General features: G+C 43.1%; 2 protein-coding genes across 2 annotated transcripts; both read left to right on the forward strand.

The window, feature by feature from the left end:
- The first annotated feature begins 1,140 nt into the window (after positions 1–1,140).
- Positions 1,141–47,103, forward strand: ATP6V0A4 (ATPase H+ transporting V0 subunit a4). Its single transcript, XM_033432376.2, has 18 exons — positions 1,141–1,229; positions 7,972–8,097; positions 8,616–8,710; positions 9,914–10,040; positions 12,231–12,313; positions 12,738–12,831; positions 15,059–15,271; positions 18,475–18,625; positions 19,270–19,409; positions 20,856–21,013; positions 24,530–24,623; positions 27,968–28,086; positions 30,104–30,320; positions 33,431–33,532; positions 38,679–38,807; positions 42,659–42,776; positions 44,350–44,521; positions 46,362–47,103. Exons 1-18 carry the CDS (start codon positions 1,152–1,154, stop codon positions 46,453–46,455), a joined length of 2,310 nt encoding a protein of 769 aa, XP_033288267.2. The 5' UTR covers positions 1,141–1,151; the 3' UTR covers positions 46,456–47,103.
- An 8,714-nt stretch (positions 47,104–55,817) lies between these two features.
- Positions 55,818–116,945, forward strand: SVOPL (SVOP like). The gene is given in 17 exon segments (XM_033432263.2): positions 55,818–55,899; positions 56,073–56,167; positions 57,680–57,778; positions 62,784–62,855; positions 64,448–64,572; positions 66,820–66,883; positions 71,081–71,111; positions 71,114–71,205; positions 72,265–72,393; positions 78,951–79,024; positions 83,195–83,400; positions 84,072–84,183; positions 84,873–84,954; positions 86,870–86,900; positions 86,903–86,943; positions 116,805–116,833; positions 116,835–116,945. Coding segments are annotated over 17 exon segments (1,470 nt in total). The 3' UTR covers positions 116,941–116,945.
- The last annotated feature ends 6,992 nt before the right edge of the window (positions 116,946–123,937 follow it).

A 123,937-nucleotide genomic window follows, 5' to 3' on the forward strand; every position in this document is an offset into this window, starting at 1 on the left:
TTTTCTATGAGTTGGTTTGTTTCTGAAGTATAATTGACCTACACCTATGACTATGTTAGTTCCCGGTATACAATGATACCAGGATATCGGTATTTCTTTTCATTTCAAAATGATCACCATGAGAAGTCTGTTCACCATCTGTCACTATTGGACTGTCTTGAGTATGATGTTGGGTTATCATTTCCCAGAGGCAGTTTAGATCCTCACCAAAATCTTTTGAATCCAATTTAGAAAATTGAACTCTTTATTTTCTCACTAAGGTCAGGGTCAAAAGTAAGCCCTGCAGAGAAGGGTCATGTCTTGTTCTTTGTGGCCCTAGTTCCTAGCTCAGGACCTGACATGGGGCAGTTCCTCAATAACATTTATTGGGCTGAGCTGTGAAGTCACCACCACAAGGACGCTGACTTTTTCTTGAAGACAGGGATACATTGCAGGGAGCTGTGCAGTTTTCAAGGTCCTGCCATATGCATGACTCCATTGAGGAATTCAAGGCAATTTGGATAGTCAGTGCAGCTAAAAATAAGGAAACCTTAGCTACAGGAGGACTCTTAGAAGTCTAAGGAGGCCAGAGCTTAAGGCATTTGGGGGGTTGAGTGTAAGAACATCAAGGTGTGTTTTGCCTGGAACTCTCCTGTCTTGTGCACAGAAGTATCTAGTCCTAAGACGATTCCAGCAACATTCTCCAGCATTAAAAAAATATAATAAAATAACCAAAGAGAATATGTTGGCAGCAGCTGCTACTAATGTGTGCCTTGTGGTTTCTTCCCCCCCTTCTAGTTAAATGTGAATGAGAGCCGCTTCCAAAGGAAATTTGTGAATGAAGTCAGAAGGTGTGAATCGCTGGAGAGAATCCTCCGTGAGCCAATTTTCTGCTTGCTGTCTAAAAGTGAACTGGCAGGGAGGGAAACGGTTTGCAGGGCTGATGTCCTGTAATATGCCCCTATGTGTAATGCTACTCTAGGTGATCCTGGAGATGGGTCGGAGAGGTTAGAGATGGGATCCAGGTGGTGTGGCAGGTCCCCAGGGCAATTCAGGCAGCTGAGCTGGGAAAGGCACCTGTCCTGCTTGACCCCATTTCGTAGGTATGAGAAAATACAATCACCTCGGGCTCTCTGGTGGGGTTTTGTCCCTCAGGTTTTCTGGAAGATCAGATGCAAAATGAGATTGAGATTCAGGTGCCTGAGAAGTCCCCGTCGACCCCTCTCCCACGGGAAATGATTACCCTGGAGGTAGGTTCTTTGCGACTTTACTGAGGACAGTCACGACGTCTGTCTCCTGGGGCCTCTGCAAGCCTCTCATGGGTCCTTTACCCCGTTGCTGAAGGCGGGGAGGCGGATTTATGTGTTGTTCCACTTTTCAGTGTTACTCCCCCAGGAAAATCCCATGGTGCAATTTTTAGAGTCACTCTCCCTGATCCAGGAGAGAGCTCTCTTTCTCAACGTAGCCCTAGGGAGGCTCACTCCACTTTGAGGAGTGGTTTCCTTTGGGACATAAGATTCTGACAGGTAGCAAAGTTTTGTCTATATGATGCCACTGAACAGACCTTACACTGGCACAGTGGGAGGTTTTCTTTTTTTCTTTCTTCTTTTTTAAAACGACAGTCATCATGCTGTACATTACATTCCCAGGACTTATTTTATAACTGGAAATTTGCACCTTTTGATCCCCTTCACCCATTTCACCCACCCCCCCTCACCCCGCCTCTGGCAACCACCAATCTATTCTCTGTATCTCTGAGTTTAGTTTCTTTTTAGGCTCCACATTCCACATGTAAGTGAGATCATACAGTATTTGTCTTTCTCAACCTGACTCACCTCACTTAGCAGAATGCCCTCGAGGTACATCCATGTCGCAATGGCAGGATTTCCTTCCCTTTTTATGGCTGAATAATATTCCTTTGTGTATATATACCACATATTCTTTATCCACGCATCTGTTGGTGGACACTTGTGTTTTTCCATGTCTTGGCTATTGTTAATTCTGCAGTGAACATGGGGATGTCGATATCTTTTTAAGATAGTGATTTCATTTCCTTTGGATAAAATACCCAGAAGTGGAATTGCTGGATCCAATGGGTTGTTTTCTAATTATCTGTGTGGTGGGAAATAGCTGATGCATTTGTTCCAGTCTGGATTGAGGCCTCTCCTCAGACTGGCTCCTGAGGTCAAGTGTGAGAAGACAGCAGTTTTCTTTAGCCAAGGTCACTGTGGCCGGTGAGGCCCTTCCTCTTTCTTTCCCCTTTCTGTCTAGTTGCTTTTATAAAACACTGAGTACCTGCCACGCACAGGGCACCTTAGAGAGAAGTGAAACGTGGCCTTGCCCTCTAGGAGCCCTCTAGAGCAGGTGGTGGAGAAGGCAGGGTGAGGCAGAGGGAGAGGATGCCGAAAGGTAGGCAGAGCCAGATCCCAGAAGGCCCTGTAGATCTTTTTTCAAAAATAAATTTATTTATTTATTTTTGGCTGCGTTGGGTCTTCGTTGCTGTGCGCGGGCTTTCTCTAGTTTTGGTGAGCGGGGGCTACTCTTCGTCGAGGTGCACGGGCTTCTCATTGCGGTGGCTTCTCTTGTTGCGGAGCACGGGCTCTGGGCGCAAGAGCTTCAGTAGTTGTGGCACACGGGTTCAGTAGTTGTGGCTCACGGGCTCTAGAGCACAGGCTCAGTCGTTGTGGCGCACGGGCTTAGTTGCTCCGTGGCATGTGGGATCTTCCCGGACCAGGGCTCGAACCCATGTACCGTGCATTGGCAGGCGGATTCTTAACCACTGCACCACCAGGGAAGTCCCAGCCCTGTAGATCTTGATAAAAAAAAATTGGACTTTTTATTGTCAGAGGAGGAAGGGCTCCCTAAGGGAGGCGGGCAGGTAAGGAGCTTCATCGAGTTGAACCTTATCTCTGGCTGGGTTTTCTCGTTTGTTTTTTGTTTTCTTTTAAGATAACTTAAAATTCTTGACATTGTTGGAGCCATCAGTAGTATAAATCTAAATCCTCTAACAGAAATATGAGGCTGGCAACTCCCCTAGGAAATATTTTGGATCTTGTCTTATTAAAATCTGGATGTTTGGGGAGAACGTTTTTAATCCATATGAATCGGATTTCCATAAAGTCATCTCCAGTTTCAGTCTTATCACTAGTCTTCTAATACCAGCCCTGTTAATCAACAGCTCCCCACCCCGGCTGTTATCCCCCTTACCTTCCCAAACACCTAGAGCTGATCTTGTGGACTGTGAGATATCTTAATGGCTCATGTTTTTACCATAATCTTTTTTTTTTAATTGACTGTATGGTTGATTTACAATGTTGTGTTAGTTTCTGGTGTACAGCAAAGTGAGTCAGTTATACATATACACATATATGTTCTTTTTCAGGTTCTTTTCCATAATAGGTTATTAGAAGACATTGTTCCCTGTGCTATGTAATACGACTTTGTTGTTTATCTATTTCATATATGGTAGTGTGTATCTGTTAATCTCAAATTCCTAATTTATCCCTCCTCCCCTTCCCCTTTGGTAACCTTAAATTTGTTTTCTATGCCTGTGTGCATAAATAAGTTCATTTGTAACTTTTTTTAGATTCTGCATATAAGTGATATCATATTTGTCTTTCTCTGCCTGACTCACTTCACTTAGTATGATAATCTCTAGGTCCATCCATGTTGCTGCAAAGTCACTCTAATCTTATTTCTGAGTTTTGGCAGAAGTTTTCCTAGTTTTCCAACTTTCTTCTTAACTATTTCATTCTTTTTTTTTTTTTACAGTGTTGTGTTAGTTTCTGGCGTTCAGCAAAGTGGCTCAGTTATCCATATGTATAATCTTTTTCATCCTCTTTTCATTCCAGTCCATTCTGCCTCCCTACCGCCAGCCTAATTTTTGTCATGGTGTCGCTCTATCTTGTCACTTCCCTGCTTGAGAATGTATGATGGTTCCCTTCTTGCCTATGTCAGGCCCATTCTGGCAGCAAAGCCCGCTCTCCTGTCCTACCTCTCAAGTTCTCCACTGTTCTCGGGCAGGTCCCTTGATTGTATACTCTTATACGATATTGAGGATCCCAAAGAGCTTTATTTATGAGGGTTATATTTACTGATATTACTGCATTAGGAACTAAAACTGGAAAAAAGCAAAATAGTTATTACAGTGGGTCCCCTACATACGAACCTTCAAGTTGCAAACTTTCAAAGATGTGAACGTGCATCTGGTTCCAGCAAAGAACCAGAACCTGTTCCATCAGTGTCAGGCATGAGTGAAATGGCAGCTTGCCCTCCGTCTCCTGTTGCTGACAGTCCTTCAGCTCTACCATCTCCCACCTCCTCTCCCTCCTCCAGTCAGTAACTCTTCTTGCCTGTTCACTCGATGCCAGCCTCCGTATGCCAGCTGTTGTACTGTACAGTTGTACCTTTCAAAGTACTGTACTGTAAGATTAAGAATGTATTTTTTATTTTTTGTGTTTGTTTTTCATGTATTATTTGTGTGAAAACTATTATAAACCTATTACAATACAGTACTACATAGCCGATTGTGTTGTTAGTTGAGTACCTAGGTTAATTTTGTTGGACTTACAAACAAATTGGACTTACAAACGCGCTCTTGGAACAGAACTCATTGGTAAGTAGGTGACTTACTGTAACTCATTTAAAAATAACAATATCTCATTACATGTTAACATTTTTTTAACGAAAAATAATAGTATTTTCCAAAACGAAAACTTTAGTGAAAAGAGTGAGGTTGTTTGCAAATTTCTTAAATGCATGGCTTAACAGAAGACTGACTTCTCACGTCTGTTCTACTTTAAATCTGTTGGGATATGTTATTCTCATTGAAGTATGTAAAGAGAGTTCAGCCTTGCACAATAGGTAGTTGGAAAAGGGAGGAGAATTTTAATAGCCTTTTCAAATAATTGCAGACATTCTTTGATATTACATTGAAACTTGACACGCATGGAGTCTCTTGCTTTTATTAAACAGGTAAAAAGTATTTTTATTTCCAAATTGACATTGGTTATATGTTTTAGACAGGAGCTTAAAAAATCACTTCATCCCAGTGAGTTTGTTATGGACTGACTGGTTGGTTTGAAACTGTACACATTTGTAATAATAACCAGTTAGATAAGGGGCAGTCAGATGCGTGCCAACAGTCTTTGCTCAGTATTTTCCTTCTAGATACTATTTATTGTAAAGATGAAATTAAAACAACATGTGCTTATGAGAGTAATATCTGTCTTACCATTGATCACGGGGATTGGTTAGTTGATTCAGCTGATCTGGCAGTGACTTGAGTGTTCCTCCCACATTCCTAGAAAGGAGAATCCTGGCAGTAGTACACAGTGGCTTGGGCCCTTGCCTTGCAGAATTTCTAAAGAGGCTTTCGTAGCAATCCTAGAGGGAATAATAATTCAGGAAATAAAATCTACCCACAAATCTACCATCTCAGCATAAACTGACTTAATTTTTCTGTTTTTATTCTTGCCAGCTGTATTTTTTATAACTACGTATCCATAATATACATTATAGTTTTCTACTTTTCCATTTACCATCATGTTGTAAACCACTTCTTAGATACTGCATAGTCCTCCAAAATATTTTTAATGGCAGCATTACTTTTAATGGAATCATTAAATGGATAGAGCAGATGGTTAAGAAATGAGGATTTTGGGGCTTCCCTGGTGGCACAGTGGTTGAGAAGTCCGCCAGCCAATGCGGGGGACATGGGTTCAAACCCTGGTCCGGGAGGATCCCACATGCCATGGAGCAACTGGGCCCATGAGCCACAACTACTGAGCCTGCGCTCTGGAGCCCGTGAGCCACAACTGCTGAGCCCGCGTGCCACAACTACTGAAGCCTGCGTGCAGTAACGAAGACGCAATGCAGCCAAAAATAAATAAATAAATAAATTTATAAAAAAAAAAAAGAAAAGAAATGAGGATTTCATTTTTTTCCCCAACTTGTGCCACCTATAGTCAGTGTTCAAAATTCAGGGTAGTGATTGTTTTTGAGAGGGGAAGGAATGGGATGCAATTGAAGCTGGGTGACCAGTGTGTGGGTTCATTATGTAGTCTCCCTACTAAAGTATGTTTGAAAAATGTTAAATATTCAATTTTGTCTGATATTAAGGTGCTTTTTTTAGAAGATAGGAACTAACATTTGCATGGATATCTTTTTATTTTTTGTTTGTTTAATTTCTTTGGTAAGGGTGTCTCTTAGATGGATTTTTAAAACATCAGCAATGATACTGTCAGTCTTTTAATAGGTGACCTTAATCCATTTTCATTTATTGTGATTACTGAGTTACTGACTCTTTGTTATACCATGCCTTTGTTGTTTTCCTCCCCTTTCCTGCCTTTCTGTAATACCCTTCAACCCTTTTCACCCTTCTCTTGGGTTGAAAGCTGTAGATTATAGTTAAGCTTAACATCTGGAGATACACGCTTAGTAAATTTTTCCCATAAAATCTGCTGCTGGTTCAATGCTCCTTCCTTTGTGGATTATATGTCTTTTTTCCCTCAATGGCCTTTAAGGTTTTGTCTTTGTTCTACAGTTTCACTACTATGTGTTTAAGTACGGATTTATTTGTAATTGTTTTTATTAAATAATTGGTGTATTAGGATTTTTAGAAAATACATGTATGGTACAAAGAATAATGATATAGCAAATATCAAGTGTCACCACCCTGTATAAGATGAAAGGTGACTGCAGTGATGCTCTTAAAGCCCTCTGTGTGCCCCTCATCTCACCCCTCCCCTCCTCCCTTGGAGATAATCACTACCTGAATTTTGTATTTTTCATGTTTCTGAAATTAATTCATTTTCACTGCTGGGTAGTGTTTCTTTTATTTAATGTACCACACTTTATCCATTCTATTGTTGATGGATATTGGATGAATGAGAAATGAGCTTTCATATTTTAACATTATTTGCTAAATCTCAAATTGTGTCCCGTAGAGAGTTGATCCTCACCTGTTGGATTTTTTTTCTTAATATTTATTTATTTGGTTGCACTGGGTCTTGGTTGCGGCTCAAGGGCTCCTTAGTTGTGGCATGCGAACTCTTAGTTGTGGCATGCATGTGGGATCTAGTTCCCTGACCAGGGATCGAACCCAGGCCCCCTGCATTGGGAGTGCGGAGTCTTAACCACTACACCACCAGGGAAGTCCCTACTCACCTATTGGATTTTGAATTTCAGTAGCTGTATGTTACATTTTTAAGATTTCTAAGTAGTTCTTTTTTAATACTTCCTGTTCTTTCATTTTATGACATGTTTGTTTAGTAATTTCTTGTTTTACTTTTTAGTGGAAGTAATACTTTTGTTTATCTCTTCGAACATTCAAAACTCTTTCAGACTATTCTGTAAAAATAATTCCACCCACTGCGATTTTGTGTTCTGATTGTTGATTTTGTTGGTGGCTTTTCCTATCATTAGATTTCTTCATGAGCCATATTCTTTTTGTAGCCTCACTTGAAAGGGAGATTGGTTTCTTCTTCGTTTTTGTCATCTTGCCTTCTGTGCTCACCCTTCTCTGTGTTGCCTTTTTCACTTGCTTGTACCTGGTTCTCCAGGCCCCCCCAACTCAGAACTGGTGGTTTCTCTTTTTATATCTTATGAGAAAATATATTTTGTATTTTATCACTACAACGTGTTTGGGGCAGAAGGAATTCTCAACATGTAAATTTACTCCAGCTTCCCCATTCAGTGTTTAAAATGGGGGAAGAGACGTGACTTGCTGAAATGCCTTCACTTCCTCATGCAGCTAACGTCCCTTCCCCCAGATTGTTTTCTGATCCTCCCCATTTGATGAGAGAACTCCTGTGAGTGGCTTTACTTACAGCTCTACAATCTTGCTGAGTTTGACTGAACAGGCCTCTCAACTTCAAGCTACCTTGTGATGCACTGAATACCGCTTTGATATTTAGTTATCCGTTACGGTTAATGTACAGGAAATGTCATAGTGCTTTCTGCCCGGCTTACTTTCTTTTCCCTCCTGCATAGACTGCTCTAGAAAAACTGGAAGGAGAGTTACAGGAAGCCAATGAGAACTATCAGGCTTTGAAGAAAAGCTTTCTAGAACTGACTGAATTCAAACATCTCCTGAAGAAAACCCAGGACTTCTTTGAGGTTGTAATTTGGGGACTATTTATTCAAGGGCCTTTTCCTCCAGAACCTCAAATTTCCATATCGACAACTGGCTGGTTTGGAATATGAATAAATTGCGCTGTTTCTGTCACATGGCTGGGCCGAGGGGGAGGGGGAGGGTTAGGGTGGCATGTGGTACTGGTTGAAATGAATGCAAAAATATTAAGGTGCTCACTAAAAAGTATGTGCCCCAAATGGCCCAGACGGAAGTGGAAGTCAGAAAAAAGCACCAGTTAGTTTGAGCAGGTTTGGGATTTTGGTAGGAAGAGACTGCGGAAGCTTTTTGATCTGTCAAGGGGCACTCTACCTTTTTTTTTTTTGACACACACATAAATCTTTATTTAAAACAGAAAAATAGATCAGGTCTAAGCAGTCTACCTTTTGAATTCTAACTATTTGTGGAAAATTGAAATATCATTAAAAGCAGACAAAACTATGAGGTGTGGTTTTAAGGTAGTCTAAATACATTTAAATGAAAATAGTGATTCTTTGACTTTCAGACGGAAACCAATTTAGCTGATGATTTCTTTATGGAAGACACTTCTGGTCTCCTGGAGTTAAGACCTACACCTGCATACATGAGTGGAAAGCTGGGGTTAGTGAAACTCTCTGCTCTGAAGGTTATGTGTAGATCGCTCCCTGGTCCGTGGCTCAGTGCCCGGCGCAACATTTCCCTGAGTGTTTGAGTGAATGAATGAATGAATGGACAAATAGCGACCGGCATGAGGACTCTTTCACACGACTGTAAGGCCTCCACCAGTAATAAACCCAAGTCTAACCTGACCAGGTTAGTGGAGTTGCAGGTAGTGTTACCTTGTTTATGGTGATACTGACCTTCTTGAGTCTGAAGAGTGCGATGTGTGTATTGTCTCCACGTGGGAAGGATGTAGTGATAATTGTTTAGATGGGGTTTCACAACTGTTCCCTGGCTTTGGAACAATTATGGGATACATGTTTTTTTTTTCCTTGTCTCTGAAATACTGTTTTGGTAATAAAATAGATTTGGAGTGTGAAGTTTGAGTGTAATTAGCGATGAGGTAGTTATGCAATCGTGTCTTCCACAAGTAGAGGTAATAGGATGTGATAATACCCACCAAAATGTGTGGTGATTCAAAATGGTGGGATTTCATTCAGTGTCCAAGTAAAACTGATGAAAGTGAGTTTTAGAATTCTAGTTTTTTATTCAATAGGTACTTGGGGGCATGCTATTTGAGGCACTAGACATTGAATTTGAAATGGCAAGGAAAATATGTATTGAAAATATTTGATCAGAAGGTAATACAGAATCAATGTACATTTAAAGTAATAGGCCAGTGAAAGTAACCATTCTAAAGTTCATTTGAAAAGTTCGGATCAGAAATTATCTAGATACCTAGATGGCTGTAAAAGCAGAGATGTGTAGAAATCAATATATATGTTTCAGTTTTAGTACCTTATTTGTATAAACTCATAGAGACCATCGTTGAGCAGATTGAACACTTGTTCCCTTTAGCTACAATGCTATAATGAATGGTCTATCGTATTTTTAATTGCAAATAAGTGAATGTATAGTATTGGGATGATTAAGGAAACCCGGACATGTCAAAGGAAACAGGAGGTCAAAAGGGACTTGGGGAAAGTTGGGGCTGGGATCCAGAGTGGTCTTGTGGCCCCTGCCCATCAGGGCTATGTCCTTACCTCCCGCTCAGAGGGAAGGTGGTCCTCCACCTTGTGATAGCACATCTTCCTATCCTACAGGGCCTTTTCTCTGCACCCCGCACCCTGTGCCTCAGTAATATGTCCTCTTCTGACTGCCCAGGTTCACGGCTGGTGTGGTCAACCGGGAGAGGATGGCTTCCTTTGAGAGGCTGCTGTGGCGAATTTGCCGAGGAAACATCTACTTAAAGTTCAGTGAGATGGACACAGTTCTGGAAGATCCCGTTACAGTGGGTATCTCAGGCTGCAGGAAATGTTTTCTGAAATTTTCTGTAGCCCCACCAGAAGGGTTTCATTCTCTCAAACACTGAGTCTTTAGCTCTATGAAGCTAACATCTATTTCCTTTTTTTCTCCTTTCTTTTCTTTTTTCCTCCCCAGCCCCTCCTTTTAAAAAATACCCATGAAAGGACTGAGTCTTGTTAACACCTCGTAAGTGTTCATTCCTCCAAATACCGTAGCTGTACCAGTTCCTGGAAACTTAGCTGTAGTAGTGCCACGTGGAGTGGCAGCTGTGTCTTCATCACATAGCACTGAGAACTGATTGAGGTCAGTGCGTCCCAAGCTCCAGTGTTCATGGGAGCATGAGATCTTGTTCAGTGTATCGACAGATTCTGATTCAGTGGGTGGTGGTGCCCGGGAGCCCGAATTTCTAATCAGCTTGCTGTTAGTTGCTGGTAGTCAGTGGGCCACACACTTCGAACGAAGATTTTGAGGGTCCCCTTCACTGAGTGCCACACGGTCATCGCTACTAAATCTGTAGGGTATGCTTCCTCCACCCTTCCGGCTAGTATTTAAATCCACTTACTTTTTAATTCCAAGAAGTTGGGCTTATTTCTAAAAGAGTCATAATCTTGTCTATAGTAGAGGCTAAAAAAATGTAATTTTAAGTTTTATTTCATGGAAAACAACTTCACTGTTAAAACAAATACAATTTAAAATAAGAAAAAAGCACTTGTTTAAAAAAAAAAAAACGTATTACCATTCTAACGTCTTTATTTTTTTCTTGTCCTCTTTCTCTCTAGTCCATAGCCGTAAGCAGGTGTAATTTAATATGGTTGTAGTAATAGCATGGAAATCATTTTTTTTTGGCCTTCTCTTGATTTAAATAACATAAATTCCCTCCCGTATTATTATGTGCCATTTATAAATATTATTTTAAAATTCGACATTGAATCATTCCTTTTCACTATCATGTTTTGACATGGAATAGTCATGGTGGCAGAGAGAGTATTTACAAAGTAAGATAACTTTAGCCTCATGACATTGAAGATCACTGAACAGATAGCATGAGATCAGAATGGATTCCTGGTTCTGGTGGATCCAGAGACAAAGAAGGATCTGAGAGATTCAGCAAAGGACTAGGGGTGAACTCCACGGTTGAAGGAACCTTTGTTCCTTCACATAATGTAAAGCAGTCAGTTCCCCAAATCCTGAAATACTTCCCTGCTCCCATGAGCAACTAGCAAAGAGAGTTCGTTCTGATATTTTCAGTTGGTGCCTCATATTTCCATTGAGTTGATGGGACGTTAACCGTCTATTATTAGACACTTTATTTCCAATTTTTCTCCAGAATATAGACACTATGATAAGCATCTTCATGCGTGTGGATTTTTATTTTGAAGTATTTCCATGGTATGAATTCAGGAAATAGGATTGCTGGCTTAAAGGGTGTGAGCATTTTCATGACCCCTGATAGGTCCTGACAAATGGCTTTTCAGTGGGGTCGTACCTGATTCCAAAGATACATGACACCCGAGTGGTGTGTGATGAGTGCGTTGGATTTGTTACCGCTTTTCCAACAATGGGTTTCATTTTGCCTTTACCCCCCCATCCCAAACTAAATAGAGTAAAACAGCACATTTCTTTGCTTACAGTAAAAGTTGAACTTTTCCAGGTATTCTTGTGAAATGCATATTTTTTCCTTTCTTGTGAAATGTCAAACTTGGAGTTTTAAATTGCATTTAATCAGGGTTCGTACGGGCATACAGTGAGTGTGTGAGTGCAGCATTAGACCTGGCTCTACCTTTGTTAAATATCAAACACCCAGTCCCCGCTGAAATGTCAATGTTGTGTATGAGTTTACTCTGGTGAGCTAGGTCAGCTCTCTTTATTTTAAGACTTGCAACACCCTGGTCCCTCTCTTCTGGGTGTTTTCTTAACACACCTCTTAAGCACAGGGCTTAGAGCTGAACACAAGGCTCAGCTGTGATCCAAATAGTGTAGCAAACAGCAAGGTGGTCCCTTTAAGGCTGTATCGGCCTTCCTGGGGGCCCCGCCCAGCCTGCCTCAGTGGCCTTGCCCTCAACCGTCATGAGTTACAAACTTCAATCAACTGGTAGAAGTTTAAGTTTTCCAATTTTAAATTTAGAAAATTTTAAAATTTTCTAAAAATATATTTTTTACTGTTTTGATTTTCCAGAGAGAAGAAATTAAAAAGAATATATTCATCATATTTTATCAAGGAGAGCAGCTCAGGCAGAAAATCAAGAAGATTTGTGATGGGTAAGTGGCTATTAAGGGCTTTTTTTTTTTTTTTTTGCTGCGGTACGCAGGCCTCTCAGTGTTGTGGCTTCTCCTGTTGCGGAGCACAGGCTCCGGACGCGCAGGCTCAGCGGCCATGGCTCACGGGCCCAGCCGCTCTGCGGCATGTGGGATCTTCCTGGACCGGGGCACGAACCCGTGTCCCCTGCATCGGCAGGCGGACTCCCAACCACTGCGCCACCAGGGAAGCCCAAGGGCTCTTTTCATCAGCAATTTGGGTCAGGATTAGGTCAGGGTGTGTGCAATACATTGAGTACAATACGTAGAACCTAGGGGAAGGCGGTCATCTAACCAAAGTGGGCAAATGATGGGTTAGCGTAAAAGGATGTGCAGAAGGCTTCTTGGCAATAACCCATGTGTGTCCTTTGAAATGTATGAAACACAGGTTTCGAGCCACCATATACCCCTGCCCAGAGCCGGCGTCGGAGCGCAGAGAGATGCTGGATGGTGTCAACATGAGGCTGGAAGATTTAATCACTGTGAGTGAGGCGTTCGGGCTGGTGACCCGAGCGGGGGCTGCCGATGGGCTACGTCTGCCACTTCCTTATAAGCCCTGTCTCCCAGGGACCTTGCTCCAAGGCCGGCTGGAACGTCTGCTATGCTCTTCTGGCTGTTGCGGCAGGAGGCTTCGTAATTAGGAAACAGTGTTCACTAAGCTCACGGTGATGATTCTGCATGTCAGTGATGCTTTGCCTGGGCTTAGAATTAACCACAGCCCTGGTCAACCTGCAGGTGCCCACCCCAGTCTGATAAAAGGAGCCTTTTATTGCCAGACTGGCCTAGGCCGCATCTGTGATACAACTCACTAGCCAATTAAGTCGACCAGCCAGTCTTGCTGATTCTTTTTCCACGGAATTGCCCAGTTGTGTGAGCCAAGCAATTAATTCTGACAAGACAGTGAGTCTAGTTTCACATATGAACACGCCCCCAATTCATATCCTCTTCTCGAATCTGTCATCAGCTAGGATGGCTCTCAACACATATGATTTTCTTCAATAAGCTTTGCAAGTAGTCACTGAAAGGAGCTGGGCCTACAGCAAATCGCCTATTCCAGACCAGCCCTGTCCAATAGAACTCTCTGTGGTGGTGAAAATGTTATATAACCTGCAAGTCCAGTGCGACAGCCATGGGCCACATGTGACCACGAAGCACTTGAATCGTGGCTAGTGCAACTGGGGGACGGGATTTTTATTTGTATAAAATGCGGCTGCTATATTGGTCAGCACAGTTCTAGGTCCTCGATGAGTATCTTTAGAAATTAGGTGTGTGTGTTTTTCGAAACTCCTAGGCTAACAAACATCTTTATCTTCCCAGAAGAAGCTGTGTTTAATTGTTCTAATCCTCTCTGTTCCCTCTTTGTCACTTGTCAGGGAGACCGTGGTTCCCTGAAGCAATTACCCTTGAAGTCCTTTCCCCCCAAATACTCTGCTGGATTTTATGAAAACTGCATGAGGAGAATGGAAGTTATGCTAAACTTACATTTCGGACGACTTGAGTAGCCCCGTGTAGAGGTTGCTGAAGAGGGTTTCTGTGTTGTGTCACCAGAACAAAAACTAATTCCACTAAATAAATTCTGTGGGGGCCAAATTGCCTATTCATTCCTTCATTCATTCATTTATTTGTCATTTATTGGAGAGGTTATGTATGTAAGGCATTTTGATGGGTGTATTTGTTTCCTATTGCTGCTATAACAAGTTACCACAAACTGCGGGGCTTAAAACAACAGAAATTTATTCTCTCACAGTTCTGAGGTGAAAAGTCTGAAATCAAGGGGCCAGCAGAGCCAGGCTTCCTCTGAACGCACTAGGAAATGATCCTTCCTTACCTGTTCTCCTATGGTTTGAGTGTTTGTATTGCCCCCAAATTTGAATGTCAAAAACCTAATGCCCAAGGTGATGGTGTCGGGAGGTGGGACCTTCCAGGAGGTGATTAGGTCGTGAGGGTGGAGTCCTCGTGGATGGGATTAGCGTCCTTCTAAAAAAGACCCCAGAGAGCTTGCTTGCGCTTTCTGCCATGTGAGGTTAGAATTTGAGGTCTGCAACCCAGAAGAGGCCTTCACCCAACCGTGCTGGCATTCTGATCTCAGACTTCCAGCTTCCAGAACTGTGAAAACTTTCTGTTGTTTATAAGGCACCCAGTCTACGGTACTTCATTATAGCTGCCCGAGTTGACTAAGGATCTTCCTAGCCTCTGGCGTTGTCAGCAGTCCTTGATGGTCCTTCCTTTGTAGCTGCATCACTCTGGCCTCTGCCTGCATCACACATATCTTCCCTGTGTGCCTCCATGTCCAAATTTCTTATAAAAACACCAGTCACACTGGAACAGTGCCCACCCTACGCCTCATTTTATGACCTCATTTTAACTCGATTATATCTGCAAAGACCCTATTTCCAAATAAGATCCCATTCACAGTTACCAGGGGTTAGGACTTCAGCATGTCTTCTGGGGAGGACACAATTCAATACATCGCAATAGTACTGTAAGGAATTTAGAAGAAAAGGAAGATATAGTCCTTGCCTGAGGGTTTTAACCTCTAGTGGGGGAGATAAACTGCTCCTGAGAGTGAAAGGCCGGGTGAGAGCTGCAGGCCGGAAGAGGGGGCCAGGAGCAGAGGACGCCTCCATGGCCCATGAGCCTCCATTGTTGGCACGTTGTCCGGCATCTCCATGAGTGCCCCTTGTTTTGCTGTTGGTATTTTTTGCCCAGGTCATAACACAGACAGAGTCTCACCGTCAGCACCTCCTGCAAGAAGCAGCTGCCAGCTGGCACTCCTGGGTCATCAAAGTGCACAAGATGAAGGCCATTTACCACATCCTGAACATGTGCAACATCGACGTCACCCAGCAGTGCGTCATCGCTGAGATCTGGTTCCCGGTGGCAGACGCCGTGCGCATCAGGAGGGCACTGGAGCAAGGCATGGTGCGTGGCGCGTGGAGCGGGAGGCGGGGAGTCACATCCAGCCTGAGCAGCCTCTCTGCCAGGCCCTCAGCTGGTCAGCCTCCTAAGTCAAGCGAACCTCACCTGGTAGTATTGTCTCCTTTATCTTTGCGCCTTCGGTCCTTACCCAGGGCGTGGGCGCGTGTCAGAAACTCCCGCTCTTCTCAGCGTTTGATAAACATGCACCATTTCTTTGATCTTAGCAAGTGTGTACTGGGCACTGATGTGCCGTCACTCTGCTAGTTATGCCTGTAGATACCACCTTTGTCTGGCTGGAAAGACAGATTACCAGGCACCTGCAATAACAGCCGGAACGCAGGGAGTGGATTGCTCCCTTGTGCCAGCCGCTGTGCTGAGCACTCAGCGCACCTTATGTAACTCTCACCGCGCTCTTGAGTCATCCCTCTAGGTGTTCACTGTGCCTCAGGAACTGATCTAGGGCTGTGCTGGCAGAACAAAGCCCTGCTCTGATAGACTTTCTCGAAAGGGAGATAGACAGCAGGCTTGTCCCTAACTAATGTGATTTCAGGCAGTGAAATCATGGTGAACGGGAAGTAAAGCAGGGGGAAAGTGAAGGGTGTGGGGAGTGAGGGGCCTGTCTGATCACCTATTCACCCCATTGGTGAAGAAGGGACCCTCTGCCCTAACTATTGCAAGGTGGCCAAACAGACAACACCTGATACTGGACAGATGAGGTTGGCCACAGTTTGTCACATATACTCACAGCCCAGGGGAGGACACTGCACGTCGCACAGGACCACATGGAGGTTGCACTTGGGACCTGCACTTGGGAGCAGAATGAATCAGCAGGAGCTATAGGGGAGGCAGGCTTTATAGTGACAGGAGGATAGGGGGACCCCTGTTTCCATGGGAGAATGTGATTATTAGCTTGTTTGAATGATTTTCTGGGGTGGCAGGGAGGTGAAACTCATCAGGTTGAAGCCTGGGCAGTGTGCCGTTGGTCTGTCTGCTGGGAGAACTGGCTAGGTGGGGAGCCTTTCCTGTTAAGTGGGTGGCATACCTGGTGGGAGCAGAGGAACGCATGGCTTGGCCTTTGGGGCCCTGAAGCTTTAGGTCTTTCTAATACCGTTCTAGGGCTGTTGGGGAGAAGGCCCCCTGAGCAGCTGGCACTGGAGCAGACTTTCCTGCACGTCATGGGAAGATGAGGCAGGGTGGGAGGAAGAGCTTTCGGGCTGAAGGGTCTGAAGGGACCCAACCTGGAGGTCGGGTTGGATGAGGAGATAGGAGCTATCTTTATCCCCTCTGTACAGATGAGGAAACCGAGGCACAGAGAGTGGAAGTAACTTGACCCCGGTTAGTTAGCCTGGAGGTAGGATTTGAATGTCCCCACATCGTGGTCCAGTAACTACGCAAATGGGGCACTTACACAGAGCGTTTCACCCAGACTGGGAGGGGCAGCTGCTTCCCAGAGGAGTGCACAGGCTGAGCTGTGGAAGGGCGGTCAGTGGGCAGGTGGAGAGAGGTGGGGTGGCCAGTGGTTGGAGCTGGGGTGCGGCAAGTTGAAAGGCTTCGAGTAAGGTCGGGGAGAGGCTGCAGGGCAGGTGCTGATGGACGGACTCTAGTGGTGTACCTTCCTGTGCCGGAGCGACATGGTCCAGTTTGTGTTTTAGAAACATTTCACTGCCGTGTGGGGCAGACAGCGGGCTGTGGGAGAGGGCTGCCCTAACGCAGGGGTCTGAACCCAACAGTGACATCCTGTAATCGTGAAGGGGCCAGACTCCTACAGGGCTACTTGGGACCATTTCTACAGCATCTCCAGTCCTCTGAGATAATTACTTCCCGAGATCGGAGTAGAGGACCTGTGTGGGTAGGAGGTGAGGAGAGAAGTAGAAGGGAGTGGCTATCGTTATCATCATCACATAAGCAAAAGATACTTAACTCCATGCCAGGCATTGTGTCAGCTCCTGGAGGGCATGTTTAGAAAAAAGGAGGAAGCCACAGTCCTTGCCCTCAAGGAGATCATAATCACACATATGAAAAGGCATATAAAAATGGAGTGAGGATCTCCTCGACTTGCTGGGTGACCTTGGGAAGTTACTTAATCTCTCGGCCCCTTAGTTTCCTCATCTGTAAAGTGAGGCTTGTGGTGATACCTACGTCATCCAGTTGCTAGGAGGATGGCTGAGCACTCGTTTAGTTGGTGCTAAGTTGTACTGAGTGTACAGGTGGTAAGCGCTGCTGGAGTTTGGAGTGACCAGAAGGTTCCTGGGGGGTGAGCTGGAGAATTGTTAATACTTGGAGAAGGGAAGAAGAGAGAAGCCTAGTGTGGAGTTGGCTGATTTCCATGGAGAAGTAGTGCGGGTGAAGGTGTGAATACACGATTAAATCAATGTTGTAAAGAAGTCTGGGTTATAAGACCAAAGAGATTTGATTTCATTCTTTAGGTAATAGGAAGCCTTTGAAGATTTTTGAGTAGGAGGGTAACATGACTAAAGTAGTGCTTTTTGTTTGTTTTATTAAAAGAAGGATTACTTCGTCTGGAGTAGGCACTAAATGGAAGGGAAGGAGACTGGAGTCCGTTGGTGAGGCTCGGGGCCAGGCTGGTGGCTGTGGGAATGGGAAGAGGAGGGACTTAAAGGGGACGATTAGCAAGATTTGGTGATTAACTGAATCGAGAGAAGAGACAAGTCTTGTGATTCCAAAGTGTCTGGAATCTGGAGATTACTGAGAGGTCAGGGGAGGACCTGGCTTTGGGGCAAGTTGGTGAGTTCAGTTTTAGGCTCCTGGATTTTTGTGGAGTTGTTGAGACATGCGTGTTTGAAAGCCTAGGCAGGCAATGAAAAGAGAATTGAAATTTCAGGGAGGGTCAGGGCCATTGGGAATCTAGGAACAGAATTAGGAAAGTGAATGAACTCTTGAGAGAGTAAGTAGGAAGGAAGGAAGGAAGAGTAGAGGGCTCAGAAGTGTGCATAACATTTGCAGGAGCCGGAGAACGGAAATTACCAGAGAATCAGGAGGAACTCTACTCTCTTGACACCTCTCCTGTAAGAGGAATGAGATAAGTACTAACTTTACAGATGAGATCATGAGTCTCAGAGAGGTCAGAAAATTGTCCCAAGTTCACCCAGTAAGTGACGGCGGCAGGAGTTGGACTGTGAGATGTACCTGCTGACACCTAGCCTATAGCTCTCTTCCTTACATCCTCTTATATGTTCTTTTTGCAGGAACTGAGCGGCTCCTCCATGGTCCCCATCATGACAGCAGTGCAATCTAAAACAGCTCCTCCCACATTTAACAGGACCAATAAATTCACAGCTGGCTTCCAGAATATTGTCGATGCATATGGTGTAGGCAGTTACCGGGAGATGAACCCAGGTAAAGGGACCGATGTATTGCACAACCAGGCAGCTTGAAAATGAAAACTGGATAAGATTTACCCCTACGGTGGCCTTGGCAGTTAATCACTTTGAACTGTGACATTCCTAAAATCTTATTTGGTTTCCTAATGCCCTGCATTGTCTTTTGCAAATGGTGATTAGTGAAAGATTTGCTCTTTGTCAAGATTTCACCTGTTCTCCCTTAAACTGTAGATGTATCAGGCAGCCAACTTCAGTTCTTGTTTCCTTAATGATTCAATGAGGGTCATCTGCAGGCGTCTGCACAGTCTCATAGCTGTTGTGTGGGAGAGATGGAGATGGACATAGACAGGACTTGTAGTCAGAAGACCGGAGTCACAAGCTGTGTCACTAAGTTGACTTGTAAATGGTCATGGGGAGAGTCACTTAGCTGCTCCAAAACTCAGCTCATCTGTAAAGTGGGGAATAATAATACTTACTCATTGATGAGCTAGTGTATGGGGGAGCTGAGTGAGTGTCAGGGGTGGGGATGGTGAGGGAAGACAGAATCAGAAAGACACAAGGAACCAGCTTGTAGATCGTGGAGCGTGGTAGAGAAATCTTTGACGTGGGGCCCAAAGAATGTTGGGAGGACTCAGGCTGTTGTGGGTCTCACCTCTACAGCTCCCTACACCATCATCACTTTCCCCTTCCTGTTCGCTGTGATGTTTGGAGACTGTGGTCACGGAATTGTGATGCTACTGGCAGCCCTTTGGATGGTCCTTAATGAGAGACGCTTGCTGTCCCAGAAGACGACCAATGAGGTGAGTGTTCATCAAATGTCTCGCCTCGTTTCTTGGAGGTTATAAGTAGAATATTAAAAATGTGTATATTGTTTTCACAATGGAAATAACATGTTGTTATAAAAAGTAAGAGAAAGATGGAAAGTAACAAAGGACCAGAGTTCAACATAAAAACTCCTGGCCAAAGGTAAATCCTCTGGATGGTTTGGTGAAGTAGCATCTTTGTTTTTTGTACATTACTTGACAAGGCATTGATCTTTTCCTTTACTTTTTTTTCTTAACATTGATTTTTTTCCTTTGATTATAAAAGCAATATATGTTCACTGCAAAAACTGGGAAAATACAATAATCTAACTACCTAGAGAAAATCACAATTAATGTTTTTTTTCCTGTGCTTATACACAGGTATATAATTTTCTAAAATTGGGATGAAATAGTGCATATTAATTTGTAGCTTCCTTTTTTTTCACTCAAAATATCACAAATATTTTTTTACGGCAGAGCCCTTCTCCTACGATCAGCCCATGGTCAGCATTCTTATGAAATGCTGAGAAATCCTGAATATCGGGTCTTCACTTGCACACTTGAAGTTTCCACATTTTCTGTGAAGTCCCTGCACAGCGTTGTGAAGGTTGAGACAACTCAAGTCCGCATTGTTTCAGAGTTAATCAGCTAACGTCACTTTATGTCCACTGTAATACATTTTATAAACTGGAAACACGCTTTTCACTCTGTTCGGAATTTTAAGAATATCTGCGATCTTTAATACAAGTTGACTTAAGCTGACCTCGTTCAATGATGTCATAGCAAGTCAGTCATAAGCAGGGTTAGTGGGAGAATCAACCTGTGACCAATAGAGTTTTCCATGACAAGCATCTTAACAGCTGTGCTTTCCTATAATAAATATTTAAAGTCTCAGACGGACACTTCAGCTGTTCTGAGAACGGCTGATACACATCATCTAGTCCTACGGAAAACGCTTTACTCTTCTTGGTGGATGTGCTGAGACAGGGACTCGCTGTTATAACAAGACCCCAGATGAGTGTAGACTTCACTTGTTGTAAAACTTAGCAGCATAGGAGGCAGGTCCCAGAAGCACTTGAGGCAGCTGCCACCCACTTTCAAGTCCCTTCCTTTATAAGGGAGGCCACAGCTGCTTCTTCAGTTACGTTTTCTAACCAAGGCTGAATTAAAGAATATGAAGCTTATAGTGTTTTGTTTCCACAGTAACAGCTACCATTCTAGGACTTTTCTGAATCACCCGTAGAAGCTCAGGAAAATCAGGATGTGTGTGCCCTGTCTGTTTGGATCACTTTGATGCCTGCCTGGTCACGTGGCCCCTCTGTGTGGGATGCCCGTGTGCCTTGCAGTGGCTGTCCCAGTGGTGCTGGAGGCATCCTGTAACGCACGTCCCCGGGGTCGGGTTCAGAGCCCACTGACAATCGTCTTCTGTCTCCCTGGGGCCAGATCTGGGACACCTTCTTCCACGGACGCTACCTCATCCTCCTCCTGGGCATCTTCTCCATCTACACGGGCTTGATCTACAACGACTGCTTCTCCAAGTCTTTCAACATCTTCGGCTCTTCTTGGAGCGTCCAACCCATGTTCAGAAATGGCACATGGAAGTAAGTTGGGACAGAGCTGGGTCACTCAGTGGCCATCCAGGTGGCCTCAGTGACAGTTCTCGTGGCAGGGGGATCTTACGCCTGGCTCTGCTCAGAGGTGCGCCCACCACTTCACCAGATAATTTGGTTTTATCTATTGAGTGTGAGACCTTGTACCACTTCCTCAGTAACTGCGCTGGTAACTGTAATGCGTGGAAAGAGTTTTTAAAACTTCAGCTGAATTAAGTAGGTATCCTGGAGTGCACCCCGTGTGCCAGGCACTGTTGCGAAAACAACGGTGGGGCAGGTATAAACTGGGCATCCGAGTAGCGGTCGTGGAAGTGAGGCTTCCGGGAGGAGGAGGTGGCGTTTGAAACATACCTTGCTTGGCAGGGAGTCGGGGATAGAGTGAAATTATGCAGCCACATACTTAGGGCAGAAGGCTTCGCTTTAAGAAAGGCTGATGCAGGTCTGAACTATATGTAAGTGATTGGTTTCCCACGTTCAAAGCCCCGGACTCACCAGAAGGGCATTTTTGTTTTGACGGCTCAGAGCAGCTTGACTGAACGTTGAAAGCAAAGGAGGAGACGGTTAGTTTTGCGCTGCTGTACTTGTGGGGGACGGGGTGAGGAACGCAGAGGGTAGGATGTGCAGGCTGGTGAGAAGTTTGGGCTGCAGGAAAGAGACCTGGAAGCTCTCTGCGTCCCCACCCACCACACCTTCCGCAGGCATCCCCAGTTATTATGCAGTGTGTCAGACACACAGTCATCAGGATGGAGAGAGCGCTTTGGAATGGAGACTTTTATGGAGAGGGAGAAAGATTTTTGAGTTTGAGGGGTGGGTCAGTGTGATGAATTGGGGGAGAAGAGGAGGGCAGTGAGGGGCAGGGGCTTCGAGGGAGAGTGCTGACTCCCTTGGGATCTTTGGGGCACCTTCGGCTGCCTGCGTCACACACTCGAGACAACCACAGTGGGTTCCGGGTTGCTTTGCGAGGCCTAAAAGTCCCAGGTGATGTTCCCTCACGTCTGCCCACTCACCTGCTTCAGGGCAGCTTCAGGTTTCTCTGTCTCTTTCTGGAACGTCCAGTGGGAAGTGTGACAGGAGAGCACCGCGAGAAAGGGGAGGCGGAGATGTGTAACCGTATCTGCAACCTTGCTTCCATCTTTTCTCTCTCAAGCGTGGTAGGACTTTCTATTTAAGGCACGTCAGGGGTCTTATCTGCTCACCAAAATCTGCACCACACATCGTAAGTGGCGGGAGAGAATACACCATCCGTCTCCTCTGAGGATTTCTCAGGAAAGATTCAACGCAGGGTTCCTCTCGACGTGAATGTTCCTAAGTGCCTTTGGGGGCTTGGTGCTGACTGAAGGCCCAGGGGGGCTCAGGGGCTATCGTAGTACAGGTGGGTGTGTCACAGAGGCTCCGTGCCTCTCCTTTTAGTCCCTTTGCTGGGTCCAAGTGCCCTGTAGTAGAGGACAGGAATGTTGAACAATAAATAAGTAAATAAAAATGAAGAAGAAAACATTTTGCAGGGCTACAGTTACAGATGGCTATGGGTATGGGATTTTGTTTGTTTTTTCTTTGCAATTAGTACCCTGAAGAGATGCCTCGAAGAACAAAACTTTTCATAACATTTGGAGAGAAATTGCTGAGTTTTGCTCTTCAGCCTTAAACTCATAAGCACAGTGATGGATCCCGAAACATGTGTTAAATCAGCATAGCTTCAGCAAACTATTTACACAAAATTTCGTTTGCCCTGGAGTGTGACTGCGAAAAGTCCGAGTCAACTGGCTTGCTGTCACTCTGCAAACGTGGGTTGGAATATTGTTCTTTCGTGTGCATGTAAGTTACCCTGGCCCCAGTTCCAGGCTGTGGAGGCCAAGCCTAGTCGGAGAGACCCCAAGCTCAGCCCCACGCCCAAGCATGGATGGTATGAAGCAGACCCTCTTCAGCAGGGAGGCGAAAGGAAACCGTAGGCACGCATCAGAGCGGCAAAGGGCGCAGCGGGCTGATTGTGTCACTGGCCACAAGCTAGGTCTTGGGCCTGCCTTCCCTGACAGTGGGCTAGAGACACTGTCACACCATCCTTCAGCCACAGACCACAAGAATTGTGTGTGTTGTCACCAGAATTGGGTTGATTGACTCGGTGAGGGAGATGGTGCCCTCTGGGGATGGGGGGCATCTCAGTAAGAGGGTGTTAGAAGGGCTTAGAGGATCTGGCCGCTGGGAGGATAAGGGGAGTGGTGGTCATTTTTGTGGTTTGGACAACGTCCTTATTTTGAACTGTCCATATTTTGATATCAGATATGATCGTGGAATGGTCTTGTTTTTGTCTTGGTCCATGATGGTCACAGGGTGGCCTTGTCTGATGTTGTTGGCTTAGCTGTGGGCGCCAGGCCAGTTCCCTCTTTTATCTTTGTTGACACACGAACACGTCTCTGATCATTAGATCCCACCATTTGCACTGAGGCGTGCTGTTAGGACCGGGCTCTAGGTCTGAGATGGCCGGTCAGGGCCAGCTGTTTACACTGTCACTGAGGGCCTGGTCAGCATAATCAGGCTTCCTAATTTCCCCTGTGCTACCGAATACCCATCACACCCCAGCTGCAGGAGGGAGGGAGTGTATTTCTAGGCAGCCTGTCCACGTTGCCAACATTCTGTTCTTCATCCTTTCAAATACTCATCCTTGGGCCCCTCCATACATGTGTGCTCTTAAAAAAAGAAAAATTAAGGGCTTCCCTGGTGGCGCAGTGGTTGGGAGTCCGCCTGCCGATGCAGGGGACAGGGGTTCGTGCCCCGGTCCGGGAAGATCCCACATGCTGCGGAGCGGCTGGGCCTGTGAGCCATGGCCGCTGAGCCTGCGCGTCTGGAGCCTGTGCTCTGCAACGGGTGAAGCCACAACGGTGAGAGGCCCGCATACCGCAAAAAAAAAAAAAAAAAAAGAAAGAAAAATTAAGCCCTAATGTTCTTAACCCCTTCAGGTTTGCACAGATGGTAAGAAATTCCTGCCCATTGACATTTGTGCTTCTGAGTGAGAATGGGACACAGATTTAAAGGCAGTTAATGGACCACAGCTTTCAGGGGCTGAGTTTCCCAGAGGTCAGGGGCCATGTGTGAAAGCCAGTTCACTTCTCCAGGATCAGTTCTCGTGCTCCCAGGGGAGATTTCCCAGCCTGGTCCCAGGGCTGGGTTTCATTTCCTCTATACTCCTGTCACCCTTGCCCCCTGCCTCTTTTCTGATGTAGTATAACTATTTCTTTACTATACCCAGTCAGGCTGGGAGCCCTTTGTAAACTCAGACTGTGACCTCCTTGGGGGCCAGATGGTAATTTCTGTAGCTCAGCACCTAGGGTGAGAATCAGCACATAGTAGGTATTCAATACCCATTTGTGGAATAATTGAATGAACCAATTGGTGAGTCGCACCAACAGTTAGGCTTTGATTGGCTTGCAAGTGGATGACTGATGGTACTATAGTGTTTTTCCTACCTCTAGTTGATCATTGGTTTTGTTTTGTTTTTCCTTTCTCCCTCTGTAGTACACAAGTAATGGAAACAAATCCATATTTACAGCTGGACCCAGCCGTTCCGGGAGTGTACTCCGGAAATCCATACCCTTTTGGGATTGATCCGGTAATAATGTCTTCTGAGATTAAATATTCATTATGTAAAATGTCTTGCTGAGGAGATCTGTGTGGAGGGGACGAAAGTGCCAGAACTTGTCAAATCCACCAACTTGTACTGAGATAGAATAGCGTGTCCTGGAGGTTTTTGTGACGCACTGCAGTGGATTCAAGTAAATGTCCTACCTGCATTTACCCAGCCCCTGGGTCATTTTCCATGCAATTTCCCAAACATCTGCCTCTTTCTTCTCAGTTATACCCCTGGTGGTTTACCGTTGCTTCTTTAAAAGGCCCGTGGTTGCTTGGAAAGTATGCGTATTAGATAAGCAATTTAGCAACCTAACCAAGTTCCCAACTTTGGCGTTTTCTTGCAGTGATTAACATCTCTCTTTTTCCTAGAAAAGTGTGGATTTGCTTTTATATTTGCTTTATTTTATTGCATAGAATTATACAAGTTTTAAAAAACGTGTTAACTTTAATGGTTTGCTATATCTACCTCAATTGGATTTGAGCCAAACAAACAAAGGTGCTTCCTCGCCCAGCCTGCAGGTACAAAGAGATGTCAAGAAGACACATCCCTATTTGGGTAAAACCCCTCACACGATGGCTTAGCACCATTTTGCCACCAGGTGGCGGCCTTGTGCCCCAAATGAGCACAAGTGTCTGGAGCTGAACTTGGCAGATGGGGTTCATAAAAGTTTCCTCTACTCTCACTTTGTTGGAAGAGAACCTGAGACCACAGTTTTACTTGCTGACAGTTGAGAGTAATAGCACTGGCCCTAAAATTGGTTCTCTGGTCTCTCCTATCTTGTGGGTCATCTCCTCTTCAGTTTTCCTGTTCCTCCCACTTGCTGCCCACCTCCTGTCCCTTATAAAAGCAGCGCGCATCACCCAGGATTGGTTTATACTTGCCACCCAGGGGCACTTGCATTCAAAGTTTTATCAAAAGAGGCGAAGTCCTTGAAGTCCTGTTTGTAAGCTGCAAAGTGCTAAAAATAAATGCAAGTTGTTATTTTTGTAGACTGGAAGGCTTTATCTTCAGTCCAAGGAATTTCATGATTAGTGAACAGGCAGTGGAGGAGTATTAGAGGGGAGTGATTTTTAGAGTCTGGTTGACCTTCCTGTCCTTTGAATCTCATTGCTCCCACTGTCCTGTCTCTTCTCTTCACAGCCCCCATCTAATGCATCAGCAAATCCTGTCTACCCAGTTTTGCTCCTCATGGACAAAGGGAGGGTAGCAAATTTCACGATTCAGAATTGAGTGGTCCAGTCTTTACTCTGTGTGCAATCTTGTCATCTGCCCACTAGTTAGAAAAATGTGAGGGTGAAAGGGAAGGTGATGTGTTGAAAATAATTAATTTTTTCCTAGTAACATTTAGATTTTTAAAGATTTTTGGTCTTTTTAAACATTATAAAATAATAATATATATGATTAAAAACCCATATAATACAAAAATTATTAAAAAATAAAGCAGAAACTAACACACCATTGTAAAGCAATTATACTCCAATAAAGATGTTAAAAAAAATTTAAAAAATAAAAAGAAAGAGTTGCCTTTCTTACCTTTCCTCTTCCTGCAATCTGATTGCTCAGAGATAATCTCTTTAATAGAACATTTCTGTCTTTATATTAGCACTTATATATATTAATGAAGGGTTTGATTTTTACATAATGTAAATTTCTACAGCTGCATTTATTAACTCTGTTGAGCATCTATTTGTGAATCAGGTCACAAAATATTTGGGCATCAGAGCTGAGGGGGCTTTCTAAAGGCATCTGTAAATATTTTATAATAAATGAACATTACACAATGGTTACAAGCCCATGATTTAGAATCAGATAGGCTGTGTTTAAATCTTGGATTTTCTATTTACTTGCTACGTGATTTTGAGCAAATTATCATCTCTGGGTCTGTGTTTCCTCATCTGTAAAATGGGTATAATAATAGCCCTCATAGAATTGCTCAGAAGAGTGAACGAATTTTATAGGTAAAACACCCAGAAGAGTCTGGTGCATAAACAGAGTAAACGCTCCGTTTGCTGTTGTATTATTTCTCCCTGGGCGTGTAAGTAACTTAGTCTCTCTGAGATTTTGATAAATGCCCTTATCTGTAAAATGGGAATACTTATAACTATCTCATAGAGTTGTCAGAATTAAATGAGATAAATACCCTTAAAGAGCTAGTATGTACCTGGTACTTAACAGTGAACGTTTTTTAGTTTTTCCAAGCTGGGTCTAAGGTGTACTGGTAACCCTGCCCTTACTGTGTTGAGTGATTCTGGAGACTGGCCAACCAGGAGGGCAAAGGGAAAAAGCAGAGGGTGGAGGGCAAGCCTGGTGCAGCTTCAGTGCCAGGGCAGATGGGGAGGGTCGTGGAGGTGCCTCTGGGGTCTGAGCACCTGTGACAGGATTCCCTTTCCCCATCTTCCCAGCAGCCCCCTTAGTGATTGTTCAGCTGGCGGCCGCTCAGGACATTGTCGAGACAGAATCAGTGAGAGGTGGTTCCTGCATGGGGGAGGGGAAGGGAACTGTGCACTGAGGCTGCACTAGGTGGACGTCGACCCCTTAGCAGAACAGAGGAGTTTGGAGGAGGAAGTAGTTTAGGAGGAAAGAAAAGAAGACCCTGTGGCTTTGTTAGTTCTGAGGAGCAAACCCTCCAGATGCCTAAAGTTCCAGAGGGGTCAGAGGTAGAGGCAAGGACTTGAATCATTCTCATGGGGGTGGGTGTTGGAGATTTCTGCGGGGAAGAAGAGCGTTAGTGACTGGGACCATTAACCAGGGTGAGGCCACGACAGCCCCCAGCCGCTGAGTTCTTGTCCTGTGTGCCTGTCTGGTGTGGGCAGGACAGGTACACGCGTCCCTCTCTGTGCCAATAAATGTTGGCTACGGGAGTGGCTTCTTGAGAAGGGCCTGGGAAAATGCTTTGTAATGTAAAGTGCTATAGAAATTCAGCGTAAAAGGTGGTATTATTAAGAGGGGATTGGCTAAGTTCATGGGCCAGAGATCTACACCATTAATGTGGGAACCAGGCAAGTTTGAGATCTCTCCATAATGTTTCAGAATGTCTTTTCATTTAGAACAGGGGAAAAATCATGTCGGTTTTTTCTTTTTTCTTCCAGTTACTTGATGTTTTACTAATGGTGCTATTGGTTCCAACACAGTTGTCATGAGAGTTGCATTTATAAGGGGTTTGGTCCTTTGCTGAGCCTAAAATGCATGTGCTGAACTGGACAGAAATTTGAAAATGTGGTTCCCAGAGCGACTTTTTCAGGGGAAATCGAGCTTTAGCCCCTGACTCTGGGAGAACTTCTAGACTCTGGTCTCATGTCTTTCTTGTCACGTTTCCCTTCCAGGTTTGGAACTTGGCTTCAAACAAGCTAACATTCTTGAACTCCTATAAGATGAAGATGTCAGTTATCCTGGGAATTGTCCAGATGGTTTTTGGTGTCATTCTCAGCCTTTTCAATCACATGTAAGTTTCACAATGAACTTTCTGCCTGTTGGTCTGACCGTGTCGGGGATGAGCAGTGGCAGAGCCCCCACTTTGCTCCTGTGTCCCTCCGTGCAAGTTTCCCTCCTATGGGGACTGCTTTCCCCGGTCTCTTGACTTGAGTTCAGACAAGCTGGTTTGCCAGAAATGACACCTCTGTTTCTCCTGAGCCGAGTGCACCTTTCCCCTCAGAAGTATTTGAGGGTTCAGAAAGAGACTGCAAGGCCACAGTGCTGTGTGTCCTCCCAGCCTGCAGGGCCTCCGCTGATGCTAGATCCAGGCTTAACTCCCACCAGTGGGCAAATGGAGACATGGGCGCCCTCAAATTCTGAATTCCATTCGGTATAATTTCTTCCTGCTGGCGGCAGCCTCTCTCTCATTTCTTTGACTGTTAACGTTCTCCCGTCTCTTCTTTCTGTTAAGATTGATCTATAGAAAGCTTCTCAAACTTGCATATTTGTGCTGAGTTGTAAATGTTTGAAAACGGCCTCCGATATGCCTATTTAAAGATGCTTTTGTGGACATGGCAGCTTGTAGGTATCGCTGAAACCCACCTGCCAGGAGGTCAGCACAGTGCCAAAGAAATGGTACAGAGTTTAGAGTCAGAGAGTTGACTGATGGTTCTAACTCTTTATAGCTGTGTGATCATAGGTGTGTAGCGTAACGTCTCCGAGATCGTTTTCTGCTGTAGAATGGGAATAGAGGAGTCAGAATGGGTCGGTTATTGTGCAGTAACAAACAGCTCCCAAATCACAGTGGTTTATGACCGTGATGCATGTCATCGTGGGCCACCGGGGGCACTGCTCATCTCATCCTCACACTGGGACCAGAGCTGATGGGCTGCCACCACCTGGAAGCTGCCAGTTGCTGTGACAGGAGAGTGTGGTCAGTTACACACTGACTCTTAAGGTTCCATCTGGAGTGACACAGGCCACCTCCATTCCCATTTCATTGACCAGAGCCAGTCACATGGTGACCTCCAATCAGAAAACCAATAGATGTACGATTCTACTTAAAAAATAAGAACTATTTAGTGAGTAAACGAATGACAGCGCCTTGGTACTACTGCCTGCCTGAAAGTGCTGTGAGAGTTAAATGAGAGAGAAAACCAGGAAGTGATTTTTGGACTATCATTGACATCGTGTGTCAGGCTGGCCTCAACTATCTCTAGTAATCCTGCTTTATCATGGGATCTCCATTTTTCCCTCCAATAACTCTTAAAATTAACAAAGGGTCTGGGGCCCTTTTCTGACATTTTAACTGGGTGTCCCCCAACTTAGTCCTGTGGGACTCTCTCTATGTCTTAGAGCAGAAGTTGGCAAACTTTCTCCGTAAAGGGCCAGATAGTAAATGTTTTACGCTTTGCAGGCCAGATGGTCTGTGTCACAGCTACTCACTTCTGGTGTTGTAGTGTGGATGCTGCCACAGACTCTGTGTAAACAAACGAGTGTGAGTGTGTTCCAATAGAACTTTATTTATGAAAACTGAAATTTGAATTTCCTATCATTTTCACGTGTCATCAAATATTCTTTTGATTTTTTTCCCCCCGACCACTTAATGATGTAAAAACCATTTTTAACTTGTAAGCTGTACACAGCTAGGTGATGGGCTCAGTTTGGCCTGTGGGCCATTGTTGACTGACCCCTGTCCTAGGGCATCCTTAGGGGGAAAGCATCCAAGCCATGCTTCTATATCCTTGTACCATTAACTGTGTTGATATGAATTCGGTCTGCATGGGAAGCTGCGGTCAGATCATCAGTTGTCTCTGTGAGCCTGCCCTCTGCCTCAGACTTTATCTTCTAGACCCTGGTTCTCTCTGAACCTTTTGTGCAAAAGCACCTTTCTTTCTCCTCTTCTCCAGCCACGCATGATTGCCACGTGCCTGGGGAGTGGATGCAGGGTTCAAAGAAATGAACATGTGGTGATTTGGAGAGAATAGTGAGTTGTCGGTATTCCTTCAATGTTCTGTCTTGTACGTGTGTATGTTTCCCACCCTCAGATTCTTCAGGAACACTCTCAACATCCTTCTGCAGTTCATCCCCGAGATGATTTTTATCCTGTGTCTTTTCGGATACCTGGTCTTCATGATCATTTTCAAATGGTGCTCCTTCGACGTCTCTGTGTCCCGGCGAGCCCCGAGCATCCTCATTCACTTCATCAACATGTTCCTGTTTAACTATAATGACCCTTCGAACGCACCCCTGTACGAACATCAGGTACTGATGGGTCTTTTTTCTTCTTTTACGCACTTGATTATGTTAAATCTCTCTCCTACTCTTGGGTATCGCAGAGAGTAATTATTTGCAAGACTGAGCCATCTCAGCACCGATGTGTTAGGTTCTTCAGATTCAGAAGGTCTTATTGGATGAATGGCTGGGTGCTGAGGGCGGTGCTGTGGTGTGGCTCCAGCCGTTCCTATCTGGGTAATACGTGGGAGGGATTATTGCTGTGGGGTTGAAAATGAGCTTGTACGTTGTCTGCGAAGAAAGAAAAAAAATAATCCTTGGGATTGATTGGCTTGAAACGGTAAGTGCTCAAAATAGCACCTTAGAAATGAATAATCTTTTATTATAAAAGTAAACTCTAGTTAAGGTTCACGAGAAAGAAAATCGAAGTAGAGTCAAGAAGAGGAATCCCTCTGTTCACATGGGAGTGAGTTTCTGGAAAACTGACCCAAACTCACGCTGTCCTATGAGCTTCCGTGGCTCATTGGAGATGCTTTTTCTGTTTTTCTTTGGGCCCTTCTTCTATGGATGATACCTTCCAACAGTTGGACATTATTGCCATTCTGACTTCTGTTTCTTTCAGCCTCATTATCAACTTAATATTTTATTTTAAAAAGTATAAATGTCCCATGAGAGGTGGGTATAAAAATATCTCAGTGACTAATTTTTGGTAACACAAATAGTTCTTTTCCTCTGGCCTCTCCCAGTGATAACCTGATGATATTGTTTGCTGGTAGATTTTCACTAAGGAAGGACCCACTTATATAGGTTCTAATTCCTCTGGATCAAGCTCTAGGGCTAGATTTCCCAATACCAGCACATGGCACCTGCCAGTGACCGCTCACCCTGGGTCCCAGTTACAGCCATGCTCCTCCTACAGCTGCACACGTCCTCATGAGTTTGAATCCTAGCTGTGTTCTCCTCCCCTATAGAAGCAGCAAATAAGAAGAAGAAAAAGTAAGGAATGATTTTAGCAAATAATCAGAGACGACATATAGCTCTGAAAGCTCTCTTGTATCCCACCTTACTATTGTTGCACCTGTTTGTTATACATCGATGGTGTAGGAACCATCCCTAGACTATTGGCATTAAATGAATGTATCTGGAAGGTCCGTTTATGCAATGCTGGAGTCTAAACGAAAGTTCACTTGGATTTCCCAAACAAGTCTTCTCTTTGAGGCACGGTACTCAGATTCACCACATAGTTCATGTGCTAATTCTTTTCCTAAAGACTAAAGTCCTGTCTTAGTGCGCTGAACATTGAACAGTGAATGGCTTTTCCAGCTTTTTTCCATTCAAAAATGTTATTTGGAGTTGGCTGGTTTCCACACCCTGGAATGAAGATTCATTATCTAGGCACAGTTTGCAGTTTCCATAACCTCATCTTCCCGTCATGCAGCTGGAAGAGACAGTGTAAGTTGCTAATACAGCCTCCTCCAGACAGTGCTCTGGTTGCTTCGTGCCATGTTTCAATATCAAAGAAGAAGAGCAACAGATAAGTAGACATCTCTGGTTGCTTTGTACATTGTGAAGGGAAAAAGCATGATATCTAAATGGGCAAATGGCAACGAGGTAGCTTCGAGGACAGGGGCCTGGGACTGGCAAGTGCAGTGTGTGTTCCCGTGGTTCTCCCCCTTGTTCTCCCCCTTCTTGGGAGCAGTTAAGAGTGGAGGAGGGGGCTTCCCTGGTGGCGCAGTGGTTAAGAATCCACCTGCCAATGCAGGGGACATAGGTCTTCTCCCTGTTCTGGGAAGATCCCACATGCCGCGGAGCAACTAAGCCCGTGCGTCACAACTACTGAGCCTGCGCTCTAGAGCCCGCGAGCCACAACTACTGAGCCCGTGTGCCACAACTGCTGAAGCCTGTACGCCACAACTACTGAGCCTGTGCTCTAGAGCCCGTGTGCCACAACTACTGAAGCCCGCACGTGTAGGGCTCATGCTCTGCAACAAGAGAAGCCACCGCAATGAGAAGCCCGTGCACCGCAACGAAGAGTAGCCCCCGCTCACCACAACTAGAGAAAGCCCACGGCCAGTAACGAAGACCCAACGCAGCCAAGAATAAAATAAAAGAAAATAAGAGTGGAGGAGGGTAGGAGATGGAGAAGATAAAATGTTTCCACTGTTATCGGGGTAAATCTTGCTACAATTGGGATGATGATAAATTGTCTCACTGGGAGCTTGGCCAGAACAGTTAAAGAAATGTGAGGGCTCAAGAAGCGTTTTCCCTTTTACTCTGAGCACCCCATTTCTACACCTTTTCAATGGCTCTGATGAAGCCTTCCCAGGAGTCCTGGTTCTTCAGACCATAGCAGCTCTGGGTCAGTCCTCAAACCCAGTGACTCGGGAGGGTAGGAAAAAGAGTTGGGGGTGAGGATGTGAAAGGCAATATGTGACAGGATGATAAAATGGGATGTCGCCTGGGCTTCAGCGAGGCATGAAGACCATAGACGCCTCACTCCAAAGTGAATTGTGACAGCGAGAGAGACAGCAAAAGAGAGTTCAGCCCAGGCGTCCCAGGACCCGTTAGGTGACTCACCCACAATGAGTCTGTGCGAGTAGGCGGCGATTGTTTTGAAAAAGAGAGCACAAGGGCTTAGTAGTACTGGAAATACAAGGTTACTGATGGAGACAGTAAGTTTGTGACCTAAAGTGACCCAAGGACTTTTGGTCGCTCCAGAGTGGCCAGCGCAGTGCCAGGCCAGCGCTTTGTCCAGGGCCAGGGCTGACTGTCCCCACGGAACAGAGTCAAGGGGACCAGGGACAAATAAAGCTGCCCTTATGATGTGGCTCATGAGCTCTTCTGTCCAATGACAGGCTCCACATGGTGCGGGTGTATGATAAGGGACCACTTGGAGAGTAAGGAATAAAGACGGAGACTCCAGTGTCCGCCATGAGTGGACACCCCGTACCTCTGGACTGACAGCTGTCTCCCTGCACTGGGAATAGCCCGAGATGGGAGGGTGAATGGGTCCATTGAAACGCTGTAGATCACTCCAAATAAAGTCCAGCTGAAATGATACATGTTTACCATTTGTATCATGTGAAACGTGCTGTGCAGTCACCTTGCAATGATGGGATCTTACGGCTTTGGTCTTGCAGCAAGAAGTCCAGAGCTTCTGTGTTATCATGGCTTTGATTTCTGTGCCGTGGATGCTTCTGATTAAGCCGTTTATTCTCAGAGCCAGTCATCGGAGATCCCAGGTAAGCGGCATCCACTTCCATTCACTCACTGCGGGTGGGAATGTGGGCTCCTTGCAAGTGTAAGTTGGGCTTTAGAGAGAACACCGCATTGACCAGGGCCTGAAGGACCCGGTGAGGTGAGGAACTGGCCCACCCCAGGGATGCTTCCTACTGTAGAGCTCAGCCTTTCCTTGGGGCTTTCTTGATTCCAGCATAATGGTCGCATTTAAATCTTTCGTGCTGCAAACCGTGCTTGGGGTGTGTGTGCTGAGTCAAGTGGTAGGTAATGACTTTTAAGGCTCTGAATGTGGTGGTTTTATTAGTTGAAAATAAGAGTCTTTTACTGTAGTTTTAGTGTGTTAATGAGTATTGAAAGTTGTTTTCATCAGGATTCTGAAGTTGTGGGGAAAAAAATAAAGTTGTGGGCTTTTACTGTATTATGTTACAGATGGTGAGAGGGAACTAGAGGAGGAAACACGTTTAAATAAGTCTGTTCTTGTTTTTCTGATTTTCACCCTATTGTCAAACACCAGTTTCAGCCCACTTCCTCCTTTTGTCTCAACTTCTCCTGAGCCTCAGGTTTTCTCAGGGGGTGATGAAGTGTTTACTGTCAGCCTAAATCAAATAGGATTTGGGAAGATTAACCTTCCAGGGACCATTAGAGTCTAGAAATGACACACAGGCACTGTTTGAGATGATCGGTCTCTGCTTCCCTCTGTTAGTGCAAAAGATTAAGTGGGCTGTGCTGAGATCATGTATGTTTTAAGTGGTTGGAAATATTTTCAGGTAAACTTTTTTTTTTTTTAACATCTTTATTGGGGTATAATTGCTTTACAATGGTGTGTTAGTTTCTGCTTTATAACAAAGTGAATCAGTTATACATATACATATGTTCCCATATCTCTTCCCTCTTGCGTCTCCCTCCCTCCCACCCTCCCTATCCCACCCCTCCAGGTGGTCACAAAGCACCGAGCTGATCTCCCTGTGCTGTGTGGCTGCTTCCCACTAGCTATCTACCTTATGTTTGGTAGTGTATATATGTCCATGCCTCTCTCTCGCTTTGTCACAGATCACCCTTCCCCCTCCCCATATCCTCAAGTCCGTTCTCTAGTAGGTCTGTGTCTTTATTCCTATCTTACCCCTAGGTTCTTCATGACATTTTTTTTCTTAAATTCCATATATATGTGTTAGCATACGGTATTTGTCTTTCTCTTTCTGACTTACTTCACTCTGTATGACAGACTCTAGGTCTATCCACCTCATTACAAATAGCTCAATTTCATTTCTTTTTATAGCTGAGTAATATTCCATTGTATATATGTGCCACATCTTCTTTATCCATTCATCCAATGATGGGCACTTAGGTTGTCTCCATCTCCGGGCTATTGTAAATAGAGCTGCAATGAACATTTTGGTACATGACTCTTTTTGAATTATGGTTTTTCTCAGGGTATATGCCCGGTAGTGGGATTGCTGGGTCATATGGTAATTCTATTTGTAGTTTTTTAAGGAACCTCCATACTGTTCTCCATAGTGGCTGTACCAATTCACATTCCCACCAGCACTGCAAGAGTGTTCCCTTTTCTCCACACCCTGACATGGCTGATGGTAGAGTCGGGGACCTGGGTGGGTCCAGGCTGGAGTTCAGGAGGTTCGTCTCTAGGTGGCGCTCTCTTTCTAAATCACCTACCTCTCCCACTATTTCCTGCCAGCCTTGACCAGATCCAAAACCTGTCTGAAATATAATTTATGTGGGATATAAATACACAGGAAGGCAAACCAAAGACTGCTTGTTTGTTGTTTGGTTAATAGGTGAGAGACCAAGATGGTAAAGGAGAGTTGAGGTGGACCATTGTCCAAATAGGTGAACTGGTGTTTCAAAGGAAGGTGGCAAATACCTTTCTGCAGAAACAGATGCAACTGTCTTTCTTAGAAACTCAACCTGTCTGTGAGTCGAGGACTAGGTTACTGCTGGCTCACCTGAGTCCCAGGACTCTCAAACCATAGCTTGTTTTATTCTTTGCTCCACAAAAGCTGTTTAAATAGTGGCTGAGGCCAAAGTGACGGATTTCTCCCTTTTCCCCACGGATGACTTGTATGACAGGGAAGGAAGTAGAGGTGCTTTTGTAGTCTGCCATCTTGGGCGATACCTCCTAGGCTGACTCGGGAACAGGGGCTCCCAAAGGCTGCTTGGAGGCCTGCCTCCTTGGCCCCTGGGTTGTGTAGCTGTCGATTGACTCCTTAGGCTGCGGATTACATGGTCCTTTTTCATGTTAGAAACATTTCCTTCCACCTCCATCCAAGAGATGATTCCATAATGGAATTATCTGGCCTCCTCTCAAGTCCCCCTGTGAAGCCTTAAAGAGGCCCAGTACATAGAGATGATAAACAGACTTGTTCTGATGGGCCTTGGGGGAAATGAGCAGAGGTCCCGTCTCCTCAGGCTCCTCTGTAACCCTGTAGCCCTGGGTCCCTGCAGGACATGGTTTGGAAACCCCTTCACTGGAGGGCCACCTGTGATGTGGCCCTTTTGGCACGCACCCTGCAGGCAGCCAGTGAGCGCACACCTCCTCCCCAGAACTGCTCATGCCAGCCCCCTGGACCGCCTGGACCACCCACATTCCGCTTCCTCTTCTGACTTGCTGCCGTGGACCCAGGTCTCCTATCACTCCGTATCCCAGGTCACGGTGAAGTAACTTTGCATTTCTGTTTAAAATCGTTACATTTACATGCGTGTTTTCTATGCTAAAATTCATTGAAGTATAACCTACATACATCAAAGGGCACAAATGATAAGGGCACAGATCAGTGAAGTATCATCACACGAACACATCCGTGTGACCAGCAGTCGGATAGAGACGCAGAACACCATAGACCCTGAAGTCCCCGTGTGCTTCCTTCCGGTCACTGTCACCCAAGGTCAACCACTATCCCGACGTCTAACACCATAGGTTAGTCTTCCCTGCTCTGGAACTTTATGTAAGTGGAACCATACAGCACGCCTTCGTCTGGGTCTGGCTTCCTTCATCCAGTGTTATGTTTGAGAGATTGTGTGTGTGTGTGTGTGTGTGTGTGTGTGTGTGTGTGTGTGTGTGTGTGCGCGCGTGTGAGATAGCTATGTATTATAGTATTCCCTTGCGTGAATATACCACAATTTGGTTATCCATTCGTATATTGATAGTTATTTGGCTTTTTTCCAGTGTTGTTAGTAATTACAAATAGTGCTGCTGTGAACATCCTTGTGTCTGTCTTTGTGCACATGTGTTTTACGTGTTTTTAGACAGTTGCAAGTAACTCATTTAAAATTGATTGCTATTTTATTTCAGACGGCATCCAGCTCAAACATTGTGAGATGTTTAGTTAGGGGGATTGCAAAGTATATTTTGAACGGGAAGAAGAGTCAGTAAGATCCACAAAGTCCCAGGGTCACGCTTCTACACAGTTGTTCATGCTCATTTGAACCAATTTCAGGATATGACCAGAAAAGGCTAGCATTTAAAGATGGAAATGGAAAAACTGTCTTCTGTTTCTTCTTTGGTATTTTCTTCCTTAAGTTGATGGGGAGAGAAAATAGGATTTCAAGAAGACAAAGTAATGTTAGCTTGAGCCCCATTTCCTCACCATGGGGCAAGGAACCATGGGCCAAGGCGAAAGGCTTACCCGGAGCCCCCTCTTGGTACCCAGCACCCTGGAATTCCTGTCCAGATGGACACAAGCCCACTTCCAGGGCATAAAAAGGGCCAACCACAGCACCGGCCTGGGTACCACTGACCCTGGTGTGGCCAAGGGGCAGCAGGACTCCCAAGGAGGGAGTGTGGGTGGAACATAGACATTTGGGTGGGAGTGTCCACGCATGTGCACACGAGGCCACGGCCCTTGTGCTGTGAGATGAAATCACAGGTGAGAAGGGAAGGGTCACACGCCGGGGTACAGGGCCAGCTCTCCCATGCTGCCATGTCCTGGTGTGGGATGCTGAATTTGAACCTGGCCTTCCAAGTTCTTGTGAGAATTTATTTATCAAGACAGATGCCAGAACATATTTTATTTAGGAGTTTGTTGGCTTGATTTATAACTTTTAAATATTTAAACATATGGCATGTGGGCTTTCATTTGTACCTTTGCCCAAAGATCTGCAAATATCAGGTTCAGACCTGCTGAAGAAAGAATGGTAAAGACACTTTAATGCCTAATTTGCAATATGCCACCCATGAAATTATTCTAGGAAAAACTTTGGATGTGGGACATTAAATTTCACAGTGACTTGAAAGAAATATTTTCTTCAGACTCAAGGAGAAAACCAGGCCAAATTGAATGGTGACTACACCTAGATTTTTTTTTCCTTGAATTTTTTTCTTAGCTATTTTCATAAAGTGATGTTTTTATTTTAAAAAGTATATTTGTGTTGGAAAAGTCATTGTCTAGTCCGTTTGGGCTGCTGTAACAAAATACCACACACTGGGTGGCTAAAACAACAGAAATTTATTGCTCACAGTTCTGAAGGCTGGAAGTCCAAGATAAGGTGTCAGCATCGTCACCTTCTGGTGAGGCCCCCTTCCTGGTTCACTGCTGACATCTCTCTGTGTCCTCACCTGATGGGAGGAGCTCGGGAGCTCTCTGAAGCCTCTTTTATAAGGCACTAATCCCATTCACGAGGGCTCCACCCTCATGACCTAAGGGCCTTCCAAAGGCTCCACTTTCTAATACTTTCATCTTTGGGGGTTAGGATTTTAACATGAATTTTGTGGGGGGACACAAACATTCAGACCATAGCAGTCATTAATCTCTCCTAATTTTGCTTGTAGAAATCTGGCTGTTTGGGTCACACGACGATTGGTTTACTGTAAAGAGTGATTAATTTGGCACATTCTGGAACACAGTGGAGAAAAGCACATGCCCTGGAATTAGACTGCCTGGATTTGAATCCTGGCTCTGCCACTAACTAGCCTTACCAGCTGTGCAGTCCTGGGCTCATTTCTTAACCTTTCTGTTACTTAAGTTTACTTCTCTGTAAAATGGGGTGATAATTGTGCTTACATAAAAAGATTGAATAGAAGGTTTAGAACAGTATCTGGGACATGGCTAATATTTAATGAGAGCCTTTATTTTATATAGAAGTTTTGTCATTCGAAGGGTGAATTTGACACTGCATTTTCTTATTTGCTGAAAGCTACAGGCCTCCAGGATCCAAGAAGATGCCACCGAGGACATTGAAGGTGACAACTCCAATCCTTCCGTGAGCCCTGGTCACAGGGCTTCTGCAGGTGCCCATGGGGCTCAGGATGACCACGATGAAGAGGTATCTGGGGGAGTTCCCTGGTGGCCTAGTGGTTAGGATTTGGTGCTGTCACTCCCGTGGCCCAGGTTTGATCCCTGGTTGCGGAACTGAGATCCCACGAGCTGCATGGCCAAAAAAAAAATTGCTTATCTAAAGTAGAGGGAAGAGGTATTTGGGACTTGACACCCTATGAAGACTTCCAGTTTGTACAGATTCTAGAAGCCAGATCTAGTCAGGGATGGTGCTCACGTATTTCACAGCCAGTAGCGTGTGGGCACCAGTCAATCAGAACGGACTTAGGCAGTAGAGCTGGGAGGGTTGGGAGGACCCTGCTGGTGGCAACCCTGTCATCACTGAGTCATGGGAAGTTGGGGAGGTCCCAGGAAAGGGGGTCACTTAAGCTTACAGCTACTTACCAACCAATCAGGGAGCATGTTAAATAATTTCGCCCAGGTGCCACTCTGTCTGTGAGTATGAGGTGAATATCAGCCTCACGTTTAGTGACATAGGAGGTCCTGAATGTTACTGAGGTCTCCTTGGTCAGAACTGTGCCCTTGGGAGTCTGTAAATTTATGATGATCTTTCCCATCAGTGACCCTCACTCATGAGAGCAGAGGCCAAGTCTGGTCCCTTATATTGAAGCAAGAAGTGGGTTATGGGGCTTCCCTGGTGGCACAGTGGTTGAGAGTCCGCCTGCCAATGCAGGGGACACGGGTTCGTGCCCTGGTCCGGGAAGATCCCACATGCCGCGGAGCGGCTGGGCCCGTGAGCCATGGCCACTGAGCCTGCGCGTCCGGAGCCTGTGCTCCGCAACGGGAGAGGCCACAACAGTGAGAGGCCCGTGTACCGCAAAAAAAAAAAAAAAATAATAATAATAAAAAAAAAAAAGTGGGTTATTTATTCTCAGTCCTCCTCCCCAGCGTAAGCACCCTCAGATGCCATCGCCACCTCTGGCCTCAAACCTGGCTCAATCTCTTCTTTGTTCACTTATCTTTGTAACATTGTCTGCCTCTCAAGGGAAGTCACAAATTCATGTGTTCTTCTCTCCTCCCTCCCTGTCCCTTTCCATCCAAGGGCAGCCACTCCCCGCTCAGGAATTTACCATGTTTTCCCAGACAAGACGGCTGGCTGTTTTTATACCATGACTGAAGTCACCCACGGTCCTGAACCCCGGGCGGGGGGTTTTAACCCGAGCTCTGTTCTAATTCTGGAGTGGGAACAGGGTTCCTGAGGCCTGAGAAATGCTATAAATAACTCCGTCTGTGGTGTTAATTACTTTAAAAAAAACCAACAAGTATTCATCTGCACCAATGAATAGTCAATTAGAATGAATGAAAAATCTGGATCATGGAAAGTTTTCCCAACAAGATTCCAGGTACAGAGAGTAACCCATATTCATGGCGATGGGTATTACTAGGTCTGTCAGACCTGCTGGAATGTTTTAGAATCCAACCCACACATCTTCTGACTCATCAAGTCCCAGCCTGTCCAGTACAACCTTCCTCATCCATCCTCCTCGTGGCCTCGGTATATATCCGGTCAGTGTTCACCTGCCACCTCCTTCGTGACCCAGCTGCCTTCACTGGGGGCAGCTTCAGGCCCCATTTGACGGCTCTTCTCCCCGTACAATAATGCCTGGGTCTCCCAGCACAAGGCACATATAGGCTCGACATACAGGCTCGACTCTGCTTCCCCCTCCAGGTCCTGTCCCACTTCTGTCTGCACCCGGAGTTAGCCAAACTCCAGGTTAAGGGCCCAGCTCCAGACTGCCAAGTCTACCCAACACTTCTGACACCACCCACAAGTCTGGAGGTCCCCTCAGACTCCCTCTTGTTCAGTCATTTGTAGACAGCTCACAGAACTCAGGAGAATGCTATACTTTCAATTACAGTTTTACTTACAACAAAAGTCTACAAAATCAGAACCAGCCAGAGGAAGACACAAGTAAGCAGAATCTGACACTGGGAAGGTTCCAGATGCAAAGCTTCTGTGTTCTTAGGGATGCATGGCTCTCCCGGCATTGACATGTGGCAGTATCATCGTATTGTTAAACTCAGGAAGCTCCCGTGACCTTCTGTGTTTGATGTTTTATTGGGGTGTCATTATGTAGGTGTGATTGACCCAAGTGCAATCCAGGTGGTTGCACTCAATCTCCGGCTCTGTCCCCTCCCTGGAGATGGGTTTGGGTTGATAACGTGTGGCTGAAAGTCTCAACTCTCTAACCACGTGAAGCCAGCTCCCACAACTACCAAGTGCCCACCATAGACACCTCATTAGCAAAAGTGGTGAGGTGTGGTCCCAGGGACGGACCATGAATATCAGACGTTTCTTTCACTTGGGAAATGCCAGGCGTTTAGAGGTTGCCTCCCAGGAGCCGGGGCAAAGCCAGACCTCTCTTTGGCTGAGGTTCATTCTTCACCAGACATTCCTCTGTTACTGTGACTCTCTCTACCCACTCTCTCCACCTCTGCCCATCCCCGCCCCTTCAGTTCCTCTCTGCTGTTTTCACTGATGAATGGGAGGGGAGGCACTGATTTTGGTCTTTTCCCCATAGCATCTGACTACAACCCCCAGTGACCACAACCCCCATTTCTTCCAGGATATCCCTCCATCCTTGACGTCCTGGACCGCAGCCCTGTGACTGCTCCCAGCTCTTTGACCTTTTCATTTTGTCATCAATTTCCTTCTTTCTTATCTCTGAGTTGAGATGTTTCCTAAGTGTGGCAGCTCTTCTTCTCATGATCTTCCCCTAGTTCATTTTCTCTTAGCTCCCACTCTCACTCCTCGCACAGGTGTGGTCCCAGGTGTCCCTTTCCAGCCCAGACTTTTCCTCTGGGCCTGTTCTGCCTCTGCTGGTCTGTGCTGAGAGATTCAGCCTGTATGGCCAGCTATCACCTGCAACGCAACACGTCTGGGAATCAGCTACTCCCCTTCTCCAATGTATTCATTTCTGCCAGTGCCATTCTTTCACCCATTCGGGCTCAGGGACCTCAGAGCCCTGTATGACCCTGGCCCTGCTGGGTGAGGGACCCTTCTCTGTGTTCCCACGATACCCCTGCATTCTTGGTTATTGCAGTTCCCATGCTGATGTGTGGTAACTGTCTGTTTGCATCTTCTCCCTGCTGGGCGGTGAGCTGCTTCAGGGCAGGGATGGTGCCAGTCAGATTGTTTCCCTCATAACATCAGAGTAATGAAAGAAAAGAATGATCTATTGCTGTCTTCGCACTGTTCCTTTTCCCCTCATACCTGGATTACTAACATAATCAACAAGTTGGCTTTTTTTGCTTATGGGCTGTCCTTTCCCTGATCCATTTTTCTACCAGATTAATCTTGCCTCCAATATTTTTTTATTTTATTGAGATACTTCTACTGGTTCCTCATGACTCCAGGTGGTTTTCTCGATTGTGTCCATCCTTGCCTTTCCCACGGCTTCCACAGCTGAGTCTTTCCTCACCTCAGCAAGCTCCCAGTCGAGCCAAATGGTTTCTCTCCCAAACTTACCTTCATGATGCTCCCAACCACCTGCCTTTTCCTTACCCGGAGTCATTTTCTTTACCAGGAATGAACTGGCTTCTCTTTTTCCCTCCCTGTTCTTCACAGCTCAGCGCAAATCTCAGCTCCCCTTACCAACCAACCACTCTGCTGCTTTGAGCTCTTTTCAGCCATTTCTGGGAAATGTTACTGCACACACACCATGTCCTACTGTGGGCTGCTCATTCTGTTTCTACAAATATATTAATACCTATTTCCCCCTCATTCAACTGGAAACGTCTTAACAGCAGAGTCCAGGCCTTATTCGTCCGTTGTATCATTTGTAATACATTTGAGTAGAAAGTACTTAATGAAATAGCATTACAAATTCTCTCTTTCAGTTCAGCTTTGGAGACGTCTTTGTGCATCAGGCCATCCACACTATTGAGTACTGCCTGGGCTGCATTTCCAACACAGCCTCCTACCTCCGGCTCTGGGCCCTCAGCCTGGCGCATGCACGTGAGTGAGCGGGCCGCATGGCAGGGTCACCATCGCCTGTCCCTTTGGAAACAGATGCAATGTACTTCTAGGTGAAAGTGGCTTCTGGGTCATCTCTGGTGCGCTGACCAGAAGAATGGCTCTTCTTTCATAGTAGAAGTGACCTTTTTCAGTAGGTCTGACTTTATCTTGCTGGAATGGTTACCCTCTGTATCAGCTTCCAGTTGCTGCTGTAACAAACTACCACATATGTGGCAGCTCAGAACACTGTGAAATTGATTATCTTACTGTTCTGGAGGCCAGAAGACCTATAAACAAGGTGTTGGCAGGTCTGTTTTTTCTGGAAGCTCTTGGGGAGAATCTATTTCCTTGCCTTTCCTAGTTTCTGCAGGCCCCTTGCATCTCTTGGTATAAAGATTCAAACCCCAAGAATGACTTAAGTCTGGAATCTTGACTCATCAACTTACTTTGTAAAACCCCTCTTGATTTCTGCCTGCTTCTCTAGTCTTGTCTCTTGGTATTTCCCTCCATGCCCCACCGGCTCCCGATTACCCCCACCCACTTCCCCATTTCATGTGCAGTGGCCACAAGGAGCTGCACTGAGGCTCCCGCAGTTGCCACACTAGCTGGGCCCCTCTGTATGTTTGCCCTGCAGCTCCCTTGCCTGTAAAATTCTTCCCTTCTTTCACTCTCTCCCCACCTGATGTCTCATCCTTCCTTCAGAACTCAGCTTAGCTAGCACCTTTCCTGGGTAGTCTTCCTCCCTGGCCCCCAGTCTGGAAGGTGCCCTTCCCCTGGGTTCTGGAGGTGCCCCTATCCTAGCACCGATTGTAATTCTGTCTCATTAGCCTGTCTCCCTACTAGACTGTCATCTCCTGAAAGGCAAGGACCCTGACTTTTATCTCTGCATTCCCAGCCCTGGGCATAATGCCAAGAACGGAGAAGCCAGGCCAAAATGTGTGCTAAAGGGATAGAAAGCAAAGCAGTGAAAGTGAGCCTGATTGTTGACTTACAGCAGAAAAGCAATTGCTCAGCGTCTGTGTGGTCTTGACTGCTCTGGCTGTGTTTGTTTCCTTGCACAAACTCCTGTAATTACAGTATCTCCCTGGAAGGGGTGGGGGGTTCTCTGGTATCTCTTCTTATAAGGGCACTAATCCCATCATGAGGATCCCACCCTCATCTCCCAAGTACCATCACTTTGGAGTTAGGGCTTTAATATATGAATTTGAGGGGCTGGGGGAGAAACGAACATTCAGTGCATATCAAATCATAGTACATGTATTCTTTTGTGTTTTGCTTCTTTGGCATAAGATGATGTTACTCGGATATATTCACGTTGCTGCCAGTAGCTATGGTCTGCTCACTTTCATTGGTGAATAATATGCCCTCCTATACTTGTCCTCTTCATGGAAGCTCCTCCAAAGCTGCGTAGACAGTCTCACGCAGGTACCCTAGGGCACACATGACCGCCTTCTCCACCTGGGAGTGGAGTTGCTGGGTCGTAGGGTGTGCAGGTCCAGGATTATGGTGTAAGAATAATCTGCATTTGCCAGATAAACTGTGTGGTTGAGAATGTTTCTCTTGCATCGTGCAGAACTGTCTGAAGTGCTCTGGACCATGGTGATGAACATTGGCCTTCGCGTGCAAGGCTGGGGAGGACTCATTGGGGTCTTCATCATTTTTGCCATATTTGCTGTTCTGACGGTAGCCATCCTTCTGATCATGGAGGGCCTCTCGGCGTTCCTGCACGCCCTGCGGCTGCACTGGTAAGAACTGGTTGTAGGGTAGATGCTCTCAGTGTGCTCTAGGGAAGGAGGATGGGCTGTAGGGCCAGCCAACTGGGTTCAAATCCTGACCTGCTGTGTGACATTAGCAATTCACGAACCTTTTTGGAAGCTTAGTTTAGTCCCCTTGTTGGTATGATATTAAATGATGTAATACCTGGGAGCCTATATACATATACAGTGACTGCTCTGTAAGACATGTTAGAAATGTTCATTTGTTATTATAATTGGCTTCAACTGTTGGTAAGATGACGGATCTGAAAGGCTCACAGAGGGCAATGCTGAGCAAATCTGGGATGTCTGGCCTTTGTTGCTGAGTGCTGGAGTTATACCAACAGAACAGACAACTAAACTCTTTTTTTTTTTTCTTCTAAAATTATTTATTTATTTATTTGGCTGCATCGGGTCTTAGTTGCAGCTCGCGGGATCTTCGTTGTGGCATGCAGGCTTCTCTAGTTGTGGCGCGTGGGCTCTCTAGCTGTGGGGTGTGGGCTCAGTATTTGCAGCGCATGGGCTTAGTTGCCCTGCAGCATGTGGGATCTTAGTTGCCCGACCTGGGATCGAACCTGCGTCCCCTGCATTGGAAGGCAGATTTTTAACCACTGGACCACCAGGGAAGTCCCGCGACTAAACTCTTGGAAAGTGGAAACAGAAGGAGGGTACCCAGCAGGAGGAAGGCACTCACTGGAGGCCCTTGACATTCACAGATGTGTCCAGAGACTGTCGGCCATCACTGGGCTGACGAATATGAAAACATTTGTTTAGGCTTCTCTCTCTCCCAAGTCACGTTTCAGCCGAGGGTTTTGAGTGTGCTGTCCATACTGAAGCATCAGGGCTCCTGTGCACCCTGAACCAGACTGTCCTTAGCAACCCTGGGGCTTCCTCCCTCCCTCTGTGGCCACTGTTCATAAAGGACAGGTTTTACACTTCACCTGTTGAGAGAATCACAGGGTCCACCGCCCGAGGCTATAACATCATTTCTCCCCGTTTCATTAAAGAAATGAACTCTGCAGTATAATAAAGCGGAAATGATCATACATGATATCTGTTATGTAAGTTATAAAAATATAAGTCAAGGGCTTCCCTGGTGGCGCAGTGGTTGAGAATCTGCCTGCTAATGCAGGGGACACAGGTTCGAGCCCTGGTCTGGGAGGATCCCACATGCTGCGGAGCAAGTGGGCCTGTGAGCCACGACTACTGAGCCTGCGCGTCTGGAGCCTGTGCTCCACAACAAGAGAGGCCGCGATAGTGAGAGGCCCGCGCACCGCGATGAAGAGTGGCCCCCGCTTGCCACAACTAGAGAAAGCCCTCGCACAGAAATGAAGACCCAACACAGTAAAAATAAATAAATAAATTACTAAACTCCTACCCCCAACATCTTCTTTATATATATATATATATATATATATATATATATGTCAAGGCTCTGGTGGTTCTGCAATCACGTAAGCCCCGCAGTTTAAGGTCAGGATGGAAAGAAAAAACCTCGTACAACCTGGTGACACGCTGTCTCATCACAGCTCCTTATCCGGGACTGCCTAGCGAGGGCTTCCTGGCTGCTGGGAGCTGGGGGAGGTCATGCTCTGGTCCTTGAGGCCACTAGCAAAGGCCTGGAAGAAGTGGGGTCGGGGGAGGGAAAGGTGTAAGAGGGAGGCAAGAGAAGGATTTAAAAAAAAAGCCTCAGAGGATTCCTGTGGTGGCTGCCAGCCTGGGGCGCCTTCGTCACCTGGTGCTTGATTTTACACATGCTCAGCCTCTCCCCTCCAGCTGCCAGCCTCTCATTTATGTGTTCAAACCCCCTTCTCCTTGCCCCTAACAACAGGGTGGAGTTCCAGAACAAGTTCTACGTCGGGGCTGGTTACAAGTTTTCTCCGTTCTCCTTTAAACAAATCCTGGACGGGACAGCTGAGCAGTAGCTGCACGTCTGGCGGCTGCAGCCGCCTCTTCCATCAGTCACCTCCTACACCAGTCTCTGTGCCAATGAAAGAAGTGTTGTCTTGTCTTTAACGTCAGCCTGCATAAGGCAGTCAATGGAATGATTGTTCTCGCTAACCGGAGGGAGGAAGCCATGTATTGTATCTGTAAGCCGTGGGATTTGATATGACTTAACCATGTCGTAGAGAGACTACACAGGCAAGTCATTTCAACCTCATGCGGGGTCTTAATTGTCAAATCCTAGAATGATGGAGAAATGGGGAGAGGGGAGTGCCAAACTGAGATTTTCTTGTAATTAAACTTCTGGGTCATCCACTTTGTTATTAAGGTGTCTTTTTTCAACATTATTCTGTAAAATGGAGTATTGATAACTATAGGCCAAAGCTAAACGATAGAGTTACACAAAGTAACCCTAGGGAAAGGTTATGGTTTTTTATTCCTCATTGCCTCCTTCCTCAAATACCTTTTTTCCTTGTCGGGGGCTAAGTTTTACAGGATTAGGGACGTTCTCAAGAATTTTCACTCCAGGTGAGGAAAAACAGATAATGTTCTCTGTTCAGATGGAGGCCTGGCCCTGGCGTGGCTCGAATTGTTAAATCCTGTGGAATGAAGTGTGACAACATGATATCATCAGTGATTTTGTTTATTCTCAGTGCACATTGTGCTGGAGTTAACTGGAGAAAGAGATCTGTAGGCTTCAGCAAGTTCTGGAAAATGGCTTGCCGGGAAGGAGACTGCCACACAGTCTACCCTGATGCTCTCTGGGTCAGCCGGCCCCAGAGTCACTTCTTACGCATCTTCACTGGCAAACTTCCAAGATCCAGGTGTAGAAGAAGTTGTGTTCCGTCGACTAGTCTGAACAGCCTGTATTCAGGTTAATTACCATCTTTATGGTAACTCTTCAGGTAGAATTAAGTGTCATTAACATTGGTGTAGTGCTTTACAGTTTACAAAGCAGTTTCACGTAGTATCTAGCTTGTAATCAGTTTCCGGAAGATCTGACCAAATGCAAAATCGCCTTTTGGACAGATCTCTATTTTTTTTAAGCTCCCACCTGCCCCTCCGTGTAGCGGGGTTGACGATTGTTCATGTTCAGGTGTCGTTGTTCAAGCCCAAGGAAACGTCCGTGTCACCTTCCACGTTGGTGTCCTGACTTGTGCAGCACAATTTAAGGCACAACCAGGTGCTCAGCAAGTATTCATTTAATGATCAAAACAGGTTGAGCTCAAGAACGATATAGTTGGGGTCAGAAGACTCCGTATCTAAGAGTTCCAACTTCGATACTTTATCATGTGTGCCCTTGGGCAGGAACTGGAGTGTTCCACATATTGCTGGGGGTCGAAGAGCACCAAGCATGGATGAGGTACTCAGCCAATGGCATTGATCAAAGAAAAGGACAGACTAAAGTAGTACGTAAACGGTTCTTGTAAGTCCATAAATCCCTGTGCTGCCAAGGTCACCAGAGCGTTTCAAGGTTCTCTCAGCTCATCACTGCCCTTCTCAACGGCTATCTAAAAATACGCTATGCCTACATGGATCACAGCCTTTTGCCGTTTAATTCTAAACAGTGATGGCTGTGAGAAAAGGCATGAAAAAACAAAGCTGCCCTCTGCCCCTTGCTTGCTGAGACCCCCGTTCTTTCAGAAATCCCCGACCTTCTTGAGAACGACATAGTAGTTTCCTCCAAGGATTGGCAGCCTCTTTCTGTCTCAATGAGAGATGTCATCTCCCCTTTAAAAAGGGATTGGGTGAAGGGCTGCTGAGAAGAGGGTGTGACCGGCATGTCACTCAGTCGCCCAGGATGCACGATTGTTCCTTAAAGAATCCTGTTCACAGAACTAAGCTGAAAGGGGAGGAGAAGACCTGCGAGCCAGGCTTCTTGGGAAGGGAAGTCCAGAAGCCCCCAGGAGGCCATCAGTGGCCCAACTTCTGTGTAAGACTCAGCTGCAGTAAGGAAGAGCAGAAGAGCCCAAAACTGGAAAGCTTCCCAGGAAATACAGAGAGGTAAGAAACTCCGACAGGCAACATAGATCTGGATTTGCTTTTTCTGGTCTGGGAGCCAAGGGGATTTGACCATTAGTACTTGTCTGAATACAGATGGAGTATCAAAATTTCTCTCTTCTTACTGATGATATTGCAAAACAAATTACATCACACACACACACACACAAGTTCAGTTTTAAAAAGCTCTACATGGCCTAATTATTTTTGGCTCAAAAATTAAGTGTAGCAAAATGCAGTAGAATAAAATGTCCATCAGTTCCTTAGAAATTGTTTGAATGAAGCCTGAACTCCATCTGAGCCCTTGAGTTTCACAGTAAATCCCCAATATGTCAGTTCTTTGAAGGCAGGCAATGGTTACTTTCCTATTGTAGGTTTTCAGGAATGATAGTGAGGGATGTGGAGCGTTCTTCCCCATGTTAGTCCCTATTTTCTTGAATTGGTCTGACTGGTTATCTATCTGTCCATCCCTCCATGCATTTATCCATCATCCATCTTCCTAGGCTAGAAGGGATTTAGAATGACTTAGGGAGCCAAAGAATAGAAGATGCCAACTCAGCTTTTCCAACATTCTTTTTCAGCGTTGAGATTACAAGCTCTATCTCTCAGTAACTTTCCTCATATTCATCTCCGAAATATTTTGTCCTCTTTATAAAAACTTTTTAAATGAAACTTTTGGCTGGAACTCAAGAAAATGTAGTAAGAGAATACTTTCCATATCTGTTAACTTTGAGTTAGTATTCGCGTGTCCTCTTAATGACATGGAATGAAAGCCCCTTTATTTTTTTTACTTCTTTATTTTTAATTAATTAATTTTTGGCTGTGTTGGGTCTTCGTTGCTGCCCGCGGGCTCTCTCTAGTTGCGGCGAGCGGGAGCTATTCTTCGTTGCGGTGTGTGGGCTTCTCGTTGTGGTGGCTTCTCTTGTTGCAGAGCATGGGCTCTAGGAGTGTGGGCTTCAGTAGCTGTGGCATGTGGGCTCAGTAGCTGTGGCACGTGGGCTCAGTAGTTGTGGCACGTGGGCTCAGTAGTTGTGGTGTGTGGGCTCAGCAGTTGTGGCCCGTGGGCTCAGTAGTTGTGGCACATGGGCTTAGTTGCTCCGTGGCATGTGGGATCCCCCCGGACCAGGGCTCGAACCCATGTCCCCGGCATTGGCAGGCAGATTCTTAGCCTCTGCGCCACCAGGGAAGCCCTGTAAGCCTCTTTATAATTCACAGATGTGAATAACAAAATCCTGATAATACCCTATCAACAACCCTGCACCCCTACAACCAACATGCCCCCACCAAGAAATCCTGTGGTTGAAGGCCCCATATAACCTACTAGGGCAGGAATGAGAACTTTCTCTGTTGCGGGTAGTTTATATGTTTGTTTTTTCCATCCCTTGGCAACCTCCCCTGACACTGGGAATGCATCTGAGCCTTGACCATCTTCAAGGAAGGGCTGGGCATTAGAAAGACTGATGTTACAGTTGGCGAAACTGAGCGTGTTTGCTCCTCTGAGTGGAGTCTGGGTCACACGTGACTGCCAGCTTTTTTGTCTACCCTCACCGCACCCCTGCACCAACCAGGCCATTCCATGTTCAGAAGGTTTTTCTTTCTGTAAAATACGCTGGTTTTACAATTGAAAGCAATGTAGAACAAGCGCGTTCTTAGTGAAAATTACCCCTTTTGTTGCGCTCTTCATAAGTATAAGGTGACTGGGTTGGGTGATATCACTGTTACATATCTGATTAGAGAGGTTATTTTTGGTCTTATGTTCCAATAGGCGTATGGCACGTGTGAGGGCTTCCTAACACCACTTAAGATGACCCTTGAAATTTAATCAATCTATTTTAGAAAACAAGCAAGTTTTTTTCCCCCAATTTGGGTGGTTTCTAATTTGAGTCCAAGGTGTTTTCATGTTGGCCAAATATTAGCAATAATTGCATTTGGAGAGATATACATTTGATAACACTGTAGATGCTTAGAAACTTACCCTGAGTGTATTTGATTTGTGATTATGGTGAAATTTTAGAAATTTAGTTGATACCTTTATTCAGAGATGAGAAACAGTGCCACCATGAGCGCTTATCTTGCAGTGAGCACTGTGCCGTATTATACAAGCATTATCTCATTTAATCCTCATAACACACTTAAAAGAAGGAAGTTTATCAGTTAAAAATCACACATACCTGGCTAGTCCGAGCGTAGTGGTGTTTACAGTCGATCACAGACAGTTACAGATTTCTTTGTTCCTTCTCTACTCCCACTGCTTCGCTTGAGTAGCCTAAAGAAAGCACACGCACACACACACGAAGAGAGAGAGCTTTATTTTTTCCCCGTGGAAAATATGTCTGGAAGTGAACCATTCAAGGCTGCAGGAGAGCTCCAAATCCTCCTTGTCCTTCAGGTCTCAGTTTTTCAGGACTCGCCTCCCTGGGTCCCAGGACTCGGCAAAGCAGGGCCTCCCTTACGTTGCCAGAGCAACCTCTGCTACCCTTGGGACCATGTGGTTCCCACCTGAATACTTGCCTTTATCCCCCATTAGATTGTGAGTGCTTTGGGGGCAGGAACACTTTTCATGATATCTTATTGTCTGATACATAGTAATGTTCCATAAATATTTGTTGAAAGACAAAACACAGTTTCAGACATCTCTCCTGAAGTTTCTATGCAGGTGTGTATTTAAATGAGATTTTATGAATCGGGATCATTGTATACATACATTAGGTACATACACATTGGAAAATGCTTTTCAGCGCCAAATAGCCTTTCACCTACGAGCTTTTAAATGACATTCTGTTACAGGAGTGTATTATCATTTGTTTGGTCACGTCTTTACTGGTCGGCATTTAAGTGATACCCAATTCTTTCATCGCTGTTGTCAAAAGAACAGTGTGTTGAGCTTTCATGCACCTTTATCTTCATTCACCTCTTTGATTACCTCACTAGAATGAATCCTAGGAGTGAAATCGCTTAGTCAACATTCTTTCATCTTTGCCTAACTGCTTTCTGGAAAAGTTGTAGCCATGTACCCTCCCGCCAATATCAGTGCCTGTTTCCCTTACATTGGGCACAACTGATCTTTAAGGTTTTTGCAAATCCAATAGAGGAAAATAACCCACTTTAATTTGAAGGCAGAGTTCTCTTCATATTATGGAAACCAAGTAATATCAGTCTCTTCAATCAAGAAACATGCAATCGCAAATGTGAGCCTTCCTTCCTGCCATCAGCTTGTTTCTTTTCCTTTTTTTCGGCCGTGCCACCTGGCTCATGGGACTTTAGTTCCCCGACCAGGGATTGAACCCTGGCGCTTGGCAGTGAGAGCGGGAGTCCCCACCATTGGACCGCCAGGGAATTCCCTCAGCTTTAATTGAAGAGAAACTGAAGCAATTATCTTGGACCTAACACCTTTCTCTCCAGGAACTCTGTGATGAATCACTTCTCTTTGCTGATAAGAGAAGGAAAGTATGTAGGGCATTTATGACCCATGGAGCTACCTAATCAGTTAAAACACACACATCAAATTAAAACTTAATAGTAAGTGGCAGATTTCCTGGGTTTCTTTTCTTGCCACTCAATACTTTAGCAAGCAGACTTGCTGGAGATTGTGTTATTACTCTCTAAAACGTAAGCCTTCATGATTGTTAAAATTGTAAAACATGTTTAGACTGCTATGAGAAGTCATAAAACTTGACTGGTAGAAGAGATTAAGTGTTGATTGAATATTTAATTTACTGTTAAGCATTTTAGTTGTAACTGAACTTAAGATGAACTTACTGGGATTTTAAAAAATTATTTGCCTACCAAACTAAATTCTTTTATTCTCTAACACTAAAAATGGCCAGAATCACTTTTGGTTTTTAAGTCGGCTACTGCGATTGGCATGGCTATTCTTCAGGAAAAAAATGGATATAATTTATATACAATAAGATTCACCATTTTAGAGTGTCTAATTCAGTGATTTTTAGTATAGTCACAAGGTTGTGCAACCATCACCACCATCTAATTCTTACTGAATGACCTCATTTGCATATTTTGATTAAGTTAGTAGTTTATCATCTCGAAACATGATAGTCATAGCCAATTTTTAATGTGTACTGAAGTCCTTTTTATAATCAAATTAAGCTGATTTTTCTCATAACTACTTTATTTTAAAAGTTACCAGATAAAGAACACCCCTCGAAAGGGTATTTGGACAACTTCTGGAAAGGGAGCAGTAGGAGTTTCCAGAACAGTGTATCTTTGTGAATTTCAGCCTCTCAGATGGGCTGAGAGACCAATCATTTTTACTTTTTCCACCCTGTGAAAATAACAGCTTTTTGTACTTTTCATGGTCTCCCTTGGTAGAGAGGATTTCATGAACTCATTTCTGAGCGTTATTGATTGCTCTCCCATCTGGGAATATTTGTGTCTCTGTGACAGTGTTTTAAGAAAACAAATAATATCTACTTATACTTACAGTATAGTTGCTTTTATGTGTATCTTTTTTGTCCCCAGCTAGATTAAAAACTTCTTAGGGAAGGGAACACTGTCAGACCCTCCTACAAAGTCTCCACAGGAGCCCACACAACAAGATACAGAGCTCGCACTTGGCAAACACTGATGACCTTGACGTGCTTCTCTACAGCAGCTCTGCAGCTATTTCTCTGTTCTGGGGAAAGGGGATCTTTGAGTTCTGATTCTGCTGCTTCTTAGTGGTCTGACATTGGAAAAGTTACTTAAGAATCTCAGAACCTCATTTTCTGAACTATCTATTTTGAAAAATATTACACATCTTCAAAAGCAGAGGATGGTCAAATAAACCCCAGTGTACCTGAAACAGGAGGGAAGGAGGCAGGGCACAACCTTTGAAAGAATGACATAGCCCGAGGACATAAACTGATTAGACATAAACTGATTAGAACCAAATGGGTCCAAGATGGCAGACAAGTCGACTGCACTAGACCTTGAGCCTCAGTACACACTCACATCAGCAAGCTAAATGACACACCCACAGAAGCCATGACAGTTCCAAGACCCACTGTAAGGATCAAGAAGTGGGTGGTGGCCCAGTTCCTGGAAATCCCCGCCCCTTTCTACAATAGCTGGAATACTCCTCCCACTCATTAGCCTAGGAAATTACCCACCCCTATAAAAACTGACAACCCCATACCCTGGTGCCTTTCTCACCTTCTGAGATGGCTCACACTCTGTCTGTGGAGTGTGTTTCTCTCTAAATAAATCCACTTCTTACCTATCACTTTGTCTCTCACTGAATTCTTTCTGCAATGAGACATCAAGAACCTGAGCTTCATTAAGTCCTGAAACCAGGTGTGTGATCTCAGTTGGAAGACTGTGGGTTCTGGCCGGGTTCGAGCCCCAGCTGCATGGGTTCAAGTCCCAGTCTGAGGTGCACGGTTTCATACCCACTATCCCCTTCAATAATTTTCACCATATGGCCATTCTTTTTTCATCTATACACCCATCTCCTTCTTCTGCACTCTATTCCCAACCCACCACTGAATTATTTTAAAACAAATCCCAGACGTCAAATTTCATCTAAATATTTCAGCATGTATCTCTAAAATGTAAGGATTTTTTTCTACTGTGACCATAATATCATTGGCACACCTAATGATGTCATCAGTAATTCCTTAATATCATCAGACTTTCAAACTTGCTTGCAGTTCCCTGATGTTCTATCATCTCTTTTTCATCTCATTTGCTTTCTTCTTGTTGTTTTACAATTGGTTTGTTTGAATGAGGCTCCAGACAGATTAACTCATTTATTTGGCTGGTGCGTCTCCTTTCTGTTAGTCTATAGGTTCTCCTTTCCTCTTTTTTTCTTGCCATTTATTTATTGAAGAAGTTGGGTCATTAACCTGTAGAACTTCTAGCATGCTGGGTTTTTCGTATTGCATCCACATGGTATAGTTTGACACGTTTCTTCATCCCCTGTGTAAACTGGTAGTTAGAGCTAGGGGCTTGTTCAGATTCATGTTCAATTTCTCTTGATGAGACCAGGGCACTGGTGATGTTGTGTATTTCCTTCCTCGTGCCTCTCATCGGGAACAACATCACATCTGATCATCTCTTTCCGTGGCATGAGGAGCCATTGTTGGGTTCAGGGGTTATAAGTCTTATCCATCTGCCTAAAATTCTCTCTCAGCCTTTCACCTAGTAGTTTATCAGCCGTTGATGGTCGTTGCCTGGATCCGTTATTTCTTTAGGAGTTGTACAATCACAATTTAATTCTATCCTTCTTTAGGATGTTTTCGCTGAAATTAAAAAATACTTTTCTTGCACCAACTGTTTGGTTACCCTGAAATACAGACAATCTGTACAAGAAAGGCAAGATATTTACTAGTTTTCAGAATAATGAGTTGGTTTCTTAGTATTCTCCAAAGGGGATCAGTGAGATTATCATATTAGTAATCCTAAAATTTTGGTATCTTTGATGGGCTTCAGTTCTTTGCAACCGTTCTTCTTTGTGTGTGTATGTGTGTGTGTGTGTGTGTGTGTGTGTGTGTGTGTATGATACATAATGAACTCATATTGATATTTGCAATTCAAAATTAGGATATAAAGTCTTTATATAACTTCTTTGATTTTTGTATCTTCTTACACTGAAAATCTTGGTTCCTAGTAATAGTAACATAATTTCTTTATCCTATAATATGTACTAGTATCAAAATAATGATACCAACATTATTACTAACAGTATGATTACTGAGAACAGGTTAAGATAGCTGTTTATCCCACTAGGGTTGTAAGAGTTAAATTACTATGTTAAAGCCATTTGAAAAAAATTTTCACTAATTTCAGCTTTCCTTGTTTTATTTTTCTTTTGATTTTTAGAGTTAAGATTTTTTTAGGATTAAATACCCAAAAAGGGGTGGGGGGGGAGATAAAAAGAAGTGCTCCATGGGTTTCTGTCAGAATTAAATGAAAATAAGGTGAGAAAGCACGCTATAACATATGATTACACTGTAAACCGTAGGATCTATGAAGATGTAAAGCATTGGCTATTGTGATTAGTTTTCTGTAGCAAAGCCTACCTTCATTCCCAGTCAGAGGACCCTATTGGTTAAACTGTCAAGAGCTCACCTGGCCCCCCTCTCCAGGTTGATTACTAGGCACCAGGGCCCAATTCTCTCGTTTGGCCATTCAATCTCTCCATGATTTAACTTGTCCGTGTTTCAGGTTTTTCCTTGTAAAATAGTGATAAATTATAATACCTACTTCACTGATTTTCTATGAAGATTAAAGGAGAATATACACTAGATTTTATTTCTTTCCTTCTTCCTTCCCCTGTTTCCGGCATTTTCCCTCCCCTGTTTCCTGCAGGGAAGCCGTGTGGGGAATTTGAACCATTTATAAGATGGCAGCCAAGTGGACAGAGCCGGTCACCATCATTAGCCTTCGGGAGTTGAACCTGGGGACCCCAGAGCCACAGCCAAAAGGTAAGGGGATCATAGAAATCTCTGGTCCTCAAGTTACCGTTTAATTCCCCCTCTTCCCTGTATTTAGTATTTTGATAATAACAAATTGGTTTTCCAACATCCTCTGGGGTGAGTGATGATCTGCATACATTCCCTTCCCACAGAGGCTGTTGCTTTCTTTGCCTTTCCTTGTTAGTCAAAGACATTCACCGTGGAGGACGCCGTGGAGACCATTGGATTCAGACGTTTCCACATTGCCCTCTTTCTGATCATGGGCAGCATGGGGTGAGTGCTTGGAGATCCTCTGAGTCTCCCAAGCTAATTCATCGTCGGACGTGTAGAGTCTTCCACTTCCCTCCAGCTCGGGGTTGTCCGCTCAGGGAGGGATGTGAGAGGGAGCGGGAACCCTGTGGGGTAGATAATTCCCAAATACTTTTCTTCCACCTTTGGCAGTTGTTTGGTTATGAGCAAATGAATATCTGTGTTCTATCTTCTGGGAATTCAATACCCTTTTTTTTTTTTTTTTTTTGCTAGCTATAGAACTTTTATTTCTCCTGTAGTTTCTGTTGGGTCTGACATTTAATCTTTTTTTTTTTTTTTTAATGGACGTGTAGTTGATTTACAATGTTGTATAAGTTTCAGGTATACAACAAAGTGATTCGATTTTATATATATTATGTATACATATGTGTGTGTGTGTATATATATATATATATATATATATGAATATATATACACTTTTTCAGATTCTTTTCCATTATACGTTATTACAAGATATTGAATGTAGTTCCCTGTGCTAACAGTGGGTCCTTGTTGTTTATCTATCTATTTATTATTTGGTTTAGTTTATTAATTTTGGGCTGTGTTGGGTCTTCATTACTGTGCGCAAGCTTTCTCTAGTTGCAGTGAGTGGGGGCTACTCTTTGTTGTGGTACACGGGCTTCTTATCGCGGTGACTTCTCTTGTTGTGGAGCACGGGCTCTAGGTGCATGGGCTCAGTAGTTGTGGCTCGCGGGCTCTAGAGCACATGCTCAGTAGTTGTGGCGCACAGGCTTAGTTGCTCCGTGGCATGTGGGATCTTCCTGGACCAGGGCTCGAACCCATGTCCCCTGCATTGGGAGGTGGATTCTTAACCACTGCGCCACCAGGGAAGCCCTGTTTATCTATTTTATATATAGTATTGTGTATCTGTTAATCCCAAACTCCTAATTTATCCCTCCACACTCCTACCCAGGGTAGCACTAATTTTAGCACTAATTTTGCTCTGTAGTCATTCTTTCCTGATGATGAACTCATACTGTTTTGTACTCGTTGCTTTTTTGCTAGCTTTCATGAATCTTGCCTCTCCATCCCAGCTTCTTGAAATCAGGGACTATTTCAAAGATCCATTTGCAAGGGATATGCCCTAAGATCTTGATGATGATGAGTATAAAACAGCAATGCTGGGTTGACGTGGATGCTGGTGGCTAGCTAGGGTCACCTGCCAGCTACGTGGCTCCCACACACCTTCATAGTGTTAAATGCAAAAACATAGATCAGCAACGTCACAAGGGAATACGTGTCATAAATCTTGAGGGATACTCTCAAATTGTTCAAACCATAAATATTACATCCATGAAAGCCAAAGTTCTTCTGTACTTCTTTATCCAACTAGCAGTGCTAAATCGGTACATAATAGGTCCTCCCTATGTGGGGTAGGGGAAGGAGGAGTTTAGGACTAGAAGGATGATGGACAGACAGATGTGGGAAGAAGTGATGACAAGCTAGCACTTTGACATGGTGTTTTCCCTCCTTCTTTAAGGTTGCTGAGGCCACGGAGATCACGTTAATAGCGGTTGTGTCTCCTGTCATCCGCTGTGAATGGCAGCTGGAGAATTGGCAGGGGGCGTTAGTGACCACGGTAAGTGACTGCTTCCTGTGCTGAGAATAAACCAGCTGAGGACCCAGGGCTTCTGCTTCCTTTCCGATCCCACTGGGCCGAGAGCCACAGGATCCGTCTCCACTTGGTGTGGTGGCTTCCCAAACTCATGCGTTTGCAGGCCCAAACTAGCATTTGAGGCCTTTCTCCTGTTTTTCTTTTCCTCTAGGGAGCATAACCTTGAACTGCTCATTTTCCAGACCCTGGCAAGAGCCCGGAAGAGACAGATGCAAATCAGAGAAAGTGAGCCGTAGCCATGGGTTAGTTACGGTTCAAGTCAGAACACTAAGAGCCTACTCAGGCCATAGTGACCTAACCAGTCACCAACTTACTCTCAATGAATTGTGTGTGTTATGCATTAAATTTTTCTCAGAGACCATCATGAATAGCTTTATGAATTGGACACTAAGTTTTGCTATGAAATGGATTTAAGGATGTTACTCTTCATTCTTTCAAGTGGTATTTATTAAGCACCAAGTAATTGCCAGCAGACTGTGTGTGTCTGTGTGTGTGTGTGTACGTGTGTGTGTGTGTGCGTGTGTGTGTGTGTGCGCGTGCATTCATTTACTTGAGTATTGAAGCTGGTTTTCATGAAGGTGAGACTTAATAGAGAGAAATCCCATGAGCCAGACGCCAACTCCTCGCTGAAGGAGGGGAACGTCTGGGAGGTAGGTAGTTGGTGATGGGTAGAGGATGACAGTCAGATGGCAGAGGCCTTGAAGGAGGGTAAGGCTGCAAGAGACTAAGACCTCCTTCGCCCCCAACCCCTGGGGGGCTACAGAAGGCTGTGGGGTAAGGGGGGCCCCTACCCTCTCACTTACTGCCTTAACCAAATTTTACCTGGGAATTCTCACCTGTGTTGGGTACTAGGAAAAATTCCCCCTCACCTGAGGAACTGATCTCTGTTCTCCTCCCAGATAATGTATATTATACGCCCAGTTGTGTTTATTTCTGTGTCCTGGAGGCCAGGAAATTTGGAGCCCAATTTTATGCCTAATCGTGGCAGCAAATCTGCCATTATTCTTTTTCGGGCCTCTCGCTGCCGCGGCCTCTCCCGCTGCGGAGCACAGGCTCTGGACGCGCAGGCCCAGCGCCCATGGCTCACGGGCCCAGCCGCTCCGCAGCACGCGGGATCCTCCCGGACTGGCGCATGAACCCGCGTCCACTGCATCGGCAGGCGGACTCTCAACCACTGCACCACCAGGGAAGCCCTGCCTTTATTCTTTTAGCTCTGTTTCCTTCTTTAAAATTGCACTTGTTCCATTTTTAAGTTTTCCTAATACTTTTAGAAGAGAGAGAGGGTATAAATAAAAATAACTAAAGACCTTATTAGGGCTTGTACCAATAGTTAAGTGACTCATTGTGTTTTGTTTTCTTTACGTATAAAATATGTACAGTTTAGAGCTTCCCTGGTGGCGCAGTGGTTGAGAGTCCGCCTGCTGATGCAGGGGACACGGGTTCGTGCCCCGGTCTGGGAGGATCCCACATGCCGCGGAGCGGCTGGGCCCGTGAGCCATGGCCGCTGAGCCTACACATCCAGAGCCTGTGCTCCGCAACGGGAGAGGCCACAGCAGTGAGAGGCCCGCGTACCGCAAAAAAAAAAAAAAAAAGTACAGTTTTGAAAGCATGCCTTGTCCATCCTTGTAGCTTTAGGGTCACTGCTGTAACGTTTTGTGTAGTTATCAGCGTACCACAGCTGGTTTGTAGGTCTGCACGTCTTCATTCCTGAGAATGTTGGTGGTCCAGGTGTGGTGTTTGCATCTGTAACTGTCATGAAACTATACTTTATGGTACCATTTCTATATTTACAGCTCACATCTCGTTGGTTGCTTTTATGTTGTTCCTACTGGTGCCTAAAGAGGCTCGTCGATGTCAGCAGTAACCTGGCTTCCCTTGTTAGGTGGGTCACAGCTCGCAAGTCTTTTCTCTAGGTAATTCATCTCACCCAAGATGTGACTGCTCCCTGCTCCAAGTTCCTTGCCTCCTCCTGTCATTTAGTCTCTGTCATCCTGGCTATGAGTCCCATCTGTCCCCTGGGCTCACTGACCACAACTTACCAACAGGAGGGCCTCAGACTGGTTTAGCAAAGAGGCAGCGTTTTCACCATCTCCCAGGCTTCCCATCCTCCAACTTCAACTCCACTTTCTGGACGGTCTGGCCATGAAGACTTAAGGCCTTAAGGATTGTGAGTGAATTATGTCCCTCACATTTTTTGTGAATAAGAGAGTTAGTGCTGGAGAAACAAAACTGTAGAGAGGAGCAGGCCCTCCAAGGTGGGGGAGGGGGAGGGGAGAGAGAGAGAGAGAGAGAGAGAGAGAGAGAGATTAATCCCCGTCTCTATGTGGTCCCCAGGATTAGAGTTCACAAGCTTTGGGGTTCACATAGGTTGGAGTTAAGGTTTATTCTCTAGACGGGCTTAATAGTAAAGAACTCAGCCTTAGGAAAGTCACTTTTTTACACTGAATGGAAAGAAAGCAAGGAGTAAAAATCTGTCACTTATGCGGGAGAACAGAGTAAAATCTGAATTTAATTTTAGTTGACTCTTTACTTTTTTTTGTTGTTGCTGTTAAAGATTTTTTTTTTGATGTGGACCATTTTTAAGGTCTTTATTGAATTTGTTACAATATTGCTTCTGTTTTATGTTTTGGTTTTTTGGCCACGAGGCACGTGGGATCTTAGCTCCCCGACCAGGGATCAAACACGCACCCCCTGCATTAGAAGGCAAAGTCTTAACCACTGGACCGCCAGGGAAGTCCCTGTTTCCTTTACTTTTATTAATCAGCTCATTCACTTTAATACAGTGTTATTAACACAGCATCTCAATAAAGTTTTTTTTTTTTTTTTGCGGTACGCGGGCCTCTCACTGTCGTGGCCTCTCCCGTTGCGGAGCACAGGCTCTGGACGCGCAGGCTCGGAGGCCATGGCTCACGGGCCCAGCCGCTCCGTGGTATGTGGGATCTTCCCGGACCGGGGCTCGAACCCATGTCCCCTGCATCGGCAGGTGGACTCTCAACCACTGTGCCACCAGGGAAGCCCTCAATAAAGTATTTTAAGTCCTAAGAACTAATTTCCTCCCTGCCACAGGCAGTTTGTCTATCATTTCTTATTATTCAAGTTGATTAAAAAAAAAAAAAGTTCACCTTTCCCTTCTTGGAGGGAGTTTGATAATTGCAGGTTCCACAATAGAAACTGCTTATATCAGGAGACCCAAAGTTTGGAGATTCACCAACTGATATGACTTCTCAAAAAAATGGTGTGGCTGACATAAGGTTAAGATTAAAAATATATATATTTGACAAGGAAGGCCATCAGAAGAAGAGGAAAAGGGAGCAGAACATGTGACCCCCAAATATGCCCCTTTGGCATGTGAATTATTTTGAGCTGAAGGCAATCAAGACCCAGCCGACTCAAGAAAAACTTTTACATTTCCCTTAACTACCTAAAAGAATTTAGATGGGGGGCCTGGCTCAGAGACAGAGAGTTATTGCCAGAGATGACTTTCATCTGAATGACCTATCTGTGTGGCAGGGCAAACATCTAATTACCAAACATCTGCTCTTTTTATTGTCCTGTGAATTACCACCCCCCCCCCCCACCTTTGAAGCCCCAGGTCCCCTCCCATTCCTCAGCTCAAGGTGGCACATAAGCCTCTACTGTCCAACTTGCCCTTCGGTCTTATATTTTTATGGGACTCCTGTACATACAAACTTAAACTTGCTTTTCTCCTGTCAATCTGTCATAAATCAATTTAATTATTAGACCAGCCAAAGAATGTAGAAGGGTAGGAGGAAAATTTTAACCTCCAACCAAGAGAAAGAGGCAGGAAATCTTGCCATCAACTACCGTCATCTTTCAAAAAATAAAAATAAAAATAAATAATAAGGGCATGTTAATACCAACAATCAGAAAGAAAATTCTTCCAGAATAAAAAGCACCCTTCGTAATGAATAAATTTGGATTTATGCAAAATGTGTCCCATTGTCCTTATTTTTATCATTTTGCTGAGGACTGACTGGATTTCATTACGGTGCGGCATCTATCCCAGGCTGGGCATTGAAAATATTGGCTTTTCCTTCCTTCAACTCTGTCCTAGAGAGAACAGTGCACAGAGGAAACGTATGGCTTTTGTTGTTCGAGTATAAATGTGATTTATTTTTTATAGTTCCCTGTAGAAGAAATGCTTTTGAGTCTTCCTCATGAAGAGCCAGGGCGAAAAAGAAAAAGCAAAGCAGGCAGCAGAGAGAAAGAGCTTTTTCACTGAAAAAGTGTTGGCAATGCCAGCTAACACCTTTCCTTTGATTACCCTGGAAGCAGTCAGTCAGGGATCTTACTAGAAAGGAGAGTTAAGTACAGCTTGGAACTGCTGGAGGCAGAAAAATAAGTCACCTAAAGGCTTACACATAAGAGTACAGCTCAGGCCGAGTTACATCGCTGGTATCACACCCAAGTTCTTGAATTTTATCAAGGAAAAGCTATTGTGAGAATAAGTAAGGAAAAAAAGTAGGTTTATATTAGTGATGAAGAATGTTTCTAAATGGATGACTGGTTTTGGTGTTTGTTGAAAGTTAGGTTTCCCTGTAATAACCTGAAGGAAGACTGCTTCTAGATGTCTCAACATGAATAAGACAGAGCATGCCTGAATAGACTTTTTGAGTCTTCTTATTAAAATGGAAATTCACAATTGTACATCTGAGTAGAATGAGGCCAGTGCTGTCATCTTGGATCAGAGGCAAAGCAGTTACCTGCTTCTAGGACTCCTGTTTCTACCTGGTGTCAGTGACTTCAGGTGTGGGAATCGTCAACCTCTGAAGCCCTGAACATGTTATACAGGAGTCAGGGGGGAGCTTTGTGAAAGCCTGTTCTTCAACTTCCAATCCTCCCACGTTTCCCGTCTTCTTTTAGTTCAGGTGGGTGAATGCTTAAGGTAGTAATTAGCATATTATGAAAACGCTGCTTAGAGGATAATTTCTTTTCACCCCACCTCCAGATGGTGTTTTTTGGCTACATGGTATTCAGCATCCTCTTTGGCCTCTTGGCTGACAGATATGGCCGCTGGAAGGTAGGTTGGCTTTGAAGGATGATTTAGAATTTTCTTTTGTGTGTTCTTTTGTGGTGACATCATCACTGCTTTTCTTTCGTGGACATTTCTCTGTCAATACCCAAGTTAGAAAGTACGGAAACATCCTTCTCTGACACCACATGCCTGAATTCCAGGCTTGTCTTCCTGCTTTCTCATCCTTCCCCGAGATACCTGTCCCCGTACCTGGTCCCCATAGTCCAGGTGTACAGCTGACGGATGAGCCTAGTTAGAACATAACAGGTAGAATGTGAGAATTGCATGTATAAACATAAGCAGTTTCACATTAGTTAACTTGGGGGTAGCTTTGAAACTAACCCACTTGCTTGATGTCACACATGTATTGAGATTCCACATCAAGACATAAAACTATGTCTTCTGATGATAAACCCAGGTCTCTCTTCTCTTCTTGTCTGATTTCTGGTGGTAAAGACCTCTCTAGGTGTAAATACAAAGGGAGAAGTCCCCCACAAAACAGTAATAGGCTTGGATGGATGTTTTGGAGTGCACAAAATATCATAGATTCTTACAAATTAATATGAAACCACAAGTATCTCAAAAAAATGTGGAGAGCACAAAAAAGGCATTTTACAAAGAGACATACAGATGGTCAAGAAACCTTGAAAAACATTCAATCACGGGAGTTATTAGAAGCAAAATTACACAGCAAGATATCATTTTTTCCATTATCAAAGCCATATCGAACACCAAATCCATAAGGAATTTTTACTTTTCTTAAAGAAATCTGCAAGGGTCTAGACACCCTCACATACAATTGATGTAATTTTTCTGACCATCAATTTGGTAGCATAAGTCAAGAACCTTGAGAATATCCATTCTCCTTGTCTGATCATTTGTCTTCCAGAAATCTAGACTGTTAAGGTCATCAGAGAACCACAAAGATTTATGCACAGACATGGTCACAGCTGATTTTGATAGAAAATGTGAAACCACTTCAACATTCAAACAGAGGGGAAAGGTTTATGTGTTACATTACATGGATTATAGTATGTCTTTTCACTGGAATATTTTGCAGCTATTAATATTATGTTTTCCCTTATAATCAGTGAAAATAGGATAAAACTGTGTTAATAGTATTTTCTCTGGGTTGGAGAATCAAAAGTGATTTAAATATTTTTATATCTTTTTCTTTTTTCCATATTTTCTACTGTAAACTTGTATTGTCCTTATGATTAGAGAAAAAGCAAATCCTTCCATTTTCTCCTTATACTCTTTCCAGCACAGTGCTTCGTTGTGCTCCCAGCATCCCTGTAAGCAGGGAGGACAAGTTTCTGCATTCTGATTTACAAGTTCAGGTTCCTGCCACCTGTGAGGGCGGAGGCTGTGGGGAGTTTTGAAGAATGGTCTAAACTCGGGATGTCTGGGCTTTCAGACAATAAAATGATATGAATTGTATTGTCTGATGATTGTGAGTGATCGGTAAGCTCGCTAAAAATTAGCTCCACAGAGAAGCAAACATCTGGAGGAAACTAAAAGTCACCTTCAGAAGTTAGGTTTGCTTCCTGACCTTCCATGGGGGCAGGTCCCATTAATGTCTCCTTTTGTTGCTTCAGATTTTGCTCATCTCGTTCCTGTGGGGAGCCTACTTCTCCTTGCTGACCTCATTCTCTCCCTCGTACATCTGGTTTGTCTTCCTGCGGACGATGGTGGGCTGCGGCGTGTCTGGCCATGCCCAAGGGTAAAGACATCACCTAGAGGACCCCAGAGGGAGATATGTGAACACCCAGAGACACATCCACTTAGTCTGTTAACCACATTCACTGTGGTTAGTAGACTAAGAGCATCAGTAAGTTTCAGATCTATACACTTCACTTGTGCTAATCATTTTTGAGTTTCCCCCCCTCCCCCCAGTGATGGCAGCTTATTCCACTAGGAGCTCTTTGCCCGTCAAAATGATGTTTGATGGTGAGGCTAGCAGGGTGCTAGCTTGAGCATGTGTTAATTTCTTTGTTCCTAAGGCTGATCAGCATTTTTTAGATAAATAATATTTTGTTAGACTAAATGCTAACAAAAAGTGCCGTATGAGGTAGGTAACAAAAATGTCAACCCAGACACAATCCATTAATTTATTGAGAATTTCTGGAAGACTTTAGTTGGACCATCAGCACCTGTAACATTCAGGAATAACTTTTAACGTGCCACCGCCCTGTAACTGAAGACTGTGTCAAAGTGAATTTGCAGAGCAGGTGAGACAGATTGAAACAGCTATGCTGCCGCTTGTCTTTTTTCTGCCCTGGGATAGGTGTGTAATACCTCATCATTCAGGGACGTGAGAGTTGTAATACTAAATGTTCAGCAACTTGGGAGCCTCCCTTAAATGAACAAGGCTCCTCAAGCTATTTTCTCCTGGGTGCCTTGGAGCAGGTTGCCCTTAGAATATATTAGGAGATGTCAAAGCACCTAATTATTACCCTAACGTGTTAGGGAAAGAATCGTTCTTCTCTGGGGGCATAAGTTAAGCATCACTCTGTGCTCTGGAGCCCTAAAGGCGGAGAAGTTAAGTAGAATTTGAAAACATCCCTGAGGAAGCAGCTCAATAAATATGTTAAAACTCCAAACCCTGGTTAATAACTGCAACAGATAAGAACAATTAGACAACAGATGAGATAGAAGTCCATTTGTTCTCCTATTCAAAAAATTAATATGTACTTAATTAGAAACCTGTGCTTTGACTGTCATCATTAGTTGGAGAAACTATTTGCTTTCTCTTGGGTGTATTTTAATTTCCCACATATGTTTTAGAAAAGGGAATCAGGCTTGGGAAAATATTTTGACAGTGTTTCTCTTGGTGAAAGAAATGAGGCTAATATCTCTTACATGGTTGAAGGTTTAAAATAACTTTGGGAATAAAAATGTAAACAGAAGAGCACTTAGAAGTTTATTTTATATTGTTTTCTTACATGGGTTAATAATTGTATTTTGGTGTATGATCGTACAGGGAAAAATCTCTCTTCTGTTTTTCTTTACACACTCACTCAATAATTCTGCCAATACTTCACTTCTGACACCAAACGTGTGGATTTCTTTACACGCCAACCAATTCTCCAACACCTGCTGGGTGTCCTATAATTCCATTCAATTCTGACCCTCGCTGGAGATTGCGTAGACCCCGCAGGTTTAGGGCTCAGTCCCACAAGACTGTCCTCCACTTCAGACACCAATCACAAAAATGGCTTATTACCTACCAGTAGTAGGTAATAAGCAATGGCTTATTACCTACCAGTAGTAGGTCCCCAGGTTACCCACAACTTCTGTCTGACTTGCTACAAATTGGAAGTTCCCACAAACTCCTCAGGTTCAATAATTTGCTAGAGTGTCTCAGAGAATCCAGGAAAAGTTTACTATTTGCAGATCTGTTACAAAGGATATTTTAAAGGAAACAGATAAATAACCAGCTGAGGAGAAATACACAGGGCAAGGTCTGGAAAGATCCCAAGAACAGGAGCATCTGTCCCCGTGGAGTTTGCGGTGCACCGCCTCCCAGCACATAGCTATGTTCACCAACCTGGAAGCTCTCCGAACCCTGTATGTTAGGAATTTTTATGGAGGCTTCATCACATAGGCATGATTGATTATTAACTCATTTTCCAGCCCCTCTCTTCTCTCCAGAGGAGTGGAGGTTAGGGCTGAAAGTTCCAAGATTCTAATCATGGCGTGGTTTTTCTAGACCAGCCCCCATCCAGGACTCATCAAGAGTCTCTGCATTAGAACAAATGATGCTCCTATCACCCAGGAAATCCCAAGGTTTCCAGGTTAGCAGGAACCAGGGACAGAGACCAACACACCTATTTCTTATCATTTTACAATGATGAATATTTATGTTTTTGAATTCTTTATCCCTGTGACAAGAAAAATTATGATTTTTTAAAAAAAGTTATTTGGTTTTATAAAAGCATGATTGTATTTTTTCCCCCTTCCTATTTAGGCTAATCATAAAGACTGAAGTTTTGCCTACAAAATATCGAGGCTATATGCTCCCCTTGTCTCAGGTAAGGTAAAATGGGAATTCTTCTGATCAGTCTTCTGGTCCTGTAGGATATGGTGTACATGGTGTTTCTTCTGGTTGGTTGATTGTTCTTTGATTAGCATACTCCTATTACTTGGTACCAACCAAAGAGCATTAGGGATGCTTGACACCAGAAGTCCAATTCCAAGGTTTTCTCAGCCAGGATGTATATCATCCAGCAGCAGCATCTAGAACACAGTAACCCCTTCCTCAGGAAACATTCTGCTGGCTGGTTTCACTAGAATGACAGAAGCTCAGGAATGCATCTGGGATGAACATTCTCTCCCCACTGGGTCTTCAGTGGAGGGATACAGCTACCACCCCTTTTAGAGTCTCCCTTGTGGATACTCGGGTCTGCGATTCCATAACTGGCTCACGCCTGTGGGAACTTCTGTAATTGTCTCCTCCCAGCTGAGCCACTTATCCAGGTGAGAAGGTGGGGATGCGCCCCCACCCTCCTCAGACCCCTGCTGGCTACTGACTAGAGGTTTTGCATCCAGAAGCAATCTAGGTGCCCTTGTACCATCTTTGATGTCATCGTTATCCAAAAGCCCTGACTTTCAGAGCCCAGGAAAGTGATGACGCTTCCCACTGAAGCATTGTATGTTGGGCAATAAATAAGGCAGTAGGAGAACATTTTAAATTTTATGTTTAATTTTTCTGACACTAAATTTAGGCAACAAAAAAAATTAGACCCTAATAAATACTGAACGCTAACTCTTTACGTTCTTCCCAGCTTTCTTCTTCTGATCTTTGTTAAGAGGAACACCCATACTTTCAACAGTTAGGGGTTCGATTTTACACTTAACGGTATTTAATGGGCATAATCTTGTTCAAGCTCATCTGTGCACATTGTCTCTTCCACCTGCTACTCATTCTTTGTCATCTTTTCTGGTTATGTCTTCTCCTTGCTGGTCTTATTTTCCAGGTCTCCTGGGGTCATCTACTGATAATTGAGGAGTCCAGTGGTTTTAGCTATCTATGTACCTATTACCTCCCCCGAATTTATCTACAACCAAGAGCATCTCCTTGAACTTCAGGCCCAGGTGGGCAGTTACCTGATAGCCACTTGAATATCCTGCAGGCTCCTCAAAGACAACATTCATAGACCTGATCCCTTCATCTTCGTCTGGAGCCTTTTCTGTCCGTGTCTCCACTGTCATTTCATAGCAAGCTCTGTCCCCTCAGTTTTCTGAGCCACACATTCAAGAGCTGTGCTGGACCCCTCCCTTTCCGTCATCACCATTCAATCAATCACCGAGCCCCACTGACTCACCCCCTATTAGTGGACCTACAACTGCCGTGTCCATCAGCAAATCCTGTTGCCTTTACCTCCACAATGTGTGCCAAATCTATCAGATAAATTTTTTTTTTTTTTTTTTTTTTGCCATTTCACTACTAAAATCCTTTTCAGCGCCACATCACCTCTTACCTGATCTACTGCAATGGCTTATTACTGGCCTTCTTACACGTTGCCTCTTCAGAAAGATCATCCCTGATCATTAAAAGTCACTCTCCATCACATTACTTTCTTTTTTTCATAGCCTAATCACTTTCTGAAATATTCTTTTTTTTTAAAATAGAATTCTTTGGTGATGAAATAGTCACCCCTTAATTAGCCTCCCAAAGGGTCTTTTTTTTTTTTAACATCTTTATTGGAGTATAATTGCTTTACAATGGTGTGTTATTTCTGCTTTATAACAAAGTGAATCAGTTATACATATACATATATCCCCATATCTCCTCCCTCTTGCGTCTCCCTTCCTCCCACCCTCCCTATCCCACCCCTCTAGGTGGTCACAAAGCACGAGCTGATCTCCCTGTGCTATGCGGCTGCTTCCCACTAGCTGTCTATTTTACGTTTGGTAGTGTATATATGTCCATGCCACTCTCTCACTTTGTCACAGCTTACCCTTCCCCCTTTCCATATCCTCAAGTCCATTCTCTAGTAGGTCTGTGTCTTTATTCCCATCTCGCCCCTAGGTTCTTCAGGACTTTTTTTTTGTTTTTCCTTAGATTCCATATATATGTGTTAGCATACAGTATTTGTTTTTCCCTTTCTGACTGACTTCACTCTGTATGACAGACTCTAGGTCCATCCACCTCACTACAAATAACTCAATTTCGTTTCTTTTTATGGCTGAGTAATATTCCATTGTATATATGTGCCACATCTTCTTTATCCATTCATCTGTCGATGGACACTTAGGTTGCTTCCATGTCCTGGCTATTGTAAATAGAGCTGCAATGAACATTGTGGTACATGACTCCTTTTGAATTATGGTTTTCTCCGGGTATATGCCCAGTAGTGGGATTGCTGGGTCATATGGTAGTTCTGTTTTTAGTTTTTTAAGGAACCTCCATACTGTTCTCCATAGTGGCTGTATCAACTTACATTCCCATCAACAGTGCAAGAGGGTTCCCTTTTCTCCACACCCTCTCCAGCATTTATTGTTTGTAGATTTATTGATGATGGCCATTCTGACCGGTGTGAGGTGATAGCTCATTGTAGTTTTGATTTGCATTTCTCTAATGATTAGTGATGTTGAGCATTCTTTCATGTGTTTGTTGGCCATCTGTATGTCTTCTTTGGAGAAATGTCTATTTAGGTCTTCTGCCCATTTTTGGATTGGGTTGTTTGTTTTTTTGATATTGAGCTGCATGAGCTGCTTGTATATTTTGGAGATTAATCCTTTGTCAGTTGCTTCATTTGCAAATATTTTCTCCCATTCTGAGGGTTGTCTTTTGGTCTTGTTTCTGGTTTCCTTTGCTGTGCAAAAGCTTTGAAGTTTCATTAGGTCCCATTTGTTTATTTTTGTTTTTATTTCCATTTCTCTAGGAGGTGGGTCAAAAAGGATCTTGCTGTGATTTATGTCATAGAGTGTTCTGCCTATGTTTTCCTCTAAGAGTTTTATAGTGTCTGGCCTTACATTTAGGTCTTTAATCCATTTTGAGTTTATTTTTGTGTATGGTGTTAGGGAGTGTTCTAATTTAATACTTTTTTGTGTGTGTGTGTGTGGTACGCAGGCCTCTCACTATTGTGGCCTCTCCCGTTGCGGAGCACAGGCTCTGGACGCGCAGGCTCAGCGGCTATGGCTCACAGGCCCAGCCGCTCCATGGGATGTGAGGTCTTCCTGGACCGGGGCACAAACCCGTGTCCCCTGCACCGGCAGGCGGACTCTCAACCACTCTGCCACCAGGGAAGCCCTAATTTCATACTTTTACATGTAGCTGTCCAGTTTTCCCAGCACCACTTATTGAAGAGGCTGTCTTTTCTCCACTGTATATTCTTGCCTCCTTTATCAAAGATAAGTTCAAAGGGTCTTTTTTAATATTCTCTTCTCTCCATCTCTGTGAGGTGGAATGGAGTTATCATCTACTTCTCATCTTCTGATGGGAAAATAATGCTCAGAATAACACTCAGAATTGTTCTAGTTCCAAACTCATGGGGCCTGGTCATAGGTGGCTCTCATGTTATTTGTTGATATAAAATGATCTCAGGATAAATTTTTCAGTACAAAAAAGCAGTGTTGAGAAATATTTTTACTATGTTACCATTTGTGAACAAAGAACAGATATCCTTATTAGCTTGTGTATGTTTCAAGCAGCTTTGGAAGGATATAAGAAACTGGTGATACTGGTTTCTTCGGAGAAGAGGAACTGGACGGCAGGGAACTAGGAGTAGAGGCGGGTCTGTTCACAGTGCTCTCCTTTGTACCTTGAGTTACGAACCAGGGAATGTATTATTTATTCAAGAGAAGAAAGTCAATGTCTTGGGTCCCAGATTTGTAAAACTTTGGTGACATTGCTGACCCCGTCTTGCTGAGTCTTCCACTTATAGACAAGCAAACAGAGTCGTGGAGAAGTGAAGTAGCTTCCCCAGTTCATCCAGGTCCTGGAGGCGGTGCTGCTCCTTAACTAAAGCCTCTCTCCCGTCTCACCTTCTTTCGTTCTTTCTTTCTTTTCTTTTTCTTTTTGGGGGCGCAGCTTATGGGATCTTAGTTCCCCGACCAGGGATTGAACCTGCACCCTTGGCAGTGAGAGCACAGAGTCCTAACCACTGGACTGCCAGGGAAGTCCTCCCATCTCACCCACTTACAGTTACAATGCAGAAGAGGGTGGCTCCTGGAGGGGGCTGTGCAGCATCAACAGGAGGACGTTAACCTTCCCTCTCCCCCAGGTTTTCTGGCTAGCCGGCTCCCTGCTCATCATCGCCTGGCTTCTGTGGTCATCCCCACCATCGGGTGGCGCTGGCTCATCTGCATCACCTCCATCCCTGGCATCATCCTCATCATGGCCTTCATGGTAACCAAGCTCATGGGCTCCCTCTTGGCCTCCCCCTCCAGCTGGCCCAGTGGCCTTGTTGCCCCACAGTTATCTTTCTCATGTCCACCTCTCTCCTTATTTAAGTATGTGTCTCAGTTGGCTCACTGTGGAAAGGGTGTTTTGGCAGAGTTAATGCACAAGCCCAGTCATGAAGGTGTGAATGCAGAATATGTTTGGGGGAGAGCAGGCAGGCTGGAATGGCTGGAATGTGGGGCGCTGGTGGGAGGCCGGCTGGAAAGACAGGCCTGTGTGCAGATTACAAAGGGCCTTGAGGACCAGGGGCACTGGGGGTTTGGAAGGGGTTATGTACTGGGAAGCTGGTACATGGCGGTGTGGAGGCCATAGGAGGGAAGACAGAAAAGTTCAGAAAAGCAGTTAGAAATGATCAGATTAATCCCAGTGGGTGATGAGGATGATCTGAACTGCCCCCTGGCTAGGGAATGGTGAAGAGGATGCTGCTGGGGAAGATGCTTTGCTGAGGAAGAACCCACTGGCCTTCATTGCGTGGAGGTACCAATGTCCCAGCATCAGTGGAGGGCTGTGCTGTTTTCTGAGTGTGGTGTTCAAAATATGCCGTAATCAGTGGGTTGTAGGCCTCTACAGTCAGGATGGTTCCTCCACTCGTGGGTGCTGGAGGCCCTGCCATGGTCACCCTTTAGGTTCTTGCACTGTGTGAGGTCCTGGGATTCCTGGGGGAGTGGCCGGGTGATGGAGGAGTGGAGAGGCGCCAGGGACCCCTGGCAGCGGCTGTTTACACATTGGATGGAAGAATTTCATTGTGTTAAGTAGGTTGGGTCGAACTGGGGTGAAGCTCCATATCAGTCCACTGTCGTCCAAGATGGGACAGCGATAAGGGGAAGGAAACTCTTTGTTCCGCTAGGGTTGCAAGAGTACAGCTGCTATATTTTTGCTGTAAAGCTTGCTATATCCTTTCCCATCTCGGGGAACTGGGACAGTGTAGTGTGTGGAACCGTGATAGTGGTACCTCTGGGGTCCACAGCAGTTGCAACTCTGGTGTTCTTTGTCATCTGTGCCCAGTTTATTCCTGAATCTGCTTGGTTCAGTGTCTCTACCAGGAACACTCAGGCTGCCCTGGTTACACTGGAGCGCATCGCCAAGATGAACCGCTCAGTCATGCCGGAGGGGAAGCTCGTGGAGCCCATCCTGGTGAGTTCTTCTCCCCCAACCAGGGGTCGCCAGAAATCCCCTTAGTGGTGGAAGGCTAGAGGGAAGGGCAACCGATCCCTCCAGTGCGGAAAAGAGCGGAGGGAACTGATACTAAATCCAGCTCCACCGTGAGCCAGGTAGCGCTGTTACCTACTACCACTTTTTAAAAAAAAATTTATCGAAGTACAGTTGACTTACAATGTTGTGTTTAATTTGTGCTGTACAGCAAAGTGACTCTGTTATACATATATATATATTCTTTTTCATAATTCTTTTCCATTATGGTTTATCACAGGATATTGAATATAGTTCCGTGTGCTATACTGTAGGACCTTGTTGTTTATCCATCCTGTATATAATAGTTTGCATCTGCTAATCCCATACTCCCACTCCTTCCCTCCCCCTGCCCCGTCCCCCATGCTTGGCAACCACAAGTCTGTTCTCTATATTTGTGAGTTTGTTTTTCTTCATAGATAAGTTCATTTGTGTCATATTTTAGATTCCACATATAAGTGATATCATATGATATATGTCTTTCTCTGTCTGACTTACTTCACTTAGTATGATAAGCTCTAGGCCCATCCATGTTGCTGCAAATGGCATTATTTCATTCTTTTTTATGGCCGAGTAGTATTCCATTGTGTATAGGTACCACATCTTCTTTATCCATTCATCTGTTGATGGACATTTAGGTTGTTTCCATGTCTTGGCTATTGTAAATAGAGCTGCAGTGAACACTGGGGTGCATGTATCTTTCTGAATTATAGTTTTGTCTAGATATATGCCCAGGAGTGGGGTTGTTGGATTATATGGCAACTCTATTTTTAGTTTTTTGAGGAACCTCCAAACTATTCTCCTTAGTGGCTGCATCAATTTACATTCCCATCAACAGTGTATGAGGGTTCCCTTTCCTCCACACCCTCTCCAGCATTTACTATTTGTAGACTTTTTAATGATGGCCATTCTGACCGCCTACCATCACTTTTCTCATCAATGAAATGGAAATAATAACACCTTGCAGAGCTAGTCACGTGATTTAGCCCCACTGTTTATAGGGGAGAGATTGTTTTATAATTTTATGTTCCTTGTATTGGCCTTGTCTTATTGATATCAAACATATAAACCTTATTAAATTATTTTTTAAAATAAAATTTGGCATTTAAATTCTGTTGCTTCCAGGACTGTCAAGGTCAATGTGCAATCATTTCTCACACCAGCCCAGACCACCCACTTCACCCATCTGCAGGCAGGTCAGTCACAGGCTCCTGGAAGATCTTTCCAGCACTGTCCTGCGATCTCCAAGACAGTTTATGTGAGATAGGAATTAACCTCTTGGAATGTTTGGTAAAACTTATCTGTAAAGTAGTTTATCCCTAATATTTATTTTAAGGTGAGTGGTAACAGAATAATTGGGGGTATCAGAAAGAGGAGTTTTAAAACTATCATTCAGTTTGTGTAAATGTTAATGCCTACTTAGTTTAATACTCTTGATTGAGTCAATTTTGGTAATATATATTTTAGAAAATTGCCCAGTTCATCTGGGTTTTCCAATTTATTGGTATAAAATTATTCCCAGTGTTCCCTTTTGTTTCAAGTATCTACTGTGTATGTCTTCTCTTTCACTTTGAGTATTGTTTATTTGTGCCTTCTTTTTTCTGTCGTCCTCTTACTAGAGGTTTGTCTGTTTTATTAAACTTCAAAGAATGAGGGCTTTTTTGTTTCTGTTGTTTTTCTCTTTATTGGTTGTTTTGGTGGTCTCATTAATTTCTGCCCCTTATTTTGTTTACTTCTATGGCTTTTTATGTTCTTCTAGCTTCTTGAGTTCAGTATTTAGCTCATTTATTTTCAGTCTTTTTGATTTTTGATAAACCATTTAGTTGCATTCAGCAAGTTTTGTTACAGAGTAATTTTATTTCTATTTTGTAACTGCTATGAGTTTCTCTTTAACCAATGACTTATTTGTTAATGATTTTTTAATTCTTTGTTTCTAATTTAATTGCATTTGGACCAGAGCCTGTTATCAATTATTTGGAATTTATTGAGACTTCTTTTGTTCTCTACATAGTGACTTTTTATTAATATTCCATGTGTGCTTAAGAAGAACATGTGTTCTCATTAAGCATATATATTGTTATATTCAGTATAATTATGCCGTGTAAATATCTGATACCTGTTCTAGATTTTGCCAGGTTCAGCTAACAGTTTTTCAATAAGACGGTGGTTTTGTTAGTTTCTCCTTATAGGCCTGACAGTTTACTCCATACAGTTTGAGGCTATCTTGCTGCATCCTAGCATAAGATTGACTTATTCAGTGTGTGGATTGATCTGACTACCTGAAGTATTTCTTTATAATGCTTTGGGCCTTAAATTTTATTTTCTTTCATACTAATATGTCAGAACTAGTTTGGGTTAATGTTTTCCTGAATAATCCACCCTCTATATATTTGAATCTATTGTTGAATATTATGTTCTAATAGGTTTGTAGATTCAAATATATATGAGATTTATTACATAATAAATAGAGCATTTTATATTTTTGGGAAAAGGATACAGGTTAATTGTTGGTCTAATATAGCACTCTTAATTATAGTATTTTATAATACAATTTTCATATTTCGTAAGGTACTTACCCCTTGTAAAAGTTATTTTTGAGAATCTTCCAAGCTATTTTCTCAGTGCTATTTTTCTAGAACAACTTTGAAGTGAAGTGGGCGTGAAGATCTCTTTGAGATCCTGTTTTCATTTCCTCTGGATATTTACCCAGCGGTGGGATTGCTGGATCACGCAGCAGTTCTATGTTTAATCTTCTGAGGAATAGCCACACTGTTTTCCGTAGTGGCTGTACCACTTTATGGCAAAGACTCTTCTTGACCCAGCTCTTGCTCCATGCCTGAGCCAGGTCCAGAGCAGCAATAGCTCTTCCCACCCACCTCCCCAAATCTGACTCTGTCAGGGATTATGTGGCAACAGCAGGACAGGTGATATCCAAATGTACAGTTCTTAAGTGTCCTACCCGCAAGTGAGAGGTAGGCTTTTCTGGGTGTTTCTGACTGGTTTCCCAGGACATCACCAATGACAAAAACATTGTAATCCCACTGCCACCTGGCCTGCTGCTGGATGTGTTAAGTGTGAGATAGAGTGTGCTCAATAATAATGCAAAAATGAGGATTAAATGTCCCAAACTTCCCCACACTCACAATTGTAGTTTGGTGAAGTATTCTCACTTTGCTTTGTGGAGTGTTTCCCCTAATTATTACACATGCCTCAAAACCTAATTGGGAAATAAGAAACTCAAACTTTTGGGAAGCTCCCTGGCAGTCCAGTGGTTAGGATTCTGTGCTTCCACTGCAGGGGGCACGGGTTCAATCCCTGACTGGGGAACTAAGATCCCGTGTGCTGTGTGGTGTGGCCAAAAAAAAAGGAAGAAACTCAAGCTTTCTTCCAAAGAATTAAGGATGATTCTGTTATCCTAATTTATTTTCTGGAGTTTGGAAATAAGCCCTTGTGGTTCAGAGGTCAGGACCCTACTAGTAGGCAGTATCAGACAACCCCCACCTTCCTACCAAGATACTGACAGTTACATCTTATCTTGCAAAGCATGGTGGGAAGACTAATTAGTTGCTAGGCAACAATGATTAAATGAAGGAAGCGATTATGCTTTGAAGAGACTGGCACATAATCTTTAAGTGGCTATGAAATTTTGATTGTCAATATATAAAAAATAAACTTGGTTGCAGAGAGAGAAAAAAATCTTAGCAGAGCCAGTTAACTCAAAACCATGGACAGTTGAATGATCATGAGCGTCCAATTCCAACCATTTTTGATGCGTATTTTTTACTTTGAACCCAGTAGTTGTCCCAGGACTGAAGAGCACCGAGGTTACTTCTCTCCTCTTTCCTTTTTTCCTCCTCCTTTTCCCTCCCTCTCCACCCTCCTATCCCCCATCCCTGATCCCCCACCTTCCCTCTGCCACTGTGTATTAGTTCACCTGGGCTGCCATAACAGAATAGCACACACTGGGTGGCTTAAACAACAGAGATGAATTTTCTCACAATTTCGGAGGCTAGAAATCCAAGGTCAAGGTGTTACAGAGCTGAGTTCTTCTGCGGTCCCTTCCCTTGCCTTTTAGATGGCCATCTTCTCCCTGTGTCTTCACATCATCTTCCCTGTGTGTGTGTCTGTGTTTTAATCTCCTCTTTTCATGAGAACATCAGTCATAATTGGCTTACAGTCCACCCTAATGACCTCATTTTAGCTCAGTTACTTCTCTCTTTTGTCTTTTTTCTGGCTGCACCATGCAGCTTGCAGGATCTTAATCTCCCCGACCAGGGATCCAACCCAGGCCCCAGCAGTGAAAGCGCCAAGTCCTAACCACTGGGCCACCAGGGAATTCCCCAGTGACCTCTTTAAAGACCCCATCTCCAAATACAGCCCCACTCTGAGGGTTAGGACTTCAACATATGAATTTGGAGCAACACAATTCTCCTAAGAACCGCCCTCCCTCCTCCAGCCTCTCTATATGCTCAGCCGTCCCTCGACATTCTCCTTCCTCCCTCCTCCCTCTCACTGTACATCCTGCCCCTTTCTCCTCCTCCCTTCTTCCTCCCACTTTACTTCTCTTGACTTCAGCTTGCTGCCTCCATCCATCATGCCCATTAGATGATCTTGTTCTTCTCCACGGTGGTCTATAGAGCAAGGCCCTGTGGATACAGAGCTATAGACAGGAGACCCTGCCTTCAGGGCTCTTAAATCTGGCTAGAGAGATGAGACGCACGTAGGAAAGAATCAGTCACAAAACAGAGCCCCGATGCTTAGAACCAGGTGAGTGGCCCAGGCAGCAGAGTGTGTAGGATCCAAGCAGAGGGGTGACCGTAAGCTGGTGGGAGCCACCCCCAGAGAGAAGGGGGGCAGTCACTGCGCACTGAAAGGAGAGGCAGCCTCAGGGGAGGAAGAAGGCCACTGATGGCAGGAGGAACAGTGTGAGGCCAAAGGTGGGAATGCGCAGTGAGTTTGGTCCATTGGTGGCCGTCAGAGTGCCATGCAGAGGAGGCTGGGCAAGATGCTGTGGGCAGCAGAGCCTCTGCAGCTTCACTCCCAAGACGCTGAGATGAAAGGCTTTGGGGGCTGTCTGAGGACAGGTCACACCATGCAGGAGGTGAATAAGTCCACCCATTTGGATTGCAGCTAAAGGTTCAGAACCAAATGACTTATTAGGATAAAAGGTATATATTTTATAATGACATGACTCTCCAATGACACTTGGGGCGGTGAGGGGACCACAGTCACATCTAAACCCAGGGGACATGGCAGAGAGGCAGATGGGCAGGACTCAGGACTGGTGCACGGGAAACTGGGAGTCCAGACTGGCTCTGCCTCCAAACGGCTGTGTGATCTTGGCCAGGTCACTTACCCACTCTGGGCCATATATTCTGTGTTGGAAAATGGGAGGATAGGGCTAGATCAGAGGTTTTCCAAAGATGAGTAACCAGAGCCCCGATACGTAAAGCAGATGAAAGTGGAGTGTCAGTTGCTCAAGTCCACCCACAATGAAATCCAGGAACTGAGCCTGAAAGTCGAGGGCGGGGGGGTGTATGGGGCAAAAGACCTCTAAGTTCTCTGCAAGCTCTTTCGGTGACAATAAAATCCAGGACTCCCAGACCATACTTCTGGACTCCCTAGAGGGGGCCTGTAATCCCAGGTCAATTTGTGAGAAAAGAATAGTTGGTTTTCAACTGAGCACCTCCTCCAGCCCCCAGGCATTCCTGGCTTTACATAAAAAGCCATTACTGCCCAATCATCTATAACCCATCCTTATTTATTTTGATCCAAACATACTTAATAGGCACTGACTATGGACAAGAACTTTTACAAATTACCCTAACGACACACAGAGAAATTAGGCACTGTATCCTCTTTTCAAATTCAGGCTGCTTGTTTTTTTGCACAAGCCTCACACTCTTTTTTATTTATTTATTTGCGGTACGCAGGCCTCACTGTTGTGGCCTCTCCCGTTGCGGAGCGCAGGCTCCGGACGCGCAGGCTCAGTGGCCATGGCTCACGGGCCCAGCCGCTCCGCGGCATGTGGGATCTTCCCGGACCGGGGCACAAACCCGTGTCCCCTGCATCGGCAGGTGGACTCCCAACCACTGCGCCACCAGGGAAGCCCCTCACACTCTTTTTTAATGTTAGGTTTTTTCATCTTCATGTTAAAAGATTCTCCCATCAGTTTTATAGTTGCTTTTCATGTATACTCCTATTTTCTCCACCCCACCTCTCGCCAGCACTGGTGAGAAGAGGAAGAGTGAAAGGGTTAGAATCTTAAATTCAATGAGTTTTGGTACTTGACAATGATAACAAAAAGTATGCCAAGACTGATTGGCTGAGATGAATGTGTTAAAAACAGTATTTATGTGAGGGGTATCCAGGGAGCTGAGTGGCTATCTCACCCTACCACATTCCCATGTTGTTCTTGTTTTCTGTGATCTAAAATATTAGAGTCACCTTTGCCTGTCCTTAACCCACTAAATCTATTCTGTTTCCCCCTTTCACTACCCCAGGAAAAAAGAGGAAGATTTACAGACCTATTGGATGCTAAATATTTACGGACCACATTACAGATCTGGGTCATATGGTAAGAATGGTATTATTTCAAAGCTAGGTTTAAATAGCTTTGGGAGAAAGCCCACTGAAGTAAATCCCTTCTGAGTGCTCTGGGGAGAAAACACAAGGCAGACACCAGCAATGCTTTATCTTTCTGCCACCAACCAAAAAATAGATATAAAATAACAATATAAAAAGAAAGAGAAAGAAAAAATATCCAAATCATCTACAAACAGTTTTTAAATTTTTCATCTGAGTGTATGAGCTCTGTACTAACCTTTTGCAGCCTGGTCTCTTCCCTCACCACATTCCAGGAACTGATCCTTTGAGGTCACTGATAATCAAATTCAAAGGAATAGACTCAGTGGTCCTCTCTATGCAGCCGTGACCTTGAGTAAGCAAAGATTTTCTAAACAGGACACAGAAAGTGCTAACTCTAAAGGAAAAGATTGATGAGTTTGCCTACATTAAGTTAGGAACTCTGTGTCCTGAGAAATCATGAAGAGCCTGAAAGGTAAGCCACCAACTGAGAGAAGAAATTTCCAATATATATGTCCAACAAACTATATATACATGTTCTATATATTATTAATATATATTTCTATTATATAATTTTTTTTCAACAAGAAAAACATACACAACCCAGTAGAGAAATAGGCAAAAGACTTGAACAGGCACTTGACCAAAAATGTGTATCAAATAAACATATGAAAACATGTTCAACCTTAAAGTCACCAGGGAAATGCAAATTAAAACCAAATGAGACACCATTACAAATCCACCCAAATGGCTAAAATTAAAAAGACTGGGGACTTCCCTGGGGGTGCAGTGGTTAAGAATCTGCCTGCCAGTGCAGGGGACATGGGTCTTCTCCCTGGTCTGGGAAGATCCCACATGCCGAGGAACAACTAAGCCCGTGCGTCACAACTACTGAGCCTGTGCTCTAGAGCCTGCGAGCCACAACTACTGAGCCTGCATGTGACAACTCCTGAAGTCTGCACACCTAGAGCCCGTGTTCTGCAACAAAGAGTAGCCCCCGCTCGCTGCAACTAGGGAAAGCCCGCATGCAGCAACAAAGACCCAACACAGCCAAAAATAAATTAAAAAAAAAAAGTTTGAAAAGATAACCTTAAAAAAAATAAAAAATGAAATTAAAAAGACTGACCATGTTGGGAAGGATGTAAAGTAACTGGAATTTTCCTGCGCTCCTGATTGGCATTCAAATTAGTACAACCACTTTGGAAAACTGTTTAGAGGTTTCTGTTACAGTTGGAAGTATGCATAGCCTATGGCTCAGCAATTCTACTCCTAGATTTCTACCCAACAGAAATGCCTAGTAAAATAAAATAGCATTATATTATCTGTAACAGCTCCAACTACGAACAACCCACATGCCCATCAACAGGTATAATGGATAGATTCTGTTATATTCATAAAATAGAATACTACACAGTAATAAAAATGAGAAAACTGGTGCTCTGCGCTCAACATGGCTGAACCTCACAAATGTAATAATGAGCAAAGAAAGTCAGACACACAAAATACATATGTGTTTCCATTTATATAAAGATTCAAGACAGTAGAAACTAATCTATAGTGTTTGAATTCAGGAAACAGGTTGTCTATCTGCCTTTCCCAGATACAGTCACTAAAAATAGGTTGGCGTCTCCTCTTGAGACTCTTTAATTTTTAAAATACTCAATATTTGGGGAATTTCCCGGTGGACCAGTGGTTAGGACTCAGTGCTTGCAATGCCGTGGCCTGGGTTCAATCCCTGGGTGGGGAACTGAGATCCCGCAAGCTGCGTGGTATGGCCGAAAAAAAAAATATACTTCATATTTGGAAATTAAACAAAAAAAATATTAAAGCTACCTTAATAACAAGGAGAGATATTGTGATTATTGTCTTCCTCTTAAGTATTTCATTATGAGAATTTATAAATGCACATGAAATACCATTGATGAACCCTGATTTACTCATTGCTCAGATCTGACAATCACTGATATCTGCCCATATTTACTTCAGCTGTTTTTTTCTGTTCTGAAGTATTTTCAGGCAGGCCCTAGACTTCATGCCATTTCATCCCCAGATACTTCATTAAGAGTCTCAACTACTTGAGGACATTTTCTTAGATGATTCCAATCCTAAAATCACACCAGGGAGATTAACAATCATCACTTTAACATCATCCACTATGCAGATCACATGTGATTTTCCTTGATTGTCCCCATCTGTCTTTTACACGTGACATGCGTCTTTTACAACCATTTGTAAAAATGAGAGAGGCATGAGGGGGGCTTCTGGGAGGCTGATATTCTTTTTCTTTTTTTTGGCCACACAGCTTGTGGGATCTTAGTTCCCTGGCCCAGGATCGAACCCGGGCCCTCGGTATTGAAAGCACAGGGTCTTAACCACTGGACTGCCAGCGAATTCTCCTGATATCTTTTTCTTGACTTCGATATAGGAACTTTTCTGTATGTTATGTTTATATCTCAATAAAAATATCTATTAAAGAATAGAACAAAAGATAGTAAGAAAACATCAAGCAAAAGCAAAAACCTTCCATAGCTTCATGGCGTCCGAAAGGCAGAATTCTAAAGATGATGCCCAAGAGTTCCAACACCTGGGGATTCCATCAAACACTAATTTGGATGTAGATGTGAAGGGACTGTAGATGTAATTAAGGTTATGAGCCTTAAAATAGGGAGAGTATCCTGAATTAGGCAGGTGAGCTCAATATTATTGCTTGAGTCTTTAAAAGTAGAGAAATTTCTCCAGCTGGAATCAGAGATGCAGCAGAAGAGAAAGCGCGAGGTGAGGTCGAAGGAGAGCTTCAGTGCATGAGAAGGATGCGACCTGCTGTTGCTGGCTTCACAGACAAGGAATGAAGGAAGCCTGCAGGAGCTGAAAACCACTCGTCAACAGGCAGCAAGGAAACGGACACGAGTCCTACACCCCCGTGCAGCGGGATTCTGCCAACCGTCTGGGTGAGCTTGATGCTTCCCCAGAAAGTGGAGCAGCCCTGCCTGCACCGTCATTTCTGCCACGTGAGACTCCGCGCAGAGAAGTCAGCCAGAGCTGCTGAACTGCTGACCTCCAGAACTGTGAGATACTCACTGTGCTAAACCGCTAAGTTTGTGCTAACTTGTGGCAGCAGCTGCAGAAAACAAACTGTTGCGGAGTCTAAGCTCCTCCTGCTTGCCACATGGCAGGCCAAGAAGGGACAGTGTGTTGGGGCGAGTAATATCGACTTTATTCGGAAAGCCATCAGAGGGAGGAGATGGTGGACTAAACTCTTTTTTTGCGGTACTCTGGCCTCTCACTGTTGTGGTCTCTCCCGTTGCGGAGCACAGGCTCCGGACGCGCAGGCCCAGCCGCTCCGCGGCATGTGGGACTTTCCTGAACTGGGGCACGATCCCCCGTCCCCTGCCTCGGCAGGCGGACTCCCAACCACTGCGCCACCAGGGAAGCCCTGGACTAAACTCTTAGAGAACCATCTTAACTTGGAAGAGAATTCAGGCTGCTTTTATGCTAAGGGAAAAGGGGAAGTCGGAGGGTTCAGGATTAAAGGTGGGCTGCAGACTTCCTGGAGCTACCTGGACTTCAAGGGAAGCATAACATTTCTCTGTTCTGCTTGTTCACAAGGCTGCATCACGAGGCTGCTGCAAAACTTCGAGTCGTGAGCAGTTATTTTTACTTTACCGCACTTATCTCTGCTTATTTGCTAGCTGAAAACGAACTTATCTGCAAGTAGTAGCCATAACTAACCCAGGACCACCTGGGATGGGAACTTGCTTCAGGGAACTTAATGAGCTGTTTGGGCACAAGCCACGTTTCTCTAATATTTAACTCTTTATGGTCAGGGCTACAGTACATAAGCTGTAGAATGAGGGGGACAGTTTCAACGCAGTGTTAGTTCTGTTCTGCCTCTTACAAAACTTCTTCCTGGCCTGAGCGGTCCTCCCCCATCTAGTTCCATCCTGTTTTTTCTTGCAAATGCATTTCCCACCATACAGCCTCCGCTGAAGGGCACCCCCTAGTATCCCCTTGAAACGTGTCCCCACTTTCCACTCCCCTCCCCTCCCTACACCGTGCCTTCTACCTGAGAAGCTCTCCCCACTTCTCCCCACCTCTCACGGTGCTACCCCTCCTTCAGGCCTGGTGACAGCCTTTCCTAATGTCCGTCTTTTCTTGCTTCCAGGCTGGGCATCTCTTTCGCCTACGACGGGGTCATGCTGGCCAGTGCAGAGCTGCCGGAGCGGGACCTGGCCTGTGGCTCGCGGTCGGAGTCTGAGGCAGTGGTGACCGTAGGGGTCTTGGAGGAGAGCCAGAGCCCCTGCCGCTGCCAGGTGTTTGCCCCTTCCAACTACCAGACCATGATTATCAGCACCATTGGCGAAATTGCTCGTAAGTATCTCTCTATTGGGTGGCTCTCTGTTTTGGGTGGGGGACGTGCAACTCAGAGTCTCAGAGGAGAGAAGAGTGACCTGTCATCCACTTGACTGCTGCCTGGTAGAAATGGACGAGTCCCCAAATCATGCTGAGGTGTGTGCAGTGCGGATCCGTGTGGGGAGAAGTCTGGAGGAGTGGAGCTTTGAATTAGCGCATATATCAGTTCTAACGTGCATTCCCCTACATCGTAACGTCTCTGAACTGGGATGTGTCTCACAATCGCATGTTAGATTTCAGTTGGAAGCACTGTTTCTGCTTTAATAGACATAAAATAATGGTACTTAAAAATCAACGGCACCTTGAATTTGATAAAACAGTATAAAACATTTAAAATATAGGTCTAGCAAGTTGGCGGTTTACAATAGACCTGCGTGCTGTAATAAGCAACCTGGGTGTAAAATGTCCTTCATATACTCCAGTGCTTGTCGTTCTCGGATCCCCGTGGGAAAAGCATATTGAAGGAGTCATGAAGTCGATGACAGTGTGACTGGGTCTTGGCTGGAATACGCATGACGTTTGGATTAAGTTGCTTCTTTCCGAAATGACAGGGAGGAATCCAGGCCATTGTTAATACATGCCATTTGCTTTCAAGGTTCTGAAAATTGCCTTTGTCATTTTTTTCCTAGTGAATCCTTTAACTATCCTGGGCATTAATTTCCTGGGAAGACGGCTGAGCCTTTCTATTACCGTGGGATGCACAGCTTTGTTCGTCCTTCTCCTCAATATTTGCACTTCAAGGTATTTGCTTTCTGTTTGCTTTAAAGCAATCTAGTTTTGTGCAGTGGTTTTAAAATGAGGTCTCCTGACCCATGGCCTTCAGTGGAGGTTAGGGGCAAGTCCCTTTCACCAAGAGAGTAGAGTACAGGCTGCTTGTTTGACTAGAACGATCAAACAAGCCCCTGGTACCTGCCCCTCTCCTCTTCCTCCTGAGCAGGTCCATCTTCAGCACTCACAGGACATGGGTACCAGCGCGGGAGTATTCAGTTCACTTGCCGAGATATTTAGGATCTTTATGCAAAGTTTCCTGGAGAATGGAGGCCGACCTGCACCGTTGTCAAGATAGGGATGTAGACAGCATACCTGTGGTGGGAAAATTCATTGCACTCTGAGTTTGTGACCCTACAGTGGGCCTCATTTATAATATATATGACTTATTCTGCAAACTGTCTGTACCATTTTCCAAGGGTGGTGGCAGAGGTGTGCTCATCTTGGGGGGCTGGGCTGGAATGGCACACTCTCGGGGGACAGGATTGAAGGATTGAGTCCGGCTTTTGCTTTCGGACCCCACAGTCAGGCCAGCTGAGGAGCAGCCCCTCCCTCGGGACCTGGTCTTCAGGGATGTGTGTTGGCGTCTGTAATGTCCTGGGATCGGGGCCCCGGAAGGCCCTCCGTGTCGCCTGTGGTAACGTCTCGCTCTGGTTCCCTAGTGCCGGCCTCATCGGCTTCCTCTTCATGCTGAGGGCTTTGGTGGCGTCCAACTTCAACAGCATCTATATTTACACCGCTGAGGTTAGTTTTGGGGAAGGGGTTGGTTCCATCGAGGTGTGCAAGGTGAGCTACTTGGAGCAGGTGTTTGTCTGTAGATCACGCATCCCTGGCTTCTGTTGACTTTTGATGATTTTCTAAAAGCATCCTATTAAAATGACACCAGAAGATATGATGTGGCCTTTCTCCTGCCCCATGGGGTCTAGTGAAAGCCAGTCTCTGAGAAGAAAGATAGGACCTTCTCCCTTTCTCACTAAACTGCATCCATGTAAAAAAACAACTCTTGCCCTCATCCCATGCTTCCCGAAGAAATAGGGGTAGGGCACGGTACCTGCATGTTGCTGATAAAATGTAAAACACCCTATTTCTCCCTTTTAAAATTAGAATATATTTTTCGCCTTTATTCTTTTGAAAGATCACATCCCACTCTGTCTGTTGTTTGTTGTAGGTAGCTTAAATTTGAATATAATAGTAATTTATTCTTAATTTATTGAACTACTATAGCTACTTAATACATCACTTCTGAGGAGCTTCTCAGAAACCACCACTTTTAAGAGCAAATATTCCTAGAAATAAGCAATATCTGAGTAGGAAACTTAGTATTTTAACTGGTTTTGCCTTTCGTTGAGCCAGAGAAAGTGGTGCTATAGGGACTGCTATAGCTGCATTCATCTTCATCTTGGGAAACGTAGAAGTCTGTTTAGAATACAGATGACATATCAAAACCACAGAGAAAAAGATTCTTTTCCCCTCACATAGATAAAAATAGGAAATTATGACACATTTGACATATATGTAGTATTTCATTTAGTTCCATTAACAATCTTCTAAAATTATTGTGAATTTGTGAACTTAAAAGTCTATGTGTATCGTGGTGTGCCTCTAAAATTATATTTGAAATATTCAATTTAACATATTTTGGGATGTGTTCATTTAAAGGGTCATTCCTAAGTATTTTTTCCCTGATACTTATTGCTTAAAAAAAAAAAGATGTGTACCTGAAGTTGCTTGTCTTCTGTTATTTCATCTCCTAGAATTGTCAAAAATGAACAAAAAAAATTGATATTCGAGCAAAGATCATCTGTATGTATCTGAATCCATTGTTTTCAATAGCCACTAGCCTCATTTTCTAGAAAAAGAAAAAGTTTCTGTGAAAAGGCACTCCACCCCCAGACATTCTTATAAATATAGCAGTGCCCCCCAGGGCAGGAAAGCGTCTTGTTTTTTGCATTTGACAGATGGTGGCTAACACGATGTGGCCAAGTAAAGAGGCCACGTGCTTTGCTTCAGTGAATTGATGAAAACTGATCAGTATTTATAGCGTTAAGAGAAAAATTTCTAAAATTAAAAGAAGCATTCTTTCATATATTCTCCCTAAAAGCTTCTTTATTAAGTACTATTTGCTTATTTATTAAGAACTCTGAATCAGTGAAGTACAGATTAATGAGGTTTTACTATAAATGCAAGAAAGTAGGCTGCGCCGTAAGATCTTACAACACAAACATGGTGAATGGTGTAGCGTGTACGTGGCACTCTCGTCAGTTCCTTTCACTGTATCTGTATTAAAGGTTTGGTTGGATTGTTATTACTTGGGGAGTATTTTCTGTCCATTCAGTAGAACCACCTTTATATGTTTATAGCTCTAAAGTGGAAATCTTCTGTCTGACTGCAAGTACCTTTCTAAAATTACGTTTGGAATATTAAACACCTACTTTGGAATTTGCTCACTTAAAGGATAATGTCTAAGTGTTTATTTTCTGATATTGTTAAAATTCAAACTTGTGTACCTGAGAAAATGAACATCTTCTATATCCTGTATATCCGTATAGAATATTTGGCCTTTGATATATACCGAAGCCTGACCTGTGGAGGGAAGGGCGGAGGACTTGGGAGAGAGGGGTTTCAGCTAACTGATGCTTTCTACGCTTCTCCACTCCAGGTCTACCCCACCACGATGGGGACCGGCGGCTCCCGTGTCGCATTGGTGCAATGGTGACGCCATTTATGTCCCAGGTACAGCCCAGGGGTCTCTGTAGGGAGGATATGTCTAAGGGCGGTGGGGAAAGAGGGACCTGGCTCCCTTCAGGTTAAGGGTTTAACCAAGGATTTGTTTACTTGAGTTTCCTTGAGGTGTTGTTTTCCCATTGTCTGGTTAATTTGGCTGGGAAAAGAGGCTAAATTGATGCTTCCAGTCTTCCAGTCAATAGCATGTATTGCATTGCATGCAGGGTTTAGATTTTGCTGGACATTGTTGGGGGGAGGATGCAAAAGACATGGGTGACACAAGGAGCTGGGGCAGCTGAACGACAGTGAGCTCCAGCCCTGACACTGTCAAGGGTGCAATCGAAAAACAGCCCAGAAGTGCAGGGAGGCTGCACCAGGGTGCAAGGATGTGGGCCTGGGCAGGTTAAGTCCAGCATTTGGACGAACCAGGCACAGGCTGGGAGAAAATCCAGGGGTGATCTGGACCGTTGGATGGGCCCTGTTTCAGGAGAGAAACAGAGGCGGATACAGTGCCCCACATGGTCATGGTTCCTCAGAGGACCAAACAGCTTGCCCCTCTGCCCTGATCTTTCTCTTTTGGCCACGAGAAATGGAAATCCCCCTGAGCTGGCTGCAGCCAAAGATAAGAGTGAGGCTGGGCCCTGGGTGGGCCTGATCCAGGCAGCGAGGGCTGTCAGGGACCCAGGCTCTGTCCTCCTCACATCTATCTGGGGCCCAGGGTCACTGAGCATTCAGGCTGTACTCCCTCAAGACCAGTGTGCTATGCTTGTCCACGGACATGGCCGCCCCGCAAATCCCAAACATCTGTCCTTAGTTCCAGGCACCAGAAGACACCAAAGCACTCTCTGCATCCCAGAAGGATGCTCTCTCTGGCATCTCACTGGTCAGGCCTGGTCAGTTGTTCATAGTTGAGCTAAATCAGTTGTGGCCAAGAGTCAGGCTTATGGATGAATGCAACCTGGGAGGGGCAGTCTTCAGAGAAGGGGGGTTGACATGGGCTAAACAGACTGTAATGTGTATTTCTTACAATTTAATGGGATTTTGCTACCACCCTTATTAAAACTATTTGGGGAATATTTTGCCTACTTAATTAAAAATGAGGGCAGTTTTGGTCTTGCAGTTGTGCTTTTCACAGTTCTTTTGCACTTATTATTTCAGCATGTCCAGAAAAGAACATAATGCTGAAAGGCAGCAGTAAAATATTGATCCTATTTCTGGATGGTCAGACCGAGGTAGAGTTTATTCTCCAAGCTTTAATTAGGAACAGTCTCTTGGTTCTCAACCACTTGGAACATTTTCTCTGGGTATTTGTGGGCATTTATCTTTGAGGCCACCCTGCTTTCGGTGACTTTGTGGACCAAGAAATATCTCAACTAGGACCAGGTCTCCTGGGGCAGAGGGCTTTGTTCTGCTTAGCATCCTTCTCGGGGAGTTCTCAACTCTTCACAGTGACGTCACCCAACTTTCTATGCCCACCTCATCTGTAAAATGAAGATAAACGATAACACCCACTACGTAGGTTTCTTCTCAGTATTACGTGAGATTAATACATACAAAGCACTGAGCCCAACATTTGACACGTAGGAAGCCCTCATGAGTGTTAGCTAATAACCATACGGTGATCAACAGCATCAAGGCCAAATGGTAAATATTCAAATAAGAGTATTTCTGTTACTGAGAAATATTTAAGCCCAGTTGAGTGATTTCAATCACTATGCAATTGGAATGTTTTGCTTTCCTCACCAGGTCTAGGATGGGAAGTTAGAATCTGGAAGCTTTGTGTTTGCTCGTAGAATATTTGCCTGGGTTTGGAGTGGGGCCGGCTGCTCCAGGTAGACAGGAGAGCTTGGTGACACTCTCGTGAGCTCATCAGTCAGTGTTCCCTTGGACGCGGTTCTCAAGCTTCAGTGCATATCAGAGTTACTAGGGTAACTTGATACCGTGAAGATTCCTGGACTTCACCCAGAGATTCTGATTCTGTATAGGGGACCATCACCCACAGTTTTAGCAGGAATCCAGAGTGAATCTGATGCTATTGGTCTGGGGACCAATGAGAGGTGTGGCCATCAGCCAGGAAATTGACTTTACTTTCACTTAATTCTTCTTCTTCCTCCTCTTCCTTCCCTTCCCACTCCACTTCCCTTTCTCCTCCTTTCTTTTGTCCTTCATTTAGGAACTTATTTTGGTGACTCATTCGACAGGTTGTTTTCAGGGTAATTCTCTACAAGCTGCCTCTTTCACAGTTTGGCAGTTAGAATGCCAGAAAGGACTCCATAAGCTACAATCTATATTTGATAGAGTAGAAGCAAGAATTTATAAGGGAATTCCTCACGTCCACTGCAGGGACCGGGGGTTTGATCCCTGCATGCCGCAAGGCACGGCCAAAAAAAAAAAAAAAAAGAATTTATCCCAGTTCAACATTCAACCAGCATTTATTGCACGCTTACTCTGTGCCTGACATTGTTCTCTTTATTTATAGCAGTAAATAAGCCAGACCAGGGTCCAGTGGTGTGCTGCAACTGGCCTGCACTGGCTTGTGAAAACTGATTGTTAAATTTTCAGGAAATTACTTTGCAAGCTAGTTGATGTCACGCTGTAGCTTGAAATTAGCACGGTGGTGGTTTTTATCCCATGGCCACAGGCAAATGCTACCATCAGGACTGTTTCTGGAAAGCCTGTTAAACATTTCGCAGCACACCACCACAAGATTCCTGCTCTCAAGAGGCTTACTTTCAAGTTGGGTACTTTACAAATATGCACAAAATTAAGATGATTCAAATTAATTATTTGCGTATCTTAATTATTTGCATATCTGTAAAGCACTCAACTTGAAAGTATGTTGAGAGGCAACGATAATGAGTGAAAGGGATGACAGGCCTTCCCCCCGCCCCACCCCCCCCCCGCCTCTTTTGGCTCAAAATTCCTTTACTGAAAGATAAATTGAATTAAAATCCATACATTCCACGAGGCTTCATATAGCCAATATTTTAGAGTCACTATAAGTGGAGAGTAGCCTTTAAAAATTGTGAATCACTGTATTGTACACCTGTCTGTAACTTATGTAATAAAGTACATCAACTGTACTTCAATTTAAAAAAATTATAAAAAGAGGCAAGGCCTCTCTGGGTAGGTGACTTTGGAGTTGAGACCTGAAGTATAAGAAGCTGACAGCTTGTAAAGGGTAACAGTATTTCAGGTGGGATGAAATCTGGTGCAAAGTCCTGGGGATGGGAAGAGCTTGGTGTGTTCTCTGAATAGAAGATCGCTGTGATGAGCAGAGTGCAGAGAAGTACAGGGAGAGAGTGTGCCTTGCAGGCATACTTTGGATTTTTTTTTCTTAGGAGGAGTGAGAAGTAATTGAAGGGTTTTACGCAGTGTCATGATCAGTTTTGCAATTTGCAAAGAGCACTGTGGTTGCTGAAGAGTGAACTGGCAGGGGATTGGGAGAGGGCAAGGGGGGAACAAGCTTATCATAAGACTCTAATTTCACATCGCCATGTGCTCAAATGAAAAGGGAGATTTCAGAATTCTGGAAAACCATTTCTCTTATAGAGGGAAATACTACATAAAAAATTTTAATTTCTGCCCAGGAAAAAAAAAATACTAGACAAGGATGAAAGACAAACCTTTACTTTTCAAGGGTTTCAAAAAACCTTAATTGAATTGTCACAGCTGAACAATGATTTTGTTGTCCTGTTGAATGCCTGACCTTCCTCAGAAGCATGCAAACAATGAATCAACGCATAAGATGATACACAGAACTTCACCAGTTAATGGGAATAAAAAATCTATCCATTTCATAGTTTCATTAGTGATTTCTAGTAAGCAGTAAACTTACTGAGAAACTATGTTGTCCAAGATAAAGTCAGACACTAGTTAAAGTGGTAGGGACAGATTTTGATTAGTAATTATTGCAGTAGGGAAAAAGAGTCCAGTGTGAACTGAATTCAACTTTGATTTGTACAGAGGTGACTGGGCTTTTTAAAGGGAGAAGAGGGAATAGGACAAGGAAGGTCTCAATAGACAAAGGGAAGGGAGAATCGGCAAAAAGTGGTAAGAGGGGTTGGTCCACGTGAAACCCAGACAGGAGCCCTATCTCCAGGTATCGATCGGAACAAACAGTAAATTTTTTGGAAGCCTTGAGTATGTTCAGGTAGGCACTTTTAAGAGAGCTAGGGTCATCCGAGGGGTGTGGCTTTGAGCTGTTAGAAACTGTTAGTCTTTGTTCAAATCTTTATATACCAAGATTGAGGCTTAGGTGAGAAGCAGCTTAGAAAAGCCTGGCTAGGGTTTGGTCAAGGAGAAAGTTTTTCTCAGTGTCAGGTGTGGTTCATAAATACATTTGTGTTTATTGTATTTTCAGTGATTTAAGAGATTTCCAAAGGCAATTTTGACCACGTGATTTTTTCTTCTTCCACACTGAAAACACAAAAATTAAAACTTAGAAATAAAATTTTACTACCCTAATATTTTACTGGAGATAACAAATATAAATATTTTAATGAAGCCCTTGCAATATATCTAAGCATATGTGCGTATACATATGCATATACATTTTACTCAAATATGATCATAGTTATATACTTTTTATTTTTTTAATAGATTTAAAATACTTTATTGGAATTCAATTGTTAGCATGATATTTATGGTAACATTATTCATAGGGTGATTCTTTCCACTTTAATGAGATCTATTTTTATTTTTAAATTTTACTGAAGTATAGTTGATTTACAATGTTGTGTTAGTTTCAGGTGTACAGCAAAGTGATTCAGTTATACATATACTCATTCTTTTCCAGATTCTTTTCCCATATAGGTTGTTATAGAATCCTGAGTAGATTTCCCTGTGCTATACAGTAGGTCCTTATTGGTTATCTATTTTATATATAGTAGTGTGTTTATGTTAATCCCAAGCTCCTAATTTATCCCTTCCCCGTTTCCCCTTTGGTAACCATAAGTTTGTTTTCAAAATCTGTGAGTCTGTTTTGTAAATAACTTAATTTGTATCATTTTTAAAAATTAGAGTCCACATATGAGATATCATATGATATTTGTCATTCTGTGTCTGAATTACTTCACTTAGTATGATAATCGCTAGGTCCATCCATGTTGCTGCAAATGGCATTATTTTGTTCTCTTTTATGGCTGAGTAATATTCCATTGTATATATGTACCACATCTTCTTTATCCATTCCTCTGCCTGTGGACATTTAGGTTGCTTTTATGTCTTGGCCATTGTAAAAAGTGCTGCAATGGACATTGGGGTGCAAGTATCTTTTCCTTTTTAAAAAATTAATTAATTGATTTTTGGCTGAGTTGTGTCTTTGTTGCTGCACGCGGGCTTTCTCCAGTTGCAGCGAGTGAGGGCTACTCTTTGTTGCGGTGGCAGGCTTCTCATTGTGGTGGCTTCTCTTGTGGCAGAGCATGAGCTCTAGGTGTCCAGGCTTCAGTAGTTGTGGCTTGTGGGCTCTAGAGCGTAGGCTCAGTAGTTGTGGCGCACAGGCTTAGTTGCTCTGTGGCATGTGGGATCTTCCCGGGCCAGGGCTCAAACCCATGTCCCCTGCATTAGCAGGCGGATTCTTAACCACTGCGCCACCAGGGAAGCCTCAGGGGTGCATGTATCTTTTTGAATTATGGTCTGGATACATGCCCAGGAGTGGGATTGCTGGATCATATGGTAGTTCTATTTTTCATTTTTAATGAACCTCCATACTGTTCTCCATAGTGGTTATACCAATTTATTTATTTTTATTTTTTTAATTGAAGTATAGTTGATTTACAGTGTTGTGTTAATTACTGCTGTACAGCAAGTGACTCAGTTATACATATGTGTACATTCTTTTCCATATTCTTTGCCATTATGGTTTATCACAGGATATTGAATATAGTTCCCTGTGCTATACAGTAGGACCTCATTGTTTATCCATTCTATATGTACAAGTTTGCAGCTGCTAATCCCAAACTCCCAATCCATCCCTCTCCCACCCCCTCCCTCTAGGCAACCACCAGTCTGTTTTCTATGTCCCTGATTCTGTTTCTGTTTCATAGATAGGTTCATTTGTGTCATATTTTAGATTCCACATATAAGTGATATCATATGATATTTGTCTTTCTCTTTCTGACTTACTTCACTTAGTATGATAATCTCTAGTTGCATCCATGTTGCTGCAAATGGCATCACTTCATTCTTTTTTATGGCTGAGTAATATTCCGTTGTATATATGTACCACATCTTCTTTATCCATTCATCTGTTGATGGTCATTTAGGTTGTTTCCATGTCTTGCCTATTGTGAACAGTGCTGCTATGAACATAGGGGTGAATGTATCTTTTTGAATTATAGTTTTGCCTTGATATATGCCTGGGAGTGAGATTGCTAGATTATATGGTAATTCTATTTTTAGTTTATTGAGGAACCTCCATACTGTTTTCCACAGTGGCTGCACCAATTTACATTCCCACCAACAGTGCAGGAGTGTTCCCTTTTTCTCCACACCTCCTCGATCATTTATTGTTTGTAGACTTTTTGATGATGGCCATTCTGACCAGTATGAGGTGATGCCCCTCACTGTAGTTTTGATTTGCATCTTTCTAATAATTAGTGATGTTGAGCATCTTTTCATGTGCTTTTTGGCCATCTGGCCGTCTTCTTTTTTTTTTTTTTTTTTTTTTTGCGGTATGTGGGCCTCTCACTGTTGTGGCCTCTCCCGTTGCGGAGCACAGGCTCCGGATGCACAGGCTCAGCGGCCATGGCTCACGGGCCCAGCTGCTCCGCGGCATGTGGGATCTTCCCGGACCGGGGCACGAACCCGTGTCCCCTGCATCAGCAGGCAGACTCTCAACCACTGCGCCACCAGGGAAGCTCCTGGCTGTCTTCTTTGGAGAAATTTCTATTTAAATCTTCTGCCTGGGACTTCCCTGGTGGTCCAGTGGTTAGGACTCTGCATTTCCAGCGCGGGAGGCACGGTTCAATCCCGGGTTGGGGAACTAAGATCCTGTGTGCAGTGCAGTGCGGCACCTCCACCCCCACTAGATCTGCTGCCCATTTTTCGATTGAGTTGTTTGTTTTCTTGACGTAGAGCTGCATGAGCTATTTGTATGTTTTGGAGATTAATCCCTTGTTGGTTGCTTTGTTGGCACATTATTTTCTCCCATTCTGTGGGTTGTCTTTTTGTTTGTGGTTTCCTTTGCTGTGCAAAAGCTTTTAAGTTTAATTAGGTCCCATTTGTTTATTTTTGTTTTTATTTCATTACTTTAGGAGGTGGATCAAAAAAGTTATTGCTGCGATTTATGTCAAAGAGTGTTCTGCCTATGTTTTCATCTAAGAGGTTTATAGTGTCCGCCCTTACATTTAGGTCTTTGATCCATTTTGAGTCTATTTTTGCATATGGTGTTAGAGAATGTTCTTTTTTTTCTTTTTTAAATTATTTATTTATTTTAACATCTTTATTGGAGTATAATTGCTTTACGATGGTCTGTTAGTTTCTGCTTTATAACAAAGTGAATCAGCTATACATATACATATATCCCCATATCTCTTCCCTCTTGCATCTCCTACCTTCCCACCCTCCTTTTTAAATTTAAAAAAATTTTTAATTTTTGGCTGCATTGGGTCTTCATTGCCGTGTGAGCTTTCTCTAGTTGTGGCAAAGGGGGTCTACTCTTCATTGTGAGCAAGGGCTCTAGGTGCATGGGCTTCAGTAGTTGTGGCTCAAGGGCTCTAGACTCAGGCTTAGTAGTTGTGGTGCATGGGCTTAGTTGCTCTGCCTCATGTGGGATCTTTCCAGACCAGGGCTCGAACCCATTACCCCTTGCATTGGCAGGCAGATTCTCAACCACTGTGCCACCAGGGAAGTCCCATTAGAGAATGTTCTAATTTCATTCTTTTACATGTAGCTGTCCCGTTTTCCCAGCACCACTTATTGAAGAGACTGTCTTTTCTCCATTGTATATTCTTGCCTCCTTTGTCATAGATTAATTGACCATAGGTGCATGGGTTTATTACTGGGCTTTCTATCCTGTTCCACTGATTTATATTTCTGTTTTTGTGCCAGTACCATACTTTTTTGATGACTGTCGCTTTGTAGTATAGTCTGAAGTCAGGAAGCCTGATTCCTCCAGCTCTGTTTTTCTTTCTCAAGATTGCTTTGGCTGTTTGGGATCTTTTGTGTTTCCATACAAATTTACAATTCCTTTGTTCTTGTTCTGTGAAAATGCCATTGGTAATTTGATAGGGATTGCATTGAATCTGTAGATTGCCTTAGGTAGTATAGCCATTTGACAATATTAATTTTTCCAACCCAAGAACATGGTATATCTTTCTATCTGTGTCATCTTTGATCTCTTTCATCAGAGTCCTATAGTTTTCAGAGTACAGGTATTTTGCCTCCTTAGGTAGGTTTATTCCTAGGTATTTTATTATTTTTGATGCAGTGGTAAATGGGATTATTTCCTTAATTTCTCTTTCTGCTCTTTCATTATTAGTGTATACAAATGCAGGAGATTTCTGTGTATTAATTTTGTTTTTTTGCTGTTTTATTTATATTTATTTTTGGCTGTGTTGGGTCTTTGTTTCTGTGCGAGGGCTTTCTCTAGTTGCGGCGAGTGGGGGCCACTCTTCATCATGGTGCGCGGGCCTCTCACTGTCGTGGTCTCTCTTGTTGCGGAGCACAGGCTTCAGACACGCAGGCTCAGTAGTTGTGGCTCATGGGCCCAGTCGCTCCGCAGCATGTGGGATCTTCCCAGACCAGGGCTCGAACCCGTGTCCCCTGCATTCGCAGGCAGATTCTCAACCACTGCGCCACCAGGGACGCCCTGTGTATTAATTTTGTATCCTGCAACTTTACCAAATTCATTTATGAGCTCTAGTAGTTTTCTGGTAGCATCTTTAGGATTTTCTATATATAGTATCATGTCATCTGCAAACAATGACAGTTTTACTTCTTTTCCAATTTGGATTCCTTTTATTTCTTTTTTATTCTCTGATTGCTGGGGCTAGGACTTCCAAAACTATGTTGAATAAAAGTGGTGAGAGTGGACATCCTTGTCTTGTTCCAGATATTAGAGGGAATGCTTTCAGTTTTTCACTGTTGAGAATGATGTTAGCTGTGGGTTTGTCATATATGGCCTTTAGTGTGTTAAGGTAAGTTCCCTCTATGCTCACTTTCTGGAGAGTTTTTTTTTTTTTTTTTTATCATAAATGGGTGTTGAATTTTGTCAAAAGCTTTTTCTGCATCTATTAAGATGACCATAATTTTTATTCTTCAGTTTGTTAATGTGGTGTATCACACTGATTGATTTGTGGATATTGAAGAATGCTTGCATCTCTGGGATAAATTCTACTTGATCATGGTGTATGATGCTTTTAATGTATTTTTGGATTTAGTTTGCTAGTATTTTGTTGAGTATCTTTGCATCTATATTCATCAGTGATATTGGTCTGTAATTTTCTTTTTCTGTAGTATCTTTGTTTGGTTTTGGTATCAGGGTGATGGTGGCCTCATAGAATGAGTTTGGGAGTGTTGCTCCCTTTGGAATTTTTTGAAGAGTTTCAGAAGGATGGGTGTGAGCTCTTCTCTAAATGTTGGATAGAATTCACCTGTGAAGCCATCTGGTCCTGGACTTTTGTTTGTTGGAAGTTCTTAAATGACAGTTTCAATTTCACTACTTGTGATTGATCTGTTCATATTTTCTATTTCTTCCTGGTTCAGTCTTCAACGTTCTACATTTCTAAGAACTTATCCATTTCTTCTAGGTTGTCCATTTTATTGGCATACAGTTGCTTGCTGTAGTCTCTTATGATCCTTTGTATTTCTGTGGTGTCAGTTGTAACTTCTGTTTCATTTCTAATTTTATTGATTTGAGTCCTCTCCCTGTCTTTCTTGATGAGTGTGGCTAAAAGTTTATCAATTTTGTTTTTCTTTTCAAAGGACCAGCTTTTATTATTTATTTATTTATTTTTAAAATTTTCTGTATGTATTTAATCTCCAGTCTCGTTCAACTGCTACACAGTCTTTGTCACACATTTAACAGATATTTATTGAGTTTCTACTATGTACCAGACTATGGTGCTAGAAGAATTCAGATACATTGATTTGATTGATTGGATTTCAAAAGGCTTAGAGTACAGTGGTCATCCAAAGGTTTGATATACATAAAACTTCTTAATAAGGCACCATCATTCTACAATTTTTTCTCAGTTTCTAAATTTGGAGTCTTTTTAATACTTGGGGAATGACCTAATTAACCAATAGCACTATGATGCTGAAAGCACTTACATTATAAAAAATATACATGATTATTCTGTAATTTATTATAAGGCAAATATGCAGGGCATTTGCTTAATTATTATTTTAATAGAGTACTTTGTCCATTTAGGGAGTTAAATTTAAAGTATCATGATAAAATCATAATAATTATGACATTTAGGTAACCTCACCTAAACCTATAACTTCAAATAAAATCAGTGACTTCCAAATGTGTATTTTTGGCCAACAGCTTGCTTTTGAGTTTCAGAAACTTGAAACCAATGCCCTGCTATACATTTCTACCTAAGTATCCCTCAAGTACTTCAAATTCAAAAGGTTCATATATAAACACAATATTTTCTCTTACAGAGCTGCTTTACCCTCAGTATGTTTTAGATTAGTTATTCATCCCAGTCCCAAGAGTTAACCTAATCCCCTGCTTCATATTTTTTTCACACACACACACTGTATTTTATTTTTACAAGAGATAAATAAACTGAGACCAAGCATTGTAAGTGGATGACCACAACAAAAGCAACAGTGATTGCAATTACCAAACACGAAACACACTCATACTATGTCATAATATTGACGTTCAGTCCAGTAATCCTCCACTGTAACAGCTCCTTTACTTTGCAGTGAAAACTGATTTGTATATTTTTTGCCTCTGAGTCCTTGTGGGATTTTTTTTTTATTCAAACAGAAAGTCACAAAAATTATAATTCTCATCAGTTCACTCAGTCCCATGTATTAATTTTTTTATCTTGATCTTTTGTTAGCACTTTTATGAATTCATCAGTTTTCCATTAGAGTTCTGAAAATGCTTATTCATTCAGTTCAGCAGTATAGTCAGTTACCAGAAACCTGTATTTGTCAGAGTCTTTTCCATGAATTCCTTGAAGATGAAACCCTTTTATAGGAACATTTTTGCAAAAGCATCAGAGTACACCCAGAACTGTCTGTAAATGACAAAAGACTTAAAAATGACCACGGTTAAAGATTTGATGAAAGTTCATAATATTGCAATTGACAAGGAAATTTAGTTATTTCTGAGATATACATTTTAAAGTAATAACTAGAATTATGACTTATAACATTATACCAGAACATATAAGATTTTTAGAAATTTCATGTAATGTCTGAAACATTTATATTAATATATTTCCATACAAATAACCCAAAGAAAGTTTAGTATTAGTTGTTTTTTTTGTTTCTTTTTTTATACTGTAGGTTCTTATTAGTCATCAATTTTATACAAATCAGTGTATACGTGTCAATCCCAATTGCCCAATTCAGCACACCACCATCCCCACCCCACCGCGGTTTTCCCCCCTTGGTGTCCATACGTTTGTTCTTTACATCTGTGTCTCAACTTCTGCCCTGCAAACCGGTTCATCTGTACCATTTTTCTAGGTTCCACATACATGTGTTAATATACGATATTTGTTTTTCTCTTTCTGACTTCACTCTGTATGACAGTCTTTAGATCCAACCACGTCTCAACAAATGACTCAATTTCGTTCCTTTTTATGGCCGAGTAATATTCCATTGTAAATATGTACCACATCTTCTTTATCCATTCGTCTGTCGATGGGCATTTAGGTTGCTTCCATTACCTGGCTATTGTAAATAGTGCTGCCATGAACACTGGGGTGCATGTGGCTTTTTGAATTATGGTTTTCTTTGGGTATATGCCCAGTAGTGGGATTGCTGGGTCATATGGTAATTCTATTTTTAGTTTTTTAAGGAACCTCCATACTGTTCTCCATAGTGGCTGTATCGATTTACATTCCCACCAACAGTGCAAGAGGGTTCCCTTTTCTCCACACCCTCTCCAGCATTTGTTGTTTGTAGATTTTCTGATGATGCCCATTCTAACTGGTGTGAGGTGATACCTCATTGTAGTTTTGATTTGCATTTCTCTAGTAATTAGTGATGTTGAGCAGCTTTTCATGTGCTTCTTGGCCATCTGTATGTCTTCTTTGGAGAAATGTCTATTTAGGTCTTCTGCCCATTTTTGGATTGGGTTGTTTGTTTCTTTAATATTGAGCTGCATGAGCTGTTTATTTTGGAGATTAATCCTTTGTCCATTTGCAAATATTTTCTCCCATTCTGAGGGTTGTCTTTTCGTCTTGTTTATGCTTTCCTTTGCTGTGCAAAAACTTTTAAGTTTCATTAGGTCCCATTTGTTTATTTTTGTTTTTATTTCCATTACTCTAGGAGGTGGATCAAAAAAGATCTTGCTGTGATTTATGTCAAAGAGTGTTCTTCCTATGTTTTCTTCCAAGAGTTTTATAGTGTCCGGTCTTACATTTAGGTCTCGAATCCATTTTGAGTTTATTTTTGTGTATGGTGTTAGGGAGTGTTCTAATTTCATTCTTTTACATGTAGCTGTCCAGTTTTCCCAGCACGACTTATTGAAGAGACTGTCTTTTCTCCATTGTATATCTTTGCCTCCTTTGTCATAGATTAGTTGACTATAGGTGCATGGGTTTATCTCTGGACTTTCTGTCTTGTTCCATTGATGTATGTTTCTGTTTTTGTTCCAGTACCATATTGTCTTGATTACTGTAGCTTTGTATACAAAGCTTTGTATACTATACAGTATAGTCTGAAGTCAGGGAGTCTGATTCCTCCAGCTCCGTTTTTTTCCTTCAAGGCTGCTTTGGCTATTCGGGGTCTTTTGTGTCTGCATACAAATTTTAAGATGATTTGTTCCAGTTCCGTAAAAATGCCATTGGTAATTTGCATTGAATCTGTAGATTGCTTTGGGTAGTATAGTCATTTTCACAATATTGATTCTTCCAATCCAACAACATGGTATACATCTCCATCTGTTTGTGTCATCTTTGATTTCTTTCATCAGTGTCTTATAGTTTTCTGTGTACAGGTCTTTTGTCTCCCTAGGTTGCTTTATTCCTAGGTATTTTTTTTTTTTTTGCATTGGTAAATGGGAGTGTTTCCTTAATTTCTCTTTCAGATTTTTCATCATTAGTGTATAGGAATGCAAGAGATTTCTGTGCATTAATTTTGTATCCTGCAACTTTACCAAATTCATTGATTAGCTCTAGTAGTTTTCTGGTGGCATTTTTAGGATTCTCTATGTATAGTATCATGTCATCTGCAAAAAGTGTCAGTTTTACTTTTTCTTTTCCAATTTGGATTCCTTTTATTTCTTCTCTGATTGCCGTAGCTAGGACTTCCAAAACTATGTTGAACAATGGTGAGAGTGGACATCCTTGTCTCATTCCTGATCTTAGAGGAAATGCTTTCAGTTTTTCACCATTGAGAATGATATTTGCTGTGGGTTTGTCGTATATGGGCTTTATTATGTTGAGGTAGGTTCCCTCTATGCCCACTTTCTGGAGAGTTTTTATCATAAATGGGTGTTGAATTTTGTCAAAAGCTTTTTCTGCATCTATTGAGATGATCATATGGTTTTTCTTCTTCCATTTGTTAATATGGTGTATCACATTGATTGATTTGCATATATTGAAGAATCCTTGCATCCCTGGGATAAATCCCACTTGATCATGGTGTATGATCCTTTTAATGTGCTGTTGGATTCTGTTTGCTAGTATTTTGTTGAGGATTTTTGCATCTATATTCATCAATGATATTGGTCTGTAATTTTCTTTTTTTGTGGTATCTTTGTTTGGTTTTGGAATAAGGGTGATGGTGGCCTCATAGTATGAGTTTGGGAGTGTTCCTTCCTCTGCAGTTTTTTGGAAGAGTTTGAGAAGGATGGGTGTTAGCTCTTCTCTAAATGTTTGATAGAATTCACCAGTGAAGCCATCTGGTCCTGGACTTTTGTTTGTTGGAAGATTTTTAATCACAGTTTCAATTTCCTTACTTGTGATTGGTCTGTTCCTATTTTCTATTTCTTCCTGGTTCAGTCTTAGAAGGTTATACCTTTCTACGAATTTGTCCATTTCTTCCAGGTTGTCCATTTTATTGGCATGGAGTTGCTTGTAGTAGTCTCTTAGGATGCTTTGTATTTCTGCAGTGTCTGTTGTTACTTCTCCTTTTTCATTTCTAATTTTATTGATTTGAGTCCTCTCCCTCTTTTCCTTGATGAGTCTGGCTAATGGTTTATCAATTTTGTTTATCTTCTCAAAGAACCATCTTTTAGTTTTATTGATCTTTGCTATTGTTTTCTTTGTTTCGATTTCATTTATTTCTGCTCTGATCTTTATGATTTCTTTCCTTCTACTAGCTTTGGGTTTTGTTTGTTCTTCTTTCTCTAGTTCCTTTAGGTGTACGGTTAGATTGTTTATTGGAGGTTTTTCTTGTTTCTTGAGGTAGGCTTGTATTGCTATAAACTTCCCTCTTAGAACTGCTTTTGCTGCATCCCATAGGTTTTGGATCATCGTGTTTTCGTTGTCATTTGTCTCTAGGTATTTTCTGATTTCCTCTTTGATTTCTTCAATGATCTGTTGGTTATTTAGTAGCGTATGGTTTAGCCTCCATGTGCTAGTGTTTTTCCATTTTTTTCCCGTAACTGATTTCTAATCTCATAGCATTGTGGTCAGAAAAGATGCTTGATATTATTTCAATTTTCTTAAATTTACTGAGGCTTGATTTTTGAACCAAGATGTGATCTATCCTGGAGAATGTTCCATGCACACTTGAGAAGAAAGTGTAATCTGCTGTTTTTGGATGGAATGCCCTATAAATATCAATTAAATCTATCTAGAACCAGCTTTTAGTTTCATTGATCTTTTCTATTGTGTTCTTCATCTCTATTTCATTTATTTCTGCTCTGATCTTTATGATTTCTTTCCCTTTACTAACTTTGGGTTTAGTTTATTCTTTTTTCTCTGGTTGTTTTAGGTGTAAGCCTAGGTATTTTATTTGAGCTTTTTCTTGTTTCCTAAGGTAAGATTGCATTGCTATAAACTTCCCTCTTAGTACTGCTTTTGCTGTGTCCCGTAGGTTTTAGATCATCATGTTTTCATTGTCATTTGGCTCTAGGTATTGTTTGATTTCCTCTTTGATTTCTTCAGTGATCCATTGGTTGTTTAGTAACATATTGTTTAGCCTCCGTGTGTTTGTGTTTTTTACAGTTTTTTTTTCCTGTAATTGATTTCTCATCTCATAGCACTGGGGTAAGAAGAGATGCTTGCTGTGATTTCTGTTTTCTTAAATTTACTGAGGCTTGATTTGTGTCCCAAGATGTGATCTATCCTGAAGAATGTTCCATGTGCACTTGAGAAAAAAGTGTATTCTGCTGTTTTTGGATGGAATCTTCTATAAATATCAATTAAGTGCATCTGGTCTAATGTGTCATTTAAGGTCTGTGTTTCCTTATTGATTTTCTGTCTGGATGATCTATCCATTGATGTAAGTGGGGTGTTAAAGTCTCCCACTATTATTGTATTACTGTTGATTTCTCCTTTTCCGGCTGTTAGCATTTGCCGACCCCTGCCTTCTTAGGAGATCCTCCAAGACCTGCAGGTAGGTCCAGCCCAGGATCCTATGGAGTTACTGCTTTGTGTTGGGTCCCACTGTATTTGAACCCTTGTGAGTGCTCTCCAAGAGTGCAGTCTCTGTTTGCCCCAGTCCTGTGAAGCTCCTGTACTCAAGCCCCACTGGCCTTCAAAGCCAACTGCTCTGGGCGGGTTCCTCCTCCCAATGCCAGACCCTCAGGCTAGGGAGCCTGACATGGGGCTCAGAACTCTTTTGTGGGAAAATCTTTGTGATATAATTATTTTCCAGTTTGTGAGTTGCCCACCCAATGGGTATGGGATTTGATTATGTCATGAAAGCACCCCTCCTGTGGTCTTGTTGTGAATTTTTTTTGTCTTTGAATGTACAATATCTTTTGTTGGTGGGTTCCAGTCTTTTCTGTTGATTGCTGTTCAGTAGTTAGTTGTGATTTTGGTGCTTTCAGGAGAGGAGGTGAGCTCAGGTCCTTCTACTCCACCATCTTGTCCAGAATCAAGGGGCTGCTTTTAGTTTGGATGCTTGCTGCCTCTTTCATCAGTGTGTGCCTGCCGTTATCCACTTGATATGGGGTGTGCAGGTGTGGTGGCTCTTGTGCAGTCCTAGGATGGTGGGGGAAGCACTTGGCGCCTGCTTGAAGGTCTCATAGTGGCAGCTGTGGCCAGTGCACTCCCGGGACAGCAGGGGCAGGGCTTGGCCCCTGCTTGTGGATATCCTAGGGATGGCTGTGGTCCGTACACTCCCGGGATGGGAGGGCAGTGCTTGGCACCTGCTCACATGTCTCATTGTGGCAGCTGCGGCCAGTGCACTTCTGGGACAGCAGGGGTAGGGCTTGGTGTCTGCTTGTGGGTTTCCTAGGGGTAGCTGCAGTCCGCACACTCCTGGGACGGGAGGGCGGTTCTTGGCACCTGCTCACAGGTCTTGTAGCAGTGGCGGTGACTTATGCCCTGCTCCTGTTGGCAGTGTCCTGTTGCTTGAGAATGCTTGTAGGGAAAGAACCTCTTATGGTGGTCCTGCCCCCTCTCCTTGTGCACCCCCCATTAATGGCAGCTTGCCTCTCTGGTGTGCCCAGGCTTCTTCTGTGTACACCCTTGGTTGCCACATTCCAGCCTCTTCAGGCTGTCTCTGCACAGCCAACCCCAGTCCTACCCCTGGGTCTGGCCTCTGAAGCCTGAGCTTCAGCCCCCAGCCCCCACCTGCAGCAACAGATGAGTGTCTCAGCCTGGGGAGTGCAAGATGGCAGTGCTGACCTTCTGAGCAAGTTACTTTCTGTTTTGCCTTCCACAAACCGGTTTCTGCGCTCTCCTCCAAGGCTCTGAAGCTCCCCCTCCATCCAGGCTGATCTCCCCCACCACTGAGGGGGCTTCCCAGGGTGTAGGAACCTTTCCTTCTTCACAGCTCCTTCCCTGGGGTGCAGGCCCCATCCCAATTCCTTTCTTTTTCCTTTTGTCCTACCTGGTTACATGGAGATTTCCTTGCCCTTCTGGGCAAGAAGTCTGAGGTCTTCTGCCGGTGTTCTGTGTTAATCCTCCTACTTGTAGATCAATTTTTAATGTTTTTGTGGAAGAAGGTGAACTCCATGTCCTACTCCTCCACCATCTTGATCCCATCCCCATATACTTTTTAAGTTGAGATACAACTGACATATAATGTTATATTAATTTCAGGTGTACAGCATAGTGATTCCATATATGTATATATTACAAAATGATCACAATAAGTCTAACATCCATCACCATACATACACATTTTTCTTTTCTTGTAATGAGAACTTTTAACATTTAACCTCTTAGCAACTTTCAAGTATATAATACAGTATTAACTAGTCACAATGCTGTACCATACATCCCCAGGACTTATTTATTTTACAACTGGAGGTGTGTACGTTTTGATCCCCTTCACCCATTTCACCCCCACCCCTGCTGCTGGCAACCACCAATCTGTTCTCTGTACCTGTGACAGTGTTTGTTTTTAGATTCCACATAAGTGAGATAATACAGTATTTGTCTTCCTCTATCTGGCTTATTTCCCCGAGCATAATGCCCTTAAGGTCCATCCATGCTGTTGTAAGTGCCAGGATTTCCTTCTTTTTTATGGCTGAATAATATTCCACGGTATATATACATACCACATTTACTTTATCCATTCATCCACTGATGGACACTTAGGTTGTTTCCATGTTTTGGCTGTTGCAAATAATGCTGCAATGAACATGGGAGTGCAGATAACTCTTCAAGCTAGTATTTTTGGTTCTTTTGGATAATTACCCAGAACTGGAATAGCTGGATCATATGGTAGTTCTATTTTTAATTTTTTGAGGAACTGCCCTACTGTTTTCCATATTGGCTGCACCAATTTATATTCCCACCATTGGTGAATGTGGGGTCTTAAAGTTCAAAAGAGTTCCCTTTTCTCCACATCCTTACCAACTCTTGTGATCGCTTGCCTTTTTGATAATAGCTATTCTAACAGGTGTGAGGTGATATCTCACTGTGGTTTTAATTTTCATTTCCCTGATGATTAGTAATGTTGAGTAGATTTTCACATACCTGTTGGCCATCTGTATGTCATCTTTGGAAAATTGTCTCTTCATGCCCTCTGCCCATTTTTACATTGAATTGTTTTCTTGTTATTGAGTTGTATGAGTTTTTCTATATTTCGGATATTATTCATTCATTCATTGGTGAATGTGGGGTATTAAAATCCCCTACTATTACTGTATTGACATCTGTTTCTCCCTTTAGATCTGTTAATATTTGCTTTGTATATTTAGGTGCTCCTGTATGGGGTGCATAAGTATTTACAAATGTTATATATTCTTGTTGGAGTGACCCTTTTATTATTATGTAATGACCTTCTTTGTCACTTAAAGTCTATTTTGTCTGATAAAAGTATAGCTACCCTAGCTTTCTTTTTGGTTTCCATTTGCATGGAGTATCTTTTATCATCCTTTCAGTTTCAGTCTGTGTGCGTCCTTACATCTGAAGTGAATCTCTTGTAGGCAACATATAGATGGGTCTTGTTATTTTTTGAAAAATCCATTGTCACTCTGTCTTTTGATTGGAGAATTTAGTCCTTTTACATTTAAAGTAAGTATTGATAGATATATACTTATTGCCATTTCTCTGTTTTCTGTCTTTGTTCCTAGGTTCATTTCTTTTTGTCTTACTCTCCCTTTCTGATTTGACAATTTTCTGTCATGCTATGCTTGGATTCCTTTCTTTTTCTCTTTTGTGTATCTGCTCTAGGTTTTTGCTTTGTGGCTACCATGAGACTTACATAAGACATTTTAGAGATACAGCTGTTGATTTGATAGCAGCTCCAGTTCAAATGCTTTCTAAAGCTCTACATTTTTACTCCCCACGCACACTTTGTTTTTGATATCACAATTTACATATTTTTATCCTGTGTATCCATTAACACATTATTGTAGTTAGAGTTATTTTTACTACTTTTGGAGTGGGCAGAGGAAGAGCAGGAAGATGGTACCAGGCAGTCTTCTGGTCTCTGGAGAGGATTATAGTTGGTCCCTAGATGTGTGTTTAATTAGAAGCCTGCCACTCAGGTTGCAGCTGTGAAGATAAGCTTACAGGCCTCTTTCCCAGAAAGAAGGTGTTTCAGTCTGCTGGCTCTCTGCTGCTGTGCCCTGGGGTGTAGGTAGTTAAGAACTCTTTCTCTGTTACTTTCTTGTGGGACCCGTAAACATAAACCTTGCTGGCCACCAGAGCCAGGCGATCAAGGGGTGTTCCCTGGGCAGTAGCCACAAAAATTGGGACACCATACATGTACACAAGCTCCTTTTGGGGAGATAGCAGAGATCTGGAGCAAGGCAGAGAGACAGCACAAAGATGGCACCTGCCAGCCTTCATCTTTGCAGAGTATTTCAGTAGGCTCCTGGATGTATGTTAAAGCAGATGCCTGCCCCACAAGGTGATGGTTTAAAATAAGCAAATAAGCCTCTTTCACAGAAAGACTGGATGTGTTTCAGTGGGCTGACTGCACTGGTCCCCAGGTGGGTAGCCAGGCTCCCTGGGAGCCCTCTAAGGAAAATGCTCAGTTTGCTATAGCCTTGTCTTATAGTGGATGCAAGCCCTCTTGGCTTTCAAAACTAGATGTTTTGCAGGTTCATCTGTCAGGTGCAGGTCTTAAAAGTTGTGGTGCCAGATGTGGGGTTGGAACCCGTCACTCCTCATGGAGAAGCTCAAGGTTGTGAGTTCCCCTCTTTTTGTGTGTCACTGAACCGGGGGTGGGTTCATGGTAAGATTGTGTCTCAGCCTCTTCCACCCATTTTGATGTGGGATTTTCTTCTTTGCCTGATGTGAAGGAGTCACTCAGCTAGTTTTGGGGTTTCTTTCAGAGGATATTATTTTGTATGTAGCTGTAGATTCAGTGTGTCCATGAGAGGAGGTGGGTTCATCTTGAACCCAAACCTTCATGGACTTTTTTTTTTTTTTTTTGCGGTACGCGGGCCTCTCACTGTTGTGGCCTCTCCCGTTGCGGAGCACAGGCTCCGGAGGCGCAGGCTCAGCGGCCATGGCTCACGGGCCTAGCTGCTCCGCGGCATGTGGGATCTTCCCGGACCGGGGCACGAACCCGTGTCCCCTGCATCGGCAGGTGGACTCTCAACCACTGTGCCACCAGGGAAGCCCTCATGGACTTTTTATAGCCTGCTTTTGGCATGCAACAATATGTTACATTTTTCATGTTGATAAAAATAAAAGTCAAGCCCTTTTTCATGCTGAAAAATGTCATATGTATACTCCAAAAATTACTTTCAAGAACTTTGTCAGTTCTGTATTGTTAAATGTCTAGACTATTTGATATTTGTCTATTATAAACAACAGTTGTAAGCACTCTTGTGCTTACATTTTTATCCAACTATGCAATTCTCTCTTTAGGATAATTCCTAGAAATTGGATTGGTAGGTCAGGGGGTCTGCTTATTTTCCATTTTGATACATTGTGCTAAAATTCTCTTTGGGAAGCCTGTACCAGTGTGTTAGGCCTTGCTGCTTCACATACTGGCCAACTAGTTTTGTCTATTTCATCTTTGCCAATATTACTGGCAGTAAATGATATCTTTGATATTGTAATTCACGTTTCTTCGATTAGGAATGAAACTGAACGTTCTTTTCATATTTTAATTGGCTATCTTTTTTAGCTTGTTCACTCAGGTCCTTGTCCATTTTTCAATTTGGTCTTTAATACATTGATTTGTAAGAGTCCTTCATATATATAAAGGATTTTAATCATTTTCCTGACATACTACAAATGTTCCTCCCAACTTTCTGTTTGTCTTTCCTTCTTGTTTATGGTCCTCTTTCTCTGTACAGAAACTTAAGGTTCATAGACACTCAAATATATCAATGTTCATGATTAGAATTCTGAGAATACACATCTCTTTTCTTCCAGTCCTTCTCTGGTCTTGTTTTTCTTTGGGGAAAAGGTGTACAAACTTTTTATTGAACTTTTTTTATTTTATTGAAACTTTTTATTTTATATGTAAAATATATAAAAGTGGCCATATATAAAAGTGGCCATATCATAAGTGTACAACTCAATCAATTTTCTCAAAGTGAAATGAATCCCAAATTCTGACCCAGAAATCCCTGACGTGCCCTCTTTCAGGCCATCATAGTGTCGAAGTGTGAGGTCTACTGTAGGAAACAGCTTTATAATTTCCTATATGGCAGGCCAGTTGTCCCTACACTATTTATTTAACTATTTATTTCATTTATTTACCTATATTTTTACTCATGGATTAGAAATGTCTACTTATATTCCCACAATCACTTGGTCTGTTTCTAGCCTTGCTATTTTAGTCCATTGATCTGTGTGGTTTCGTCACTGTCATATTCTTTTCATTAGTCAGGTGGGGTTTATAGTACATTTTCAAAACTGGTTGTGTAAGCTCCACCTCATTGCTATTCTTTCTCAGATAAGATTTAGAATCATTTGCAATGTGCCTCCCTTGTCTGCCCAAATCCTATTAAGATTTTAATTGTTAAGTCATTAAATGTATCAGTTAATTTAGGAAAAGTTGACTTTTTTTCTTAGTGTTGTCTTCCCATATAAGAACAAGGTTCTTCTCTCCATTTGTTCAGTGTTTCTTCTGTGTTCCTTGCTGGGATTTTGTTTTCTTCAAATAGATCCTGCACATCTTGTTAAGTTTCTTAGGCATTTTAAGGCTTTTCATTGTTATTGCAAATAGATGATTTTCTTCCATTATAACTTCTAGTCTAACATTCTAACTAGCTATTGGTATTTAGAGAGGCTATTAAGTTTTTTGTCTATTGATTTTTCAAACTGCCAGCTTACTGAACTCATTCTGATGGGTTTTCATTTGAGTCTCTGAGTTTTTCAGGTTTGTCATTGATCTGTCCTGTGATTTCAATCTATCCCTCCATGTTGAATCCTTCTGGTCAGCACTTTAATGTTAAGATTCCATAGCTTACAAACTGTAATGTGAACTCCATTGACTCACTCTTTCCTCTTCTTTCCACTCAAACCACTTAAGAGTTCTTCCTCCTCACTGTCCTCATTTCCTTCCCCCCACTCACTCGTCCGCCTGCTCCAACTGGCTGCAACCTTTCTGACTCCAACAAAATGCTTGGTAGGGTCTCTGTGAGCGCCACGTCTCTAAATCCAAACGTCGTTTTAACCCTGCATTTTCCGGGACCTCTCCTTCACATACAGTTCTGATGGCCTCGCCCTCGCGCGCTGTCCCCTTCCTACGGTATCGTCACCTTGCATTTTGTGGTCTTCCTCCTGCATCTTCCACTGCTCTTCCTCAGTCTCTTTGTGGTACACCTTCCTCTACTCTTTATTATTGAGGATTCTTTATTTTTTTATACAGCAGGTTCTTATTAGTTATCTAATTTATACAAATTAGTGTATGTATGTCAATCCCAATCTCCCAATTCATCCCCGCTCCCCCACTGAGGATTCTTATTGCTTAATATTAGATCCTCATCTTTTCATATTTTACTCTCCACTTAGGTGATTTCACCCATTTTTATGATTTTAATCACCAACTATATGCTCATGACTCCCATCTTTATATCTCTAGTCTAGGCCTTTCTTCTGAGCTGCGATTTATATATCCATTCACCTCCTCCACATTTCTGCTTGAATGTCTCAAACTCACCTTAAATTCACCACGTCCAATATTAAAATCATGACATTTTCCCCCAAGTCCACTCCTCTTCACAGTTTCCATCAGTGCATGGCATCACTACCCAACCTGGAACTGTCCTTTGCTGTTCCCTTCTCTCTCATCATCATAGCCGGTCCTAAAACCATGTGGATTTAACATCCTAATAATAGATGCTGAACCCTTAACCTTATCTCCTTTTCCACCACCAGCATCACTCTGGTTTGAACTACCATCACCTTTCCCTGGATGGCTAAGGTAGCGTCCTGCCTGGTCTCCTCTGTGCTCTTACTCTCCTCCAACTCATTTTCCTCACTGCATCCGTGCAGATCTTACATTGTTCTTGTGCTTAAACTCTGTCATCTTGCCCTTGCCATTCCTCAACAATAAAGACCAAAATCCTCAACATGTGCTATGGGGCTGTAGCAATGAGGCCCCCGTCTTGCACTCTTACCTGCTTGTAAAATTTCAAACACAAATGTGTAACTGAGAAAGGAATAATTCTCTGTAATTCTATCACCAGAGATAGCCACCAGTGTATGTCTTAATGGTTTGGGGTATATTCTTCCAGATGCTTTTTTATGCATATATATTATGTCTCTCTTGGTATATCTGTTATCAGTAATATACCAGAGTTGTATGAGTGTATCTATAAACTTATTACATACGTATTATACTAGAGGCTTGTAAATATGTAGATAGACTTACTTAATAAATATCTACATCTATCTGTGTATCTACCTGCTATGGTCACCTGCAGAGACAGATGGAACTTCCCTCCACTCCTCCCCACCCCCCCCAAAAAACTGGGGGTCAGATGTCAAGACTGATGTCACATACACACACCAAGAGGGTATGAAAGGTTTATTGTTTAATTACATAGCTGAGATCTCTGGGAGAGCAGGGTAGCCCCCTCAGGCAGATCCAAAATGGCCTGAGAGAGCAGGCAAGGAGATTGGCTGGGGTTTTTCTTGCAGCCAGATTTGAGTGTTTCCATGCTAGGGCAGGGGCTTGTGTGGTTTGAATCTCCTGCCAGTACCAAAGGATGAAGCATCCAGGCTTTCTTACCAGTTTGTTCAGAAATAGGGGTACAAGGGGAAGAGGGAAGGGTGAGGCTTAAAGGCTGTCAGCAGTCCTCAAGTGGAGTCAGACTCCTCTTTACACTATGTACCCATGTGTGTGTGTGGGTACACATGTGGATAGGCCCATGTTCAAACATACACATACCCAAACCTGTCCATCCATCCGTCTATCCACACATACCTACATATGTATCTACATATTGCAACTGCCTTTCGTCATTAATAATCATTTTATGTTAGTATGTGGAGATCAACCTCATTCTCTTATGTAGGTGCATAGATTTCCATTGTAGGGATGTGTATAATTAGATAGCCATTACCTTGTTGATGAAGTTGTTCCTAATGTTATTTCTTTCTGCTTTTACAAACAACGGGGCACTGAACATCACGCACAACTTTGTAACTGTGCGACTATGTTAGTCATTGAGCTCTCTTATGTTCCGGATACTGTGAAAACCCAGGTCCCAGATTATTTGAAGTGACATTCTAGTGGAGAATAGACAAGGGACAAACAAACAGTTTGCTAACATGTTCAATATGATTACTGATATAAACACATATAAAACAGGGGAAGGAGATGGTGATGGGAGCGGTCTGCTATATCGGGTGGTTAGGGAGGGCCTCTACAATAGGGCAGAGTCATGTGGGAATGGCCACAGAGTATGTCTAAGGAAAAGCATTCTTTTTTTATAAATTTATTTATTGTATTTATTTTATTTTTGGCTGCATTGGGTCTTTGTTGCTGCGCGCGGGCTTTGTCTAGTTGCAGCGAGTGGGGGGCTACTCTTCGTTGCAGTGCACGGGCTTCTCATTGCGGTGGCTTCTCGTTGCAGAGCATGGGCTCTAGAAGCACGGGCTTCAGTAGTTGTGGCATGCAGGCTCAGTAGTTGTGGCTTGCAGGCTCTAGAGCACAGGCTCAGCAGTTGTGGCGCATGGGCCTAGTTGCTCCGCGGCATGTGGGATCTTCCCAGACCAGGGCTTGAACCTGTGTCCCGTGCATGGCAGGCGGATTCCTAACCACTGTGCCACCAGGGAAGCCCAGGAAAAGCATTCTTACGTAGAAAAAGCCTACTGAATAATTTTTGAGGTCAAAGGGTGTGCATATTTTAAATTACAATGGATCTTTTAAGAAAATTTGTATACTACTTGATATATTAATATTAACACACTCTTAAACAAGCAACCCTGTTTCTTTCCGTCATCACTAAAAAGCCTTTTTTTAACCTTTTTTGATATGGGGGACAATAACTCACATCTCCTCTTAATTTGTACTTTGTTATTAGTAAGGCTGAGCATCTTTCATCTGTTTATTATCCATTTGTATTTTTTTGGTAAACTGCTTATTTATGGGATTTGCTCTAATTTCTTCAGGCCATTGGCTATTTATTATTATGCTACAGATATTTTTTCATTGTTCATGTTTGCCTTATGATGTTACTATCAAAGTTTTTGGCATGCAAAATATCAATTTTTTTGTAGTCTACTTACCAATTATTTTCACGTAAGGAGTGTTTTGGGTCATGCTTAGTGGCCTTCATTAATCCATACTTCTAAAAATGTTTGTTAAACACTGAAAGTGCAAAGGCTTTCAATGTTTCATCGAAAACATTAAATTCTTTGATTTAATCACAATTTACTTATGCTTGAGACCTGAGGTAAAGGTCTCAGCTTTAAAAAGCAACAACACAAACTGATTTAATGAACCTGATTCAATAAAGCCAAGAGAGAGAACTGGGGAACCGGAGGTCTTCAAGCCTTTCCAGCACTTTGTTTGGCCAGGCAGAGGAAGAGGCTGCTGAGGTTACTAGGAAGCTGGAGAAACAGGAGAAGAAACACTTGAAGAAGGAAAAGGCTGGCTGCGATTGCCCTGGCGTCTTCAGAAAACAGCAGCAGGACCCTGGAGGAATGTGAGGGGACAAGTGAAAGAGCCGAAAAGAAGCAAAAGCAAAAGCCCCAGGAGGCTCCTCAGGAGAATGGAATGAAGACCCATCTGTCTCCTCCAAACCCCCCCAAAAGAAATCTTTTTCCAAGGAGGAGCTGGTTAGTAGTGATCTTGAGGAAACAGCTGGCAGTGGAAGTCTCACCAAGAGGAAGAAATCTTTCCCCAAAGAGGAACCAGTGAGCGACCCTGAAGAGTCAGGAAACAAGAAGGTCCCCAGGCAAAAGAGGAAATTCTCTTCCAAGGAGGAGCCACTCGGCAGTGGACCTGAAGAGGCTGCTGCCAGCAAGAGCAGCAGCTCCAAGAAAAAGAAAAAGCTCTGAAACCTCCCCCAGGAAAATCAGAATGGACATTTCCCTAGTGGGGCATAACTTGCAGACGTTATTTCCCAACCCATCCCCTATCTCAATAAAAACCAAACCAAAACAGAAAAAGCAAACAAAGCCACAAAACAGTGCTTAGCTGGTTGCTCCCAGGCCATTCATCATCCTTTTGTCCGGCTCCTCTCGGTTGATTTAACACGCCCCTATTACAATAACCGAATTTCCATAAATTCTTGGATCTGTTTTGTGACTCATTGTTTTACTGATCTATTTTGGCACTGATATCATATTGCTGATGATTGGAACTTTGTTTAGTGCCTCTTAGCCGAATAACCTCCCCAGATTCCCTCACCCGCACGCACTGTTTTCAGAAGCGTCTTGATTTTTATAGATATGTTAATGCTTTCAAATTAACTTTAGAATCAGTTTTCCCCCCCAGATTGACTCAAAAATACTACTGGGATTTTGACTGAGAATCCATTAGAGTTACTACAGATTACTTTGAGAACCATTTTTTAAAACAATACTGCATTTTTCTAAGAACTAAACAAATTTATTCAATTTTTCATGTCCCTTAGTAGGAAATACCTTTCATACCTTAGTATGAAAAATACCTTCATATATGTAATACATTTCTTAAGTTTATTCCTAAGTATTTTATTGTTGTTCCTATTTATCTGCGTCCAACAAAGTTAATATGCTGTATTTTCATTCCATTCAATGTTATTTTTTATTTTTCTTGAGACTTCTTTGACCTGTGGATTGTTTAGAAGTGTTTGGAGATTTTGCTGTCATCTTTATTTCTAGCTTTGATAGCATTTGAGTCAGAGAACACATTCTATAATTTCAGTTCTTTTAAATCCTTTGAGGTTAATGTTATGGCCCAGAACGAGGTCTATCTTGGTGAATGTTCCATGGGCAGAAAAGAATGTGTATTCTGCTGTTTGTTCGGTGGGTGTTCTATAAATGTCAATGAGATCCTCTTGGTTGATGGTGTCATAAAGTTCTATATCCAGCTGATTTTGTCTAGTAGTTTGTCAATTGAGAGAGGGGTATTGAAGTCTCCAACTATATGTAGATTTGTTTCTCCTTTCAGTTTTTTCTGAAAGAATGTAATTTGAAGCTCTTTGGTGTATAAACCTTTAGGAGTGTTTTCTTGTTGGACTGAACCTTTTATCATTGTGTAATATCCCTCTTTGTCCCTGGTCTGGGCTGATTTTTAGAAGTAGAGATTTACAGATCTCTGTTTTTTGATACAGTGAATCTGGAGTGGGGCCTGAAAATATGCATTTTAACAAAATTCCCAGATGATTTTTAGTGTTTTTGGTTTATTTGGTTTTTTGGATCTATACCCAGGAATGGAAATGCTGGGTCGTAGGGTAGTTCTGTTTTTAGTTTTCTGATGAATCTCCATACTGTTTTCCACAGTGGCTGCATTCTCACCAACAGTGCACAAAGGTGCCCTTTTCTCCACATCTTCGCCAACATGTTATTTGTGTTCTTTTTGATTATAGTCATTCTGACAGGTGTGAGGTGATTTCTCGTTGTAGTTTTGATTTGCATTTCCCTGATTAACGATGTTGAGCACCTGCTAACATGCAGATGTGCCTGTTAGCCATCTGCATTTCCTCTTTGGCAGGATGATTTTTATAATTAGGTATTATTCAGAGTTCTTGCTTACAAACAATAAAAATTGACTTTGGTTAACTTACGCAGAAAGGAATTTTTTTTTTTTTAATTAATTTTATTTTTGGCCATGCTGTGCAGCCATACAGGATCTTAGTTCCCTCACCAGGGACTGAACCTGTGCCCCATGCAGTGGAAGTGCAGAGTCTTAACCACTGGACTGCCAGGGACATCCCAGAAAGGAATTTATTGAAAGAATATCCAGTAACACTGACTTGATTGCTAGAGTCCTGCTAGGAAGCAGAGCCCTAAACCCCTCTAGGGAAGCCAAAGAAATGAAGGAATTGCTCTCCCTGATCCTAGTGGGTAGAGCACAAAGTTTTATGACCTAAACTTAACCATCAGGCTCTCACACCACTTCAGACTTTGAATCTGGTGCAAAGAATATGAAGTAGAGCTAGTTTAGAATTCAGCCTGGTGGTGGTGAGAATTTTGGTGTCAAAACAGAAGTGGCAGTAATGGCAGAACCTAGACACATGCCTAACTGTGGCATCATTTGGTCATGGTTCAGACTGCCTGGTCTCCTTTGGTTTCCATCCCTTTTATCATCCTGGTTTCCCAAAACTCCTGTTTGGCGAAAATTGTAACATATTTTATTTTGAGAGATAAAATCAGAAAATAATAACTATCACTTGCTAGGTCAACTACGAAATAGTAAATGTGGTTAATACCATGGGTTCTGTTTGCCTGACAAGTGGAATGATTTACTGTTTTAGAAGGCAAATAGGCGGACTTCCCTGGTGGTCCAGTGGTTAAGACTCTGCGCATCCAATGCAGGGGGTGCGGGTTCGATCCCTGGTTGGGGAACTAAGAGCCCACATGCCGTGCAGCACAGACAAAAAAAAGGTCAAGTAGGCCTTATACACAGGATGGGCTCTCAAATTGTGTATCTTAGGGGAACCTTAGTGGTGGTGACAGCAGTAGGGATCTGTTATGTGTCAGGGATCTATCTGTGACTTTGGACAAGTAGTCACTTAGCCCTTCCTTACTCTAGGATTATCTGTAAAGTGAAGAGGTTGGACTAGACCAAAGACTAGTGTCTAGGTCTCCAAACTGCAATATTCTGTGACTCTAGAGAGCCTCGTTGTTCCTTAATCATTTCAGTTAACCATCCTTGTGAGATTAGTTGACAACTACTACCATGTGCTTGGCTTTTTGCTAACTTTGGGCAAAGTCCTAGGGATGTGTGAGATGGAGTGTCTAAACCAGTGGTCTCCAACCTCTTTGGCACCAGGGACTGGTTTTGTGGAGACAGTTTTCCACGGATGGGGGTGTGGGTGGGGGAGATGCCTCAGGCGGTAATGCGAGCGATGGGAGCGGCAGATGAAGCTTTGCTCGCTTGCCCATCACTCACCTCCCGCTGTGCGGCCTGGTTCCTAACAGGCTGCGGACCGGTACCGGTCTGTGGCCCGGGGGTTGGGGACCCCTGGTCTAAACTAACCAGTATCAGGATGAGAATGGTGTCCACTTTTTCTACGGTAAGTTTTGATTGGTTGTGACCCATGAAGCATCATGAACACAGACATGTTATCATTTCAGAGACCAGGAAATTACATCTATTCCCAAAAGACTTCCTCCTGGTTGATCCTGTCAGAACTGAAGAGGGAAAGTAGACTTTTAGCAGAGGGGGTACTGCAGGAAAGGAGAGGGTTACAAGTTAAGCTGAACTGGGTAGGAAAACAGGCAGCTCTCTCGTCTTCCCCAGGTACTGGGCTGCTCTGGAGAAGCCTGAGGGGTGAATGCAGGGAGAAGTCTGACTTGGCCAGTGCATCTTAATGTCACTCGCAGCTCATGGAAGAGTCGCACAAAATTGCCTACAGTAGCTTGGCCCAAATAAATAATAGACCTAGGATGTCAGGAATGCACAAGTTACAGAACGGCTGCAAAGCCCTTTGGTTACGTATTTGGTGAAGTGAATTCTTATTTTCCCTTTAGCATAAAAGTCAGTTTAAAAGTGACTGGGGCACAATCTATTTAGTCATCCCTTGTGCTTTGCAGGTTCTCATGCGTGCATCATTTCTGGGAGCCTTGTCTTTTCTCATCTGTCTGTGTTGTGTGTGCCATTTCTGCATTTACTCTCCCTACTGAGACCAAAGGACGGGCCCTACAGGTAAGTGATGCAGGACTCTCTTAAGCATTCTCAACTAACACCTTTTGACTAAAGGAAATAAGCTTGGAGTATGGAAATTCTTTTAAGCAGACGATGATGCCCAAGTCTGTGCTAACACAATGGTACATCTGTTTAGCAGGTTCCAGTAGAAAAAATGGGTATCCACTGTTCCTGCATATAACTTTGAGCAGCAAACCGATTATTCATTTCAAACCTTTCCTTCCTGTAAAAGTTGACTAAGATGAATGATATTATTGACACCTCAGCTTTCTACCCTTCACTTTTCTGTTTGTAAGCATTGCTGCAGAGCTAAATGTGGCCAGAGGATCAGAAACAGCTATTTGCATTGCCCTTAGGATCACAGGGTCATTACTGTTGGTCCAGCTACCTTTCCCCCAATTTTGTCAGCTGCCTGTGGTAAGACTGGAGGCAAAAACTTCTGTGCTGCCCGAGTTGTCATCCAATACTAACAGACACAAAGTGCATAAAAAAGGATATCCCAAAAGTATAAGGTATGCTCCCGGGGGCAAAGTTGTATCAGAGATGGCCTCTCCTAGCCCCCTTAAGGTTGGCTCCATCTCAAAATACAGCTGGTGGCTCTGTTGTTTCCCTGCCTTAAATGTAAAGCTTGTTGCTGGTATGCAAGGGTGTGTGTGTGTGCGCATGCACACGCCCACAGGGAAAGGGGGAGAACAGCTGGGGTTAGCTGTACAGGGGTGACCACTGAACAGCAGGGGGGTTAGAAGCACCAACCCTCCAGGCTGTCAAAAATGCCAGCATAACTTATAGGCAGCCTTTGGTATCCAGTTACTCGCATCTGTGGATTCAACCAACCACGGATCGTGGGTTGTACAGTACTAGAGTATTTACAACTGGGAAAAAATCCATGTAAACGTGGACCCGCACAATTCAAACCCACGTTATTCAAGGGTTAACTGTGTCTGATCTGAGCTGCCACATCTAAATGGGACTGTGAAGTCATCGTGCTCCTTTGGCTGAACGTGGCTTGCCTTCCCTCCCATATCCTATTTATAGTGAACCATGGACACTTGTTAATGTCTGTGAATATTTGGAAAGTATTTTTGAGTAAAGGGGGCGGGGGGAGCAAAACTAAAAAAAACCCCGATTTACACCAGTCTTAATGTTTTTTGCTTGCCCTAGATCCAAAATGTGTTATTCCATTTTATTCCACTGCGCCACCAGGGAAGCCCTTCCCCCTAATTTTTAATCTTTAAGGTAATACTCATTTTAATCACAGATTAGATAACCTGCTATGTAATTATAAATTTAGGGCTTTGTTTACATTCCTTACTTGGAAAGGTGACCCATTCATTGAATACCTGAAGCCAGGGATTGAATTAGGTGATTCAATTCAATTAAAAGGATTAAAAGAATCCTTTTAATCTTAAAGGATTGTCACATGCTTCAAACAGATGAGGAAACTAAGGCAAAAGGAGAGTTGTGTAACTCGAGTAAAGGAACACACTACATACTGTCGGACTGGAATTTAAATTAGACTGCAAAGTTAAGTGATGCTAAACCTTATGCTAATTTTCTGTGATGGTGGCTTTTTTAAAGTAGTCACAATACATATAAAATGAAACCTGGCTCATCTCACGTGCTTTATGGATTTCCAATTCAAGCCCTATCCACTTACGATGACCATTCCCTCTTTGGTTGACTGGGACTTGGTTTTAGGAGTGTAGTGAAATTATTCTGCATGTATGTTTACAAGACATTAATCAGTCCCTACCACTTTCACATGCGGATACAATAAATACAGTTGTATGGGCATGTAGCCCTTGAGGGCTCTGCCACACAATGGCTATATGTCTTTGGGCAAATCTTAAAACGTGTCTGTGTGTATCTCAGTGTTGTGAGCACTTAACATATGAAACTATCTGGTGACTGATACAATAAAACTCCTAGAAATATTTAAAACATGCCAAAAAATTTAACTTTCTACAGCACAGACAGCATCCCTAATAATTTGGATGAACCAACCTGGTCAATAGTTTAATAGTAGTAATTCCACTTTAGAATGACTCTAAAAAGCTCTTATTTTGATGAACCTGGTAAGTAATCAAAAAACTCTTGAAAGAAGTATTTATAATGTGACGTTTTTTCCTGAATGATGTCTGTATTGCACTAGAATAACTGAATTATAAAGGTACTATTTGCACTGTCAGGTACACAAAGGTAAATGTTAGACCCTTAATTCCTTATAAGCTTATTAAAGAACCTTCTATTACTAGTTTTTAGTGCCAGATAGTTGAATATGGAGAAGACTTTATAAAAAATTAAATGTATTATCTAATAAATTACTCATTTGCCAGCAACTTAAATGAATTAAATAAAGACCTGCAAAACTATGTCTACCAAAGGATAAAAATATATTTTTATCTTCACAAAGAGCTGTGGCACATTTAAAATACACCTGGCTTGGGCCTTCCTGGTGGAACAGTGGTAAGAATCCGCCTGCCAATGCAGGGGACACGGATTCAAGCCCTGGTCCGGGAAGATCCCACATGCTGTGGAGCAGCTAAGCCCGTGCGCCACAACTACTGAGCCTGCGCTCTAGAGCCCACGAGCCACAACTACTGAAGCCTGTGCACCTACAGCCCATGCTCCACAACGAGAAGTCACCGCAATGAAGAGCCCATGCACTGCAAGGAAGAGTAGCCCCCGCTCGCCGCAGCTAGAGAAAGCCCGTGCACAGCAATGAAGACCCAACGCAGCCAAAAATAAATAAATAAAATGTATGAAAAAATAAAAACACCTGGTTTAATTTCAGTACACTACTTGGTAGTTAAGAAATATTGATTATGTATTTTTGAAAAATAAGACACATGAGAATGCAGTAGGTTAGCTGTATATATTGTCTCAGGGAAGAGATCAATAGAGGACTTTTATAAAATATTCATTAAAGTTGGCAAAGTGTATCTAGGAGAGATGGGTAGGGGGAAGGTGGCTTTCTTCCTTGGCATCAAGTCTGTTCAGGTATATATGAATATGTAATAAGTATCAGACAAAACATATACTTGATATTCTCCCATGAAGTTTATAGCAAAAATTGGACTGAAATTTTGTATCTAAGACTTGAATTTGAGGTGGTATCATTAAGCGTTTCAAAACAAATAGAAGTCATCCAACCTGGAAGAAATGGACATATTCTTAGAAAAGCACAACCTTCGAAGACTGAACCAGGAAGAAATAGAAAATATAAACAGACCAATCACAAGCACTGAAATTGAAACTGATTAAAAATCTTCCAACAAACAAAAGCCCAGGACCAGATGGCTTCACAGGTGAATTCTATCAAACATTTCAAGAAGAGCTGACACTCATGCTTCTCAAACTCTTCGAAAACATTGCAGAGGAAGGAACACTCCCAAACTCATTCTATGAGGCCACCATCACCCTGATACCAAAACCAGACAAAGGTGTCACAAAAAAAACTACAGGCTAATATCACTGATGAACATAGATGCAAAAATCCTCAACAAAATACTAGCAAACAGAATCCAACAGCACATTAAAAGGATCATACAACATAATCAAGTGGGGTTTATCCCAGGAACGCAAGGATTCTTCAATATATGCAAATCAATCAATGTGATACACCATATTAACGAATTGAGGGAGAAAAATCATATGATCATCTCAATAGACGCAGAAAAGGCTTTTGACAAAATTCAACACTCATTTATGATAAAAACCCTCCAGAAAGTAGGCATAGACGGAACTTAACATAATAAAGCCCATATATGACAAACTCAGAGCCATCATCGTTCTCAATGGTGAAAAACTGAAACCATTTCCACTAAGATCAGGAACAAGACAAGGTTGCCCACCCTCACCACTATTATTCAACATAGTTTTGGAAGTTTTAGCAATCAGAGAAGAAAAGTAAATAAAAGGAATCCAAATCAGAAAAGAAGTAAAACTGTCACTGTTTGCAGATGACATGATACTATACACAGAGGATCCTAAAGGTGCTACCAGAAAACTACTAGAGCTAATCAATGAATTTGGTAAAGTAGCAGGATACAAAATCAATGCACAGAAATCTCTTGCATTCCTACACACACAGATGAGATATCTGAAAGAGAAATTAAGGAGACCCTCCCATTTGCCATTGCAACAAAAAGAATAAAATACCTAGGAATAAACCTACCTAAGGAGACAAAAGACCTGTACGCAGAAAACTATAAGACCCTGATGAAAGAAATTAAAGATGATACAAACAGATGGAGAGATATACCATGTTCTTGGATTGGAAGAATCAACATTGTGAAAAGGACGATACTACCCAAAGCAATCTACAGATTCAGTGCAATCCCTATCAAACTACCAATGGCATTTTTCACAGAACTAGAACAAAAAATTTCACAATTTGTATGGAAGCACAAAAGACCCCAAATAGCCAAAGCAATCTTAAGAAAAATGGAGCTGGAGGAATCAGGCGCCCTGACTTCTGACTATACTACAAAGCTACAGTAATCAAGACAGTATGGTACTGGCACAAAAAACACAAATATAGATCAATGGAACAGGATAGAAAACCCAGAGATAAACCCATGCACATATGGTTACCTTATCTTTGATAAAGCAAGAATATACAATGGAGAAAAGGCAGCCTCTTCAGTAAGTGATGCTGGGAAAACTGGGCAGCCACATGTAAAAGAATGAAATTAGAACACTTCCTAACACCATACACAAAAATAAACTCCAAATGGATTAAAGACCTAAATGTAAGGCCAGACACTATCAAACTCTTAGAGGAAAACATAGGCAGAACACTCTATGACATAAGTCACAGCAAGATCCTTTTTGAACCACCTCCTAGAGTAATGGTAATAAAAACAAAAATAAACAAATGGGACCTAATGATTAAAAGCTTTTGCACAGCAAAGGAAACCATAAACAAGATGAAAAGACAACCCTCAGAATGGGAGAAAATATTTGCAAATGAAGCAACTGACAAAGGATTAATCTCCAAGATATACAAGCACCTCATGCAGTTCAATATCAAAAAAACAAAGAACCCAATCCAAAAATGGGCAGAAGATCTAAATAGACATTTCTCCAAAGAATATATACAGATTGCCAACAAACACATGCTCAGCATCACTGATCATTAGAGAAATGCAAATCAAAACTACAATGAGGTATCACCTCAGAATGGCCATTATCAAATCTACAAACAATAAATGCTGGAGAGGGTATGGAGAAAAGGGAACCCTCTTGCACTGTTGGTGGGAATGTAAATTGATACAGCCACTATGAAGAACAGTATGGAGGTTCCTTAAAAAAACTAAAAATAGAATTACCATATGATCCAGCAATCCCACTTCTGGGCATATACCCTGAGAAAACCATAATTCAAAAAGAGACATGTACCACAATGTTCATTGCAGCACTATTTACAATAGCCAGGACATGGAAGCAACCTAAGTGTCCATCGACAGATGAATGGATAAAGAAGACGTGGCCTATATATACAATGGAATATTACTCAGCCATAAAAGGAAAGGAAATAGAGTTATTTGTAGTGAGGTGGATGGACCTAGAGTCTGTCATACAGTGTGAAGTAAGCCAAAAAGAGGAAAACAAATACCGTATGCTAATGCATATATATGGAACGTAAAAAAAAAAAAAGTTCTGAAGAACCTAGGGGCAGGACAGGAATAAAGACACAGACATAGAGACTGGACTTGAGGACATGGGGAGGGGGAAGGATAAGCTGGGACAAAGTGAGAGAGTGGCACTGAGAATATATACACTACCAAATGTAAAATAGCTAGCTAGTGGGAAGCAGCCGCATAGCACAGAGAGATCAGCTCGGTGCTTTGTGACCACCTAGAGGGGTGGGATAGGGAGGGTGACGCAAGAGGGAAGGGATATGGGATTATACGTATATATACGTATAGCTGATTCACTTTGTTACACAGCAGAAATTTACACAACACTGTAAAGCAATTATAATCCGATAAAGATGTTTAAAAAAACCCCAAAAAACCAGAAGTCATCAAATTTACAATTAAAATTAGAATACATAAATTGTGACCTCCATATTTTATAATGAAATTGCTTATTCATAAAATAATATGCTTAAATTCATTACAGTTTTGTATATAATAACCAAAGCAGCTGGGAATAAATTAATATTTTCCCAGAGAATGTCTGTGTTTCTACTGTATATTTCATTAATGTTATAGGGGGAATCTGATTCCCAAGATGGAATAAAAAAAAAGTTAAGAGTACATCAAGCTTTTCTACCTCGTGTAATCATATGCCCTTTGTTGAGCAACCACTTGCATGCATGGTATCATACCTGTTCACACAGGTATGCTGTGGAAGAAAAATACCCAAGGTTTTACATTTAGATTTAGTCTTTTACTGCTGTTCAGGCTTATTGTAGAGACTTCTGAAATTGGGATCCCCAAAGACTTGACTCACCTACTTCTTCCCCTAACTCCTTCCACTCCCATTTTGCAGTGGAAAGAAAAAGAATTTGCTGCTACCATGATGAAGTGTCCCTGGACTAGCAAACTAAGTGTGTGACAGGTTTATACCCTGCTTCAATAGCGGTGCAGATCATTCCTATTTGAACTACAGGCACAAATGGCTTAAAGTCAGGAAACCTTTTGTATAAAGGGCCAGAGTAAACACTACAGACTTTGAGCTACATATGGTCTCTGTCAACAGCCCCTGCCAGCCTTTAGAAATGTAAACATTATTAGCTTTTAGGCTGTATAAAAGCAGGCCTATAGGTTGAATTTGTCTAACAGGCCATAGTTTTGTTGAAACAAGTTGTAGGCCCAAGACGGAGCCACTCCTGCCTGGGTGCGGCCTCAGCAAACCAAAATTTAAATAACCTTCATGTCCCTGTAAATGCTCCGCTTGACCAGAAACACAGTATATCCAGTTGGCCAAACACCAAGCCAACTTTGGGCTCTCTACTCACCTCTTTGTTCCTTATTCTTCATCCTCCCGCCTTCAGCCCCACTGTGCGGTT

This window comes from Orcinus orca, chromosome 9 (genome assembly GCF_937001465.1).
Source record: "Orcinus orca chromosome 9, mOrcOrc1.1, whole genome shotgun sequence".
Lineage (NCBI taxonomy): Eukaryota > Metazoa > Chordata > Mammalia > Artiodactyla > Delphinidae > Orcinus > Orcinus orca.

Coding starts and splice junctions, on each gene's coding strand:
- ATP6V0A4 (XM_033432376.2), top strand. CDS start 1,152: ATGCAAAATGAGATTGAGATTCAGGTGCCTGAGAAGTCCCCGTCGACC. Junction 12,832..15,058: donor GGCTGGAAGATTTAATCACT/GTGAGTGAGGCG, acceptor TTTTTTGCCCAG/GTCATAACACAGACAGAGTC. Junction 30,321..33,430: donor CACCCCTGTACGAACATCAG/GTACTGATGGGT, acceptor TTGGTCTTGCAG/CAAGAAGTCCAGAGCTTCTG.